At 42.7% G+C, this 110,475-nt stretch overlaps 8 protein-coding genes and 1 long non-coding RNA gene across 10 annotated transcripts; 2 read left to right on the top strand and 7 right to left on the bottom strand.

The window, feature by feature from the left end:
• Positions 1-7,189: 7,189 nt before the first annotated feature.
• abcc10 (ATP-binding cassette, sub-family C (CFTR/MRP), member 10) lies at positions 7,190-22,187 on the bottom strand. Its single transcript, XM_068751403.1, has 21 exons — positions 22,012-22,187; positions 20,567-21,926; positions 19,679-19,906; positions 19,234-19,390; positions 18,728-18,870; positions 18,526-18,605; positions 18,282-18,453; positions 18,061-18,159; positions 17,721-17,910; positions 15,635-15,712; positions 14,851-15,051; positions 13,299-13,428; positions 12,866-13,061; positions 11,817-12,160; positions 11,155-11,324; positions 10,920-11,080; positions 10,358-10,611; positions 9,395-9,540; positions 8,260-8,357; positions 7,767-7,879; positions 7,190-7,623 (listed from the first exon to the last, which is right to left on the bottom strand). Exons 1-21 carry the CDS (start codon positions 22,185-22,187, stop codon positions 7,485-7,487), a joined length of 4,635 nt encoding a protein of 1,544 aa, XP_068607504.1. The 3' UTR covers positions 7,190-7,484.
• A 3,236-nt stretch (positions 22,188-25,423) lies between these two features.
• sp2 (sp2 transcription factor) lies at positions 25,424-34,124 on the bottom strand. Its single transcript, XM_068751352.1, has 8 exons — positions 34,103-34,124; positions 31,636-31,712; positions 29,718-30,491; positions 28,150-28,377; positions 27,482-27,779; positions 27,198-27,375; positions 26,560-26,753; positions 25,424-25,919 (listed from the first exon to the last, which is right to left on the bottom strand). The coding sequence occupies exons 1-8, from the start codon at positions 34,107-34,109 to the stop codon at positions 25,819-25,821; spliced, it is 1,857 nt and encodes a 618-aa protein (XP_068607453.1). The 5' UTR covers positions 34,110-34,124; the 3' UTR covers positions 25,424-25,818.
• A 2,320-nt stretch (positions 34,125-36,444) lies between these two features.
• On the top strand, positions 36,445-51,626 carry gpr179 (G protein-coupled receptor 179). Its single transcript, XM_068750984.1, has 11 exons — positions 36,445-37,352; positions 38,810-38,918; positions 42,304-42,400; positions 42,896-43,116; positions 43,328-43,396; positions 44,251-44,360; positions 44,872-45,110; positions 46,876-47,014; positions 47,136-47,238; positions 48,041-48,187; positions 48,513-51,626. The coding sequence occupies exons 1-11, from the start codon at positions 36,445-36,447 to the stop codon at positions 51,624-51,626; spliced, it is 5,256 nt and encodes a 1,751-aa protein (XP_068607085.1).
• A 746-nt stretch (positions 51,627-52,372) lies between these two features.
• mrpl45 (mitochondrial ribosomal protein L45) lies at positions 52,373-59,026 on the bottom strand. 2 transcript variants are annotated; one of them, XM_068751494.1, is made up of 8 exons: positions 58,958-59,026; positions 56,898-57,093; positions 56,626-56,743; positions 56,166-56,264; positions 55,588-55,636; positions 54,993-55,142; positions 54,032-54,205; positions 52,373-52,776 (listed from the first exon to the last, which is right to left on the bottom strand). In XM_068751494.1, exons 1-8 carry the CDS (start codon positions 58,994-58,996, stop codon positions 52,678-52,680), a joined length of 924 nt encoding a protein of 307 aa, XP_068607595.1. In that variant the 5' UTR covers positions 58,997-59,026; the 3' UTR covers positions 52,373-52,677. The 2 variants fall into 2 exon arrangements, with proteins under 2 accessions (XP_068607595.1, XP_068607594.1); XM_068751493.1 differs by lacking the exon at positions 58,958-59,026 and adding an exon at positions 57,553-57,632.
• Positions 58,254-60,862, top strand: LOC137907175 (zinc finger protein 664-like). Its single transcript, XM_068751492.1, has 2 exons — positions 58,254-58,649; positions 58,780-60,862. Exons 1-2 carry the CDS (start codon positions 58,631-58,633, stop codon positions 59,847-59,849), a joined length of 1,089 nt encoding a protein of 362 aa, XP_068607593.1. The 5' UTR covers positions 58,254-58,630; the 3' UTR covers positions 59,850-60,862.
• A 335-nt stretch (positions 60,863-61,197) lies between these two features.
• On the bottom strand, positions 61,198-64,467 carry dtd1 (D-aminoacyl-tRNA deacylase 1). The gene is made up of 5 exons (XM_068751495.1): positions 64,416-64,467; positions 63,275-63,365; positions 62,173-62,408; positions 61,920-62,017; positions 61,198-61,823 (listed from the first exon to the last, which is right to left on the bottom strand). Exons 1-5 carry the CDS (start codon positions 64,456-64,458, stop codon positions 61,668-61,670), a joined length of 624 nt encoding a protein of 207 aa, XP_068607596.1. The 5' UTR covers positions 64,459-64,467; the 3' UTR covers positions 61,198-61,667.
• An 11,787-nt stretch (positions 64,468-76,254) lies between these two features.
• LOC137906278 (glycine receptor subunit beta-like) lies at positions 76,255-85,169 on the bottom strand. The gene is made up of 10 exons (XM_068750520.1): positions 85,069-85,169; positions 84,470-84,576; positions 83,586-83,653; positions 82,475-82,701; positions 81,914-81,996; positions 81,254-81,391; positions 79,694-79,846; positions 78,310-78,458; positions 77,167-77,325; positions 76,255-76,545 (listed from the first exon to the last, which is right to left on the bottom strand). Exons 1-10 carry the CDS (start codon positions 85,167-85,169, stop codon positions 76,255-76,257), a joined length of 1,476 nt encoding a protein of 491 aa, XP_068606621.1.
• Positions 85,170-89,321: 4,152 nt separating this feature from the next.
• LOC137906277 (RNA-binding protein 20-like) lies at positions 89,322-94,634 on the bottom strand. Its single transcript, XM_068750519.1, has 13 exons — positions 94,594-94,634; positions 94,091-94,222; positions 93,901-93,942; positions 93,198-93,335; positions 92,882-93,031; positions 92,324-92,743; positions 91,810-92,238; positions 91,572-91,733; positions 90,829-91,042; positions 90,528-90,737; positions 89,916-90,044; positions 89,685-89,806; positions 89,322-89,569 (listed from the first exon to the last, which is right to left on the bottom strand). The coding sequence occupies exons 2-13, from the start codon at positions 94,181-94,183 to the stop codon at positions 89,513-89,515; spliced, it is 2,166 nt and encodes a 721-aa protein (XP_068606620.1). The 5' UTR covers positions 94,184-94,222; positions 94,594-94,634; the 3' UTR covers positions 89,322-89,512.
• Positions 94,635-97,548: 2,914 nt separating this feature from the next.
• On the bottom strand, positions 97,549-98,032 carry LOC137906346 (uncharacterized). The gene is made up of 3 exons (XR_011105895.1): positions 97,971-98,032; positions 97,769-97,798; positions 97,549-97,598 (listed from the first exon to the last, which is right to left on the bottom strand). It is a non-coding gene; the product is annotated as an uncharacterized lncRNA (long non-coding RNA).
• Between the last annotated feature and the right edge of the window lie 12,443 nt (positions 98,033-110,475).

Genomic DNA, 110,475 nt, shown 5'->3' with positions numbered 1-110,475 from the left:
GGGCTTTCATAGTCAAATCTGGTGACTTAAGATCTGAGTTCAGGTCCAAATTTGTCCCTTTTGGTAATGTTCCTGAAAGATTGAATTGAGGCATTTTCAATTCACCCGAGTGAGCATTAACATCCCAACTTGGAGCATGAAGTTCCGGCTTCATTAGTTTACCAGATGGCTTTTTTATGTTAAATTCTGGGGTATTGAAGTCCAGTTTGGGTTTTTTGAGATCAATCTTGGGCAAATCTATGTCTGGGGCATTGGGACCAGAGATATCAAGACCAGGTGATTTAAGGTCTAGGTTAGGGCCACCTAATTTAGGTCCAGAAAGCCCCATGTCAGGCAAGGTTATGTCTGGAATCTTAAATTTTCCCCCAGGTCCAGCAATATTTGTATCAGGAATTTTGAAGTCAGGTTTAGAGCCTTTAAAATTGACATTTGGTGCATTAAGGTTCATGTCTGGACCATCAAAACTGCCACTGATCTCGGGTCCTTTTGCTCCAGGAAGACCAAATTTAGGCATCTTTAATTTGGGCATCTTTAATTTTGATTTAGGTGAACCGATATTAACTTTGGGAGCATTCACATCTAACTTTGGAGCTTTCAGGCTCATGTTTGGGACATCAAAGTCAGGGGTTTTAATACCGCCCTTCATCTTTGGGGCTTTCATAGTCAAATCTGGTGACTTAAGATCTGAGTTCAGGTCCAAATTTGTCCCTTTTGGTAATGTTCCTGAAAGATTGAATTGAGGCGTTTTCAATTTACCGGAGTGAGCATTAACATCCCAACTTGGAGCATGAAGTTCCGGCTTCATTAGTTTACCAGATGGCTTTTTTATGTTAAATTCTGGGGTATTGAAGTCCAGTTTGGGTTTTTTGAGATCAATCTTGGGCAAATCTATGTCTGGGGCATTGGGACCAGAGATATCAAGACCAGGCGATTTAAGGTCTAGGTTAGGGCCACCTAATTTAGGTCCAGAAAGCCCCATGTCAGGCAAGGTTATGTCTGGAATCTTAAATTTTCCCCGAGGTCCAGCAATATTCGTATCAGGAATTTCAAAGTCAGGTTTAGAGCCTTTAAAATTGACATTTGGTGCATTAAGGTTCATGTCTGGACCATCAAAACTGCCACTGATCTCGGGTCCTTTTGCTCCAGGAAGACCAAATTTAGGCATCTTTAATTTGGGCATCTTTAATTTTGATTTAGGTGAACCGATATTAACTTTGGGAGCATTCACATCTAACTTTGGAGCTTTCAGGCTCATGTTTGGGACATCGAAGTCAGGGGTTTTAATACCGCCCTTCATCTTTGGGGCTTTCATAGTCAAATCTGGTGACTTGAGATCTGAGTTCAGGTCCAAATTTGGCCCTTTCGGCAATGTTCCTGCAAGATTGAATTGAGGCGTTTTCAATTTACCGGAGTGAGCATTAACATCCCAACTTGGAGCATGAAGTTCCGGCTTCATTAGTTTACCAGATGGCTTTTTTATGTTAAATTCTGGGGTATTGAAGTCCAGTTTGGGTTTTTTGAGATCAATCTTGGGCAAATCTATGTCTGGGGCATTGGGACCAGAGATATCAAGATCAGGTGATTTAAGGTCTAGGTTAGGGCCACCTAATTTAGGTCCAGAAAGCCCCATGTCAGGCAAGGTTATGTCTGGAATCTTAAATTTTCCCCCAGGTCCAGCCACATTGGCATCAGGAATTTCAAAATCAGGTTTAGAGCCTTTAAAATAGACATTTGGTGCATTAAGGTTCATGTCTGGACCATCAAAACTGCCACTGATCTCAGGTCCTTTTGCACTAAGAAGACCAAATTTAGGCATTTTAAATTTGGGCATCTTTAACTTTGATTTAGTTGAACCAATATCAACTTTGGGAGCATGCAGGTCCATTTTTGGAACACCAAAGTCAGGGGCTTCAATCCCACCCTTTATCTTTGGGGCTTTCAGAGTCAAATCTGGTGATTTTAGATCTGTGTTGGAGTCCAAATTTGGACCCTTTGGTAATGTACCTGAAAGATTAAATTTAGACACTTGAAATTTACTTGATTGATCTTCTAAATGCAAGTCAGGAGTATTTGGGCCAGAAAGATCTAGTCTGGGTTTATTGAGGTCAGTCTGGGGTAGACTCAGATCTGGGGTTCCAATAGTGCCCTTGAATTTGGGAGCTGAAATATTAAAGTCTGGAGTCTTTAACTCACCTTCAAGCCCTTTCTGTTTTTGTCCTGACAATCCTTTGAGATCCATTTTTGGTACACTCAAGTCAGGAGCATCCGCACCATCTATCTTTGGGGATTTCAGAGTTAATTGAGGTGTCCGCATGACTTCACCAATCTTGACGTCTTTTTTCGTTGGTAACGTCCCAAACACCTTGAGTTTCTTCAGCTTGTGCTTGCCAGAGGGACCATCTCCCTGAAAGTCCACTTTACCCGATGGCAGATGAAAATCTCCATCCTGGGTGTTGAGATGAAGTGCTGGCTCTTTGAGATCAATGCCAGGTATATTTAAATTGGGGTCTGTAATTCCAGGCTTGACATCTGGTGCTGCCAACTGCCCATCTGCTCCCACTAAATCTCCATTAACGCCTAAATCTTGGATATGTGGTAAATCAAATTTTGGCATTCTAAATTTAGGAGCTTTGTATTTTCCTGATTGGCCTTTAATGGCAACAAATGGAGTAGCAGTGGCTAAATTTGGGTCTCTTAGTTTGGCTTCTGGCAGAACGAATTCCTCCGAGGGCGTGCCAGTATCCAGCCCGCTTAGATCCGGTTGTAGCACATTAATGCCTGCCTTTCCTCGCTCAGAGGATTTCCCAGAAAGGCTAACCTGCGGTGATTCCGCATAACTTGAAAGGTCATCCACATTTAGATCCGGGGGTTTAAGTCTTTTGGAAAACTTCATTTGGAGTTTACCTGAGGGAATATCTGGAATGCCTTCATCTTGTGCCTTGACCTTACTTTCTGGACCACTAAAAGAAGATCCAGAAAGGCCTACGTTTGGCAGGTTGAATTCTGGCATGCTCTTACCAAGGTCTATCCCCATATCAGGTATGCTAACATGTGAACCTTTTAAATTCAAACCTCCCTCTGGCGCACTTAAACTTTCATTAACTTTCAGCCCAATCTGAGGTCTGCCAAGATTTGGCATGGACAAATCGCCATCAGGACTATCAGTGTTTGGCAGTCGTACTCCAGCAGTACCATTGACGTTTGCATCCTCTTGTAATTTTGCAGATGGATGGAAGTCCGGAGTATCGAGTTGTGGACTTCTGGCGTTGACTTTCATTCTTGGCACCTGAGCTCGAGCAAGAGCACTCCCAAATGGGTCAAGGCTCAGGGGAGGAAGGTTCAGATTTGTGCCATAAGTTAATTCTCCAGTTTCATCAAATTGCGAATCACCGTTGACATCTGTGTTCAAATTCTTTGTGTTCAGTCCAAAGTCGACGCCGAGGCGGGGCAACTCCGTGTTGGAATTTAGGTTGACCCTGGATGGGGCCGGTGCAGCCGGCTGAGCAGTGACATCCTTATCTACGGAGAACTCGTCACCATTTCTCATAAACCTCTTGATCTTTGCATTGTAGAATTTGTCATAGGCATCCTTCAGCATCTAGAAATATAAACAAAAACATTGTCACTGTAATATTAAGGTTTCATACAAACTATTGTCTCATTGTAATCAGATCATATTATTTAATCTTGATCCTGACCCAGGATATCATCTACATGTGCAATGCATTTATTGTCTCTGAGGAGGGGGGGATAAATATGTAGGTAGATATATTCTTCTTTCAATTATTACACATTTTGCCTTTAGTGCTAAGGCATGAAAAGATAACATGGTTCGTGTGCCGTCTGAGAAGCTGTTTCAAAACTTGAATATCGTACCTCTGATTTCGATACCTCTGAAATTCTGACTAAACTTTATTTATTTTTTACTTAATACGATCCGTTTCACTCACCGTCTCAGGACCCCGAGCGTACTGGTCCAGATTCCCGATGCTCTTGCTTCGCTTGTTCCTCGTGACTACTTCAATCTTGTCATCGAACGGTTCCATTAGCTTCAGCACTTGCAGCACCTGCTCTTTCGACAGATGATCAAAATTGATTGTTGCCCCCAAAACCTCATCCCCTGCAACAGAGAAATAATAGGAGTGCATTAAAGCGGTAGCTTCCTGGTCAGTGCCGTGCTCAGCCCACACAGCAATGTTAACTTTATGAGCATTTTGGAGCATATCTGCGGTGGAAATGTTAAACAGATCATGGCTTTACTATGGTTATGTATTACATTAAAAAAAAAAAGATTTATAAAAACGTTTTAGCTTGAAAACCTCATGCAAGGGCATTGAGATTTGTTTTACAGAATCACAACAAGACCACACCTTGTAGCGCCACATTATGTAATAACTTGTTATATATTGCACCAGTTATTTCAAAATGCAGATGTTAAAATTTCTTTATGAAAAAAATGTAATAATTTGGCCCATTAAGTATTAAACCAGCAAAATGACATCTATGCTGCATTAACACAAATGGAAGTGGAATAAAGTTTTTTCCATTCTGTATTTATTTTTGTCTTTTTTCTGCTTTCTAATCGCATAATATTTAACATATTCCAGATGTGTGTGTCTCCTGGCATTACAGTGTACTAATAATCACATGCTGTATTATTATAATAAACAGTTACATTTGAATATGTTTTGACTATTGAAACATCTCACTAGTTATTAAAACGAATTCTCAGTTATGAGTCATGATAGAATGCTTAAAATCAATGTTCTAACATTGTTTCTCAAATTAAGACGTAAATTCTGGTGCTAGATTATTATATTTCCTTCATTTTGTAATAACCGGTGCAATATGTAACAACTTATTACAAACTGCGTCAAGTTATTACAAAATGTGGCGTTATTATATAATGATGTGAAAATGTATTACATTACAGAATGCGGTGCTACATGCCTGAACAACAAATCAAACCGCAGGGTATATACCGTACCTTCTCGTAGCCCCTGACTGGCTGAGCCGCTGTTATTGATACCAGACACGAAAAGAGCCCCATCAACCGACCGCTCCAGGGTCAAGGCCTCAGAGAGACTCCTTCCTCTGTGGCGTGGCAGCTGCAATCCAAATCATTTTGTAAAGTGTTTAAAACAGAAGCACGAAACTCAACAGAAAGAGATTCCTGCACAGAAAGAAAGACACGCTGCCGTGTCACACCATGATACTCGTGTTTCCGCCAAAATGCAAATGCGGAATACTGTTTCAGTGAACCTGTGTGGAGGAAAATGAAAAGGCTGCATCACGCGCTGCTTTTTATTTTAGATACTTTGTTAAAACATTTAAAATGACGAGAAGCCAGGAAAGGGCAAAACAATGTGATTTTCATCTCGAAGATGATTTATATAAAAGGTTTCATGTCAAGTTCGTTTTTGTGTGGATTTATTGAACCACAACTACAGTTCTGTTTTGCAAGAGCACACAAGGCCACAGGTAAAATCTAAATTAAGAGTTTTTTGAAGCCGATTCCACAACATGAACTTGTTTTTTTATGGTCTGTTTTAAACATATTATATATATTTACTATTTACATATGTTTTACTATTTGTATTTGCTTGTGTTTTAACTGTGTAACCTTGTAATGTGTGTTTTTGTATCTGCTGCTGCCTATAATGGCTAGAACCCCCTTGAGAAAAATAAAATAAAATGAAAAAGAGGTTCGTTCCCTCAACGGGTTCTTTTCCTGGTTAAATAAAGGTTAAATAAAAAATAAACAAAAATAAAATAAAGCCTTTCATAGACATAACATGACACACTAGGAGCTGAATTAGGCAAGTGCGACAAAAAAAATAACATGTTGAACAATTCAAACCGAGATAAACAACAGAAGAGCAGAGACTCGGCAGAAAGTAAATGGACTCGGGAACATGAAACACGGCTCAGAACAAGAAGCAGCACAAAGCTGGAATGAAACTGACCTCAGGGTCCATCAGCCCGGTGCTTTGGCTCCTGTGTTGTGGAAGTCGTGTGGCGTCTCAGAGCAAAGTTCAGTCAGTCCACGCTGTTTGCTCAGCAGGTTGTGGCTGAGTAGAGGAGTGGCGGGCGGAGAAATACCTGGAGCAGAAAAACAGGTTTCTCCTCCCGCTTTCATGAACTGTCAACAGAATGTACTGTAACATTCACATCACACCCTAATAAAAAAAAAAGGCCTAACACACCTTGACTGGCACATACCTGCGTCTCGTGCACAAAAATTAATACATTACCTCATCTGTTCTCACATGACAGACACTTCAAATCTGGCATTACAGGCAAAAACCTCAACTTCCTGAAACCAAAACATCAGAAGAAAGCAGTCCCTCCTAAAACACAGTAAGTGCGTTACCATAAGAGAAACGGTGACCTAAGGGAGTGTCAGGCGCTCAGCATGAGTCACCATCAAGTCTGATGCTCAGAAACTGGTAACGTTGAGCAGTGCAACGACATTGTTTATGTACCAGAATCAATAATTATTTCATTAACAAAGACTAGTAGTATTTTACCAGTCATTTAGAAATACATAGCAACATTGTGATCATAAAATCTATAAGTACATGTACAAATTAGACCATAAAACATGATTGTTGAATAATGAAATGAGAGGCACAGTGGCGTAGTGGTCAGCACTGTCGCCTCACAGCAAAAAGGTACCAGGTTTCAATCCTTCCTGTGCTGAGAGATTGTATGTTCTCCCCGTGTCCACGTGGGTTTTCTCTGCCCCCCCCTCCAAAAAAGCTGCTGCAGATAATACGATTGGCTCATGAAAACTGAATGCATGGATAATGCAAACCATAATTAGCAATGAGCAAAGACGCATCACATAAATCCGGATTTAGATGTTAAACTGGCCGCACACTTTACATGTCAGTGATATTGACTTGCACATAAAGCTGAGTGTTAATCGCTTAAATCCTTCCCAAACGATTAAGCAATTAGATTCACAATACATCTGCACAATCTTTAGTGAGTCCAGCTCAGTGGTTACACGTCTGCTAAAATCACACCAGTAGTGCATCTAAAAAGAATTTTATCAATAGCTGGTTTATATTTGATTTAATGTCTCAGCACAAACAAGTTTTCATTCATCTTTAGTTGATGCATTACAAACTAACTGCAGCAATTAAAGCAGGAAACGTCAGGGTGTGATTTTCTTTCACTTCCATTTTATTAAAAGTTCCATCATGAGCTATGATAATTGTGAACGGCATTTCTCGCTCTTGTAAAAATCAATAAAGCAAATCATTAATTGACAAAACAGATAACTGCTGCTGAAAATAATGATTTGTGTCTGTGCCTTTAAAACATCCCAATACAGTATAGTATCACAGTCCATGTGATACACTGGCTGGATTCAACTTTGGCGCAAACTTTGCAGCAAATTCAGATTTCAGGAGACCTTTCAAAGATCAAACATAATAAAAATGAAGTGCGTTTCCTCTTTCAAGTGTCTTCTTTCATCATCGGCCTCCTTTCTGACCAACCAGCCTGTTAAAGACGGAATGCTCATTTTGCATCAGAGCAGCAGGGGTGTCGAACTCCACCACCTTCCCACCGTGCATCACGAGCACCCGATCGTAGTCCATGATGGTGTTGATCCTCAAAGACAAAAAATAAAATAAAAATCAATGCAAAGAATCAGGCAAGAGTTTACATTACAGGATTCATTCGGGAGAATTTGTGATTTACGATAATATCAAGCCTTGAAAAGGGCTGGAAACGGAGACCAGGAAAACTTTTACCTGTGCGCGACAGTGAGGATCGTCCTGTCCTGAAACTTCTTTCTGATGGTTTGCTGCAGCAGTTTATCCGTCTTCTGGTCCACGCTGGCTGTGGCTTCGTCGATACACAGGAGCTGCGTGATGGGAAATCAAAGCTGGGTGTTCAATCAGCACATTATTAAACCAGACGTTCATATTTGGCAGAGGAATCACGGCCAGTGACTGTAGGAAGGAAGTGGATCAAAAGAAACGCTATTTAACATTGCATCCAACAAAACTCTAATATCTCCTGAGCACATACATGTACTGTGTGTACAGCATATCTGAATGAGAAACTACTAATAAAACTATAACTATTTTGAAACAAATCAGGAGAGCTTCTATTTAAAACCTGGTACTTTAGGGCTTTCACTGGGACATCCAACACGAAACGATGATTCCCCCCCCCCCCCCCCCCCCCCCCTCCCCCCCGTATCTGTGGGCGATTAAACTGAACGCTAAATTGAGCTTTCACCTTGGCCCGGATCAGAAGAGCTCTGGCCAGACACAGTAGCTGCCTCTGTCCCACAGAAAAATGTTTGCCTCTTTCCCCAACCTCAGCATCCAAACCACCTGTACACACAAGAAATCATAATTTATGTTGATACATTAACAAGATTTGGATTTATCCAGAGGTGATATGTAGTATCTGAAACACCTCAAAATAGCAATAATTGAGCACATACATCTATTTAGAAAACCAGCAGTACAAAAGCTGTTTTTTTTTTTTTTACATTTACATAATTTCATGGGCGGCTCGGTGGCGCAGTGGTACGCACTGTTGCCTCACAGCGAGATGGTCGCAGGTTCGTCTCTGGCTTGCGGCCATTCTGTGAGGAGTTTGCATGTTCTCCCCGTGTCTGCATGGGTTCTCTCCGGGTTCTCCGGCTTCCTCCCACCACCAAAGACATGCAGCCTAGGCTGATTGGTGACACTAAATTGCCCGTAGGTGTGAGTGTGTGTGTGGCTGGTTGTCTGTCTCTGTGTTGCCCTGCGATGAACTGGCGGCTTGTCCAGGGTGTCCCCTGCCTCTCGCCCATTGACTGCTGGGATTGGCTCCAGCTTGGCCCGCGACCCGATAATGGAACAAGCGGTTAGAAAATGAAATGAAAAACATAATTTCATTGTCCGTCTGACTCACACCTCCTACAGACCTGCAGCTCTACTGATGCTGTGCAACAAAAGGCGTATTTTTCATCAATGTGGAGAACACAGTTATTTTATAAAATAAAATAACTATTAAGGTTTTTGCAGCAGATGTTTTCTGTCTTTGTCTTTTCTCCATTCTTCACAAATAAACATGCTCACAAACAATATAATAATACACAAACAACAATAGTATAAGGCCGTGTACACACGTAGCCGGGTAAGACATTTGTCTAGGGTTTGGATTATCAGCCACAGGAAACCGCAGACTACTTGTAGTTTCTCTCTGTGCCTATTTACTGAAATTGAATGAATCAGAAAGTCAAAAATAATTGCTGATAATGTGACCAGACAGGTCGCGCAAACTTCGTGAAGACTCGTGAGTCATTTCCAAGCATCCCATTTCTACTCGTTCACCGTCTGCATGACTTCCTCATAACATGCCGTTTATAGAAATCTCTCACCCATCAAGTCGATCAGAGAGCGGAGGTGGCACTGGTCCACCACATCCAGCAGCTGCTGCTCCGGGCGTTGCCCGCATGGGTCCAGATTGTCCCTGATAGTCCCGCTGAACAGAAAGGGGTCCTGAGGAATGATAGCCAACCTGGACCTGCAGACGGAACCCACACAACACGCAGATCGTCAGATGATAACTAAGTCTCAAGTCATTTCAAGTTTGAGCTGTTGTTATTAAAAGAAGGCATTTAAATAAAATGTAAAACCATTGGCTGAATCATGTGATTCAAATGTAATGATCTGGAACTGTTTACAGGAGTATTAAAGTATTTATAGATTCTTATTTAAGGATTCTTTTTTATTATTGTCACATAAAATGTTTCTCTCTCTCGACTGAAAGAAGGGTTAAAATGTACTTGAAGGGTTGTATGGTGGTGCCGATGCTGACATTATATACTGTAATAATAGGTGTGCCTACAGGATAACTAAGCACTTATAAAACCATCTTTGTTTGAAAGAAAATATATATACTATACAATATTTCTTCCTGGTAATTTGTTATTTACCATTTTTATTCTGACATAAAGGTATATTTATAGATTTTTACTTCATTCACCAAACAAATAACCAACCACTATGCCATTTCCTTTCGTATTATTTTAGATGCTAATGCATTAAAGATCCATTTTAAACATGAATCCCCATCATGCAAACAGATCAGCGTAACCCTGAGTACAATCCACACAAACCTGTCGTCACTGTTAACGCGAGTTCTCATTGTACCTGAGCTTTAACTGATGAATTTGTTTTAGAGTACCAAATAAAAGAATTAGAGTTACACCCAGGTCTGACTCATTTGGTAAATTCCACCTGTGGAACTGGCCTCTGGATCCAGTTGCAGGTGAAATCGCTCTATGCTGATAGGACCGTGTCATCGTACCGATTGTCATTTCATTTTCATTCAGACCAACCTAAGTTGAGCCAGGCCCACAGCGCTGATGTCCAGCCCATCCAGGAGAATCTGGCCTTGGTTCAGCTCAACCATTCGGAACAAGGCCAGGAACAGGGTGGACTTGCCCGAGCCGGTGCGCCCCACGATGCCCACCTTCTCCCCGGGTCTCACCACCAGGCTCACGCTGTCCAGCGCGTTGGGAAAGCCTTCCCTGTAGGCCAGAACCACAGAACGGAACTCCAGCCAGCCCTGCTCAGGCCATTCCTGGGGCAGCTGGTGAGGCAGCGGAGTGAAAAGAAAGTTACAACATGATTGATTGTTTTGTTCTGAATGTTTGCTAGAAGTTTTGCTACAATCAGGTGATCCCAGATCCATCCAGAACCTTTTGAGTTATCTTCCTAACAGACGGACGGACCGACAAATGCCGGCGATTACATAACCCCGCCTCGGCGGAGGGAATAAAGTCTGATTTCTGGAGGCTAGATCAGTTGGAATCTCTAATAAATTCATTGATCCTGCATAACGCACAGCCTCTTACTGTCGCCAGTTTCAGCTGGTGGTAGCGAGGCAGTTGATCTGACCTGCGTGTTCTGGTGCTGTGGTTCTGAGGGAAGAGTGGTGGAGTACTCCTCGGTTCTTTCCACACTCACCAGCTGCATCTCAGTCTGGGTGAAACTGAATATGAGACCAGACAGCAGGGCTGTGAGGGTCAGGGCGTAGGATAGGGACAGACCTACCAGACCTTCGGAAAGACACAACCCGAAACATTACGGAGCCGACAGGCTTGTATAGCGATCACAGTCGGTGCGGACTCACCTGGATCGACAGAACTAAACTGGTGCTGGATGACAGCAATCACCCCGAGGCCAGTCACCACAGCGACGCCAATCAGCTGCAGGCGGATATCCATCCACTGGCTGCCGGCGTTGCTAAGGAACAAGCAGCGTTGGTTCTGCTCAAGGAGATTGGCATTCTCCTCTATAAACCTGGAACACAAAGCAAAGTTGTTAGGATAAGCGTTCGGTATTTCATAACAAGGTGATGGAGCTCTAAACTCTATCAAAAGTGAAGTGAGTTTGACTCCGTAGCATGGAGATCAATGCAATCCATCATCGTAGACAAAAAACACAACACTGGATGTTACCGAATTAAACTTTTAGCCATTAAATGTCCAAACTGTTATCAAAGTTGTCAGTTATGGAGAAGTCAAGGTGATCCAGAGAGCTGGTGCCGATTGCTCCGTCACTTTCATCTGCTGTTTTGTTTTGCAGTAATTTTGCATTGCGCATTAAATTCAATCCGCCGTTTGTTAGAAAAAAACATTTGACTACGACGAAAGCTTCGAAATCAAGAATATACAAATAAACTAAACATTTGATTTGCTGCTATCAGTAAATCTGCCACTAGCCTAGATTTGTCCTGCGAATGGTACACGCTAATATACGTTTCCTGCCTCATTGACACATTCAGACTCTCACCTGGCAGCGCTTCCGCTGGCCCGGATGGTTCCGAGTCCCGTCAGCGTCTCAGAGAAGTGCGAGTAGACTGGAGACAGAGTGAGGCTGCACATGCGCTTCAGCTCCCGAGATGTGTGCCGGTAGAAGTGTTGCGTGCGATAGTAGAACAGCGCCAGGGGGAGAAGCGGCACCAAGACCCACGGGAGGCCGTAGCTTATCACGACCAGCATTCCCATCAGGCTGAACACGTCGGCTAACAAGATGTTCATAATGAACGGCAGGCTGTCGTCCACGGTGTACAGGTCTGAAGAGAAGCGATTGAGAATGCGACCCATGGGAGTGGTGTCAAAGAAAGCCCCCGTGGCCTGCAGAGAACGGAAACAGGGAGTCGGTTTGGTTGGCAGTGTACTTTTTAAATCCGAAAGCTGCTCTGATCACCATTTTTACATCCGACACAAACTGACAGACAGATATCATCACCTTTAAAAAGTCTTTCTACATGCAGCCGACGCTGAACAACAAAATCATTCAGTTGAGTTGCGGGCAAAAAAATGTTTTGGTCCTGAACGTAACGTAATACGTGAGGGTCACAAATGATCAGTAAGATGAGAACAAAGATCTTATGACATTAGTTCTAAGGTACAAGTGGGCTGAGGCAAGACAGCCACGAGCCAATGAGCTACCAGAAACTGAAGGCTGGGGGGGTCACGGTCAGGCCACAAAGCAGGACAGTTTCTCACTGCAAGGCACACCTGCTAATTCCCATGCATCCTTTGTAAACATCAAAAACACTGATTCATCTTTAAATGAACAGAAGACTTGTCTTTAATGTTCTTCAGTGCTGCAAACTTTACACCCAACACTGCCATGGTTTTTCTCTTCTCTCCTCTCAACCGTCTCCAACAAGAGGCTTCATATTCAACAAATCATACTGGTGTCAATTTCCAAGCTACCATTAAAAATGCTTTTTTCGTTAAATCAAACACCATCGTTTTACACATTTGCAGAGACAAGAAGTTTGAAAAAAAAGGCATTTGAGGGCGGATGGAGCTTGGGGGCGGGGGTTTCACCTTCAGGACCCGGTCCAGAAGTCTGCTGTGGATGGAGGAGGCAGCGCAGATGGCTCCGTAGGCGAAGAGGAAAGCTCGGAGCGCAGTGAAGACGGTGTTGGCCGCAGCAATGGAGCTGTACACCGTCAGGTAAAACCTCACATCTGAGCTCACATTGGTCGAAAGCGATGTTTGAACGGATGAGGAAGGAGCAGACCTGGAGGGAGAAGGTGCGGACGTTTGACCACAGAGCTGGGATGTGACGCTGGACGTTCAAATGCAAAAGTTATCAGCGGACAATTAAAAACATTACAACAACAATGTTCTCCAAGTTAACTAAATGGAAAATCTGATGTTCGTTTCGTTTGATAACTTGAGTGTCTCCTGTGCAAGAATAAAACAAGAATCTGTTCTCATTGAATTAACAAAGTACAGAACATGCTGGACAACTTACACCAACCCCCCAGCTGAGAAGAGCAGAAGATGAGGGAAGCCAGAGGACGAACCATTTGTTCGACTGGAACTGTTGTTCTTCAGCTCAGAGATCCAGTGGGACAGCCACCAGTCAGAAAGGTTCTTAGAGACTGCATCACAAAAGAAACAGCAAAACAAACAAACAAAAACATCAGCAGTTTGTTGACTAAAACGTTCACAAAGCACGGAACAGCGGAACAGAACAGGCTATATCCTCCTGAGACCCAGCCAGTTAGCATGTCCTCTGTAGTGGACATTTGTCCATCACAGAGGACGCATGTCAACGGGCTGGGTCTCAGGAGGAAGCCAAGCGGAATACATCTCACATCATGGATGAGTGAATGAATGAATGTTTTATTTTTGAAACATGTAGCTATTTGTACATACAAAGGAAAGAAATACCGATAAAATAACAAAACACATAACAAAACACATAGTTTAAAAAAGATTAGGAAGAAGTGAAACACTTCTTTTTTATTCCTACCCCTTTCTAACTATTGATCACTTTGATGCAAAACATTCAACATAAGTACAGTACTCTTAATTAGCTTAATATATTCTCGTATATAAAGAATATATATATATATATGCTCAGTATTCACATTTAACACTTCATCCTCCGCATACTTGTTTAGAAATATATTTGTACCTTTTTTCAAACAGATATATGTTTGTACTTTGTTTTATTTCTTTATCCAGACTATTCCACAGTCACCCCACAGCGAGACATGCAGTCCCTTCATATTTGTGCGGATCGAAAGGTTCTGAAGAGTTTGAACAAATCAAAATACATTTTGTTTTATTCATTCACTAGATCCACCATGCATACATTCTAATTAGGGGCTTGCAGCACTGCATTATGTAATAACTGTCTGCATTTTGTAATAAAGTTGTTACATATTGCATCTTTTATTACAGAATGCAGATGTTAAACTTGTTTTTATGAAGAAAATGTAATAATTTGGTGCATTATGTAATAAACCACCAAAATTAATGTCTTAGAGAAAAACAATGTTAGAACATTGATTTTAAGCATTCTATCATGACTCATAACTGAGAATTCATTATAACTAGTACTACATGTAATGTTAATTATAATAATACAGCGTGGGATTATTAGTACACTGTAATGTCAGGAAACACACACACATCTGGAATATGTTAAATATTATGTGATTAGAAAGCAGAGAAAAGACAAAAATAAATACAGAATGGAAAAAACTTTACTCCACTTCCATTTGTGTTAATGTAGCATAGATGTCATTTTGCTGGTTTATTGCGAAATGGGCCAAATTATTAAATTTTCTTCATAAAGAAAGTTTAACATCTGCATTTTGAAATAACCGGCGCAATATATAACAACTTATTAAAAAATGCGGCAAACTTTATTACATATTGCGTTCAATAATTTGGTTACATAATGCGCTGTTATTACATAATGTGGTGCTACAAGGCGGAATGATAGAATCACACCAGCTCAGCAGCTGCGTGGACGCTTCAGATCACTCTACATTGTGTTGGTCGTTCCAAACCTTGCATCAGGATCAGAGACATCAGGATAGAAGCAGCCAAGGCCCCCCCCACAGCAAACCAGTAGGTCTGGTACACTCTCCATGAAAGGCTGCCCGATTGCTTCTGCTCCTCCCCCGACTGACAGACTTCATCCTTCACACAAAGATCTTGGGATGGACATGGCTTCTCCTCCTCCTCCTCCTCCTCCTGTTGCACATCACCTGGTTCACACAGAGTAAATCTTAGTATTTTCTGCAGCAAACCCAAATTTAAGAAGTTATTAATATCAAGATTAAAACAAAAATCCATTTATTTTTTACCTTGAATTTCTGAGTGGAGTGAATTTGATGCTCCTTTTAACATACACAAAATACAAAAAAGTTAGTATATCTCAGACATTTATGCAAATATAAAGTCACAGAACTCGTTAGGGTTAGGAAGGCTTCCACTTCTTCAAATCCTGTCCAGTCTGCAAGATGGAACGAGTGCGATCAAATCCAAAATGATTATAAGAAAGCGGATTTAATGAACAGGTGGCACTTCCCTGTGTTTTGTTGTCGAGTACTGGAGCTGAAAGAGTTTCTAAACCTCGCTACATGAAATTCACAATGATGCAGTTTATGCCAACATTGTGGATAAGGTCCAATGCAACCAATGCGTGTACGTAGTGCAGGGAACAGGGTCATGGAGAGCGCTAATTATAACGTGCATTTTGAGATGAGACGGTTAGTCTTGACCGCGGTGGTGGAAATCAACAGAGAAGCTGCACTGGTAATCCGTTCCATTTAAATGAGGTTAGCGCACCTTCCTGTGTCCCTTTATGGTCCCTCTTCCAGCTTCCTGATACCGTCTCAACCATAGGAAGGATTTCTTCTGGTGTGCCTGAAAACAGGGATGGTGAAATTAAAATAAATAAAAGACGAGTGCGATTCTGTAGTGGACGACGCCGGATTAAAGACGAGTGCGATTCTGTAGTGGACGACGCCGGATTAAAGACGGGTGTGATTCTGGAGTGGACGACGCCGGATTAAAGACGAGTGTGATTCTGTAGTGGACGACGCCGGATTAAAGACGAGTGTGATTCTGGAGTGGACGACGCCGGATTAAAGACGAGTGCGATTCTGGAGTGGACGACGCCGGATTAAAGACGGGTGTGATTCTGGAGTGGACGACGCCGGATTAAAGACGAGTGTGATTCTGTAGTGGACGACGCCGGATTAAAGACGAGTGTGATTCTGGAGTGGACGACGCCGGATTAAAGACGAGTGTGATTCTGGAGTGGACGACGCCGGATTAAAGACGGGTGTGATTCTGGAGTGGACGACGCCGGATTAAAGACGAGTGTGATTCTGTAGTGGACGACGCCGGATTAAAGACGAGTGTGATTCTGGAGTGGACGACGGCGGATTAAAGACGGGTGTGATTCTGGAGTGGACGACGCCGGATTAAAGACGGGTGTGATTCTGGAGTGGGCGTCGCTGCAGTAAAGACGGGTGTGATTCTGGAGTGGGCGTCGCTGCAGTAAAGACGGGTGTGATTCTGGAGTGGACGACGCCGGATTAAAGACGGGTGTGATTCTGGAGTGGACGACGCCGGATTAAAGACGAGTGTGATTCTGTAGTGGACGACGCCGGATTAAAGACGAGTGTGATTCTGGAGTGGACGACGCCGGATTAAAGACGAGTGTGATTCTGGAGTGGACGACGCCGGATTAAAGACGGGTGTGATTCTGGAGTGGACGACGCCGGATTAAAGACGAGTGTGATTCTGTAGTGGACGACGCCGGATTAAAGACGAGTGTGATTCTGGAGTGGACGACGGCGGATTAAAGACGGGTGTGATTCTGGAGTGGACGACGCCGGATTAAAGACAGGTGTGATTCTGGAGTGGACGACGGCGGATTAAAGACGGGTGTGATTCTGGAGTGGACGACGCCGGATTAAAGACGGGTGTGATTCCGGAGTGGGCGTCGCTGCAGTAAAGACGAGTGTGATTCTGGAGTGGACGACGCCGGATTAAAGACAGGTGTGATTCTGGAGTGGACGACGCCGGATTAAAGACGGGTGTGATTCTGGAGTGGACGACGCCGGATTAAAGACGAGTGTGATTCTGGAGTGGACGACGGCAGATTAAAGACGAGTGTGATTCTGTAGTGGACGACGCCGGATTAAAGACGAGTGTGATTCTGTAGTGGACGACGCCGGATTAAAGACGGGTGTGATTCTGGAGTGGACGACGCCGGATTAAAGACGAGTGTGATTCTGTAGTGGACGACGCCGGATTAAAGACGGGTGTGATTCTGGAGTGGACGACGCCGGATTAAAGACGAGTGTGATTCTGGAGTGGACGACGGCAGATTAAAGACAGGTGTGATTCTGGAGTGGACGACGCCGGATTAAAGACGGGTGTGATTCTGGAGTGGACGACGCCGGATTAAAGACGAGTGTGATTCTGTAGTGGACGACGCCGGATTAAAGACGGGTGTGATTCTGGAGTGGACGACGCCGGATTAAAGACGAGTGTGATTCTGGAGTGGACGACGCCGGATTAAAGACGGGTGTGATTCTGGAGTGGGCGTCGCTGCAGTAAAGACGGGTGTGATTCTGGAGTGGACGTCGCCGCAGCGGCTCAGAAACACTCCTGAGAGCCTTCGTCCATGAACATTTGTCAATGTATCCACAAATGACAGCTGAAACTCTGAGACTCATAAACACTGTCCTCACTGGGCATGAGCTCATTGGACTGGAAAACTGTCCCGTGGCCAAAAGCAAAATTCTTATTGGAAGTTACGGACGCCACGTCCTCCGGACTAAAGAGGAAATGGACCACCCATCTTGTTATCAGAGCACAGATCACACCTTTCCAGCACACTGAGAAAAGCCTTTGTTACCCGTTTTAATGATCGTTCCGTCGTGCATGAAGACCACCAGGTCAGCTTTGTGTACAAATTCGATGCGGTGCGTGCAAAGGATTCTGGTCTTTCCTCCCAGGAGCTCCAAGATGCATTTCTTCATGAGGTGTTCGGCCACATCGGTATCCACCGCGGCCAGCGGATCATCGAGGAGGTAGATGTCTTTGTCCTGACACGGTGAGAATCGGGGAGAAAATTCACACGATACAACCTCAAAGCAGCAGAAGTTAAGACACACCGATGTCAAATACCGAAGCGATCGAGTCTCTTTCACATCCGACTGTGACCAAAATAGAAAACGTTGGATCAGAGGACTCACCATATAAACCGCCCTGGCGAGGGTCAGTCGAGCTTTCTGCCCTCCGCTCAGAGTCACTCCATTTTCTCCCACTTTTGTCATGTCTCCATGTGGCAATACCTTCAGACAGATTTGAGAACTATGCATGACATAATCACACAAGCTGCACGCATGACTCTGCATGAGTCGTACCGTTTGCTTTTCAATGTTTTAGTGTTCTGCTGAATAATTAGTTGCCATACTCTGAGGTCATCTGAAAGAGCACAGGCCTCGATCGCTGCCTGGTAGAACGCCGGATCAAAGTCTTTTCCAAACAGGATGTTATCCCGAACCGATGCGTGCTGGATCCACGGCTCCTGGGACGCCAGGCTGAAGCCAGCCTCTCTGTCTGCAACATATAGAACTCCACTCAGCCTGCGGGGGCAGGAAGATGATTCGTGAGCCCAAGCACGTGCAGATACTCGTCATATTTCCGAGGCGGTATACCTGCTGAGTTCTCCGCTTAGAGCAGCCAGTAAGGAACTCTTTCCACAGCCGACCTTTCCCACCACAACAACCAACGAGCCCTACGGACAGACGAGTGTTGCTGTTTATCTTCAGGCCCTGAAGATAAACCTGCCCTGCTGGCATCGTGGATATCAGACAATGCACAATGCAAATGACTTGAATGTCACCACATGGCTCGGACCTTGGTTATGTGTAGATTGAGGCCGCGTAGCAGCAGACTCCCTTTAGCAGCTCTTGTTTCCACTTCTTTGGGATCATTAGGCCCCTGCCAGGAAAATGTCCCCCGGCTCAACAGGACAGATGTCTGAATGTCTTCAGGAGACACTAGGACAGATACGGTAAGTTTGAGTTTCAAAGTGGTTGGATATATGATGATACATTTAGAATAGTTAATAACTGTAAGTGACACACCTCATATATCTATATTTACATTCAATGCAGCATGACTGGTTGTAGAGGAAACACCTTTGCTGAATTAGTAAATTTAAATATTTTTTGAATGAACTTGCTTTATGCCTGAAGAGGCTGTTCTGAACCTTCAGAAAAAAAGAAAAAAAAAAGCTATTTCTTAAAAAGAAGCTGAAAATTGTGACTGCGAATCAGGAAAAAGTTCGGTTGAAGACGTTTCACCTTTCTTGGATGAGAGACGGAACGTGCCATTGATCAAACACAAGCTCCAGACCCTACCGAGAGCGTAGTACGCCTGCAGGTCCCGGTCAGCCAGTTTGAAGAAAGCCTGGATTCGCTCCAACGACACTTTGGCCTCCAGAATGCCGTTGAGGACCCAGGGGAATGAGTTGAGTGGAATGATCAAGATTCTCACCAGAGCCAGAGTGGTGAACACCTGCAGAGGACGAAGCCGGACGTCTGTGATCACTTCACTCAGCAGACATCTTCAATCAGAGAGAGCGATGAAGAAATGACTGATTCTGATGATCAATTGACTAGAAAGAAATGCTCTGCTTATAAATTAAAACATCTGAGGCACAATTCAAGAAATAAAAATAAGATACCCAAGCAGGGAATGGCCAGATGATCAGGTATTCAGCCTCGCAACATTCTTCTTATTAGCAATTCGTTACAAAAAACAAGATTGTGAATAAATAATGTCAATTCAAAGCATGCAGTAGACCTTGGCTGCAGTCAGCTGATGCCCCAGCAGCACATAGGTGACAAAGGTGAGAATGGAGATGACCACAGGTAGAGCGGCCCAGGTGTAAACACACATGGCGTCCAGGTACTTGATGGCCTTGAGATGGGACAGCTCCTCTCTGCGGTAATCTGCAACCCTCCGAGTGAAATGAGGCTCCCAGTTGTAGAATTTGATGACGCGAATGCCAAAGAGGATCTCTGCCATTAACTGGGAAAGGAAACAGACGCGACGCGCGCTTAAGATGGGCGCCTAAAAAGCCAACTTTCTTCACAGGGTTTTCCCGTATTCTGGTAACCCGGGAGAATTAGTTTGCTTTTACGAATTCAACAAGAATCTGTAAAGAAAATAAAAAAACACGGGATCAATTGCTTCAATTTCTGAGCCCACAGAATATGTTCATTTGAAGTATTCCAGACAGTAAAATCGGCCGTAGCAAAACGATCATGATTTGGGACTTGAGTTTTAATGGATCCTGTTTTAAAGTCTTTACTTTTTCCCGGTCTTTGGAACTGCTTCATCTGACCCCGACTGCTGTATGCCAACTAGTATGGAAGTTCGTTAAGTCAAACTCCTCATGCAAGTCCATATGCTCAAGCATTAATTCCAACCTATTCCGCAATAAAGCCAAGACCCCAAAATATGATGCCTCCAGCTGTCACTATTAATGACACTGAGCAAATATATATATAATAAAGACTATAAACTATGAGTGCACTACAACTTTTGGTGTATATTATATATTTAATTTACAGCCTCATCGGCAGCACGGGTAGTGCAGTTAGCAGGAGCTAACGTAGCGGTTTCTCCCTGGAGCCGGTCCCACGCCCTCAGGAGAGTCGATCCATCTGGAAACATGGGCGTTCTTACCGCAACACGCTTGTCCTTGAACCCGAGCATGAGCTTGTTGTTGCTAAGGATACGGGAAGCGAGGAACTTGTTGAACGGCACCAGCAGCAGCGCCACGCCGAGCCCCCCGAGGAAAGCCAGGCCCACCTGCAGGTAGAGCAGGTAGAGGGTAACGGCGAACTGGAAGGGGAGGCTCCACAGCTCGTGGAAGCTGGTGAAGAAGTTGGCCACGCGATCGGCGTCTGTGCTCATCAGGTTGACGACCGCTCCCAGGGAGAAGCCAGCCAGGCCGCTGCCGCTGACCTGGAGGACTTTGCCGTAGATGGCCGACATGAGAGCGGCGCGTGCCGCCAGCGCCACCTTGGAGACCTCAAAGATATAGATGTTTTGTAAGACAGAAGTGAGGAACGTGGAGGCGAAGATGCCCAGGACGTAGCAGATCCCCGTGGTGACCGGAGAGCCCTGGTCCTCCATGAAGGTCACCAGACCGCCGAGGAGCAGCGGACCCGCAAAGCGCAGCATCTTCACAGAAATCTTCAGCGCGCCGAGGACGTAGTACCACGATCCGAAGGCCTTGTGCAGCACCCGCAGCAGCCGGACGTCGCCCCCCAGCACCAGAGGCTCCTCCTCCCCGGTGCCTCTCGGGAGATTTCTACCGACCGGCCTGGGCCGCTGATCCTGCCCGTCGCCGACTGATGTCCTTCCTCTGCACGCCTCCCAGCACCGGTGGAAGTAGCGGAAAACCACCTTAGTCCGGAGCTTCTGGGGGAGGCGGTACACGTCGGAGGGTCTGTCCAGCTCCCCGCGCTGCCCCCGTTTAAGGAGAGGAGTCAACCACAGGTAGAAGAGCCGAGAGGCGCAGCCGCTGCCGTCCTCGGCCACCGTCTCGCCCGTGTCTGGCGGGGGCTGCTCTGAGATCAGAGGGGATCCGTCCGCGGCGTTGACATACAGAGTAGAGCCGGGATCAGGGATGCAGGGAAACGCAAACGCCAGAAGATAAGCGAGGAGGGGGAGCGTCCGAACGGAGGCCAGCACAAAGCGCGACAGTTTAAGAGGTTTCGTGAAGCTCGCGAATTCCCGATCGTCAGAGTAAATCGTCATGGTGACGACTACATTCGGGACGGACGCAAGGACCGGCAGGAGGAGCAGCAGGGGTCCTCTGGACATACCGAAGGCGGTTCTCTGGAGCGCCCAGATGGCACCGACGTGAACCAGCCAGGCCAAGACGGCACAGCCATCAGCTAGGAGGTCCAGGTACATGTCCTCCTGCTGGAGGACGCTCACCAGGACAACGTCCGCGCAGAAGAGCAGCGAAGACAGGAGAGCCGACACCAACCTGAGGGTCCAGCCGCAGGGAGGAGACGCTCGGAGGAGGCTCCGTCTACAAAGCAGAATAAACACACGGACAGCTCAGAGACGAGAGAGGACAGCGAGGGCCGCCGTCTCTGAGCAGGTACGTCCCTCACCTTGCCATGCCAAAGTAGCAGGCGCTGAATACGGCCAGACCCGCGTGAGGCAAGACCCCGAGAACGAGTTGGTTAAAGCAGACGCCGACGTGTCCGTCCTGCCACACAGGAAAAGGGTTCCGCCCGTCCGCACCGCAGAGGCCCGCAAGCAGCGCCGCAGGCCCGGCGTCCCTCATCCCTCCTCCAGTCTGAATGCCATCATCGTTAAAAGTAAAACAAAAATGAATCATCACTTGAAGCGCATGGAGAAACAGGGCTGCTGTTTAAATGTCCAGCCTGGATCAGGACGACGGCCTGATCGACCTCACGGCTGCGTTTAAAGCGGATCCTGCAGAAGTTTAGAGTCGAAATGTTTCCTTCGTCAAAGTAGAGACAGAATTGAGTCATAAATTAGCTTATTCTGTAATTACATGCTTATAAACCAGAACTTCGCTCATTTTTGTTTCATTTGCGCAGCTTTCTTCCGTGGTTTTACGCGTTAGGGCAACATTAGACACGTTACTAAACCACTGTTGCGTCAGAACAAAGTTTCCCAGCATTTATTTACCTTCGCAAATGGGCTTCCGCTGTGTGGCACTTGCTCTCCGCAGGTGCATCGAATGAATCAGACAAACCGGAACAAAGGTTGCTATGACAACGAGAAACAATGTATATATTCTGTATGTATATGCGAGTGTGAAAGAAGACTCCAAAATCCCGCCGCAGCAGTAGAATGGAGATAAGAATCCATCATCTCTTCCCCAGAAAGAATAAACCACGTCGGTCCATTATTGATGACGTATGCAAAAAGGATTTCGAAATAAAAGTGTTTTTGCGTCTTTCTTTTCCAAGCTGAGAGTACAACAACAAACAACAACAAAATAAGGCAGCGATTCGTTTATATTCTTTATTGAGAGGATGACAGTAGAAAAGGAGCACCTTTTTACAAGTTACAAAATAAACAGGTGGCTCTCTGGGTTCTCCTGAAAACCAAAATAGGCTGCAGAAAATCATAGGCTCGGGAAGAGAAGCATTTAATTCACGGAAATCAAACCAGCAGTAAAATTGACTTAACATTTGGATCCTGGGATTTTAAATAACTGGGCATTAGCTCGGTATATAATACAATTAAAATTAAAATAAAAACACACAGAGAAAGTTTATGATTATTACCAGGAATTAAACAAAAAAATAAACATTAACTTAAAAAAATACTGGGTGCACCTGTCTAAGGCATTTTTTATTCAATAGAAAAAAGATATATAAATCTGATAAAAAGCAGGAATGAAGATAATATTTTATTCCCTACACTGTACAAAGTCCATTTCCTTCAGGACTGGTCATGCCAACCACAAAACTAGGCAGCTTACCTTTACTTTTTCAATATCCTACAAACATATATTGTGTTGATTGTATTTACATGATATATTTATGAATTACAAACTAATATGAGCAGCACCCCCCCCCCCCCCCCCCCCAATCCTAATATCATGGCATGTCTTCAGACACAGTCTTGAATATATACACAGCAAATATTTACCACTTAAGTTTCATCTGTCAACTTGGGGAGATCACTTTATGGAAAACTGGCTCAAAATGCTTTAAACTTCATCCGAGTTTAGCTTTCTGGTCGAATTCTATTCATGTATGTCTTGACAGTTGTTAGTAAATGTTGAATTAATTGGGCAGCAACATCCATTAAACATGTTTGCCACAGTATTATAACCAAACAAAAGATGATGCTACCTGACATGTCTGCCAAGAAAGCTTATGACAATAAGTTGTTGTCTTCCATGAAGAGAGCTCCAATACCAGGTCGGACTTAAGCGTCACCTTGACATCTGTACATATTAATTACATCAAGGATTACCTAAAAAATATTTTTTCTCTGTAAAGCTAAATTCATTAATTTGTGAGAATACTATGCAGTTGGTCTACTGTTGCCCTTATATCAGAACAAAAGCTGTTAGCTGACAATTAAAGACATAACATAGTTGGAAAACTCATGCAAACATTAAAAGACCAAAGGGAAGGTTTTTTTCCTCTACATTTTGAGATACAATTGTAAAGTTTGGGCAAATAATAGTAAATCTGATCACAATGTATGGATTACAATCAAGCAAATCCAAGTGATACCAAAAGTAAAGAGCAGAATAACAGGTTCAGGTGCCAAATTTATACCTCCTTTTTTGAAGTTCAAGCAAAAAAAAGAAAGTAAATAGGAAAATGTCCACATGTACAGTAAGTGGAAAAAATCAGGAACTTAGTGGTTAAAACGTACCAGTCAGAACTAAATGAGAGATAACGCTGGATGCAAGCGTACCTGTCATAGGTCCCTAGCCCACTATGGAGGGAAGAGGGATGTGAGTTCAGTCATAAGTGGATTGTATCACTCCCTTCATGATCAATATTTAAATATTGGCACCCAGTGACTCAAAAAAAACCCATCTTTAACCCAATTTCTCAAACAATTAAAAAGTTAGTTTTTCCTACGGTCGTCAAATTAGCTCCTTTGCCATCAAAATACAGCTTGAAGTTTTTGCAGTGCTCTTCTAACAGTGTAGAATTTTTTAAATAGTATACATAGTATTGACATCTTCTTGGATGAACTGCTTCTTCATCACAGAACTGTCATTTTTGAATGTTACTGATGTATTTGCCTCCTGGCAGCTCTGACCTGGCATTCTGCTCCACTTTGAGCACAGATCACAAAATATCTGGGGGGAATTTCATTGCTTTCCTTTGTGGTATTTCAGAAGGATCAATCGCAAGACCTCTTTAATTATCCAATTACATGTTTACAGTTTTGACAGTGTAAGAATTTGACCTGCTTTAAAAAAAAACCACACACACACACACATTGTAACCCCTCCCCAAAAGCCAATTTAATTGATATATTTCCTGAGAGCGGCTGAAAACTGTAACCAAATACTTTCCTCCATTAATAAACGTATCAGACACAGGTTAAAAAACTAACCTGATGCTTTAGCATGCTTGTCTGACACGCTTGACTAAAGCTCATTTTAATCGTTTGCCTTTGGACCTCTGAGTTGAAATAACTCAATCTGATCAGCGACCTCACAATATTCGATCTTACATTGTTTCTGTATTTTTTATGCTCAGTTTTCAGCCTCCTGTTTTTTTAACTTTGTCATTTCCCAATATATGTTCGTTTTTAACAAACATGCTGCCTTACTATCATCTTTATTATGATGTATAATCAAAAGTAGCTAACGTTAACTTCTACAGCATTGGCTTGAAAGGAAATACATGTAATGTACCCAGATTTTATGGCGGGGGGGGGGGGGGGGGGGGGGGGGGTTACAGGTGTAACATCATCAGAAGCTTCTGCTTATACACTAAAACAAATGTACCATTCCATTCAGGGAAAACAAATCAATATTACACTTAAAAAACAAGAAATGATGTCGTTGGGGATGTAAAAACACAAGAGGGAAAGTGGAGTCCTGTTGCCGTGGCGCTGACGTCTGAATAGTTGTTGCTCTTCCAGTATATATAAATAAGTGGTAAGTGAGTTGAGTATCTGTCTGCGGGCTCATCCTTTCACCGTCTCACATGTTCAACCAGAGCTGACTCTGGACTCCTCAATTCAGAGTAGGAAACAGATAAATGTGTAAGAAACTTGCTGGATCAGTCTGCAGTCACCCATGAGGCTTTTCACACGACCGCATATCTGAGAAGCAATGGGAGACATGGGGAGCACGTCACAGACACTCCAACGAAGCCGTTTCCTCTGCCCCTCGTTCCTCTAATAGTCTTTAGTTTAAGAGAGTCCTTCTGTGTATATAGAGTCAGTGTACAAGCAGCTCACAGGTTCTTGGTGTTCATGTGAGTCTTATAATGCTTCGTCAGGTGGTCACTCCGCATGAAGCGCTTCTGACACTGGCTGCACTCGAAGCGTTTGTCTCCTGCGACGGAAACAGAGAGAACGAACAGGATTACCTCTGTCTCAGGTGCAGCATGACTGACTTCAAAATGTGTTAACATGAGTTAAGGACCTTCCTCTAATATTACTGTCATTACACTTTAGAGAACTTCAAATGAGGTTGCACAGAATTCTATACTTCAATATTCGGTGGAACCTCGGTTCTCAAAGGACGCGGTTCTTGAATAAAAAGAATGGAGTTTAAAAATGCCTCGGAAGTCGAACAGATTTTCAGAATTCGAACTCAAGAGTGGAGCTGAGGCAAACCGAAGACGCACGAACGGAGGCGGAGTCGTCGACACGAGTAGGTTCAGTTTGAGTCGACCTGCCATCAGAGAAACGCAGATCGTTTTCGCTGTTTTTGGTGAAATCAGCCTTTGTTCTACTGCTGATAACTAAAGAACGGAAAAAGGTAGAAACAAAGTTTGTACTTTATTCCTGATTAAAGAAGGCGGGTCGACTCTTTCTTTTGGTTGCGGCGTTTACATAGGAACTGAACACAATATTCTAGCAGCCAATGAGTTACGTTAAGCACCGCGACCCGGCGGATGAAAATAGATGGACGGATGGAATTCCATTAAGACTCTATGCAACATCTGGTTCGTGCGTTTGAGCATACAGACCCGTGTGCGTCCTTGCATGCCGTTGCAACTCATCGCTGCGTGTGAAACGTTTCCCGCAGAACACCCAGTTGCAGACAAAGGGCCTTTCGCCAGTGTGCAGCCGCACATGCGCTCTGAGCAGGGAGGTTTTCCTAAAAGTCTTCTCACAGCCAGGAACGTGGCAGATGTGCCTTCTCTTTCCCAGTTCTCCAGGCCTGCACAAACATACATATTGGCACACCGTGTCCCCAAGTCGTCGATGTTTTACTGTTTTAAAGAATTGGCAACAACATGGAAAGGAGCAGAGATAAACCTTTTTGTGTGTGTGTCGCTCAGTTTATTATTGCTTCAACGCCGTTTCAGTTTCGAAATGTAAATCATGAAGACGAGTGAACAAGTGGGAAACGTTCCCTCCTTTACTGGAACCCACAGAGACTAGTCCCTGTTGGATTTTCAGATATATCTTTGACATTTCTTACGTGTGTCACAGAACCTCCAATAGTGCCGTCTGACAGAGAGTTGAGGAAAAATATAACTTTTTCTTTCTAAAAACTGTAATAAGCAAATGATCATTGTAAGATAACCTACTAATTTTACGTCCTGAATCTGATAGCAAAGGAAACCTAAATAGCCGGGGACATTTGTCTCGACACGCTCACCTCTTGTCTGCATCTTTACAGTTGGGACATGTGCAAGCCATGCGGCGCTTCTTTTCTCCGGGCTGCTGGCCAGGCAGCTCCAGCGTGAGAGTCTGGTCTACCTGGACGGGCTGGCCTTGTGTTGTTGCCAACTGAAGTCCCCCGGCCTGCATTGTCTGGACTGTGAGGTGTTGCTGTCCTGCCACAAATAAAGACAAATCTTTTATATAATCTGTGATGTTGGATTTTACCTCATGCAATGCAAAATGGTCTATTGCACTTAATGTAAACAAGCATCCACTCACCCCCTGCATTAGTGATGGTCACAGGAACTCCCTGAACTTGAACTCCGTTGATGCTGATAGTTTGCATTGCCTGAGCTGTGGAGATCTGTGATGTGTTCAACGCTATTATCCCCCCTGCTGGAGCTATTTTTGCCAAAGTCCGTTCTTTACGAGCTCCCGCTAGCGTTCTCTTGGTGCTTGCTGCGGGCGAGGCGGCGGTGGTGGTCACAATGGAAGAGGTGGGAGTCACTGTTGTGGGTTGTACCGGATCTTGGAGCTGAACAGACTGCCACTCACCCAATCCGGTTCTGAAGAGGATCTAAGTGGGGGGGGGTGTCAATAGAATGTTGGAGTTTTATTTAAACTGGACAGTGTTTCTTACAGAGATATCAAAAGTAAAATAAAGTTAGGGAATAAATGTTTCTTTTTTTTTAAACAAAAACAAAAAAACTGTTCCCTTTAATACATAATAAACTGCTGATTGATGACAGCAAACAATGAATGACTTAGATTTTGCTTCCGTTTGCATTTTGTAAAGTGATAAATCCAGAGCTGTATATCAGTAGTCGGTGGTATAATTTTGCTACAAACAATGCTCAAAGAGTCAGAACACAAAGCTGATAATGTTTTATTGTAAAATAAATATATATTTTAAGGTGCAAATATGGCTGAAGAGTTCAACTAGGTACCTGTGTTGGTGTTGCTTCGGTTTGGGTGACCTGCATGTTTGAGGGAACTGACTGTCTCTGTGGGACGGGTGGTAACGTTGCAGAAGCGGCCTGCACCACTTTCAAAGCCTGCTGGGGGATCTGAACCACCTGAGACTCTGGTTTGGGCTGGACTGGCTGGACCAGCTGGACCTGCTGTACCATAGCCGGCTGCCCAGGGCTCTGTACGATGAGGAGGTTGTTACCAGCCTGCAAATATAAAGACACAAGACATTATTCTGGTGTCATCAGGCTAAGAGTCTTTGAGACAACACTCACTTCTGAGTCTCTTCCCTTCCCATCATAAATGGATGGAAAGTACAAGGATGGCAATCAGATGATCTATTAATGTTGAGCCAATGATGGGGGCTCTCCCATGAACCCCCTGAAGTTGACAGCTTTTCAGCGATTTAACTGGAATACTACGAGCCTTCTCATTGGTCTAAATCGTTTCATAGTCATCCAAATTTACAACAGGTCCATCTTATAACCCCATTGAGAATCTTCTGGACGTGAAGGAGAAGATTTCAGGCAGTGATCCGAGAGCAGTATCACGAAAATGTTCAAAGACAGCCCAGTTTATGTTCTACTCAAACAGAGTTGTGTTTCTTTGCATGCGGATAATTAATACCATTGCAAACCTGTAAGTGGAGCAAACAAACATTTTATGCTTGTGATGATTATTTCCTCACAAGAATAGAATTGTAGAGTTCAGATTGTCCAGTCTTGCAGCAAGTTTTTTTTTTATTGTCTTCCACAAAGCTGATGAGATGCATTTGGCCATAATCTGAGATGAGGGCTATTGTCAATTCTGAAAGTCTAAAATCTATTTTAGTTTGTCAACAAAACCATTTAATGACTCTAGAACTGAGGAAGGACCTTATTCTGCTGTATACATTGGTCTCAAATGATGATGAAGCATTGCTGTGGTAGACCTGTGATAATAATAGGACAGTAAACTATACAGAATTTATGCTGTTTCTCAATTTTCATTTATCTGAGGGAGTTCCAGGCCAACTTGTTTATGGCTGCCACACTTGTACTGCAGTGTTGTGTGGGCAGCATGTATTTTCCTTTAGCTTACAGTGGTTACAAGAAAGTGTGTAAGTGTACTACTGCCACCTTCTGGCTGCAGTGCTACATTGCCACCAGGTGGAAGTAAGAGGAAAAACATGTTTAAAGATAAAGCAATATGCAATTAGCCATATGCTAAACAAGTTTTATTAATGCCAGCTGGTATATCAAAAACAGGAAAAATAACAAATCCCCAACCTTAATTTAAAGCGTTGTTGTAGTTAAAACTCTGATTGCAACATTCAGAACAGGTTTAATTTGTTCTTTTAGGCAAAGAATATTTGCTGGATTTACATTTTCTCACTAGTAAGCGTGTATGCCACACAAGTGCACTACTGAACCACAATCAGACACCCTTAAAGCTGCAGAAGAATCACACAGTTAATTGTAAGATTACTCAGCCCAGCACTTCATGCACGCAGTTCAGTACGAACCAGTAGATTAAGCACACCGGGTTTGTATGTGGAACGCTGTACCTGAATAATGTTGTCACCAGCTTCTATAAGGATAGTCTCCATTTGCTCTGGGGGTGGGGAGGCAGCCTGAGGAGGATACGGAGCAACAGGCGCAGGAGGTGGAGGATTGCCGGAAGGAGCCACAAGCACCTTCTTCTTCCGCCCTCGTCGACCCTTTCCTGAAGTGGGAGGTGCAGCTGCCGTTTCTGTGATGATTTGAGTTCCTCCTACCTCCCCGGTTGCCACGTTGAGTGGCAGCGTTAGCCCACCGGTTAGCTGCGCCATGCTTGAAGAAGAGTTGTTGGCCTTGCGCAACTTGGGGGATAGCTTGATGGCAGTCTTCTGCGGCGTGACCGGCGCGACGGCGGCTGCGGGGCCTGGCATGGTCATGGGGGTGGTGATGATGGTGTGGTTGGTGCCTGGTATTAGCTGGATCTGACCACCCTGTGGCATTACCTGGATGGTCTGTGCACCCTGCATCTGTGGCACCACCTGATACTGGATATTGGCGGGGGCAGAGGTGTTGGTGCGAGCTGGGCTCTGTTGGATAGTGAGTACGATGGGACTGCCGGGGGGGGTGGCGCCCAGGCCGGCGGGGAGCTGAATCACATTGCCTTTGGTTGACAGGAAACCCAGATTTTTGGGTGGCGCAGGAGCGATTGGAGCTGGCTTTATCGGGAGAAGTCTGCGAGGCTGAGGCTGCGTTGGAGGAGAGGTGACGGGAGCCTGAGCAGCGGGGGGGCCGATTTTACTGCAAGTGGCAGCCAAGAGGGCCAGAGGGGAAGGCTGAGTGTCCTGCTGGAGGAAACACAGTCAAGCACACGAGCTCTGATGGACCACAGTACGAAGAGAAACAGTCATCTAGCGGGACAAAAAATAAACTGGGAATAGCACAAAATAAGAAAACATAATGAGAAAGTCATGACACACAATTAAGCGCAATTTAAAGTTCAAAGGATTCTCAACAACACAGCAGTTCCATTCCAGATGCCTTTATTGCACCCTGATGTTTCATTACGTTTTCGCTGTGTTCAAACAGACGTCAGTTTGGTTCGCCTACAGTACGAAATGCCTCGGGAGTAAGTAACAGGTCCGAGTCAGGCATCTGTAGGAAATTAGGAGCAGAGCGCAGAATAGGTGTGCCGTTGAACCAACATATTTAGCCCCGAGGATGCAACTATGCCGTACCAAGAGGAAGTCTGGTATTTGAAGACAAAGTACTGAAGAGGATTCTTAAACTGGTTGGGGGGGGATTGACAAATATATCAACTTAGATTAGTTGGAGCTGCGATGCGGGGCCTCCGTGGACCAGACCTGCTTGTCAAGTACAGATCCGCTCGTAGTACTACTGCGTAGTAGTACGTATGAGAGCATTCCAAGATACGAGTAAACCTGCAAGCAATATTTCGCATTAAGATACGAACATAACATTGAGATACGAGGGCGCTAGATTGCCGAGCGCTCCTCACTCGTTCAGTGATTTTTTTTTGCTGAATTTGTGAATATTCTTTATAAGTGGTCTGAAGGATGGCATGGTGACAATGGAGACGAAGTATAAAATTATCGATCCACGTTAAGTGATTTGGCACGCCAGTACGTGCAAAGGACAGGGTGAAGTGCAGAACGTTGATTTGCTACGGCGACCCCTCACACGACGAGCCGAAAGTACAGTCGTAGTACGAGCGGAGTACATTGAGGATATGTACACTCATAATGAAAAATGACTTTTACAATGTAATGGAAATGCAGCTTAACTGTTCAGACCTAAGCAAGCGCAGAAGTCTGAATAACTGGACCTCTAGTAATGAACACCTGTGAAATGGAAGATCATTCATCTCAAATAGGTCACTCAGTATGAGCCTGACCAAAAAGAAACCTGAACATATGGTGTTCAATGCAAAAGCATCACTGGCTACTGAGCAGACCTGGCTCTACTCACCTGCGTGGAAGTGTTGGAAGGCTGAAGGTATTCACTGGGACTGACAGCAACCGTGGTGGCCATACTGTCCTGTTGTTCTGTAAAATACAAGTATAGCAGAGTAAGACTGGGTGACTCTTCTAGTAAAATCTAAAAGCATCTAATGGATGCCAAAATGTTGCTGTAATCAATATATAATTAAACAAAATTAGTTACACAAATAAAGTCACTAATTACATTATTTAGTGCAACATGATGTGCCCTAATCACATGCATGCAGAATTAGCAACTAACATCTCATAAAGCATTAATGATTGTTCCAAGACTCCACATTTGTTGTGATACACTCAAAAATTGATATTCTGGATGAGATTCCTAACTCCACTAAAAATCATTATATGAGAAAAATAATATACTGTATTACCAAGCATATTATACATATTATACTTATTTGGAAACCCCATAAACACATTTAGAGGTGGCTGCGCAATTGATAGCTGAATTATAAGTATCAGGCAAAGCTGTCTGGGTAAAGAACACATACTTTACACAGCCTGAAATGTAATACTCAAAGTACTATCAAAGACTTACTGTGCAATTAAATAACTTAAAAAGATTAAAAATAAAACCAGTCCGTTTCCATTATGTGTTTTACATGCAGTTTCACGTATTACTTAAGTTGAATTTAAGGTCTCATCTTTTATTCAAGTATTAAAACTGAAATGCTAATATTTATTAAATGAGTTCACAGCATGTCATCGGGCAAACGCTTGACGTAAAACATCAGGTGATTCATAATAAAATATCCACAAAGAACTACTCTTTGATCCTTTACAGATCAAACCCCACAGCAAGAGATGATTTCATCCAAGCATCGAGGAGCATTATAGGCAGCTTGCACTTTAAATGTGAAGCAAGTTTAAACCGTTACACTCATTTCACATCGTAAGTACTCCACGTTTGAAAAGATCATTTGCAACTCAACGCAACAAACATATTTTAGAAACACATTCACTTGTTCTGACGGTATACTGAAGCTCTTTTGACAATGTGAATGAAAATGCAGCCTATATATAAAAATCATCGTCTCGCCCACCCAGGCAAAATGGTGTCTCCTTCAAGCTCGGGTCCTCTACCAGAGGCCTGGGAGCTTGAGGGTTCTAGCAGGATCTTAGCCGTCCCGAGGACTGCGCTCTTCTGGATGGAGACGTTGTTCCTGTTATCTACTGTAGCCATGCGCCCAGCCCGGGGATCACTGCCCCAAGTGCCCCCAGTATATACATATATATATAGTAAATGTTACTGGAATTCAAGTATTGCACTATTTGCATAGATGTATATTATACTAAACTTAATAACATGAACATTGTTTACATTTTGTACCACCCTGCATGATCTGTGCAATGTCAGGACATTTCAGGCTAACTTCATCATCTGGATTTAAAAGATTTTGGACACATTTGTAAAGTAATTTATTTGTCTCTTTCGTGCAAATAGCACATACCCCCCCCCCCCCATCTTGATTATTCCAAGACTGCCATGATGTTCTTTAAACAGAAACTCGTAGTTCTGAGAATCCAATGCAACAATGGTGCATGAAATCCACGTGTGGATTTAACAGCAGTGAAAAGCATTTTTCATTTCTGTACACAATTAAAATAATCAAATCTCCAGCAATATCAGCTGCTTCTGTCTGCAACCTACTCCACTCTGTCTGCACTGGACTTTATTACGATATAAAAACAAACACAAACTCAGTGTTGTTGAACATGCACCGTCTCACTCATCTAAAGTATTACAAATTCAGCATCTTATTACGGTGCCTAAAATTCAACGTCATACATAAAAACGTACACATGTGGAAACCGCAGCCTCCTCCTCTTCTTTGCAAGAGATACGCTAACCGGCTAACGTATGTGGTTGCAATAAAGAGAGCTTCTCAACAATAAGCACTGTCTGAGGAACTTTACAATCACAACCAATAATGCAGAAATAGAAACAGTGTGGCCTCAAAACAGCGCCGCCACCAAACACATTCTGTTAGTTTGCTTTTCTGTGAGCAACCACTCAATGTTAGCGAGCTAGCTACCTAGCTATTCCGAAAGTAGACTAACGGGGATATAACCAAACAAGGTGGAAGACATATTTGTTGAATATTTCTTCTTCTTCTTTGTATTATTATAATGAAATGACGGGCGGGGATGAATGTACTTCCAAATAATAATAAAAACAATTTGCTACACGGCTAACACTAGCATATTTGGCTAGCTGGCGCGTAGCTAGTAAGACAACTCTCTTTGATAACGTTACAGAAAAGGAAGCCCTTTTCCGGAAGTGCATTGCTTAGTTTTTACACAAGTGGCCTAGTCCCACTTAAACACATTTATTTATACCACATCACACTCAGTTATTTACTGTCCATCGCAAATAAAATGTTAAAGAAGGAAGTAGAACGTAATAAAGCTCCAATGTTTTAATTCCTACCCACCGCTCATGACGACATTTGCTCTCCGCGTCGCCTTGGAGTCCAAGCCCATAGAAGAATCCGCCCGCGCTGCTGCACCAATCCACGGACAAAGGACGGTTTAGCGACGGATAAATTGACCAATAAGCTTGAGAAGTGTTTGTGATTGAACTTCAAGGTAACCAATCATGGGCTGATATTTTTGTACTCGAGCGACTGGATGATGGTCTGACCAATAGGACGTTGATCTTGTGCTTCACAGGGGCGTTTCCAAAGAACAAGCCTCCAAAAGGTTTACACCCTCGCGAGATTTCCACAGGTCGAATCTTCGACGCTTTCGATTACCGCTGTGAATTTTGAGTTGAAAACGAGTCAAATTAATCAAGCATGAATTTAGGAATCTGTTTGAATTGTCTACTTGTCCCGTATTTCATAATGGGGGTGCAGACGTCCATGTGGGATTACAGAGATTGCTATAAACAGTGTAAAAGGATTATGTGTTTATTTTAAAACACGGAATTTACAGCGTTTGGAATGGTGTATGAGCCCATTTTATTGTAATTATTCTGATTTTACCGTCCACATCTTCAGATCATTACTTACAATAACAAGAAAGTACTAATTCCACAATGGGAAAAACACTCAACCACAAGAAAAAAATATTTTATTGTAGCATCTACCCAAATGAACTACAGGCTCCACCTAAATTGTATTTAAAACACTTTTTATTCTTTCCCAAATATAAAGCCAGCAGGTCTAGACAGCCTTAGTGCATAAAGATAGTTGAACTTTCAGCGATCCCACCAAGATTGCAGTTTCTCTGTTTCTGTTCACATTTATTAGCTTTTCACCTCACAGCACGTTTGGGTCGCATGGCGTTCACACAGGAGATCATAAGTCTCATTTGAAACGTCGCTGTACGGCATGCAATAAAAAGAAATTTAGATTTTTTTAAAATCCATCATTAAAACAGCAGGATCAAGAGTGGATCCACAGATGCACGACAGCAGCAAAGAAAAATAACACAGTCACTCAGGGAACATGGCGGGAGCAGTTATAAAGTGTTCATGAGTCCAATACAGAGTTATTAAGTCTTCAAGAGGTTATGTGATCATCCACATTTATAGTTCTGTATGTACTTTATGGTGTTTCTTTATTCCTGTGCTTGTCCTTTACACACACACACACACTCACATGCACTAACTTGCTGTGGTGGCCAAAACAAAGATTGTTGTCTGCATCACTCCCCGGTTTTCTCACACATCTCATGAAGCATCAAGACTTTTGTGTAGACATACACATCCAGCCAGGGAATTCCCTGACACTGCAAAAAAAACTGCAAAAAATAAAAATTCAAATCTCTTCAGTATCTTCAAATCTTTCTATGTATGTCAACACACTTCAGCTTTGAGCCCCTGTGTGTGTGTGTGTGTGTGTGTGTGTGTGTGTGTGTGTGTTGCGTGTGCGCGCGCAGTAAAAGAACATCCTCTTCTGTTAATGGTTAATCCATCCATCTACCACAGTAGGATTCTTGATTGACGCTCAAATGCGGCAGAGCAGGGCTTATCCCATCCTTTACTAAATGCATGCATCCTCTCCTCTGAAAACACACACACACACACACACACACATTCAGATGTACCACTCTCATTACCAGGGTGAGGCACAGGGTGAATGAAGGGAACGGAGGGAGGGAGGGAATGATGGTAAGAGAGGGGATGGTGCAGGAGTGACACTGACGAGCATCGCAAGCCCCAGACAGATGATTTTGAAGCTCTTTGGAGCAACAGATAACAGAGTGGCAGACAGAAGAAGAAACAAGGAAGAGAAAAAGAGGAAACAGACACTTCTCTTCTGAACCTTCAATCACTTCCACACCCAACTCGTTTCTCTCTTCCAGCTGGCACAGGGATCTACTAGCTTTGAGGCTTTCCCCCCCCCTCCTCCTCGCCTCTTCTTCCGATTCCTCACATTGCATTTGTTGTTGCTCTGGAACTTGGCGGAGAGCATTGCAACTACCGCGGACATTGTTGACTGAACGGCCGATGTGGGGATTGCCCCTTGGGTTCTCGGCCCCACCCCAGCACTGGCACCAACAAGGACATGCAGATGTAATTATATTACCCACAGATGTAGCAGTGCGCTCCGAGTGAGTGTGCCTCGTACGGCGTGGCCACACTCCTGCCAGACACCTGCTGCTGTTGATGCGCCACACCATTGTGAAGAGGAAGAAATGGCTGCAGGATGTCCAAGTCTCCGCAACAGTGAAATGTTCTTTCGCCTGAAAGGTTGCGCTGCAAAAATAGACTGTATTGTGTCTGTGTGATCCTGTCTCTCCTCCTCTTCTTCTGCAAAGAGAATTCAGGATGGGTCCTGTATCGCTGCTTCTTCTGTTGCCATCCCTCCTCTCCAGAGCACAGGTGACTGCAGACTTTATATCAGGAGTGACAATGGAGACAGATAACAGCACCGACTCTTCAACAAGCAGTACAGCAAGTCTAGGCTCCCCCACTAGTCCCTCTATTCCTTTAAAACCTGCCTCCACGATGCCTTCAGAACCTCCTACTGAGGAAGATGACTGGTTGCCAGCAGAGACCTTCATTTACACCGGGGAACCCTCCGCCATTGAAGCCGCCCCCTGTTCCCGGCCATACAGCCCTCCAGGGCAGAATGGATCCTTGCCCATCAGCTTCACTGGCCCACTCCGGCCAGCTCTGGATGCACTTGCAAACACAGCCAACTTCCTGAACATGATCTTTCAGGCCAGTGACCTGAGGGAGAGCACTGTGCAGGAGGACATGGAGTGGTACCACGCACAGGTCCGCGCCCTCCTGGAGGCTGATACGCTCATCAAGCAGGCCTTGCTTACCTTTGACGCTGATCCGACTGCCCCTCTTCCACAGCTGGTTCTCCGTGCTTCCCGCAGCCCCATGGCCAAGGTGCAGACCATTGTCCTCCAGGATTTATCCAAAGCCTGGGAGAGCTTGCACCTGCCTGCCCCATCTCCTGATGACAGCTGGTTTACAAGTTTAAAATTCCCAGAGTCCATCCGACCGATGGCGGCCCTGTCCAAAAGGGTGCTCCTCAATGACCTCAGTACCTTAGACACACCCAAATGGAGGCAAGGCGACAGCTATGTGACTAATCGCAGTGGTGTGCGCTGGGCCAGCGCCCCCTTCCTCGACTGCAAGGATGGCTATTTTGTGTATGGCTGGATGCTTACCCTGTCCACATCCTTCTATGGCCTCAAACCTGACCTCACGCCAGAATTCAGGTTAGGTTATGCACATACACCAAAAACACACACGCAAAACACGTTGAGATAAAGCTTTGAAATTAGTTTCAGACATCTATATAAAGTACTTAAAAAATGTCACCCTCAATCATATGTAATGCTAAAATGCAACACGGATACATTTATAATGTTAATTCAAAATAAATAAATAAACAATCAAATAAAACAGAATAATAAAACTGTAATCAGGAACATTTACTGTAATTGCACCATGAATACTTTTCCTACATTTAGAATAATTTTCTGGGAATAAATAATTGTTCGTAAGTTTTTGAATGCAGAACTTGTATTTACTGTATATTGTGGTATACTGTAGCCATGGTGTGGTTATTGGTAAACTTATTGAAGTAAAGCATCTGAAAATCTTTCAACTTATGGTGAAAAAAGTATTCCAGTCCTAAATACTAAACTATCCTTGAAATATAATTGAGTATTTCCAGTTTTCTCAATATGTTACTACTGTAATTATTACCTCAAAACATTGATTAAAATATATAATATTGTGTCTAAATAGTATGTCAAGTGAAAAAAGAATTCCCCCACTCACAATTAATAAAGGGAACTATCAAATAATTTCCAAGGAATAGTAAATGTTAAATGTACAGAATGGATCAGCCAACTAGTCTGATTGTGTTACATTCTAATAAGGAACTAGGAGGAACGAGGACCCCAGAATGCAGAGACGAAAAAGTCTTTAATAATGAACAAAAAAAAACACTCAGCAAAAATACTGAGGGGGCTGGACGTCCAATAATCAAATTAAAAAATCACAGCAAACAGACAACCAAGGTACGACAGACTGGAAATAAAAAAAAAGCAAAAGCAAAAATCAAAGTCACCATTGAAAGACAGAAATCAAGCGGAAGTACCGGGAACACAAATGATCAAAATAAACGATCAAACCCAAACCCTGGCAGACTGACCGTAGCAACATGCCTTACAACACAAGCCATCTTTTAGCCCGGCGCACAAGCGTCCATGCGGATGCGGCTGAAGGCACCAGTGCCGATTCACAGGATTGCTGATGTGCTAATGGAACAGCCACTGGGTGTGCCTGTAATCTACTTATCTTGCTGCTGGATGTTTCAACAAGTTGCATTTGGAATTTGAACAACTGACCTCCTGTTGAGTGCGGAACTGCTCTTCTCCGGAATGAACAGACTATTACTAATGTTGTATGTTCAGATTGATGAACTCTAATAAAAATATTTTCACGATAATGATGATGATGGTTACCTTCTCCCTGGCACTCTAAAGACAGCCTTTTCAAGCCTTTTTGATAAACGTGTACTTGAATAAACAAAAACCTCACACGTTAAAGAGAATCCATTTAAAAAGCAATGCAGGGAAAAATGGGTGTAATTACAGTGTCTTTACTCTGATAACACTTGTCTCTCTCTCCCCTGTGTATCTGTGTTTGTGTATTTCTGCATCAGAGGGGTGATCCGTGTAGATGTCAACATTCAAGACATCGACTTGGACCAGTGTGCAACAGGGGGCGGCTGGTTTGCTGATACTCACAAGTGCAACCGTACTACCATGGAGGTAAGGAAGAATATACTTACCTCGGAAAGACGGTTACTTGGTTTCTATTAGCTGGAGCCCCACATAAAAGCTTCTTATGAACGACTGCTTCATTCCATTCACTGCTTTGGCTTACAAGGAAGCAGACAGGACAGCGGTCTGGCAAACAGCTGCCACCAGATCTGCTGCTGGCTCATCATCAGTCAATATAAAAACATCTGAAAATACATTTTGAGATTGTGCAGGATATACTTCGGCTAACTTTTAAAAACCTTTTAGTTTAGTCTGTAAGGGTATGTATGATTGTTTGGTTTCTGTTGAGGAACGGTTATCAGAAGTGTTGTGTGTCCGGCCGCGATTTACTGCCTTCATGTCTCTGATTGGTCTTGGAAATAGCCAAAACTAAAACTCAATCTGTGATCGATGATTGAAAGCGCCAAGATGAGCACTTAGAGTAAGTAATAGCAATAAGAATATCTGGATCGTGCTGTTTCACAATTAAAGGCCAGCCATTAATTTTGTCCTTCGTCCTTTGCTCCAGCTGTCACTCATCAAACCTTCTGTCTGCCGCCCTCTCTCTGACTCCAAACCTATTTTAGCGGCAGTTTCCCCCCTTTTTTCTCCTTTTCTCTGCCATTCTGTCTGTCCAGACCCAATCCACTACCTCTCATCTCAGCCCCGGCTGCAGGTTGTGGGATGATCTAATGGATTATGGTGATAATCCAGTCCACTGACATACTTCCCATTTATGCATCACCCTCAGAGGTCTGAAATGCAAGAGGAGAATAGCACTGAAAATCCCTAAATCCTCATGGCACCCTTTGTCTCGTCCTGTCTTACCTGGGTTCAGGATTCAAGCCCTTTGGCAGATCACAGCTTGAACTAGGTCACCCACTTTCGTCTTGGTTATGTCCTCAGTCATTTCCATTTATTCCCTGGTCTAATGACTTTGTGTCATCACAGACTTAGATCAGAAAAATCTGCCCTTTTTGATGCACCTCACCAAGTGAGTTCAGGTCATATTTTTAAGTTTATGCACCTCTGCACTATTTTGTCTTATCAATGACTTCTGTCGATTGCAGACTTCCTGCTCTTTGAGTGCTCCACCATCACTGTGATTGTCATCTGTATTGATCTGTGTTTCCCTGCTAAGCCAGTTTGTGATGTACTTCCTTATCGCTCCTGACTATTCCTAATGTGCTGTTGTAATTTATCTTTTTTTTTTTTTTACCCAGCTTTGACATTGTCTATTTCTGGATTTTAGCTTTGCTTTTGTGTTTATTGGATAGTTTGCCTGGATATCCTGTCCTCTGACATCGTTCTAAATAAAGCCAACAATTTATACCTCGCCATTTGTCTCTGCACTCGTACCTTCCCACTTCCTGAGGCTCACAGTTTTACCTTTTTTGTACTTATTTAATTGTTTCTGTCTTGTCTTCCCTGATCTCAAACTCCATTATTATATTTCCTTGCATCTTATTTCTTCATTTTTCTGTTTGGAGTTTGCGTATTCTCCCTAAATCTTTGTGGGTTCTCTCCGGCTTCCTCCCACCACCAAAAAAATGCAGCTTTGATGAAATGGTCACAGCATTGGTCCGTAGCTGTGAGTGTGAGCTTGAGTGGTTGTTTGCTTGTCTTTCTTGTGGCCCTGCGATGAGCTGGCGTCTCATCCAGGGTGTGTCCTGCCTCTCGCCCCTAGCCAGCTGGGATAGGCGCCGCCATGACTCACAAAACTAGCTGTTCTGAGGACATATATTTAAAATTAGGTGATATTATCATTATTGGCTGGGAAGCAATTATATATTTTTATGTATTTTCCCATTATCATATAATCACACAACTGCTAAAAATGCTCAAGTAAAATGCAATTACCTGACATTAGTAAATGCATAATAATAATAAAAGTAATAATTTAAACACGTCGTTTTAAGGCCAGAGTTACTCTTTCATATAAATGAACATAATGCTGATTTGAACAACAGATTTAGAGGCAACCATAATGATATAAAGGGATGGAAGTGGCTGGTTTGTTTTTGGAGTGAACGTAACAGATGGCTGAATTCACTATTTGCTTTGACTGTGACCATGATGGGAGTTAAATTGACCACCCCATGTAATCCATATCACATTAATGTTCAGCCTGTGGAATTAGGGCCTTGAGCTCCCGATGAGGGGGTTGTGGGTGTGTGTGTGGGGGGGGGGGCAGGATATCTCTAGAAAAGGATAATACCCTCTGTTAAGGCATTATGTGTCCATTTAGCTTTTAACTTAGATTAACACACAGACCATTCAAGTGTGTGTGTTTGTGTGTGTGTGTGTGTGCATGCGTGCGTGCATGTGCATCTGCTTCTGTAAAAGTAAGCATCAGTGAGCGATGGATTGAGAGAGAAAAGTGACCCCTTTTTCATTCTTCACTTTCATGTGTCAATCAACTTTATGTCCTCAAATGTAAACTTTTTTTATATTATATATTTTGTTGTTAATTATAATTATTTTCTGCCACGGCAAACTCAATTTCAGTGCTTATATCTAGTCTTGAAAACGTGATTACTTCACTTTCAATGTGAAACGCCTATTCATAATTAATTCTCTACCTCTAAAACCAGTAGAAATTAATCCAATAAGGACTTTATTATTGAATATTTATTTATTGTCCATAAATTAAGACAGTGTCTCTGAGGAAAAGACAGGAAGCAGAGCTAGAAGTGGAGGAGATGAAGATGCTGAGGTTCTCCTTGGGAGTGATCAGGTTGGATAGGATTAGAAATGAGACAAAAAGAGGGACAGTGAAGGTTAGACGTTTTGGAGACAAGGTCAGAGAGACCAGACTTTGATGGTTTGGACATGTCCAGAGGAGAGACAGGGACTATATCAGTAGAAGGATGCTGAGGATGGAACTGCCAGGGAACAGGGCTAGAGGTCGACCCGGGAGAAGATACATGGACGTAGTGAGGGAGGACATGAGAGTGGCTGGTGTTGGGGAGGACGATGCAAAGGACAGGGTGAAGTGGAGAAAGTTGATTTGCTGTGGCAACCCCTCACAGTATAAGCCGAAAGTACAGTAGTAGTAGAATAGAATAGAAAGCCTTTATTGTCCTTGTATAGTGGCTACACAATGAGAATAGGAGCGCTGCTCCGTCTGGTATTTAGTAACAGCATAAAATTCAAGTACCGGTAATAACATAAAATTAAAGTAATACTGACTAAAACAACACAAATTTAAAGTGATAAAACAGTGCATGCAGTGAGATTGTCCAGTAGTAGTAGTAGTAGTAGTACTAGTAGTAGTGTCAAATTCAGTACTGAAAACTCTTTAACGTGACTGAATCATGATACTTGGAGCAAATGAACAGTTGGTGTCAGCGAGCAATCATAATAATCCAAATAATCTCTTTGTTCCTTACAGTGTGTACCGATTCCAGGCCAGGGTTTTCGACTGGGTCAGTACTGCTGCCGATGTAAAGAGGGTTACTACAACCCTGAAATTGCTCCTCTAGACTCACGTAAGCTTTGATTGATTTACCAAAAATTATTGAGCAGCTATTGGCTGATTTGGAGTAACAAAGTTCCCGAAACACAAAATAAGTAAATAAGTAACTTCGCTTTGCACTCTCCAGCTTCATCTTCCCAGACAGCATTGCCTTGTTGCGTTGTCTTTTATCTAATGTCGGACCCAGATGCGACAACTCACTGAGAATAATTCCAAGCGTACCGAAAGAATTAAACCACTTTTAACATGCACAAAAAGCAGATAGTGTTAGTTGCAGGTGTGTAGCATTTACCATTTACCAAAGTAAACCCTTGATACCACAGATGTCTCCAAGCACTGGCCTTTAGTTTGAAAGCAGATTAATTGTCATATTGCTCAACGACAGTATTCTAATATATATATAAAATGAGGCACAAGAGTAAAAGCTGCTGTGTACGACACACATCATCAATGCTTTGGACATGTTCATGATGTCTTCCCCTGGGTTTGTGTTGAACAGGTGCAGCAGGCGATGGCCCTGTGAACGGAAGTGGGGCTGATGGCATGTGTTCTCCAAAGATGCCCATTTGTCTCCCATGCTGGCCAGGCTGTAAAAGCTGTCAAGATGGTGCCCCCTGTTGGGTCCAGGAGACCTGGCTTCTCAGGGTCAGCGTTCTGGCCGTCCAGGGTGTCTTTATGGTCCTCATCTTTGTTAGCATGCTGGTGGCCTACAGGCATCGGCGAAACCGGGTGAGTCAGCACTTTCGGGCCAGCATAGCAATAAAGACAATAAAGGGCAGATAGATAAAAGTATTCCAGGTAATGAACCGAGATCTACTGTGGCAAAGAATTGTATATTTACATTTTGAGGATTTTTACATCAGGAAATATTATTTGAATTTGGAACAAATATCTTCATCACAACTTTGTGTTTGTTCATGTCCACTTTCTCCTCTCTCAGCGGATTCGGGCATCTGGCCTCCTGCTGCTGGAGATGATCTTGTTTGGCTCGCTGCTCCTCTATTTCCCGGTGAGTGTCTCAGTCAGAGTGTAATAGATTAGAGCTCTTTGCTGATCGCTGCATGGCACTGTGGTTGTATCATAATGGGCCAGTTGTTGGAAGGTGAATGGGTTGAAGGCATCTGCGTGGAAAGGGTGTGGGTGGGTAGGAAGTATTCGTAACTTTCCCAGTGATAATGATTATTACCAATTAATCAATGAAATAACACACAAAACCAAAGGCAGCTGCAACCTTTTATCTAGAAACATCAAAGTGCTAATCAATGTCAGACATTCCTGCTGTTTTTTTAATGGAGTGTTGTCGTTGCAGTTTATGCTCACGGTCGTCATATATAACACATAATTCAAGGTGACATAAAGATTTACTTCCATTTTTATCAAGCATCACGCAAAGGAAAACAGCAGCTGGTAAATTAAAGTGTGTTTTAAGGTCATGGTTCCGTATTCCTGCCTTCTGCCATCTTGGCAGCTCCAGGAGACAAACCATTGGCTTGAATTTGGATTTTTCAGGATTAATTCTAGGACTGGGTTCAGAAGGGGCGGACTAAGTATGATCGGCTGAGAAATCTGTCAGTTCATCAAACAGTATGCAAGTATGCAAATTTATCAGGGACATTTAGATATAACCACTTTTCATATGGCTGACCATTGGTGGAAAGCTTGGTCTGAGCAGGATGGAGAAAACTGGTGAGTGTTTTTAGAGTGTGTGTGTGTGTGTGTGTGTGTGGGAGGGGGGGGGTAAACTGGAGCCAAACCTGCCAGCGTTAATGGTGATTGGGTTAATGGTGATCCCATTTCACAATTGTCTACAGTTCACACATTCATCTATAGTTTCTCAGGGTCATTGTCTCTCTGTCTCTGCAGGTCTTCATCACATACTTCAAGCCCAGTACATTCAGGTGTATTCTGCTACGTTGGGTCCGGATGCTCGGCTTCTCCATCGTCTATGGTACAGTCACATTAAAAATGTACAGGTAGGTCGGGATTCTTAACATCAAATTACACTTCAGTGCAAAACAAATACATTCTGAATCTCCTATTGGTTATACGTACATGTTATACTGATATGTTACGTCCAGTTTGTCCCATAAGGGGTCCCCACAGCAAATCAACCTTCTCCACTTCACCCTGTCCTTTGCATCGTCCTCCCCAACACCAGCCACTCTCATGTCCTCCCTCACTACGTCCATGTATCTTCTCCTGGCTCGACCTCTAGCCCTGTTCCCTGGCAGTTCCAGTTCCAATCACAAAAATGTCAATGCATGAGTAAAAAATAATAAACAATGCATGCTTTGTATTTGTATACGGCATTGTTGCATAATAACTTTAAACAAAAGTACAATTCAGTTTGCCATCATCTAATTTTTAACTTCAGCAAACGGTTAGCTGTTCACTTAAAGTGAATGTCCAAGGTTGCTTTCCCTCCCTGTGCTTTCTATTTTGTTTCCAGCAGTCGAACCCTGACCAACTCTTGCCTTTCCATAGGGTGCTGAAGGCTTTCCTCTCCCGTACGGCACAGAGAGCGCTCTACATGTCCACCCTTCACCTGCTGAGGATTCTGGGCGTGATGCTGGTGACTGTCAGCTGGTTCCTGTGTGCGTGGACGGTGGGCGTCCTCCAAAACCGCAACAGGAACATCCCAGTTGTCATCACAACCACCACATCGGATGGGCAGGGTTTCAACCTGTGTTATATGGACCACTGGGACTACATGATGGCTGTAGGTGAGTGGCAGGAAAGCAAGTGTGTGAGAGAACCTCCAAGTTGATAGATCTACTCAGTACAAGTGAGTAGATTTTATTATTATAGTTATGAATATAGACAGACAGTCATTCATTCACTCACACAAACACACACACACACACACACCTACAGACATTTTTAGCATAACCAATTCACCTAAGCTGCATGTTTTTGGTGGAGGAAGGAAGTTGGAGTACGCGGAGAGAACCCACGTAGACACGGGGAGAACATGCAAACTCCTCACAGAAAGGCCACAAGTTGGATTTGAAACTGAGACCTTTTCTGATTCAGAGGATGAGAGGAATGATCTGATATTTGTTTTCTCAGCGCGAGATCAGGACTGTATTGAGCACCAAAAGACAAATCAGAGGAAACTACAACTCCAAGATTTCAGGCCTCTTTCCAAACATTACTAGATATGGTGACCAGACTAGCAGAGAGATTAGTAATGCTACTCGTGATGTGGACTCAGGGGATTGTCATAATTAGCTTGGATTTTGAGTCAGTTATTTCTAGAAAATACTGCAGGTTGGTTGCAGATGACATCTATTTAGTTTGGGATGTTTAGGACCTCTTCATTCCACTGGCTGCAGATCTTGGCCTTACTTCCCCAGACCAAGATCCAGGCTTTGTACAAAGACACTGGGAGTGTATTTAAGGTTAATTGTGATTTCAATTCAATTCATTTTTATTTCTGCAGAACCAGATCATAAAGTTATCTCAAGGAACTTCACAGGTGCAGCGGGGAAACTTGTCCCACAAGAGCAAGCACCTTGGTGACAGAGGCAAGGGAAAACTTATCTTGGACAGACAGAAACCTTGAACAGAACCTCAGACTCATAGTGGGCGGCCATCTGTCTTGACCGGTTGAGTTGACAAAGAGCGATAAAAGGAGAGACAGAAACAGAGGAACAAAAAGGAGAGAGAGAGAGAGAGAGAGAGCACAAGACTACGGGGAGGAGAGAGGAATTTGTGACATATATAGAGAGGGATGTGCTCAGTGTGTCATAGGCGGTTACACCAGCACTCTAGGCCTCTGACATCTTATCGATATGGATAAGAAATAAGCTTTGTTAAAAAGGAAAGTCTTTAATCTACTCTTGAACATAGTGATGGTGTCTTCCTTGCGAACTGAATCAGGGAGCTGAATCCACAATAAAGGAGCTTGATAACTGAAAACACTTTAGCAAACAACAGCAGGCCAACATGTTGGGATCAGAGGACCCTAGTGGGACAATATGGCATAATGAGCTCTGAAAAGTAAAGTGGGGCCTGGTTGTTCAAGGCTTTAAAAATAAGGATAATTTTAGATTAAATTTGGGCTCGAACAGGAAGCCCATGCAGAGACGCGAGAACAGGGGAAATATGTTCTCTCAATCTGGTTCCGGTCAGAACACGAGCTGCTGTGTTTGTGGATCAGCTGTTGCCTAGGGGAAACATATATAGCATGAATAAAACAGGCTTAACCACTGAATCCTGTGGAACGCCATATTTATCTTTTGTTTATGTAAAATATTTATCATGAACACCTAACAAACAGATCTATCAGATAAATATGGCCTTAACCAGTTCAATGCAGAACCTCTAATTGCCTCTTTTAAATTAGCGTGGTTATATGGGATGGAAGTTTATCTTGCATGAAGCATTTCAACAGCATGAATAATCTAAATTGAAACAACTGCAGTATCTGAATTTGTATCTCAACATTCAATAAATGGCCTCTGTTCATGCTTTGTCCTGCCACAGCTGAGCTCCTGTTCCTGTGCTGGGGCAGCTCCCTGTGGACCGCCATCCGGCCGGTCCCCTCCGCCTTCCATGAACCTCGCTACATGGGCATTGCCATCCACAATGAGCTGATTCTCTCTACCATGTTTCACCTGTTTCGGTAAACAAGCATTTTCCCGAACCTTTCACAGCACAGCACAGTCCAGTTCCATCAAGCAGAATAATGCATCACTGTAGAAACGCACAAGGCGTAATGACGTTGCACTTTCTCTCTCCTACAGGTTCACATTTCCCTCGCTTCATCCTGACTGGATGTTGTTACTCTCCTTCACGTACACCCATGTGACTATTACCATCACTCTTGCCCTGCTCTTTGTTCCTAAGGTATCTAGCATTTTTTGTTGTCGTAGAGTCAAGATGAATACAATTAAGGGTATATAAATATCAACCAAGAATTAAACAGGAGTTCTCATAGACTTCAATCTATGATACGGCTGAGCATCCGCTTCCAACAAGTTACATTCCTAATATTTCACCATGAAAATAGAATTTGGCTCTATCCATAACTTTTCGCAAAGCAGAAAACAGCTGTTCCAGAAGACTCATAATTTCCAGTTCTACATGGTGGATTTCTCTGAAGCTTCTCAGTCACTCAGGTAGATCTCCATGTTGACTAAAGTCAACCAGACTTAGGAAAAGCGTAGAAATATTTTGCCTCTTGTCCATGAGGCTTCTTCAGTTCTGAATCGCTCGTGAGAAGTTACAGATACTTAATCAAGTGGGAGTGGTCAAAGTGTTAAGACAGTCATTTCAAGCCACTCATGTAGGTTTAATCTCGGGGCTGTAGGCTACGACCCCCAGGAGGATGGAGTAACCTAGCAGTCGATCTGATGGTGGTTGTCACGTTTGCACCATCGTCATGCAAATAATACTTCAGCTTCTTGGTGATGGATCCTAAAACTGGATTGTATATGGAGAGCAGCTGATGGTGAAGGCCTCCTCTGTTGAGGGATGGCTGTTTGACATAGTGACTTTATCCAACACAAAGTTCCACAGGGTGGATTCGTAGTAGTAGTACTATTTATGTAATCCTGCTAACAATCTAATAAAAAAATATTTTTTTGTTGTGGTTGCTTTTATCCAATTCAAATGGTTATATATAAATTCATGCCTCTGTGTATTCCAGTTTCTTCATGTGTCTAAGCCTGGAAGAGAAGAGATTGCAACAGAGCTGTATGAAGATGAAGTGGATCGTCGGCACTCCGGCTCGTACCTCAGCAGCAGTTTCCGCTCTGGGTGGAGTGAGCGCAGTATGGACCCAGACGACTTTCGGGTAAATTCTCTTGTCCCTTTAGAACAATTCCATCAGTATGCACTGAGACATCATTTTCAGAAGGTGGAAGAAATTTCAAAAATGACGGATAAATAAATAGAAATAAAATAACATTTTAGGTATTACCACAAAAATATTGAATTAAAGAGACCTTTAAAAGAATGGCAAATACTTCCTCCCCTTTATCTTATTCTAAACTGTTCTTGAATCAAAGCATGTCATTGACCTTTTCTCTAACTTGTTACTCTACATATTTTTCCTTTCCTCCTTCATTTCAACCACTTCCTAAATCCCTTCATTCAATCTCATTCTTTGCATGCACCAGGACGAACTAAAGAAGTTATATGGCCAGTTAGAATTCCACAAAAACAAGAAGATGTCTGCATACAATCCTCATCTGTCAAAGAAGCGAAGTTCTCGATGTTCATTGGGGCGATCCATTATTCGACGCATTGTTGAGATCCCAGAAATCATGAGCCGGCGGTGCAGCCGGGATGAGAAAGATGGGCCTTTAAATAGTCTAAATGGGAATCAGCTTGGGTCTTTCAGAAGCACCACAGATACAGTGTCAGTCAGTATCAGTTACAAAAGTTCAATGAAAACTCCATCACTATCCATACGCAAGTCCCAGAGTGATCATCACTGTGTCAGGGAAAGGGAATCGTCTTTGTGCGAGTCAATGTTAAAGGTCAGGACTGAAAACAGATCTTCCCGCCAATCTGAAACGGATTCCTTAGATATTCCACTAGGGGTCTGTAAGTCTGCCAGTGCTCAAAATCTAACAATCGATACCAATCTCTTGCATCCTGATCACAGCAGGCTTCATAAGACCTGGAGTCTAACATCAACTACCAGCCATTGTATGGAAAATGTATCCAAGGTCAACCGAGCAAGCACAGTGCTAAAAACATCAAAGCAGAACATATCCATTAGTGACCAAACCAGGAGTGCTCTCCAGTCAGAATCATTTGACAAGACTGATGTTTGCCCCTGGGAGGTAGAGCCAGAACATTCAGTGGACAAGGACCAGAGGCATGTCACCTATGCAAACTCAGATGATGATGAGGAAAAAAGCTCATTGTCTCTAAAGGCAATTATTTGTCCCTGGGATCATTTACCATTTGGAGAAAATGATCCTTCAGTAGATAAGCAAGTACAAGACAAATCATCTGTTTCTGCAAGTGCACCGGGCTCTCCAAGGCCAAAGCTCTCGAAAGATCAACGTGCGTTCTCCCTACGCACTGCTACACACAAGTTGCTTTCCGTTAAATCGGTTATGGGATCACTAGATGCAGGAAGCAAATCCTGTAACGATGGAAATTTACGCAAAGAGGATTCTGTTTCACAAAAGAGTGCGGAAAGTGCTTCCACAGCATCGAGATCAGGAACATGTCAACGTACCAGTATGGAAAAGAGGGTGCTGCAGAAAAGAAGCATGACAGCAACAGATGGAAAACCATGTCTAGTAAAGCAGAATGCCATTAGACTGTCCTCTGGGGAATCCTGTGACAGAAGCCCAAGGAGGCTTGCGATGGTAAAAGCTGCTCTTTATCACTGGGACATGGATGATATGCAAAAAGACTGCACTTACGAAAATGTGTTTTTATCAAGACAAAATAGTAAACGTAGTAGTATAAGTTCTTGGGAAACAGCCAGCAATTGTAGAACTCCTTCAACTCACAGAAGAGGTAGCAATCGAATTACGCCAGTCTGTAATGTCTCGCATGCAGATGTGTGTCCGTGGGATGGAACGGGAGGAGAAGCAGAGAAGAAGCAACAGAGCATCTGCCCTTGGGAATCACAGACATCTGAAAGGTTTAATGTATATTCACGGGAATCCCACGACAACTTAATAAAGCAAGGAAGTACCCATGGTAACATGTGTCCTTCAGAATCAGAGAATCAAGCCACTGTGTATTACTCTAATCAGTCCAGAGATTTAAAAACACAGTCATCTTTGAAGCAAGCCGCTGATATTTGTCCCTGGGAGACTGTGAAAACTCCCCAACCTTCAGTAAAGCAAGATAATAAATATGCTAATGTTTGTCCTTGGGATGATCAGGAGAAGGCTGAAGTGGTATATGAAAACCTAAATACTAGGATGACCAAAGAAATGTTAACAGTGCCCAACAGACAAGTTATAAAACCTGCTGCTTACCCCAGTGCATCGACAGACGGTGTAAGCAATAAGCAACATTACTATGCGAAACCACCAGTCGTACATTTGGGTGAACAAGATCCTATGAATCAAACAACAGAATGTTGTCCATGGGATTTCCCTGATCCCCCTAAAATCATTGAAAACATTTGTCCTTGGGAAGAGGGGAACAGCCAGCCAACAAGTACAGACTTGGCGTCACAAATGACCATCACTGTAGATATTTGTCCATGGGAGACTGGTCATCAGGACAAACCAGACTCAAAAAATGACATCTTGCATTTGAATGCCGATTCCATACAGACTACAGCAAAAGACAGCTTAAGAGTAAATGTATGTCCATGGGAATCTCAGCCCCCTGAAAAGAATGCATCTACCAAAATCACGTCACAAGGACAGGACAGGGTGGCAGATGTTTGTCCGTGGGACAGTAATGAACCAGATTCAAGAAAATCAGAGACCCTCCAGACAATAGACAGGCAAGGCACAGCTCCTACAAATGTGTTTCCTCAGAACACACTAGAAACCATGGCAGTCAAAGCTCCCAACAAACAAGACAGCAATCTGACTGAGGTTTGCCAGTTGGAGGCAGAAAAGCAAAAAGGTCTCAAAAAGCAATACAGTTCCCAGAGAAACAGCAATAGGACAAATATTTGCCCATGGGAGACAGATGAGCAGAAAGATCTCAAAAACGCAGACAGGAATTTGGAAGATGTTTGTCCATGGGAGAATGAAGAAACAAAAGTCGCCGAAACTCAAGACAGTGCAAGGGCAGATGTTTGTCCATGGGAGACCAAGGAACCAAAACTACTCACAAAACAAGACAGAGTTCAGGTAGAAGTTTGTCCATGGGAGACTGAAAAGCCAAACGTTCTTGAAAAGCAAGACAGTGCTCGAGCAGATGTTTGTCCGTGGGAGACAGATGAATTAGAAGTAGTGAAAAAACAAGACAGCACTGGAGCACAATCCTTAACTGAAAGGACATTTGATATTCCCAATAGGAATGAAGATAAAGTCACAGAGAACCACGGGACCCTCAATGTAGAAAAGCCTACAACAGATGTTTGCACAGAACAAATAAGTGCGTCCAAAGAAAATGTAGCCCTGGGTCGACGTGATGCTTTGTGTCCCTGGGAGATGGTAAGGAGCGGATCTGGATCATTTGCAGACAATTCCTCTGATGTCTTTACATGGGAGCCTGAAAATATTCCCGAAGAGGATGAAGATGGTGATGCAGAATGCGCAGCTGAGGCTCTGGTGTTCCCACCTGACTTCAATTAAATTGACCCAGCATTTATAATTTTTGGCCTTGGGAGATGAAACACCAAAACACCAGCTCAGTAACGTTGCTCATCCAATGCAACATGAAGTACACAGAGCTGTGCGTGTAGGAGAAACCAAGCAACACTGAAGAGCCTGAGGCCAGGACTTCTTCTAAAGGTCAAAGTACCTGGGCATCCCACAGGGCAGTGGAACCAATAAACAGGAGGGAAGGGGATAGGCCACTAGTATTTCCGAAACGAGTAAGGTGCTGAGAAGCCAGTTCAATGCCAGACATGCATGTTGAAGCCATCAACATGTATACCCTACTGTTCAGGGACCCAGCTGGATTAGTGGACCTGCAGAAAGACAGATACTACTGACATCACGACTACATGAAAACATCTGGAAGCTGGTACTTCGGGATGTCTTGCCCTAATCAGCAGGGAATAGCATCATGATCCTACCACAGCAGACAGAACCCAAGGTGCAGGCTGTCAAAAATACTCGTTGCTAAAACGTGCCAAGGTTTCTTTGTTTTTAGGTCAATGGAGTGACCTAGTTTTGTCAGCACCAAAGCATGTTTCAATCAAATTTTGATTCGACACATGCATCGATTTTCGTAGACAGCAGACTTTCTATTTATAATCTTTCCTGCAATACTATTCCGCTCAAAAAAAATCTGTTACACACCGGTGTGAAGCGCGCAAACAGAACACCTTCTTTATATTCCATGCAATATATCCGTTCAAAAAATACAATGTGTGGACATCTGTGTTTTTTATTACATGTACATGGAAAAAAAGTCAGTCAAACAATACGCAATCGTTAAAAAATCCATTAAATCATTATTCTAGGCTGATGATTTGCTGCAGTGAATGAAGCAGCGTTACTGGCTGCAGAACGCACCAGTGGGTTGCACCATGTAAAACTCATCTTTTGCTTCCAATCTTTCAACAACCAAAAGAGATCAAAGAGCTTCCTGCTCCTGCCAATATGGACAAAGTAACTCGGCACAGTCAGATTCTCAACAGCGTGTGGTTTGGTGAGAGAAACAGCGCCTCCTCGTGGACTATTTGTTCCATTGAACTGCCTCTGGTTTGGGAACACTGTGGTTCAACACATCAAACTCCTCTCCGGGATTCAGTTTCGGACCAGGAATCAGGATAGTCTGAAAGAAGAGAAACTGAGTATCATTTGTACGCAGTTAAAGTTCAAACATGTACCATAAATGACAAATCAAACATGTCATCTACAGCCCGACTTCTGTCCCAATGAAAACCAAGCCTCTGAATCACAATTAGGAAACCAGTTTTCAAAATATTGACACAGGAAAACTATTTCAAACCGCCCGAGTGCAACTAAACAGTTTGTTCCTCTATTATCTTGTTTCATATCACGATGCTACATTCACACACACACACGCAATAGTTTACTCTTAGTTTTCAGGTATTATGAATTTCGAATGAAATGCTTAGTGAATAACTGAAATCTGTGTTCATAAATAACAGGATAAAATAACTTGAATCCATTCCGTTTCCCAAGTTTGTCTTTCTATTCTTTTCCTCATTTCTTTTTAAACAGGAAATGTACATTTTCAAAAGGCAGACTTCTTACTTGTACTTCCGTTACGAGAGAAGAGACGTTGTGGTGAAAGACGCTTAAATCAACCTCGTAGTCATGGAAATAGAAATGAATGCTTTTCTAATTATGCTGATCGTTTGTCAGGATGATGAATTCACCTCAATATCATAACAGCAACATTGTACTTCTCTTAAAAAAACATTGTTATATTGATTTTGTAAAATTGTGTCTCACAAGACTTTAACAGGCTTTTGCTTTATCTGCGACACTTACCCCTTGTTTACTCTTGTATGTAAGCACAATGTGAAACCTTAATAAAATCTTCTCCCTTGCGCAGTGTTGATTGATTGATACGGTATTTCCCGCACTGTGGCGGTTAAACACCTCAGTAAGCGAAGATTAGAAGCTGTGACTTCTCTAGTTTATTAAAACCTAGGCTTGCACTATGATTTAAGGCTGTCATGGTGATGTCAAGACTATTTCTAAGTTAAGTATTGCGATGGTTTGTTTCCTACTGCAATGCATCATCATGGTAACTTCTGCTACTGTGCATTAGATGAGAGAAATATGGCAGTTGGTTCACCTCACTCCACATTTCCCTTTTACAAAAAACAAAACAAGTAAAACAACACTGAAAGGCTGGAAACAGAACATAGAATTCCCCCCCCCCCCCACCACCACCACCAGCATTAATATTTTGGTAATTCGAGCTAAGGATGGCCTGGCCAGTCAACTTATCCGTTCAATCATATTCCCTTAACAAAATTTGTACTGTTGCCTTAACTAAATAAAATGAATATATATAAATATGATGTCATCATCCACTGAAAGTAGAGCGTCACCGTAATAATTGGGTCTTTGGCAGGAGCCCAGGCAGGCACAATTTTTCCATGTAGTCTCCATAGGCTATAGGGGTTGACGAGATGTCGCTCCATGACCAGGTACTCCAAGACGTCCTTAGGCTGTTTCTCATTACCGAGAATCAGTCTTCCAAAGCGGTCATAGATGGCTAAAGTCTGCAAGACAAACAGGCGTAAAAGAATGGTCACCTAAGTCCTGCCATAGCCCTCAAGTCACCAGACGCTGTACTACGAGGCGAGGTAATGGTCCCAACTGGTAACATTAGGATTAAACTCAAGTCATAGGGACTATGATTAAGTTATAGCCTATGACATAGGCTATATCTTAATTAATTAAAATTAATAAAATAACTTAATTCTAAATATCTGCTAAATAAAGCCCCGTAATAAAGGGAAGAACACCAAGTAGGTTCCATTAAATAAAAGTAGACCATGAAAAGACGACACTAAAACATGTCACATTACGCAACAAATCCCGACTTGTGATTCTAAGATGAAAACGGTTAGGGTTAGAGCTTTGCAAAGCCTCAGTGGTTTGAGAACGACTGTACATTCATCTCTCGTTTATCGCGGGTGTTACATTCCAGAACCCCGGCAAGAGGTGAAAATCTGCAAAGTAGGGACACCATATTTATTATTTCACGTGTATTGTAGCTGCCGCCAGACGCAAAGCTTGTTAATTAGTTAAAAAGACATTTAACACATACAAATTACACTGCAATAAATACACAATTTATGTTCAAGTAAATTCACTGATTTTTTTCAAACGTGTAAAATCAGAGAGGATTATTTACTATTTACTAAATAAAATACTCGTTTTATCAACAAAATAGTGGACATTTATACAACGCAGAATCCCACGATATAGCTAGGGACTGTAGTCGTAGTAGAATGTACAAACTCATAGCATAGTCGAATCAGTCTGTGAACGCATGTGTAATACCTGTCTCGAGTGCATGCGGACCGTCACCTGGCCATACAGATTTTGTTTGGACACCATCTCTGTGTATCGGGCATGGACTATTTTGGGCGGCTCAATAGACTCAACAAACGTCCATCGGATTGTCTTGTACCGGTTCCCTCTCGTCATCTCCTGAACACAGGACAGAGGAGTAAACAATAATAGTCAACAGAAAAAGATTTTAAAAAATGCATTCATTAAAACTTAGAATGGCGCTCTGAGGCCACAAACGGCAGCCATGGCAACCACTCTACATCACTGCCCTCATGACTGACCATGACGTTTACTCCCTTAAAGCTGGAATTACAGTGGCATGATTATTCAATTAGTAGTCAATGACAGCCACGTTCACTGAACTGTAAAGCTTGACTGCTGATTGGTCAGTTTAAATTCAGCTACGCATTCTTTCTGTGTTCCAGCTTTAGTGACTTGGATGCTTTTTCTGTCTGTAGTTTTTGGCCCTCGGGTGGGATAACTACTGACAAATAAATGTCCTAAAAGTCAAGAAGAAATTCCAAACTCAATGAAAGGAAATTTTTAGTGATGACTTTGATAAAAAAAAATTACGATGACTCACGGGATAACATCTTTCTGTCACCAAGGAATGGAGTTTATTCTTGTTGAACCTGTAAATCAAACAGAGAGTTTGTTTCTGACGCTGCACTAAGTTCAGGCGCTCTGCAGACTGAGCGTTGCTTCACCTAATCTTGGTGAAGTGAACCGTTCTTTGTTCAGCTTCAGCCCGACCTACGGCTGCAGTGGCTCAGTGACTGCAGGTCGCTTTGCCACCGGACAGAACAACGCTGCTGCAACCGCACACCAAGCGAATGGCCTCTTTAGTCGTTCTAGTTAGCGTTGATTTGAGCGTTTTTAGACGACCGGAAAGGGTTCAATTGTTTTCCGTTTTTTTGCATATAAGAGAAATCGATTAGACATACGAGCAATTTCAGCACTGTAATGTTTTGTAAAAAGCAGCTCGTGGAACAGAGCTCTTTTTTTTGGGGGGGGGGGTCTAACTTTGCCAACAAGGCAGTAATAAGAATAAAGACGTGTTTCTGCTCTCAGGCAGCCACAGTGCTCTTAGTGTAATTGCACATCGCTCCCCATCTATTAGGCTGCAGTGACCTGTCAGGTGACAGGAGCACAGTTCCTTACTGTGCCAGGCAGTTGTGAGCCTCGATGAAGATTTCCTGCGCATTCTCTGCAAAATCCTTTGTCGTGAACCAAGAGTCATTCGCTTTGATTTTGCGAATCCTGTTGGAAAGAGCAAAAAAAAATAACACGTTTACTTCAGGTTACTATCAAGACAGTTCTGAGGGTCTGACAGGGTGCAGGGCGCATCTGCTAAGGTTATAAGGTTTTTTCACGCTTTTTAAAATACATCCTGTTTTCATTCACTTCTGTCACCATTGCTGTGAAGCTTAAATGTTTTCAGGTCTAAGCGACATAACATGACTCCTTCTCTGCATGGCTGTGGAAAGCATGACTGAAATTCCTCCATGTCCCGCTGCAACCTCAATTCTGCCCTTGAAAGGTCCACGAATGTTTGACAAGAAAAACATCATAACATGAGCAACATTGGGGAATAGAAAAACAAACAAAAAAACAATCTTACGCCAGCTGAGACGCAGCACTCTGTCGAAGCCGTAAGCCCCTTTGTTTTATGCCTTCCTTAGAAAGCACCGAAACACGAGCGTCACCTTCCGGGGGGATGTAGGGATCGAAGATTACCGCTAATGGAGACAACAGATAAAACGTATCAGTGTGCGGCCTCCGAACAGAGGAGGTATAACAAGCTCGCCTCGCTGAAAAGTCGAAGGCGTAATGGAGGTACTTCTGTCTACAGTGGAAGGTAGATGTGGGAAAACAAACAAAGTCAGTCATTACAGGAGCAAGAAATGTTGATGTTCCTCTCGGGAATCTCCTGCTGAAACACAATGCCTGCTGCCCTGGCCTTGGCCGCAATCGTCTCCTCGTCTTCCTCCAACATCTTCCTCCTTGGTGGGATAAACCCCCCCTTCTTGGTGCGGACTGGAAGGAAGAATGTGATGGGAGGACACACATCTGGAAAGGCTTCAGCATTCTGAGAAGAGAACACAAGTGTTTCACAATCAGAGGTGTTTTCTTTATTATTTGTGATAATAAGACATAAGAAATGTGATCATTCACATTTCTTTACATGAATTAAGTTCACTTAATTTTAGAAGCAAAGATACGATCCAATCCATAAATCTTTCTTTTAAATCCAGCTGGGGGCCTTTCTGTAGGGAGCTGGCATGTTGTACCCGTGCTGTTTGTCCAGCGTCCTCCGACAACCAAAACAAACATGCAGCTCAGGTCCAGGTCGTTATTGAAAATGAGAATTAGTGTTCAATTAACTTATCTGGTTTATAAAAGGTCAAATAAAATCTGTTGCAAAAATGTTATCTCTTATCTTGTCAAACGCAGAACCCGCGTCATATATACTGGTGGTGGATAATTATATATATAATTAAAAATAAAAGCCTGCCAGTAAACAAGTGATATTTAATAGCCCCGTTACCTTTGAAGCCACACATGTTGCTCTACGAAGAGACAACACCGACCGCCTCAAGAGCATCGCCATCTTGCTCGAGTTCTTGCTTGTCCTGTTCCTTTGTTATTACATAGTTTGTCTGTAGCGCATTACCGCCACCTTCTGGTCTGGAAGGCGAATCGGAAAGGATTTATTTATTTATGTACGTGGATATCTCTTTCTTTCTTTCCTTCTTCTATGTGCATTACAGTATATATAACATACAATAATAATAATAATATATAGTATAATATGTATATTAATAATAAAATAATATATATTAATAATTAATATATAATAATTAGGTAGTCAATTACTTAGCAATTAACATTAATTATATTATATTATATAATTATTAATTATAAAATTATTAATTATAACTCCAGTGAGCCCCGTCGGTGGCAATTCAACGTCGGTAGCGTCGCATGAGTGTGACGTCTAAGAAATATGCATCCGGCCGCTTGGCAAACAAAAACATATGTATCGTCCGTGTTACATGACAATGGAGCTCGTATTCTGTTCGGAATAGACAGAGTTCACACCATATTCTGTCCTTTCCGGTAACACTGTCGCCTTATTTTATTTTTCGTTGAGAGTTGCTATTCGTGTGTCCGGTTGAAGGGCGCACACATAATACATCATCAAAACGTCCTACGTCACCTGGCCTTTCTTCTCCACTTTCTGCACTTGCCCGATTCTCCTTCCACCGCAGACAGAAGTACCTCCTTTACGCATTTTGGGTTTTATAACATCGCATCGGGGCGGAATAATCCGTACCGGACATCGATCAAGCTTCGTTTTTGTTACCTACCTACCGTACCCAGTCCAATAGGTGTTGGTAATTTACCTGTGAAATGGTTCGCATTATGATGCTATTAGCGTTAGCTGTGTTTACGTACGAAAGAACGAGAAGATGATACAGCAGCTGCAGCGCAGCAAATTAAATCCATTAACGTCAAATTCCTCATTAGAATATTTTTAATTTGTTCATGAGCCGCTAACATCAGCAGCTGAAAAATATTCGGAGGTAAAAATACTAACAAAACATTCTCTGCTGGAACCCAAAATGAAGTTCTACGTGATCGGTATGTGTTTATTTATTTTAATTACACTAACCGAGGAATTTTAATATGTGTAATTCAAATAGTTTGAATGTATGTCATTTAAAAAAAATCATGATTACAGCACTATTTTCTTTTTGTTCCGTCTCTCCAGAGCTCCCACAGCAACATACCTATACGGAGGAGCAAGTTCTTGCTGACCAAGAGAGGAACTCCATTATGGATCAAGAGGACGAGGAGGACCAAGAGCCTCCACAGATCAAAGAGGAACAGGATGAATTTGACACCAGTCGGGAGGCAGAGCGGTCTATATTAAAACAGGAAACGGATACCTTTACGCTGGCTTCAAGTTGTGACGAAAATGAACACATTGAAGATCCGACTCTGTACTTGTACTCCGATGGAACTCCAAGCGCAGAACAAGATGAGTCGGGAGAAGACTCGCCAATTATAAGCTTCGTAGTAGGAGAACCAAACCATGACGTTCCGCTGGTTTATGACAACCGTCCTGTAGCCGAGAGCCGAGAGCAGCAAGAAGACGAACACGAAGACCCGGGGTCTACGGAAGAGGCCGACCCTACAATGTTAAAAACTCAGTGCAGTTACACGGGGGGGAGGTCTTTCACGTGTGACGCGTGTGGAAAAGACTTTAAGTGCAAGTCAAACTTTCAGAGACATCTGAGAAGCCACACGGGCGAGAAGCCATATTCCTGCAGCAGCTGTGGCAAGAGTTACAGTCGGAAGTCCTCTTTGAACATTCACTTAAGGAACCACACGGGAGACAAGCCGGACCTTTGCAAGACCTGTGGGAAAAGATTCTTTGACATGCCGGCATTGAAAAGGCATTTGAGGATCCATACGGGTGAGAAGCCGTATTTGTGCAATATATGCGGGAAGGACTTCAGACAAAGGAGCGCCCTGACGGTCCACATGAGAATCCACACAGGGGAGATGCCGTACTCGTGTAAAACGTGCGAGAAAGGCTTCAAACGTAGCGGAGAATTGACAATCCACACGAGAATAGCCCACACGGGGGAGAAGCCGTACGTCTGCAAAACGTGCGGGAGAGGCTTCAGGGACAGCAGCTCGCTGTCGGTCCACACGAGGATCCACACGGGGGAGAAGCCATATGTTTGCTCAACGTGCGGGCTGGCTTTCAGACACAGTTCTCACATGACCGTCCACATGAGAACGGCCCACTCTGTGGAGAAGCTGTGTCTTTAACAAGACCTGCTGTGAGGTTGGCTTTTTTTTTCCTCTCCATGCGAGTAGCTTTATATTTTACACGCTAAGACGACAATTCAGTTTTTGACGAAAGGTTTTCCTTTATAAAAAACAAATGACACCTTTGACACCTTTGAGCTGGAACTCCTCCAAAGCAAAGTCTGTAATTTAATGTGAAATGTTTTTGCCTTGACAAATGTCTCGAAGACACGACTTGTAAAAAATACCTGCGAGGAAAGTTTACCTTCGTGTGACTGTTTTTCTGTTTCCAGTCAGAAACGCCAAATATCAAACACTCATCTCCAAAACAGATAAATGTGACACGATCTTAACCGGATGTATTAACTGTCAGTTTGTGGTTAAATATTTGTTATATAAATGATGTGACAGACAAACATAATAATTTAGTTCTGTTCTCTGCTCCTTTCTTACCATGGAAACATTCAAAAAATATTGAAAGTGTGTGCATGGCCTGAAGTTGAGAACGCATTTTCATGAAGAGAATAAAATAAAATAAATTCAAGAAATGAAATCTTTCTGGTTGGTTTTTCTACTGTTGTGTGTGACGATATGCTGAAACACTCATCTGTATCGTGTATTTACAATCATATGACAGTGGTTCAGGATATCGTGTTTTTGGTCTGCTACTGATGTGCAATCAATTTAAAAGACTGCCTGGATGATCCACCCTTCAATTGTAAGAAGCATATGTGTAAATGAAATATCTATATCAGAATTTACTGTGGATGGTATATAGACCAAAACTTCCATTAATAGAGCATGGATGAAAAAAAGTTATTTACATGACCAAAGCTAAGCCTGGAAAGAATTGATCTTTGTCCACAGTGGAGAAAATAAAAATGCAAAAACACAGTAGTAGCATAAAATGGTCTAAAGTTGAGAATGCATTTTCATGAAGAGAATAAAATAAAATAAATTCAAGGAACGAAATCTTTCTGGTTGGTTTTTCTACTGTTGTGTGTGACGTTGTGCTGAAACACTCATCTGTATCTTGTATTTACAATCATATGACAGTGGTTCAGTATATCGTGTTTTTGGTCTGCAACTGATGTGCAATCAATTCAAAAGACTTCCTGGATGATCCACCCTTCAATTGTAAGAAGCATATGTGTAAATGAAATATCTATATCAGAGTTTACTGTGGATGGTATATAGACCAAAACTTCCATTAATAGAGCATGGATGAAAAAAAGTTATTTACATGACCAAAGCTAAGCCTGGAAAGAATTGATCTTTGTCCACAGTGGAGAAAATAAAAATGCAAAAACACAGTAGTAGCATAAAATGCATCTTTATAAAATACCAACAGGATGTAGCGCCCCCCCCCCCGAGGCTACACATATATATATATATATATATGAGACAACGACAACCCCCACCATCCTAGAAGTAAAAAATAGAACAGTGTGACACAAAGCAGCACCGAGATGAAACGTCCGCCGTCTCTCGTTTCAGAGACGCACGGAACCTGAACGTCCAACCCCAATTAGTTTTAGCCGTTTACGATGAACATGGTGTTTGATTGTGGGCGTGGCTCAGGGGCCTGCTGCCGAACACCGAGCGACGAACGCAGGCCGGTAAAACGAGCCAAACGTGGGGATTCAAGACGAGATGGGTGGAGGGAGATAGTTAAAAGCAGTAGAGCACAGACGGCTCGCGAGGAACCCGGTGTGGTGCTGCTAAGGTCCGGATAAACTTCCCTTCACCATTTTTACAATACCAAGCAGCGCCTTGCAGCAAAACGCCATTCAGGTGCGACTGTCTCTCGACAGGCCCGGAGAATGCTGCTGATTGTTCCTAAAACGCCTTCTCAGATTCCTCATCACCCTCAGCGCTGCTACTGGTGGTGGAGGCCTGCTGATGACGCCGGGCCCCTCCCTCACGGCTTGGCTCCTGGGGACCCTTGGGGCAACATTTGTCTCTCCTCAGCTGTTGCTTCTCTTGCTTTGCCAGCTGAGGAAACACGGAGAAACACCCGACGGTTCAATTCACGAGTGTAAAGTTTCGGTCAGACGACCTTGTGAAAACCGTTCGGCTTTAATAGCGTACCATTTTAGGGTCTGTGGGGCCAGAGGGCGACGCAAATTCAATGGTAACGGGGCCGTCATTCTGAATGTGAACCTGCATCAAGGCTCCAAACTTTCCATCTAAGAAAAAAAAAAAGAAAATTTGAAAAATAATCATGAATTTGGTGTTTAACTGGATCTGCTGGAGAGGTCCAACAGTAGCATTAATGACAAAGGGGGGGACAAGGGGGGACAGGGGGGGACAGGGGGGACGTAAACGCCATGAACGCACCCACCCTTAATGAGCTCTGGCTTGTAGACACTCCTCATGCGCTCCAGTATGCTGTCGTAGAACGGCTGGGCCAACTCTGCAGGCATGGCTAAGTGGAAGTCGGGCTTGTTGCCTTTCAGGACGCAGTGAAGCGTGAACTGGCTCACACACAGCACCTCAAAGTTCTTGTCCATGACACTTTTGGACCAGGCTCGCCCACTTTCATCTTCAAACAGCCTCAGGTTGAGGATCTTACTCACCCTGAAATCACACGAGGAGGAGCGGCGATGAATCAAAGCCCCTGAAGCCGTGAAAATCGGTGTCATCCACTGATCAATAACCGATAACCACAGCGGATCGCTGCATGTTCCATCCAATCGGAACATTTTTCAAAGTAAAGCGCGAGCAAACTGACGACCAACCCTTTCATGTTGGGACATAAAAATCAACGAGGTTTTAGTTCCATTTTCTGGGTCAGAGTAAACCATTTCAGTTTGTGATTTTAAATTGTTGCTCTTGTTTAAGCTTTTTTTTTTTAAAGACAAAGCATTACATCTTTAATTGCATAAGTACAAGTACACAAACTAACTACATCACACAAAGTAGAATAACCAGCCCCTTAAATCTCCCATATTTTCCCAGCATCAAAAGGTTGTTATTTACATTTTGCACAGCATCGCATCTTTTATTTTATTTTTTTAAATAGAGTTGTTGACAGTATAAAGAGAACCATATACAGGTTCCCCTTTGCTCGGGGTATAATTAAGGTATCAGTGCTCGCTGGGGGACAAACTGTGACTGCAGGCTACATTAACAATGCTGTTTTCTCACATCTGATCATTTCTTGCATTGATCGATCGCATCTGTCCGCATATGCGATGCTACCACCAGCAAACTGGCGACCAGTACGGCCAGTACGACATGCCACGATCAGGCCAGTTAATCCGAGTTAAGGCCCCGTGTGAACATGCCAATGCTGGACAGGTGTATTTTAGCACGAAACGTAGTTTGAAAAATTGATTAAACTCCAATTATCAAATTGATCCGGTTAATCCTGCCCATAAAAATAAACATTTCCATTTGAACGGCGGCCGTGTGGATGTCGCGCCGGCCTCCTGCACACTCACATGTACTCAGCATCCTTCTCCGTGTCCTCAGATGATATACCCAGAAGTACACACAGCCCTCGTCCCACTGAGTTGATCTGATCTCCTCCCACTGCAGGAGGAAAGGACAAGATGGATCGATCGAGCCGCGGCCATTCAGTGATTCATCCCAAGACGAGCCCGCCTGCAAAATGATCTTAAGTTTATTAAAAGGTGCGATGCAGAGAATGACAAGGTCAGGCGAGACAATCGACGTTCTAATGTTCATGTTGTAGGTCTGGTATTTGTTGGTGACGTCGCCAACAAGGAAGTCTTCCTTGTTGGCGATGAGGCAAACCCGCATTCATTTGTGACGCACCCAACGTACTTGGCAAAAACGAAAGAATCAAACTGGACTGTTCAAGTCTGAATGAATGGAGACGTGTCAGAACTGAAGAAGCCTCTTTGGACGAGACGTGAAACGTCTTCAACCAAACTCGGACGAGTCCGGTTGATCCTTCGTAGTTGCTTGTCGTGATTTACCTCGACCTGGATGACAGAACCTGCACGGACATCATCATCATCATCATCATCATCATCATCATGCTCTACATTCCGCTCTGTAGATAAGCGGACACGAAAAGTCCCTCAACGTCACCATCATATTTGATTCATAGATGTTTGCCGATCTGTCTGTTGTTGCTTTATTGTCAGTAAGACGATGGTAGAAACTGGAGAACATATTAAGACTTAAAAAAACGATATATTCAAACCAATGTTCCCTCTAATTTTTCATGTTTCTGAAAAAAACGCACAAACTCCCTGAGCAGTCCCTTGGACAACTTGGAGCAACACCATAATAATACATTTTATTTTATTTTAAACGCACTTTACATTTGAAAACAAATCTCAAAGTGCACAATAGTATAAAACCGTATCAGCTGTGCGTAATTACGCAAGAGCGCACCTTAGAGGGAGCATTGATTCTAAGCAAGAACACAGTAAACGAACACCCAGCGCACTGACGCCTGCCTCTCTGGGCAGAGTCATTCATTTCGATGGGAATGCTAATGCTAACGCTAATGCTAATGCTAATGCTAACATGCCGGTAGCCGCAGCTCGTGGCGAGCCGAGCGGTGTCACTAAATGACGGGCGTTAGCTTCAACCGAACCGGCCGCTCACCTGCGACGGAGGCTTTAGTGACGCGCTGAATGATCGCCTTCATGTTTGGGGTCGTGTCAGAGACGCTGACAGAACCTCAGCAGCGTTCAGCGAGTGAACGAGACGCCGCCCACCGAACTGAAGCGACACGCCCCCTTCTCCTACAGGACGGCTGCATGGACAAAAAGGGTTTTTAGCAACAACCCAAAAGAATATAAACAACTGAGTTCAGACTTTAACACGTAATTTTCCATAAATGACTACAACTACTGTACTTTGGGCTTGTCCCTTGAGGGGTCGCCACAGCAACCCAACCTTCTCCACTTCACCCTGTCCTTTGCATCGTCCTCCTCAACACCAGCCACTCTCATGTCCTCCCTCACTACGTCCATGTATCTTCTCCTGGGTCGACCTCTAGTCCTGTTCCCTGGCAGTTCCATCCTCAGCATCCTTCTACCGATATAGTCCCCGTCTCTCCTCTGGACATGTCCAAACCATCAAAGTCTGGTCTCTCTGACCTTGTCTCCAAAACGTCTAACCTTCACTGTCCTTCTTATTGTCTCATTTCTAATCCTATCCAACCTGGTCACTCCCAAGGAGAACCTCAGCATCTTCATCTCCACCACTTCTAGCTCCGCCTCCTGTCTTTTTCCTCAGAGCCACTGTCTCTAAGCCGTCCATCATGGCTGTCCTCACCACTGTCTTGCAGACCTTTCCCTTCATCCTCGCTGACACTCTCCTATCACAGAGCGCACCTGATACTTTCCTCCACCCGTTCCAGCCTGCCTGCACATTATTCTTCACTTCCTTTCCACATTCTCTCCATCACTCTGTCCTGTTGACCCGAGGTACCTGAAGCCCTCTACCTTCTTTGTTCCCCCTGAGATCTTCTCATTTTCACACATAAACTCTGTTTTACTCCTGCTCACCTTTATTCCTCTCTTTTCCAGAGCAGACCTCCACTTCTCTAAATTCTCATCTACCTGCTCCCTGCTCTCACTGCAGATCACAATGTCATCTGCAAACATCATATTTCATGGGGCTTCCTGTCCCACCTCATCTATCCATCATCCATGGCAAACAAAAACATTTTCAAATCCTATTTTGATACTTTGCAATCATTAAATTTTCTTCATGTCTGTTCAATCAATTGCGGGGTACTTTTATATTTCTGTCCGTCCGTCGTAACTCCGAATCGTCGTTAAGCGAGGACCGCCTGGATAATCACGCTCTCTGTTGACCTTTCTTGCTCCCTGCTTTTATCTCTTGAAACAGGTCGATACAGGAAGGAGCAAGCCTCACGCGTGTCAGAAGTGTTGGAAGTCTTTCAGTCGGATCTGCAGTCTCAGAAGACACACACTCACTCACGCCGAAGAGACCGATCACAAGTGTGCAAGGGATTTCAGCCAGCAGAGTTTAAACGGAGAACACCTGCATGGTCGGAAGGGACCATTCCAGTGTGACCGGTGTTAAATAACTTTTATTTACTTCAGTATTTACAAGATACACCTGCGCCTTCACACGGGAGAGAAACCGCACTCCTGCAATCAGTGTGGGAAGGCCTTCTCGCAGTTAGGAAACTATAAATCAAACATGCGTATCCACTCTGGAGAAAAACGCTTTCGTTGTGAATTATGTGAGAAAGAAAAGTTTCTCCATTTCCAAAACGTACAGACAACACGTGGATTCCCATACTGGAGAGAAACCACATCAATGTAAAGAATGCGGGAAAGGCTTCGGACGACAAAGCAATTACATGCGGCACCTTCGGATTCACACCGGTGAGCGTCCACACTGGAGAAAAACCATACTATGTAAAAGGCTGTTCACCCGATCACAGTCTTTGAAGAAGCACTGCTGTGTTCAAAGAGACGAAGAGGCTTTGGCTCTTTATAACATTAGCGGATGTTTCTTCATTGTAATTTCTCATTGTTGGTTTAACTCCAAACAGGTTCCTGAACACCCGACACGATGAGACCTGAACACACGACACGATGAGACCTGAACACACGACACGATGAGACCTGAACACACGACACGATGAGACCTGAACACACGACACAATGAGACCTTAACACACGACACAATGAGACCTGAACACACGACACGAAGAGACCTGAACACACGACGCGATGAGACCTAAACACACAACACGATGAGTCCGTCAAGTCAATCTGGACCCTCATTTGAATTAAATGAACACAAAGACTTTACTTTGTAGGAATTCATAAATTCACTCAATGAAACCACATCTGGACTCAAACTGATAACAAACACACTTTCTGAACAACTTCAGTTGTTTATTCAAGCAGACAACACTCCGGCACAGCCATTTCACTTCACTTCACTTCACTTTTATTGATTTGTCCCTCGGAGGGCAACTTGTTTTACAGCATATACATACACACATTTTCCACAACATATAACGGACACGTAAGACACAATTAAGGGACATATGAGGCACAAATTAGAGCAGCATCGTTGCAAAGGTGTTAAGTGCCATGACGACAGTGCTTCCTTGTGTTTCTTTGGGCTGGTGAGGGATTTTATCCTTGACTTGTCCTGCTGAGACTCGGTATCGAAGCAAGAGAGCTGACATGCTGCATTCAACCACCGATGTCTTCCTGCCACATGCGTCTTATTGCATGCACTGAGCTTCTGACACGGAATAAAGCTGCACTTATTTTAGATGTTAATTAAAGCTTCATTCAGTTTGTTGAGCAAATTTAAAAAGGGACAGCTACCAGCATTGCTTTCTTCACTGAAGGTAAGGGCCGGATCCGGAGTCGGTTCTGTGGGAATAGAGGATTAAGCATCAACTTTAAAACCAATTTCCCTTGAATCCTAAATGAAAACAAAATGTAAACAATATATCTCTGGGATTGTTTTCATCTAAATGATGCTGCTCCGGCTGCTTCATTGACCCAGAATCCTCAAATGAAACAAAAATGAGTCTTTATCAGGACAACAACCGTCATGCTGATACCTCTGGGTGTGACAACGTGAAGTCAAATCTAACATGCGTGTTGAGTTTGACTGACAAAGCGCACCTTCTGCACCACAGTGGTTGTCGTAATCTGAGCAGCACTGCTTGAACTTCATGCACTGAGCATCGCAGCTGCACCTCCAACCTTTTTTTTTGAAGGCTTCCCCGCATCGCCCTTTACACGAGTTTCCTGTTGCACACAAACACGTCTGAGGACCAAAGATTTATTATTACATGGAACATCCGGATGGCCCTCTGGTGGTGAGAATCAGTGCAGAACATTTCTATTAGTATCCGCATCTACAGTGTTGACTCTTTGTTTTTCTACACCGAGTGGCATTATTTAAGGTCTCACTGGTGCCGCATTGAGCTTCGTAGTCCTTGCAGCACTCATCATAAACCAGGCAGTTGTGTCACACGGGCACATGAAGCTCCTGGAGAACGCCGCACCGCAGCGTCCTTTGCAGCTTGCTGTTAATGACAAACGACATAAACTGTATCTTTAAAAATGTCATACATTTTTAACTTAATAATTCATGTATGTTTTCTGTGTCGTAAGTACTTTAAGGACTGCACTACCCAGCATGCCACAGGGGTGGAGCGCGGGAGGACCAACCGCTATGAGAGAGCTTTGTGGTTGCTATAGGACGACAGAGCTGTATGCACAGAGAGATACAGCAAGCTGCAAGCTCCGAATAAATAATATTAATAGACCAGTTAACGCCTCGTCTTCCTGATTAAAGAAAGACAACACATGGTGTCAGAAGTGGCCGAGAGAAGCTTTGCAAAAAATAATTGTATAAAAGTAAGTAAGACAAGCAAGTGTGTTTTGTATTTGTTACACGGGTACAAAATGGTATTCTAGCAACCAAAGGTAGCAAAGAGCTTAGTGCTTTAATCTTTTCCTTGGCTGTCGGGACATTAAAGCAAGCCCCTGCTTTGATCTAGGCCCGAGGTATAAAAGCAAGTGCTTTGTGATGCAAGATTCAGACCTTCTCCAAATGACAACAGTGAAAGATAGGATGTACAAGAACTCTCAAATGAAGCCACAGCGTGGAACTGCGACCCAGCGGACCTCCGACTCTGACTGCAATCCCTTCAGACAACTGCGGGAGATGGCTGCAGAGAAGCGGGAGCTGGAGTTGCAGCTGAAACGTGAGCGATTGGACTTCCAGGCGCTGCGTACGGCGTACCAGACGCTCGAAGCGGAGCACGTCGAACAACAAGAACTGAATTCGGACACTGTGGAATGGCTGGAGGCGTCCAGGGAAGCGGATTTCCAGAGATCCAGCAAAGGGATCGATAAACTCCGCGCTGCGCTGAAATCATCGGAGGATGACTGCGACCGGCTCCATCGGGAGAAACTCGATCTCTTGGCAGAGGCGGAGAAAGCCAGACGTCAGCACGAAAATGAGAAGGTAGGCATTAACAGCGGTCCCCAACCGGTTTCATGCCGTGAATGTTTTTCGCGGATCGGGGGGGGGGGGGGGGCGTAATTAAATATTTAATATCAATATCTACTCACCATAAATTGTGGTCCCAATAATTACTTCTGTCCTTCATGATTTTTTGTTTCATAAATTCCACATTCTTGTCTTTTAATCCGGGTTCTTGTATTTTAATCCGGGTTCTGGTCTCAATGTGCCGAAGCAGGTTTGAACCCTTCATTGCTCGTTAACGGAGCGAATCAGCTGTATTAACAGCTGATTCGCTCCGTATTAATTCGCTCGGTATTAACCCGAGTTTTAAGTCTTAGTCCTGGTTTCTCTTCTTGGAGGTCGTCGGCTCCTCTTCTTCCTCCTCAGTAAGACTTTTCTCCTTAACAAAGAAGCTCTCCAAAGACTTTTGTTTCTTTTTATTAACGGCTTTGTTTTTTTTTTAGCAACGTATCAAGACGCGATTGTTACGTTGGAGAAAATCCGGTCGTTTTTCAAAATAAAACACCTTTTAGACGCTAATAATCGATACAACGGAAATTGTATACATGAGTTGTTCTTTCTTTGCGGCCCGGTAACAAATGCCTCACGGACCGGTACCGGGCCGCGGCCCGGTGGTTGGAGACCCCTGCATTAGAATACTGCCCCCTAAGGGTGTAACTGTTTGACTCCTGCCCTCAAAACATGCACCTCTTTGGCCTCCTTCAAAAAGGCCCTAAAAATACACCTTTCAGGGGGACAGAAACGGAGATAGTCATCACGACTCTCTCCGGATCAACCCCTTTTTAGAAATGCTCCTCTTAGACAGGATGTTTGACTGTACTTGTACTGTAATACACACTACTGTTTGACTGTACTTGTACTGTAATACACACTACTGTTTGACTGTACTTGTACTGTAATACACGCTACTGTTTGACTGTACTTGTACTGTAATACACGCTACTGTTTGACTGTACTTGTACTGTAATACACACTACTGTTTGACTGTACTTGTACTGTAATACATGCTACTTTTTGACTGTACTTGTACTGTAATGCATACTATTGTTTGACTGTACTTGTACTGTAATACACGCTACTGTTTGACTGTACTTGTACTGTAATACATGCCACTGTTTGACTGTACTTGTACTGTAATACATACTACTGTACTTGTACTCTAACATTCTATCTTATAAATATATTCCTCATATTTATCATTATCAGGTGAAGCTGGCTGAACAAGTGACTGTTGCCCAGGCAGCACTGAAGGTGGAGAAGGAAGCAGCGTTTGAGCGGCTCACTGCATTGTTCTCTGATCTCCGTGCTGAGCTTAAATCATCGAGCAATGAGTGTAACCGGCTGCATCGGGAGAAACTCAGTCTCTCAGAAGAGGCAGAGAAGGAAAGACTTCACTACGAAAATGAGAAGGTATGCATTAGAATACTGCCCCCTAAGGGTGTAACTGTTTGACTCCTGCCCTCAAAACATGCACCTCTTTGGCCTCCTTCAAAAAGGCCCTAAAAATACACCTTTCAGGGGGGCAGAAACGGAGATAGTCATCACGACTCTCTCCGGATCAACCCCTTTTTAGAAATGCTCCTTTTAGACAGGATGTTTGACTGTACTTGTACTGTAATACATGCTACTGTTTGACTGTACTTGTACTGTAATACATGCTACTGTTTGACTGTACTTGTACTGTAATACATACTACTGCACTTGTACTCTAACAATCTATCTCATAAATATATTCCTCATATTTATCATTATCAGGTGAAGCTGGCTGAACAAGTGACTGTTGCCCAGGCAGCACTGAAGGTGGAGAAGGAAGCAGCGTTTGAGCGGCTCACTGCATTGTTCGCTGATCTCCGTGCTGAGCTTAAATCATCGAGCAATGAGTGTAACCGGCTGCATCGGGAGAAACTCAGTCTCTCAGAAGAGGCAGAGAAGGAAAGACTTCGCTCTGAAAATGAGAAGGTATGCATTAGAATACTGCCCCCTAAGGGTGTAACTGTTTGACTCCTGCCCTCAAAACATGCACCTCTTTGGCCTCCTTCAAAAAGGCCCTAAAAATACACCTTTCAGGGGAGCAGAAACGGAGATAGTCATCACGACTCTCTCCGGATCAACCCCTTTTTAGAAATGCTCCTCTTAGACAGGATGTTTGACTGTACTTGTACTGTAATACACACTACTGTTTGACTGTACTTGTACTGTAATACACGCTACTGTTTGACTGTACTTGTACTGTAATACATGCTACTGTTTGACTGTACTTGTACTGTAATACATGCCACTGTTTGACTGTACTTGTACTGTAATACATACTACTGTACTTGTACTCTAACATTCTATCTCATAAATATATTCCTCATATTTATCATTATCAGGTGAAGCTGGCTGAACAAGTGACTGTTGCCCAGGCAGCACTGAAGGTGGAGAAGGAAGCAGCGTTTGAGCGGCTCACTGCATTGTTCGCTGATCTCCGTGCTGAGCTTAAATCATCGAGCAATGAGTGTAACCGGCTGCATCGGGAGAAACTCGATCTCTTAAATGGAAAAGATATGGTGAATCGGGGCCTGGAGGTGACTGTCGCTACCAAAAATGGCTGCGGATTAAAAAGGAAAAGTCAGCGGTCAAAGAGCCGGTCAATCAAGAAAGTGAAACGGCAGCCTGATTCCATATAACTTTCTGAATTTATTTCCTGTACAGTTAATTTCTTATTCTAGATGTGTTATTGTTGTGTGTGTGTGTTTATTCCCGTTTCACTAATTCCTGTACAGTTAATTTCTTATTCTAGATGTGTTATTGTTGTGTGTGTGTATTTGTGGTGTCCTTTAGTGCCTAGAAAGGTGCCTTTAATTAAAATTTATTGTTATTATTATTATTATATTTTGTATGTTTGTTTTCTTGTTTTTTGATAGTTTGAGGAGCAACATCTTTGCATTAAGCCTATATCAACCAATCAATCAATCAATCAATCAAATCTTTATTTGCAGACACAATGGTCCAATTAAAAAGCACACATAACATTTACAACATTTACAACGTTTACATAGTAAACACAGTAATCCTATAATAACATCAGGTACCAATGACACCAAATACCTGAGTTAAACTTCACAGCACTTAGGCTTGGCTGAGTCAGTGTTCTGATGATGTCATTCCCTGAGTCATGCAGCCGACATATAAACCTGTATGACAGGTGCCTCAGCTGAGCATTAAGGGTGTTAACCCCGACAACACAGAACATCTCACTGGCGCTGGACCATCTTGGCTTCCTGAGAAGTATCCGCATGCAGTCATTGTATGCCACCCTCAACTTCTGCATGCTGGCCTGTTTGTACTTGATCCACAAGGGGGCAGTATAGAGCGGCGTACAAAAGGCCCTGAAGAGGGTGACTTTGACCGCTTCAGAGCAAAAACTAAATGTCTTCTTCAGCATGTTGGCCTGCGCATACAGCATCCGCCGCTGTCTATACATGTCATCATCATCTCCCAGCTGGTCATTGATGATGTGGCCCAGATATTTAGTTCTGCTGCAGACAGACAGCACTTGCCCGGACAGATAAAATCTTGGGAAGTCCAAACCCTTATCCTCTCTCGTTCTGCAAACCATGACGGCACTCTTCTTGGCATTATACTTTACATCAAACCTGATACCATAGCCAGTGCATATGTCCAGGAGCTGCTGGAAGCCAGCACTGCTCGGTGACAATATGGCCAGGTCATCAGCATATATGAAGTGATTGATCAAGGTGTCACCAAGCATACATCCAGTACAGATGTATGCACAGAAAGATCATGCATGTAGAAGTTAAAAAGTACCGGCAAAAGAAGCCCACCCTGGCGGACACCGTTCCCCACAGTAAAAGGAGGAGAGACCCCATTACCCCACCTAACCTGCATGGTCTGATTCGCATACCAATATGCCAGGATTCTAAGAAGCCAGTTTGGCACAGCTCTCTCCCTCAGCTTCAGGAACAGCTTCCGATGGTTCACACGGTCAAATGCCTTAGAGGCATCGATGAAGCCCACCAATACAGAGGAGTCTTTAGCCTTATACATGTCAATCACTTCTTTCAGACCATAAATACACATGTCAGTACCATGCTTGGTTTTAAACCCAAATTGATTGTCGGTAGTGTTAAGAAAAGGTCTTAAGCGAATCAATAAGATTTTTTCTAAGACCTTAGAAATTACACTAGCAAGAGCAATCGGCCGGTAGTTATCCAGGCTCCCCACCTTGCCTGTCTTATCCTTAATCACTGGCACCAGCGTGACATGCAACATGGAGTCAGGCAGCAGCCCACGCGACAATAAGCCTGTAAAACATAACGCAAGCAGGACAGAGACCCTCGGGCTAGCATACTTTAGGTGCTCTGCAGTGATTCTATCTGGACCATCAGCTTTGTTATCTGCCAGTTTATCTATTGCTTCACGCACCTCAGTAGCTGTGACCCCCACCACCTCGCTGTCAGGGACGCTCCCTACCTGAAAGGGGACACTGTCAACACAATTAAAGATAGCAGAGTAGTGCTGCCTCCACAGCTCAGCTATATTATCCGATCCAGTGACTCCCTCAACAGAACACGGCAGGGCCACACTTCCCCGATTCAAGGACTTCACCTCCTTCCAGAACCCAGTTACATTACAGCTGAGAAGCTTCTCAGCCAAAGAGTCAGCCCTCATCAGTCGTTCCTGCCTGGTGATATAACGAATGGCCGATTTGTACCTGGCATGAGTCAGTTTTCTATGGTCCAGAACAGGCCCCTGCCTGGGCCTGCCTGCCTGAACCCACTCTCTGTGAGCGTCCCTGGCTGCAGCAAGGTGAGGAGCTACATGTTTGTGCCAGCCTGGTTTGCCTGTTTTACCGTGAGACCTATAGTTAGCTAAGGTGCTGCCAGCCGTACATAAGCTATCTACTATAGCATCATACATGACACAAAGATTACTGTAGTGGACTCTATCTTCACAGTTTGGATCAGAACATACAACAGCATCACATGGCAAGAATACCTTGTTCAGCAGTGCATCAGTTCTCCCATAGTAATACAAAACATCATCATCAGAGAGCTTCATAGCTCTGACACTGCTTATTGACAGCTCTGTGAATTCCCCTCTCAACCAATCGCATCGTCTCCATGCTGAACTGATCACTAATCAATAGCCTGTTGGTGTAAATACTCCCTGTTCAGCACAGCGACGTTCTCACAAAGGATTGATCCTGCTATTCATGGATGCTGCAGGCGCTCTTTCCAACATGGAGCCCTTGTTTATCTCTGCTCCCCCTAGCGGTGGACTGAGGGAAATCCTTTTTATATTACTCTGAAATAGCTGGATAGTTATAGTCAGTGAACAAGCCTTGTAGCTAAGAGGAAGGCTGATCTCATATTCTTTGCTCCTGACCTTTGAATTTTTGAGAATTTAATCTCGGGTTGACCTGCTGGCCCAGGTTTGGCTCCACCGAAGCTCTTCAGGGCTGCAGGGGGGTTGCAAGTTTCTCAACCCCACCCTTTCAAAGCTCCATGTACACAAATTCACCGCTTGCTTTTACTGTTTTTTTTACTTTTCTTTTCTAAGTGTCTAATATTTTACTTTGCATGCTTTTTATACACAACAGACAGCATTATAATTGTCAAAAGAAACCTCAATAAAATGTCGTGTTATTTTTGCAAGAATTACATTCATCTTGAAAATGTGGTGCTTTTGAGGATCATTATTCAAGAGCTTGTGGATCCGAGTGGAAACCTGTTTGTATAGGAATATTGTATGCAGCATTCAGATCAGGCCGTGATTTTTACTCAAAGTAGAAGGGACATTTGGTCAGATGGCTTTTGTTCAGAGCGAGGTCTGCAACTGCTGTTGGTATGCGGCGCTTTGCCCACGTTTGTCCTTCAGTTTAACTCCTCGTTGCTGGGCCTGAATAAAAGTGTCCACTGACCAGCAGGTGAGGGGCCGGAGAAAGGTCCTTCGTATTCGCAGTGGTGACAGGGTGATGGATGATGCAGCTCCTCTGTTCTGCTGCCCCGAGCTTTAGAAACTGACCAAAGGATTTACAGAAGGGCCGAGCATCTGCCTCGCTGCCTCACCTCTAGTTCCCAGCACACCATCAACCCAGGAAACCTTGCTGACCCCACAGCCACTCAGTCCAAGTCTCTTTCATGTATAACCCCTCCTTCCTGTGGGCTGTAGGAATCACGCCGTCATTTGTCATGGTGCAGTGGTCAGTGGTTTTTTCTTCTTCTTTAAAATAAAGATTATTGATAAAGCTTTCCCAAAATACATATTTAAACTTGTGTGAAAGTTGATTTATGGTGATGACAGTTCAAGAAACACTGTTGTACCAATTGGGATTCGGCAGCAGTTCTGCAGTCTTCTCTTAATAGCTGATCAATATAGCTCTCCTTTTTTATCATGTCCACTTGACCTTGTGAAGAACAACATCTGTCACTCAATGTATCGGCAATAAGGATGAAGAAGTAAGCTCCACAAAGAAGAGGAGAAAGTTGCTTGAGCTCTGCTGTAGTTTGATCACTGATGTGCAACTTATTTGGTTCCGCCAGATAAACTTTGAGATTTTGCAAACATGAGGCATTATTCTGTTTTTCTCTCCCTCATCCCAAATTGTTCTAAACTATATTGATTTAACATTCGCAATTACATATATAAAAAAATCCAGAATAGTTTTGAGCAGGGGTAGGCAAACCTTTTCATGATGCCAACCACTTTACAATATACTCAAGCCCAAAGTGCCAACATGTACTTCTTTAATAAAAGAATTTGTAATTTTTTTTTTTTTTTCAGTTTTTTTCAGTATTTAAACATGTTTACTTTACCAACTGGAACTTGGTTTACTCGCCATGATAACACCGCTGCTAGCTAGCCAACTGAACTCCCCATTAACATTTTATTTTCCTCAATTTCAATCATAAAAAATTTCATTATCACACAACATTAGGATGTTTCAATAAAACACACTGATAGGTTGCTTATTTTATCATAAATGCTCACCCTCTTCAAAGAGAAAGTGATTTTAACACAAGAATGATGAAAGCACAGATTTTGATTTGAAATGTTTTATTTATTGTCCAGTGCATTCATTCTATGCACACAATATAATTTTTTTCAAATTTAGTTATTATTGATCATTTTGGAGTCTGGTACATCCCAGCGAAAGCATTGATTTCTATGGACAGCATATTATTTCTAGCTACGAGCAAGGTTTAAAGTCACACATGCAGTGCCTGGACTTAAAGGGGCCCCAAATGTTTGTAGCGTTACTCCCAGAGATCCCAGTAGTATCTGAAGATTAGCAAACATAGCTCTGTAATACTGGACGTCCTAAATCTTTCCAGTACGTACATATATTAAGCATTTCAATTTGGTTTATGGTGACACATAACAGGATAAAAAGCTCTTCATTTGTAAACCTGGTCTCCTCCTCTCCTTCTCACAGATATACAGACCAGTAGACGACATTGAAGAAGAAGAAGGAGAATGGGAAGAGGGCTCTTGCGTAAAGGTCAATGCGCTTGGCGGCAGCAGGTATGACAGGTTTGGGTGGTGGAGGTTTCTTTTTGGCTTTGTTCTGATACTTGTGGCCCCCCGTCACTTCAATGGGCTTACCATAACAGTCAAAGTTGGAAAGTTCAAAGTCTCGAGGTAAAGATCCCACAATGCTGAAGTCATTGGCGCGGAGGTCCGACTTGGATGTGCAAACTTTCTTACGAGTTTCTACCACCTGTAAAAAGAACAGAGCCTGAATAAAGGGAAATGCAGCCTTTCATTTAACTTTGCTGGATTAAGCAAAGACATCTTCTAGTTATAATAATCTCTACAATAGCAACACTGAGAGGAATTATATTGATTGAGATAATAACAGAAGTATTGGTAATGTTAAATGTATTGATGATGATGGTGATGATGATGAAGATGTCAGAGGGAGTCCACCATCATCCCAGCTGTCGATCGTTCTACGGCAACCTGTGCGACGAGAAAGCACAAAGAACACTAACTGGAAGAAGTCCAGTTAGTGAAATGAACAAATGCGAGATGGATGCGTAGAGAAGAGGAAGAGGAGGGAAGAGGAGCCCTGTGTCTCCTCGCTATGCTACAGCAACATGACTAAAGAAGGTAGCCTTAACTATAACCTTGATTAAAAGGCATGTTTCAAGCCTACTCTTAGACGTCCGGAGGGTGTCCGCCCCTGGAATGAAACTGGAAGACGGTTCCTTGGGAGAAGAGCCTGATAGCGCTCTAACTACCATTCCTGATAGAGCTCTAACTCCCATTCTACATTCAGAGAATGATCTTACAATAATTTGATCTTAGAAAACATTACATTTATCCAACTTGTGTTTACCTGCAGAGTGTTGATATGCAACGGCGTTCCTCCTGTCCCATTCACTGTATTATTAGTTTTACTGGTTGACTTCTTCTCTTCTTTCTCTTTTAAAGCATTTTCCTTGGTGGCCATTTTGGCCTTCTCTTCTTCGATCAGTGTGGGACTGTTAAGTACCACCTAGAGGATGACAGAGGGGACAAATACAGAAGGAGATGGAAGGAGGAAGCAGGTAAATGCAATTAGCAGGTAATCATCATGATATATAACTAGTATATACTGTTAAGAAAATTTATTTGGTGAATTCAGCTTTAAGTATTTTTTGTAAAAGCTATGTAAATATTACTTATGTACAGAGTATAAAGTAATTTATAAATTACTAGATGAACTATCAGCAATATACATGTATTCAGTGTCATGTATTAATTTATTTCCAAAAGTATTTCTTCTTTAATGCATGACACCTTTCTTTTTTTGTCAAATATGTTTTATTGAAGAAAATTATCTTACAATGTAGGACAAGCAGCTCATAATAAGTTATTGCGTGGCTTTGTTTCATAGTTTGTGGGTGGTAGGCATTCTAGATATCCAAATATATGTGTATTTAAACACCTAAAGTCGAATGTAAACTCTTCTATTCCACATCCATTTGAGCTGCAGTGGTATAAACAGGAAGTAAAACAAGCGATTCCTTGTGGATAAAAATGTCTACAAAACGCAGTTGAGTAGCTGATTCATTGACCAGTCTTGACTTGCACATTCTATTATGCTATTTTTATACAGACACGGCTTCCTGTTACTTCAATACCACAGAAAACAGTTCTTATTCCTATTCCGATCCCTGTCATTTCGTTGTCAATTTACCATTTAAAAAGTTTCGACTGTTTTTTTTTTGTGGCCTTAGCCCCAATCTCTTTTTACCATTCGGGTGTTATAATTCACACCTGTAATGCATGTTGTACTGTATGAGCAAATACAGTATACTGTAGCAAATTAATGTTTTAAACAAAGTAATTATCATCAACCATTCTAGATCTCCTGATGATGAAAAAAACAGAACTTTGATGTTGCTTTCATTGTGAGCTCAGACTCTTTTCCGAAGGTAGACACACAAAATACAAACGCGTACTGTGAACGTGTACAGTATATGCACCAACAACTGACCTGTACCCCGGCGTATTCCACCAGGGATGAAAATCCAAAGAGCAAACAGGCAATGAGCCAAATATCAATGGCCTTCACATAGGACACCTTCGGTAGCTCTGATGCCAATAACATACTCTCACTGGACAAAGAGAGGACTGATAAAATACCTAGAAACACAGACGATGACACATGAATATGGGACTGTTTGGATCCATTTGACACCCAGTGACATCATCGGCAGCATCATCATCATCAACATCATACTCACCCCGCCTCTGCCTCCACCAACCTTATCCTAAGGCCCCTTCACAAATTCAGGCTCTACCCCTCACCGACACCGACATCTCGGCTTTTCAGGGGGGAGTCTCTTTTTACCTTATTATATCAAATGTCTCATTGCTTCTCTGTGGTCTCTCCTGATTGGAATGTTTATCGGTGTCCCCCCCCCCCCCCCCCCCCCACCCCCGAGACTGGAAGGTTCATTTCACTCTAAATTTTCCAACATTTGGCAATACAGTGGAATTTTAGTTATCGAACCTAATTCGTTCAATAAAACGAAACCAATCTGTTTGAAAGCCGAAGCTATATTTCTGATAAGAAATAATGGAAACTAGATGAATCTGTTCCTAAGCACCAGGTAAATTTCCATTTACATGCCTACAGTTATATTAATATGTAAAGACGTGTATCTAAACTACAGATAATACAAATAGTAGTAAAAAGAAAATCATAATAAAAGCAGATTTAACCCAATTCTGTATAATTTCCATACCTTCTTGGCTTCACTGTGATGACATACAGAATGTGGATGGATGTGAAGGGGGGTAAGTGGTATCCCCTTGAAAGGGAGTCCCCCTCCATAAAATGACTGGGTAACTGTCCTTCTGGGGTTTTTGGCCCCTTCTCTTTCTCTTTCGCTCAGAGGAATCTTCCTCTGCAGTTGCTACATCTAAATCTTCGCTTTCGCCATATTGCGCTGCAAAGATCCAAGGCAAGAACACTTATTTAATTTAATTAATTAACAGTTGTTCTCACTACTTTCCTCTTTTCTTTTCCGGTAGTATTACTGGTGCCTTTAAAGCGGAAAAAAACGCACATGTAAAGTGTAAAATCTGCTCAATACAAGACGTGTGTCTTTCTTTTATGGCAGATCGACTCGGGGAGACTCGACCTTTCTTGCACGTGTGTTCCTTTTGCCTCAGCTCGACTCGTGTGTTCAAAATCCGAAAATGTGTTCAACTGGAATTTTTTGGTCGAGTTGCTGACCGCTGAGTTGTTTGATAACCGCGGGTCCACTGTCCATCCCATCAGCCTCAAAATCGCAGATCATGTGCAACCACACCAGCTTAATTCCACCACATCCTCCCTGTATTGTCTTGTGAAGTGTTAAATATTTACTCACCCAATGGTACCCGGGCAGCTGAAGCATCGGGGTTGATCCAGAACGATAACCAAGACAACACAACAATCAATAGAGTTGGTGCATAAACTCCCATCAAGTAGAAGCCAACCTGCCGACGCAACGTGAAGATCACTTCCACGCAGGTATAGTATCCTAAAAAAGACAGAGAATGTGTATTTATGAATTACAACATTTACAGAACATGAAACAACCACTGTCTCAAGAACAGTCTGCTACATTGCACCTGTTTTCTTCCAGCTTTGTGTCCTTGCTTTGTTACCACCGCCAAGGAGGTTGTGTTTTCACCTGCGTCTGTCTGTCTGTCTGTCTCAACATCTCGGCTGATTATTCACCGATGTTTATGGAATTTGGCACAGTCATTTAGGGTGGGGACCTCTATCTTAACACCAAATGTCATCCGGATTGGATCCAGAATGTGGATACTGTCGGGATTCCGGATTTTCCCATTTACTTATAATTGAGGCTTTAAAAAAAAAAAATATATATATATATATCTTGTAAAATATGCATTCAATTCACTCACCAGAAATCAGAGTCATAAAGGGGTCCATTATGAACTATCATGCAAAACGTCTTCTGGATCAAATCCATAATGACATCAGGAAGAAATCTTAAATATTAGCATTAAAACCCCATTTGTGAGGGTTGCTATGGTGACCTTTGCTGCAGGTTGATTTCTGCCCTGCACAGCTGCGGAGGCATCGTTGAACTGAACGAGACACACCTGTTACACATCCCACCCAATCAGCTCCTGCCTCTTTGGACAGATGTCTGCCAGAACATCCTCTCTGTTCTGTCGGTACTTTCAGGTTCTCCCGTTCTATGTGTCATCCTGTATTCACTAGTTCTATCTTTAATATCTGATAAAACAGATCCAGTTGGAATTGGGTTAAATTTTCACAATAAGACAATTTGGTTTTTGGACACTTTGAATAATGCTCCTCCACAAAAGAGGTTCTGTTTCTGCCGCCTTTACCGAGACACTGTGGAATTAGTAGTGTACAAACAGATTTGTTGTCTCTTCAAGAGCTATGGATCTATATCCAGAAGAAACGACCATTACTGAAAGTGTGTAAACTAATAATAATATCCGTGTGCATCTAATTGCTAGATGTGAGTTTTTATGATTAAGGAATGTAAAAATATAGATCAAACAAATGTATGGACATTATTTTGGGTGTAAATCACAACTCTTTCATTTTATTTACCAAATCGTACATGCAATTAAAAACAAGATGGCAACGATAAAAAAAAATTAAATATAAGAAAGGTAATTATATACATATAAATAAGATTTCTGTGCACTCCTAGTATGTATGTACCTCATCTCCTTGGCCCTGGGCTCTTTCTAGTGCATGCGTGGAATTTAGGGTAACATTGACGCGACTGATTGGCTTTCACGTTCCCCTGGTCTAAATCCGGTTGAGCGCCTATGGGCCATTCTGTATCTGTGCATTTGATGCTGATCACTACGCCACACACTGTCCAGGAACTCACCTCTACCCTACATGCATTGTTGAATAACCAATGATGACTAACCTGTTCCCTGGTAGTACTTTGTGCAGTTTCCATATTTGATGTCTTCTTGTTTGATGTCAAACTGAGGAAGAGCAATCTCATCCATCTGAACTGGGTCAGACTGCCACATGAACACAAGATCACTGGTGGTATAGCCAACTAAAAACAACAAATGGAGTGTGTATTAATTATTAAACATTACATGAACTGGTTTTTATTTACGAGATCTTGTTCTCTGCAATTATCTCTGTTTTCCCCCCTTCTGGGAAAATGGGTGATGATTGTGATATACTGTAAATATACAATGTGCTTGGGAATATAATAATGTCATTGAAATGCAAGTTTAACTTTGGTAGGAATAGGCTACTGCTACTCAGGCTCAGCATGATTATAGACCAGGATGTTCACCTGGCACTGCATTAGTTCTGATCAGTTTAGTTTAGTTTAGTTAGGCCAATTTCACCAGAGCATTAGGTTTAGGGGGAAATCACTTTTTTTTTTAAAGGGCTAAAATCTTTTTTTGTTTAATTTAATCTTTGACTCATTTGTTTGATAATCTGAAACATTTATATGTGACAATGTAAACAACTAAACTAAATAAACACAACTAAGAAATTGGGATGGAAGCAAATAGTTTTTCACACCACTGTGTGTATATTATATATATGTGTGTGTACTCACAGCTCTCCAGCTGCATCTTACACAGCTGTGTATCCATTGGGAAGAGAGTAAGATCCAGTGGACAAGACAACGTTACTGACAGCCTAAACATAAAAATACACACAACCAAAAAATGGTGAAACTCACAGCGCCATTTGAAGAAAAAAAAAGAAGTTAACAATTTTAGAACCTACACATGTTATTATTTGAAATCTAAATATTTATTTGTCTTAAGTAATTTGCCAACATGGTAGTATTTTTCTTTGTATGGATACGAATCCTGTCGGCATGGTGGGGCAGTGGGTAACGTTGTTGCCTCGCAGCAAGGAGGTTCTGGGTTCAATCCCCTTGTGTGTGGAGTTTGTATGTTCTCTTTCTGTCTGCATGGATTCTCTCCGGGTTCTCTAGCACATCGGCTCTGAGCAGAGCCGTGACCCACAAGGCAGATAAGCGCTCGAAGATGAGACAATTGTGAACTCATCTTCTTGTGGAATTTTGGTATGATCCACATCACAATGTGTAAATCTAATTACGAGGTCTGTGTAGATTAAGATTATTGAATCGTTTATTTTGACCGCTTACCTCATACTGATCAAGACATCGCCATTTCTGAAGATGAAGAGCAGAATGTTATCCTGTGTGACATCGTGGAAGTTTGCATTTTTCTCATTGGCAAAGAAGAGGTCTGGTTTCCACAAGCACTGAAACATGTTGGGGTCAACAGTCAGGGCCTCACTCTTAAAGTCAGTCGGAAGTCGTAGACGTGGGTCGTTCCATCTTTGACGTAGAAATATGTTCACTCTGTAATCCTGCAGGGAGAGACATTGTCTTATTGCAAGTGTAGCCAGGTCTCCCGGCGCTGCTGCTATTCATCTGCTTCCTGCCAATATCACTGCCATTAATGCTTTTGTATTTATAGCTCTATAGGGAAATGGCCTCTTTCCTCAAATATACTAAAATAACCGTGTTTTCATCAAGATCAGAATCATGAGAAGGGCTGTTCAAAGGTGTCGGTCTGACATCCTAATTGTTTCAAACTTTTATCTCACTTATAATTGCCAAATAATTATTTATTCTTTATACGGTAACCACTTGTGAAGCAACAGCGCTTACCACTGTGCCAACGTGCTAGTATAGTAATAGTAATACGCACAGTAATACCTTGGCGTACGATTGTTCCGAGTACATGAGCAAATACTGCGAGCAAAATGTTTGCTTTAAAACACAAGCAACTTCCAGATGCTGCTGCTAAAGAGCCGAGCGCTGCGCCGCACTTTGCTCGTTCAGTGGCTGCACCTGTGAGTATTGCTTGTGATGGGTCCAAAGAAACGTTAGGATGGCAGTGAGCTGAAAAGACGCATGATGACGATGGGAGATGATGCATTAAATTATCCATCAACGTGACCGTGGTGTCCGCGTAAGTGATTTGGCTCGCCAGTATGAGCAGAGTACATCAACGATATGTACAATCCTCAAACAGAAGGTTGCTGTCAAGAACACAAAGCCTTCCAGAGGATTACAATTATATCTAAGTTTATGTAAGTGTATGTGTAATGGTACAAATACGGTATAAGGTGTCTCCGTAAAGGTAAAACTTATAGTTAAAACCACATTTTATATTTTACATTAACACTGCATATCATTTATTATATCATTTTGTGTGTGTGTGTGTGTGTGCGTGTGTGTGCATCACCATTGTTGTCTCCTGGATGGACCCAAAGCTGTTGATAAAGATGTTCACCCTGGACTCAACAGGGATGCCTGAAATACAAACATACATAAGAGAACCTTGAGGGAATATAAGGGCAACTTATATTACCGTATGGAGGGAAATATAAAACATAAGAGTACAAGTAACTCGTAGCAACACTTGAAAAGCGTTTACGTTCAGATTTGTTTGTGCCTGATGGAATTCCCAGATTCTTTTTTTTTTTTTTACTTTCATTGACAACCAATTCATTACTAACATCTTACTGAAAATGTAATGTTGACACTGACATTCTGATCGAAGCATACGTTTCTGACCCCTGAGTTATCGGTGTTATTCAGAATGGCTGCATGTGTGGCATCAGTAAGAGGGAGCGTGCATGTGCAGCAAGCAGTGCTGCAGTGTGTTGTGGAGCGACGTTTGGTCACACAGAATGAGGAAGACACAGCTGAAGCATTTTCCTTCGTTGTTTTGTGCACTTTGTCAGAAATGAGGCACATTTCTCTTTGGTTTACAGCGTTGTTGGGGGTTGAATTTGAGCTCCATTGCGGAACATTGCTTTATTTCTGGTCAACTGTGTTGTTGCTGCTATCGGCTGTCTCTGTCTTTGGGGAATCCGAATTTTATGATGACATTTTTGCATTACTTTCAACCCTTCCAAAAACAAAAAAGGAATTGGATCGTTATATGTGTCAAAACAGAATGCAATCATTTGTGACCAACCTGTGTGTACCCACAATGATTTTAATATGCTAATAAACCTGTGCATGCAAAACATTCTTACTTCCTGTAATGGTAAATGCATTCTTATTTGGAAGCTGACGCTATTGCACAGGCTTTCTCAGTCCATTTCTAGATTGTAGCATTACCTTGAAAGTTGGGTCTTATTCTCGGGTCATAACTGACCAACAGACGGTTCAAGATGTTGGAGGTGGAGTTAGCTGGAACTTGGGCCAAGTCTTCAGGAGACAACTGACTGTCAAACGAATAAATGTAGAATATCAGAAAACCAAGCGTTTATTTCGGGTCCATCGGCTGTGCCAGCTGCCATTGAGCGAGAGGCAGGGTCCGCTGCACTCCAGATGAAATTCGGTGGTGAGATAGAGGCCCCCACCCTACATGACTGTGTCAAATTCCATCAACATTGGTCAATAATCAACCGAGATATTGATGGACACATTTTGAAGCTTAATTGGCGCCAATGTTACAGAAAATGTCAAACTGATCCAGAATCCAGGATCTCTTCTGGATCATCACCAAGATGTAATCATCTGTTCCTGGTAACATTCCCAACCTTTCCTGAAATTGTTTTTATCAAGCTCCATCCAGAACCTTTTGACATATCTTGCTAACAGCCGGGCGGACAGAGAAGCGCCGGCGAAAACATAAACTCGGCGGTGAACGACCAGCAATAATGGAAACATTTTAAGAAAGTTTGTATTCCAAGAAAACGTGTATATTTACTTACGATGGACAGACAACTTGCTTCCCTTTCTTTCCTTTCTTTGTGGATTTCCCTTCTTTGGATGACGCCAGTTGCCAACAAGTCAGCAGCATCAACAGCAACATCACCAGCTTCAATCCAACAGTCATGGTGCCTAATAAAAAAAACGATTCATATAAAATGAATGCCTGCTCATGTGCTACATGCAAAACATAAATCATACCATAACAATGTTGCCAATCCATTTACCTTGATTTGGAAACTTTTATTATTTGGGATTACAGAAAACTACCTACTGTGGAGTAGATTTTTACCCATGAAGTAATTGCCTGCGCCTGTACGTATTCGGTTAGTATCCCTTCACACTATCTACTGCCCTTCGTGTGATCTCATTCTCTGATTTACTCCAGACACTCCCTGTGCCCTGCCTCCACAGATAGATAATGGGGACGCTGATCGTTACTGATGAGACCCACCACGGTTGTGTCATCTTCAAACTCTATGAAGAAGTTGGAGCTGTGGGTCGGTGTGAGGATATCTGCAAGTCCCCCCCCCCCCCAGTTCGCCGGGAGGGGGGAGAAGACTTCTGTGCTGGTGCACCGTTGTGTGCCTCAAAGCGAGCACAGAAGGCATTCAGCTCATTCTGCAGAGAGGCGGTGTTTGTCACAAGTCTGCGGTTCGCCACAGCAACCTCCAGTTTGGTCAGTGACTTAATTATGCTCAGACAAAGCACTACTGTAAATATCGTGAGTTCCTGTTTCACGGGGGCAGAGTGGTGGCTAATGTTCAGCATCAAACAGGAAGTTGTTGTTGAAAGGTCAACGCCGATGCACAAATCAAACACGGCAGTATTTACTCAAATGGGTTCCAGGACTGGTTTTGACTTGGCTCCACAGCAAAGCAGTTTAAACTAGATTTGGTACGCGAGTCTCATGTTAAGAACATTTAGCCTTTTTTTTAGCCTCTGAAATCCATGATCTAAATGTCCTATTTTGATTATTATTTATTTATTTTGATCATTTCAGGTAAGAGGGTGGTAAAAGTTACTCAACACTCCCAGACGTGTTAGTATGAATGACCTTGTCCTCGGAGCACAGCACCAGAGCATAAATCAGATTTTATCCTCAGTAAATGTAAAACAGAAAGCTCTGATTTTCACTGCAGGGATTTGACGCCACCTCTGTGATATTAAATTGCATTTTACAAAGGTTCAACCTTGACTATTGATCCTCTATTAAAAAATGACTAGATGACCTCTAAGGATATTGTGCATTTAGATTGCATGACCCCAACTTGCAGAATCGTAGTGCGAGAAGCTATTGGGATAGAGAGAGAGGCAAAGCGATAGTGTGTGTGGGAAGGGAGGGAGGGGGGGGGGGGGGGGGGGGGGGGGACTGCAGTATTAGAATACACTGTTAAAATGTGATGACACAGCTTAATGAAACCTTGTGGCTCAAACAGGACAACTCACTCTAATGAATGCTTTGCACCAATCACACACGTGCATTTAAGGATAAGGCAGCAGCATAACACCTGCTTTATAAGGTTATCCTCTCTAGTCTGTGGTGACAAGAACTATTACTCCCGTTTTGCTCTTTTTCGCTGTCACGCTCACATGCATCCGTATTTTGTCCGATGCCTCCAACTTCCAAAAGCACCACAAGAAAGAAAGAAAGGAATATAGGTCTTTGGTTCTTACCTCTAGTGCGTCAGTGCTGCTGCATTGCAAAGATCCAGTGTGTTTTTGTTTTTTCTTCCCACTGAGATGCTGTCCTGGCTTACAGCCCCACTGTAATTCATTGCCTCTCTGCCTCTCTCTCTTTCTCGCTCTGCCCCACTGCCCCCCCTCTCTTTATCTCTCCTGTGTGTGATCACTTATCTGCACTGCACTTTCAGCATTTTCTAAGTTCCTACTGTCTGCCTTGGAGGAAGCAGCACAGCCAGGGCGGCTGTGGCTCAGTTACTAGAGTGGGTCGTCCAGTGATCAGAAAGTCGGTGGTTTGATTCCCAGCTCTGACTGTCCGCATGTCGAAGTGTCCTTGGGCAAGACACTGAACCCCAAATTGCTCCCAGTGGGTCTGGAAGCACCTGGCATGGCAGCGGTCGCCCACTGGCGTGTGAATGTGTGTGTGTGAATGGGTGAATGTGAGGCCTAATGTAAAGCGCTTTATGCAGTCCATTTACCATTACAGTTTAGTTACTGTCTTCACGGCTTCTCAAGAAAACCATTCATGTCTTCTTTATGAGATTTCTTTTTAACAGATATGCACTAATGCAAAATAATAAACAATATTAGATTAATGAAATACAGAATTTCAGTTACTGAACAAAGCAATATTGATGAAAATATTAAAAGGATGGCATCTATTAACAGTTCTCCTGCTTTAGACTCACAACTGACTGTATTCGCATAAGCAGGACTCTTTGTTTGCCTTCATTGAAGACACTGACAAAAGGTTGTCCTCTTTACTGTTTGGTCCACTCTGTGATGCTTGAGAGCCTTCAGAGGTTGCAATCAGGAAAGTAAAAACCCCGCAAAGCTGTGGGGCCGGACAATGTTCCCCCCTCCACCCTCAAACACTGTGCCAGTGAGCTGACTCCTGTCTTCATGGACATTCTTAACACCTCCCTGGAGTCCTGTCATGTGCCAGCCTGCTTCAAGTTCACTGTTCCTGTCCCCAAGAAGCCAAGGATCGCAGGACTTAATGACTACACACCGGTGGCGCTGACATCTGTAGTCTTTTGAGCGCCTGGTCCTCCACCACCTTAAGACCCTCACCGCGCCCCTCCTGGACCCGCTGCAGTTCGCCTATAGAGAAAACAGGACTGTAGACGATGCATTCAATCTGGCCCTCCACTTCATCCTGCAGCATCTGGACTCCCCAGGAACCTACGCCAGGATCATGTTTGTGGACTTCAGCTCTGCATTCAACACCATCCTCCCGGAACTGCTCCAGGTCAACGTGGCCGACTCCGTCTGCAGGTGGATCACTGACTTCCCGATGGATCGGAGGCAGCATGTGCACCCGGGACTATGGTATCGGACACTCGGATTATCAGCACCGGATGCCCCCTGAGCTGTGTACTTTGTACATGTATCTAGGAACCGGAGTACATGCAGGTCAGATCACAGTCAACCCTCTCCCCTCAGGCAGGAGGATACGGTCCATCCGGACCAGAACCCCCCACCAGGAGAACAGCTTCTTCCCCTCAGCTGTAGGACTCACAAACACTTAATAATTCTGTATCGGACCCATGAACAGTTTATAACCGGCAACTTGCACTGCTCTATTTGTACTGGCTAAAATGTCATCACCAGAACCTCAATAACCCCCAAAAGTTGTGGAAGACTATTAAATCACTAGATGGAGTTATAAACAATTGAAAAATTCCACATTGAATTATAAAGTCATTTCTGATGGCTCAATGATTCTCAACTGCTTTTTGCAGGCATTTTATTGCTCCAGATTTTGTGTTCAATTCCACTTGGTTATGGGATGATAACATAATCAATACATGGATGTGATCAGCCTGTGGCGCTGCTGAGCTGTCCTAGGTCGCTGAAACAAATTTCATGCATTACATTGGGCACATGGGCTAAGGTGCGCGAGCAAGCCATTTCTCCGTGCCCATCCTCAATCCCCATGTCATTCAACTACCCAAGAGCAGCTCCTCACACTCTGGACCATACTATGTTGACTAAGGTTAGCAAATATCAACAGAAAGTGCATTCTTGTTTTCTCGTCACTAGACAATCTGGGAGTCTTAATCAAGATGTTACAAAGCAGGAGAAGATACTTAAACGGCCTTCAGGGCTAATACTTTAACCTTATTTTCTTTTCAGCAATCCGGGTTTGTCAATGAAAACTGAAATCTTCAACACACTGAGGGCTGGCATCAGTGAATGCGTCATCCATAAACAGCCTACATTCTCTGGCCACTAGGTTGGGCATCGTTCTGCACCAGGAAGAACCCAAGGCCCACATATCTTCCCACTCCAACGGATATGAACGCGAGACATGTCATTACCGGTATCTCCTTTATCACACATCCAGGACCAGCACATGTTTTTATATCAGATATTTAATGTAGATCCAGAAAGTATTTCAAATACCGGCAGAAAGTGGCAGGTTTTTCCATTTTATTACCACCTAAGTTTAAAACCTGAAATAAACTGACTAACAGCACGTTTGTCAAACACACAGCTAGAAACCTTTAAACTGCAGATGGGCTGATTTCAGATATTTACTTTGTGGATAAGGAATAAAAAAAATAAATGAGGTAAAACAAAAACTTTATTTTTCCACCATTTAAATTCCATTGTTTACAGTTTTTTCTGCATTTTCGTGTTCCTCGTAATACACATGAAAAATTAATATGACGTGTTCAAAAGGAGAGCGACAGGCCATAAGACAATTCACACCAATCAAGTAAGAATGTGGACGTTTAAATGGAAAGGAAGGAGGAGTTAGCTCGGGTTAGCTGTGGGAGACGGATTCACCAAACTCTCGGTCTGCAGGTATTTCTAGAAGAAGAATAGAACACTGGATTAGATTGGAACATTTAGGCTTTACTGTGACTTATAAAGGGTCAGGATAAAAGGAGGTATTCCCCCCATTTGGTTTGTGCTGGTTGCCTACCTGTACGCTGTTATAGTGTTTGAGGGATTTGCAGTGGTTGATCTCTGCCTCTTTGGATCCGGTAAAGAACCTATTACATGGCTTACAGAGGAAGCCTATCTTTGGGACCAAGAACTCCATACCTGTAAAAATAAGACACACACACCACATACTTCAGGTCGACTTCTAACACAATATGACTTACCATAAGAACAACCCAACAAATACTAAGAACACTGCCTCGAGTCTTACCAACGGGGCTGTTGGGGTCAAAAGGAGGGAGCTCTTCACTCTTGGGAATTTCCATCTTCGTCTTAGTCTTCACACTCTGCTCCTCCTCCTCCTCAGTGTGTGTTTGGCTTTCAGACATTCCCTGCTTTCCTGTGAGAGATAGACATTTGAATCTTGAATAGAACGCATAGAAAAACACCTCTGGCTTCGCATTAAAAAAATAAACTTTATGGGAGAATGTGTGAATCTGTACGTAAACGATGAGGTGGTGAAGCTGGAATAGAAAAACAATGCCCCACACGCTGCATCTAACTTTCATGGAGCAGGAAATTAACCAGGCTCAAATAATTCAAAAGCTTTCATTTTTTTTTGGACAAATCTAAATCTCAATTCAACACATTAAGTTACTTCTTCTGCCAGGGACAAGGAATGCAAATTAGCAATGGCTTGCAGTCCGATATAGAATGCATCAGTTTTATTTTAAATGTTCCATCCGGTCAAATAAGCGAATGAAATCAAAAATAAGAAAATCATTCATCCAAACGTTTCTAATTCCCAGATGCAAACGACGACGTTCCGGTAATAACTACCTGCGTGACTAGTACCACCCAAACTAAATAAAGTCTCTCGTACCTGTCTCTACAACAGGAGTCATCTCTTTGTTGTCTTCCTCTTCTATCTTCTGGTGTTCTTCATTTCTGTCCGACACTTCCTCCTCCTCCTTAGACTGACTGAGGATAAGGTCCTCGTCTTTCTCATCTTCACCACTCTTTGTAATCGGTACACTTCCTGCTACGCTGTTTGAGGAGTCATCTGCATCACAAGCAGGCGTGGGAAGTGCTTCTGATCAAAGACAGATTTCACAACATTAATAATCACATTATCTGACACTGAATAAAATGCAGAAATCTCTCAAAATGACGTGAGCTTGCACCTGACTCTGGTGCCTCTGGCTCCTGTGTTTGGCTGGGGCAAGAGTCCACCGGCGCAGGAGATGCTGCAGCAGCGAGGGTCACGTCTGATGACATCACACTCTCATCTGCTGCCACATCTTCGGACACACCTTTGGATTGGTCGTCATCAGATATTACCAGGACTGGTGCAGCCTCTGGCATTTCTGTTTCAGCAGCAACCTCCATGGTCGCCTCCTAGACACATGAAAGGACGGCCGTGTCATTACAATATGACAGCTAGAACGCACTCAGAGAGCACCTCTTGGCCAACATCATTTTATTTTATTTTGACATATTTATCAGTGATTTTTGAGGTACTGAATCTATTTATATTGGATATAGTACTGTACAAAAGTCGTCAGCGTGTGAAAAGAAATGCCATAAAATCAGTAAAAAATATATATAAATTTTAATTATTGATATTTATGAATCAATAAAGTGAAATGTCAGTTAAAGGAAGAAAAATCTATGTCAAATCAATAATTGGTGTGACCGCCCTTTGCCTTCAAAACAAATTCTTGCAGGTAAAGTTGCACAATTCTGTAGGATCACGGCAAAGCGCACGAAAAAACGATTACACACACACTCATGAAAACATTATACATTAATCGTACTACATACTGAAACAAGCCAAAGTGGGAGAACGCATGAACCTCCCTTGGTCAAAGTCTCAGTTACGCTGCTAACCAAGTACAGAAACGTATGTACAAAAGCTGCAATGTACCCTTGGAGCTTCCTGTGGGACACAAGTCAGATCATCGCTCTCTGTGGTTTCCATGGGAACGGAGGGTGGAGGAGAGCAAGGAAGGTCGGTCACATCGCCCACTTCATCCACCGTCACAAAGTCGCTCATGTTGAAGGGGAACTCCTCCGTCTCCTCCGGCCCCTGACAGCACAGCAAGACAACATCAGCTGCGGACCAGAGAGTTTCAGAACCGGCTCAACTCGTTGCGTTTTCTCACCATGTTGGGCTTCGCTTTGGATCTTTCTCCCCTCTGCTTGTGTCCCTCCAATCTGTGAGATGCCCTCAACCCTGACAAAGATTCTCCACACGCCCTCTTCCTCTCTCTTTCCCTCTTCACCAAATGCCTTCTTTCCTCTTCCCTTTTCTCTCTCCTGGCTCTATCCTTGCGTTCCCTCTCCTTCTTGGCCCTCCCCAGCCTCTCTCTCACCTCCCTCTGTTTCTGCTCCCTGTCTTGCTTCTTCATCTCCTCCTCCGCCGTGTCATTTTTGGCTGGCTCTGCCGTCTCTGCTACTTTTTTCTCGCCCTGCTCTGTCACCATTCGCGTTTCCTCCCCTTCATCAGGAGGAGAATCTGCTGTTGTATTCGAATTGCCGGCGCTTCCTGGTAAACAAACTGCTTGTGGAGTGTCGAACGCCTCTTGAGTCACCTGGAAAATGAATGATCACATAGAAGATGTCAGAGTTCCAGAATGCAACAACAGAAGCACGCAGAGATTGGAAAGATATTCTTACCTTCGGGAACTCTGGCATGGTTGATTCTGGAGAAGCTGCTTTGTCATCAGCTTGAGATACGTTCGTCTCTTCACCAGCAGGCGGCTGCTCATGTCCTGCATTGGGTTCACTGATGTCTTCCTTCCCTTCTGGTGTCTCTGTTAAATTTTCAGTGGTATCCATCATTTCTGTCTCAAAGCCTGGTTCAGTCTTAGCATGCGGCTCAGCTGGGGAGTCAGAACTCTCATCATTTTTGTCCTTGCTCCCGCTTCGCCCGAGAGTGTCGTCTTTGCCGGATGTTATTTCTGTGTTTTTAATTTCCTCATCCTTCCCTTCACTGGATTTTTCCATCTCCTCCAATGAAGGTTCAGAACTCTTTTCCCGTGTTGTCCGCTCTTCATTGGCCCCAGTATTGCTACCTTTGTCATTTGCAGTTGTGTCCTGTGACACACAAGTGTTTGAAACAAGGTGAACATGTGATCCATTTTATGTCATTCAAGGATCAACGCATATAAAAGAAAGTCAAATAACTCTTAACCCCCCCGGCGCAGTGGTTAGTAAGTCATTAAAGTTACTGACCTTAGATGAAGCGACTTTACTCTGGATTTGGACTTTGGGGTCAGTTTTTCGTGAGAACATCAGGGGGTTGTTGTGGATGATGCATGGGAAGGTCTTGAAGCGCTTGTAAACAGAGAGGGCCACGGCTGCGGTTGCCATCTCACAAATGACCTGAGTACCAGAAACACGACAGGCGAACAGAACGTGAGAAAAAGATGCAAGCACTATATGACAGATATGAAGAGAATGTTTTTAAACCCAAGACGTCGATAAGAATTAAAGCACACATATCTAGGATTAATTGCATGTTTGCATCGGCACAAAAGAGCAGCCTCACCACACTGTTGAGCACGAGCGTCTTGATGACGGTACCGAATCGTCGTACAAGTTTCTGGACCTCGGCGGAACCGGTCGGCGTGCTGGGAACATTATTGATCACCACCAGACTGTTCCAGCCTACTGGGACAGCGCTCTCCTGCGGGATGTAAAGGACACAATAATTACACAATGACCAGGCTCATGCAACTGCAGGGCTAGGAAATACAATGGCATCACGTCTTACTGTTACCTGTAACTTTATTTAGTCAAAGTCAAACTCACAGCATTCTGAAAAGCACCTCTTAGTGATGTGAAGAACTGAAACAAAAAATGCTTTCACTGTGGTACACAGTTCAAGGGAGTCTTCCCCATACAATTATTAGGAACGTCCTGGTGAAATAAAGGTTAACTACGACTGTACTTTTGGCTTGTCCCATGAACTCACTGGTGAAGCAAAGTGTGCAGAGTGAACAAGTGCGGGTGCAGCACAAGTGTAGGTGTGTACCAGTCTATAAAATTCAGTCACACTTACATGTTCTTAATTGATCTTTTTTATACTCCCTACGTTGATAGTTTATATTTTGGTATTTGCTGAATTTCACATTTTCATTACCGGTAAGCTTCTAAATAGGATCTTTTTTTTTTTACTAATATTTAGACTTTATTATTTCTCCTTTGAAATAATTCTGATATAACCAAAGACCAAACAATAAAATACTCACTAATGGATCCACAGATCCGACCAGAAGATTGTATAGAGCCACCTGGGAAAATAGATTCATGATCAAGGATCAATGTTCAACATAAAATAGAAAACAAACACTAAACAAAATTACAGAAAGAATACAAAAGTAGCAACAGAAAGTAAAAAGGTTCCATGCTGTGTAGAGGAAGGCTCAATGAGAATCCTACCGGTGTAGTGAAACCAACGGACTGTTTGACATGGATCATCTTCAGCTCATAGTCGTTAATCTTCATGGGGGTAACACTGTTGACTTTCACCATTCCCTCAGCAGCCTCTACATTACAGACTGAAACAAGGACCTGCAGAACAAAAGATCCTCCTATTATTGCAACAATCATCCAAAGGCAGTAAGAAACTAACCAAAAATTAATGGCAAGACTTCTATTCATTTGGCAGACCATTTAACAGTCAGTTGTTTTTCCATAATCTGGTATGTACAGTGGAACCTCGGTTCTCGAATGACTCGGTAGTCCAACAGCTCGTTTTTTGACCAAAATAATGGAGTTTAAAATGCCTTGGAAGTCGAACAGATGTTCGGAGTTCGTACACACGAGTGGAGCCGAGGCGAGCCGAAGACAGGCAAAAGAAGGCGGAGTCTACCTGTCGTAGGAGAATGACTGCTAATTTTTTCGGAATTTGTTTTTCCACATTTAAGTGTCTGTTCACAAACCTTTCCAATTTCTCTTGCCAGTATGATGTCGCTGGGAGCTCCGAAGGGCTGAACCAGCTCGATGATGTCACTTTCTGACCAACCGCTTTCAGGAAGTCCTGTGACCAACACTATGCCTTTCTGTGGAAGGAACAATTATGGGTAATCAATAACACACACAATTACACATGATTGAGTTTGTTGTGTGCGCAAATAATTAAAAACGGCAAATACATTGACCAACCTTTTCACAATGTTGTAATTTAGATGTCACGATAGTGGGACGGGTATGCACCTCATCAGATGTTCCCCCTTCAGCCTCCCCTCCTGCAGTGAGTAGTTGGAGTGGGAAGATGTGTGGGCCCAAAGTGCAAATAGAGCTACTGTTAGTACAACACTGAAACACCATTCCACGAGTACAGCATCAAATAAACCCGTCGACACGACCTTCACTTACTGGTTTATTTTGCCATAAATAATCAAATATAGTGGAGATATTAATATTATAAGTTGATGCACTCATATCTTAACAATGACCGGTTTATAAAACGAACTAATTTCTCTTGAGTGTATTTCAGTGTCCCAACAGTTTGGTCCTACCATAGTCTTCCTCAGGAGCAGCTTTGTCCTGTCCAGGACTTGGTTTGCTGGGAAAACAGATTTAGTTTAGTCATAGCAGCGTGAGCGTGCAGAATATCGGCTTGTAAAACAATGAGAAGGGCGACAGACCTGCTGGGAGCATCTGAAGGAGTCCCTGATTCAGGTTTCTATTGTGAGCAAAGGACATGTTTCATATGAGATTCAAATGACACACGTACAGTCCAAATAATTACGTGGCAACATCCTGTGTTTCAATTAATCTCTAAACGAATAACTGCTTCTTCTGACATCGAATATCATCTCAATACTTTAAACAATGCAGCAAATAAAAGTTTGTTTGTGAAAGCGTATCGTGTTCTATAAATCACAGGCGTTCAACATGTTTCAGAATGCCTCTACTTTCCTTGGCTGCCGAAACAGAGATTTGTTGGCCTCTAATGGAAAGATTTGTGGCTTTAGCCAGAGCCTGAGCATGGCCAGCCATCAGCATGCATACAGATGCCTGCAATAAAGAAAGTAAAAGGTAAAAGATGCGGATGTCAGTCAAAATCAGTTTTTATGCGGATTGGCTGTCATTGCATTTGGGCTTGTTTAGCACAAGCTGATGGGCTCCCATTGTTGTTGGGAGGGACCCAGTCGCGAGTGCAGCCACAGCCAACATTAGCAACGAAGGCGTTAGTAATTTAGCAAGCCATAGCAGAGCTTTTCCCCCCGATTTTTTAGTATCTTGACAGTAATAATATATGTGTATCATTCAATCAGTTGTTCTCAAACAGCAGTTAAACATTAGGAAGCACCTTTTGCCCGAAGCCCTTCTTGCTCTCTTCCTCAGAGCATGGCATCAGAATCACTTTGTTGATTTTGCCAAAGGACCCGACCACGTCTGTAACTTCTTGTTCTGATGCATCATCTGGGATGCCTGTTAGATACACCAAACGATCTGCAGAAAAGGAGTCCTGGGATGTGGGAGCCACCATTTTCTTTTTTTTCTTGGCTGGTGGAGGCTTGGCAGACTAGAAACCAACAGCAAAGGGTTTGGGTCAGTTTCAGTCAGCCAGAGGAAAATCAAGACAAGGCAGTACTACTTTTATTAAGTCCTAAACTGTAAAAGTAATTATTTACAAAATTGACAAATTGAAAATTAAACAAGAAAATTGTAAATAAGACATGTGCATTGGCAAAATGGCTACCGTCTAGGTTCTGTGTAGTGAAACAAAAACAAAAGAAAATTCCGTAGTTTGAGGCGTCGTGCTTCACCTTTCCAATCACGTTCTTTAAAATCTTTGATGAAGTGTATGTGGAGTTGATGGAAATTGAAATAAAGTCTCTAAACTATTCATATTTTTGCATAATCCTGCCCAAGATCAATAAGCTATTACCAGGAAAACGTTCAATATCAAGGAACTACATCTCAAAATGCCAGCATGCAATAACAAGCTCCACATTATCGCTGCCAAGGACCTTGGCTTTTTTGGGGGTTGATTTATCTATTAGCGGGATAAAGATAAAATTCTAACAACTTGGTGAGAGGGTTTATGGAAAACGTAGGAAAGAACAACCTAGTTGTCAAATTATGGCTAAATCTGGTCCAATCTTTGTCGTTTCCTCCGCCAAGGAGGTTACGTTTCATAGAAAGATTTAAAAACCTAGAGACAACAAAAGATAACACCTACAGTGTCAGCAGCCTTCACATTGGCCATTTTAGTAGTCTTCAATCCAGTCTTTGTCACGGTTTTGACAATTTTTGTTGAGGGCTGAAGTCCATGTTTAGCGCTGTGACCCACTTTCGAAGGCGGCGGATGTCGGATGGACAATTTGGTTGAATCATCATGTGAACGCTTCAGACTGCGTGAGGAACCCCCTATAAATATACAAAGAAAGGAGGACAGCAGTAAATTTAATACAAGACAGCGGTGAGGCCAGCCACGATGTACGGCTTAGAAACAGTGGCTCTGGGGAAAATACAGGATGCGGAGCTCGAAGTTTCCAGTGCAGCGTGTCATTCCTATACATGCGTGTGTACTGATCTGTAAGTTCTTGAAGAAGGGAGTAATAGCTGCGTGAGCATTCACTGCAGCCCGATGCTCACCCACCCAATGTAATTTCATTGTACCGTACTTGTACTGTGCTGGCAATGACAACAAAGTCTGTACCGTACCTTCAAACTCAAATCATTATGTATGCTTTATATTTCCCTTCTTTGTGTCCACTGTCAAGCGTGCGTTTTACCTGTGTCGCGTTGGTAGCGAGGGTGATCATGAGGTGCGGAAGACTTCACAGGTGGCTTAGGGCGTTGGGGTCCCACCCTTTGTTTGCTGTGAGGAGGACTTGGGGAACGGGAACAAGACAGGGATCGAGACGCTGAATGTGATGGAGAGCGATCCGTAGGATGCTTCACAGCCTGGTGGCCATGTTGTCCCCGCCGACTGATAAAATACAACATTCATTTAGGATAGAAAAAAATGATGCAGACAGCTCACAAATGATGATGGGTAGCTCATGTGCGTTACCCTGATAATTTTGACTTTTCCCATCTTTGCAATCTAATTTTGTATAATCAATAAAACTGCTAATTGAAAACCAGAGTCCAACTGACCTTGGTAGATTTGGTTTCCAGTCAGGGTGCCTTTAGAAAGACATATTAGAAGATGTCAACAATGTAAATAGTAGAACAAATACCAGTCGTGCGTGTTTGTTTCAAATTTAATACAGTTTCTTTTTTTTAGAATGTTTAGCTGATAATAACAGACAAATTACACTGAAGATGCTTTAGCATTGTACATTAAAAATGCCCTCACTTGTTGCGCAGATCTCTGCAGGCAGCCGTGTGGTTGACTGTGTTAATATGATCAACCCAATCCTGTAGAAAAACAGCACATGGTAAAATAAGTCATCAAAAACAAATGCAAGACATTAAAACAGACATCTATAGTGAAGGACATTACCGAGACAAAACCTCCAAAAGTGGATTTTTGTCCCCTGAAGTTACTTGTGATTGGATCACTCTTGGTAGGCAGAAACACAATATGATGTTTTGTGTTGCTCTTTAGTATTAATAATTTACACTGTAGAGAGAAGTTTTAGTATTTTTGCTGCAAATATTGTCATTTAACATACCGCTACCAATATTCTATTAAAGAGAAATGAATGCACCATTATCTTCTCATTCACCAATCTATGGAACTCCTTTTACAGCCTCTGCTATTTAACAATTTAGTTAAAAATAAATGAAATCAAGTTTGCAATAGTTCATATGAACCAGGAGAAAGCTGGGAGCTTAAAGAACATGAGTGATTTGAACCACCTCATATTCTGCAACATCATAACAATGTAATTTGGTCATTTGGAGAAACCTATATATAAACAAATATATAGGAAAATGTAAGATGACGAAATTACCATAAACAACTTGAGAAATCAGGAGAAAGGCATTTAACCGTGCACATTTACTTTTGTATCACGAATAGGGTGGGGGGCCGTCTAGATTTTAACCTTTCTGCCATATGATCCTGGTTGTGGATGGGTGCACTTACTGCACAGAAGAAAAACCCGAATAAGAATAAAAAAAAAATAACTAAGACAGAAAAAAAAAAAAAACTTTGAAAGTTCAGAAGAATATCTTTTCATGACAGTGACCTGCAGAATGGCCTTTATTTGCGCTACGTGACATTTTGTGACTATACAATGATAGAATGGCAGCTAATAGAAGCTGGCTACTATTGTTAACAATTTATCTATGAAAAAAAACATTTGATTTTGTAAGTTTATAGCACTTCAGTTAAGTATACCATAACATAACTGTACTTGCTGTCTTTCCAACACTAGACAGCATTCACACAAACATTCATAGAGTGGTGACATTTGCACAATTTCCTCATTAGTTGTGGTAACCAGTCACACAACATGCACACCCCAGTGGCGTTAATTACCAACCTGATGAGTAGGCAACTGTGCTGAGCCACAACCACCCAAAATAAAACCTTAACATGTGGTTGAGTCAAATGCATTTAAGAACCATCAAACACAATATAAATAAAGACTCGTGATTCTGATGTAATCTGCAAGTTAGAAATTATTCCAAATTAAAACTGGGTTTTGATACCCAACCCTACTCACAAAAGAACTGTGTAGTAAACCAAAACACTATGGAAGCACAAACAGCTGGATTTTCTCAAAGGCAAAGGAGTTTATTCAATAGTGATGCTGAACTATGAAAGTATTTCCAACATACTTCAAATCTGATGATCAGGTTAAACTAACATTTTAAATTTAGCATTTACCAGTCACGTAATCAATATTAATGGATATCTTGGATACATCATTCCTATTAATTCATGAACACAAAATGTTCAAATTTACAGTACCTTTCCAATTATATACTTTTTTTTCAACAGAGACTAAGGGACCTCGGTTCGCAAACCACTTGGTAGTCGAATAGCTCGGTATTCCAACAATAGAATGGAGTTTAAATTAAACACACGAGTGGAGCCAAGGATCACGGAACACAAACAACAAAGGTGGAGTCCACCCGAGTAGGTTCAGTTTGAGTCGACCGGCCTTAAAGGGAAAGACTGCAAATGTTTCACTTTGTATGCGTGTTCTCTAACTCTTATCATGGATCCAAAGAAAGGCAGCAGCAATACTACTGGAAAAGAGGAAAGTAGTGAGAATAACTGTTGAATTGAAGAAGGAAATAATTGTTACATCCGTGTCTCTGATTGTCTTGCGCAGTACGGATTTCTTTAGAAAGCGAAGCTAAAGAGAGAGAGAAAGAGAAGATAAAAACAGAAGGACCGTTACCCTCACTTTACGGGGGGCTCCCTTACAAAGGAATAACCCTTCCTTCCCTCCACATCCGGATGGATTATTCCAAGGGAAGGGTTATTCCTTTTTTCGAACAGTATTACGGAACAAATGATTTTCCACTGTATACCCAATTCTAGCATGTTAAATTCTTAAAAGTGTGAATAAAACACCAATTTAATTTGCAATTCAACCACTTTTAAGACTTAGAGAGTTTTAACATAAAAAACATTGAAGTTTCTCTTTTCCATACGATAAGATATTCCTTTTTATTAGTCCCGCAAGAGGAAATTTTCAATCACGTTATTTCAGGCTTAACCAAATAGAACCATTAGTACAATATTTAAACATGTAAAATGTTAGGTCTCTATATGACCATGACATTGTATGCATTCTCTGTAAGATCACCTTTCCGATGTGGTCATTTTTTCCACGTCCCACTGTCTTGTCACGAGTGGTCTTCTTAAACATGAAATGAATTGCATTAATTAGAAGTGTTTACAAAAATAATTTGGACATTTAAAGACTGTGAGTAATTTACATTAATCAGACTACTGGACAAATTTAAACTTGCTTAATCCCATTCATTTAATAAGGAAAAATCAACCATTCTGTGTCTATTTTTCCAGTGGATACGTGAAAATGTTTAATGTAAAACAAAAATATATTCTTAGTTTAAACTCAATATATTATTTTAACCAGAAAGTCAAGTTTGGATTTTTTTAAAGCCTGGTTTGAAACTGTTCACATTACATCAAACAAGCACACTCAAAATTGTATAGATCAGTCATTTTGCGCTTCATGCACACACCCTCATGGAAAACACATGAAGAAATGCATTTGATGCAGTTTTCAAGTCAAAGACAATTGGATCTGGCTATCAGCATGAAGAACTGAAAGTCTCTAATCCTTTAGTCCCTGATGGTCTGAGCGCACCCCATCGCCATGACGGCTGTGGCACCACCACCACCTGCTGGTCAAAATCGGTCTCTGCGACAGGAGCACCAACGTATTACCGCAAAACCGGGGAAAGACAAAAGGATCGCCGCCGACCCGTTCAGGAGAGAGGGGTTAAATTTAGAGGGTGCGGTAATAATCAGGTGTCACACAGTTTTGATCATTTTTTTTAAAACAAAGAGTTCTGCCTTCAACAAGCCAATAGCATAATTGATCAACTCATGTCAGTGCAAATTACTGACTATACAAACCACTATACTGATGAGAGTCGCTCATCTCAACAACTCACTGGTGAAAAAAGAATGCAATATCAATTTGAACATGTGAAGGTATTTCTTTCAGGCAATGGTACAAGGGGATGTTGGCACTCACCTTTTCCTGATCACATGGAATGTTGCACAAGGAGCAGGTATGGGGATACCCCTTTGGCGAAGCAGCTGAGAAATCACTGACCATGGTGGGGGCAGGCAACTTCTTGCTCTTGTTCGATTTTGAGCCAGATGAAGAGGAGAGAGAACGTCCAGAGGAAGCTTCGCTTCTGGCTTCAATTGCAGGTCTAGTTTTGGGTATGTCATGCCTGTAGTCACAATCTAGATTACGAGATTTAGATGGTGGTGGAAATTCTCTCACAGGTGACCGATTGGTCTTGCGATGCTCGCGACCCATCCTCCGATAGTCCTGGTCTCCATGCTTGCTTGATTCTGTGTGCTCCAAATGACTGCGCCGTTTTTCAGTTTTGTTTGCTTTTGGTGGTGGAGCTGGGTACATTTTAACTGTCCTTTCACCTGAGAGCTGCTCTCTTTTGAAAGTCTGTCTGTTATTTGTGCCATCCTTTGATCGACTGGCATGACCATAGTCAATGACTTTTCCTGAAGTCTGTGTAACAGTAAGAAGGCTTGGGACTTCTTGGGAGCGTGAACTTGCAAATGAAGAATGAGAAGGAGGCCGTGGCCTATCATGAATGGTGGATGGGAACGAGGGTACAGAGTTGGAACCCGCAGTATTCTGGTTGCCTGACTTGTTGATTTGGATGTCACGAAGTATGAACGGCAAGGTGTCAGGGGTTAGTTGCTCATCAGGGTAGTGACTCAGCACTTCCAAGTCCTCGTTTGAAAGTCCAAAGCTAGCCAGGATACTTCCTGCACTCTCTGGTGTGTACAAACCCTGACTATCCCCACCACCACCGTGGAGGTGGTGTGCTTGGGGACGCGGTGAATCATTTGCAGGGCCAGTCCAATTTGGGTTACATGTTCTAGCCTGGATATTCTGGGGCTGCTGTGGAGGCCCCTGGTGTCTTTGGGGTTGGGGGTGTACATTAGATGATGGACCGGCAAAAAGCTTGTTTGGAGGCTGGTAGTTTGACCAATCTACTCCTTGCTGGTGGCAAGGCTGATTATCAGAGGTGAGTGGTATTGAAGTAGAGCTGTAGCTTCCATGTTGGCCAATCTCAGAACCTGAGCTTTGGTTCTGGTTTAATTGGCTCATGTGATCAATGACACGGTGGTCCATGTCCCTACCGCCACGGATAGCCAGGGCAGATTCCAATTCATCAGGTAACTGGGTGGGGCGAGGAAATTGGAAACCCATCACTTGAGACATCATATCAGATGCAGGGCGATTCTGATGGTGATTTGGAGTTGGATGGCGATGAGGAGGCCTGGGTCCATTGGAGAAGGGCTGGGACCCCTGTTGTGAGTGGTGGTGGTACATAGCAACAGGAAAAACCGGTGTTTTTGATGTCTCGCTGTTCGTGTCCTCGTTAACTCCAGCAGCTGACACCCACTGGGTTATCTAGATTCAAAAGGACGAAGTGAATCCATCCATCAGTTGTTGTGATGCTGGTTGCCGAGTTATAGTTGATAGAATTTCAAACTGCTTGAGAGCAATCTGCACTTGTCTCAATCTGAATCAACTGAAGAGCTGTTACTGCAGCAGCACAAGTTACAATTCCAAATATGAAATGGCGCCCTCTGGTGTCGTTGGCAACAGAATGATGCACTTGGCTCCAGCCAAGGGTAGGAGCAAGATGCAAAATACTGTTTCAGTGCACAGCGAGGCTGTGAGGTGGAGAGCAGAAATACACTATTACAGATGATAAAACCTTTTAAAAGATTAACTTCAAAAGTACGTTTCAAATCAACTCTTTTGTCCACGCACTTTATTGGTATAAGCTGGAACAGTACTGTTTTTTTTGCTGTAAATTCAGTCTGTTAGTTACAAGACTTGGTTCCTATGCTGAGCCCACTGTATTTTTTTTTCAAGACAAAGTAAAAATAACGAAATAATTATTCAATGAAAACTATGCACATTTTTTCGACACTTTTTGGCCTACAAAAGGACGTTCAACATTATAAAACAATGTTGACCAACTATGGCATATGCCATTTCGCCAATGCATTCACAACAGAACAAAAAAATTATACACAGTTTTCTCTGAATATTCACAACAATTAACATTCAGACATTGCAATGGCTACAAATGTTTAATTACACTTACCATATCCGGGAACAACTTAAAAAAACAAGTATTGAATTAGGAGAGATTTCCCTCACTTTATGGTAAGTCGGCCCACATCGTTTATCAAATAAGGCAAGCTTGGGATGATGACTAACAGTTTACCTTTATTAGTACAGATTTTATTGCTCTTATTGAAACTAAGAGTGTTTGTGCAACCAGTGCATTATGAGCGTGCTGCATAACTCAAATATCTGACATGTTCAAGGGCTAATCCAGTTTGCAATATTTTCTTTCTTCAAGGATGGCAAAAGGTCATCACAAATATTTAACGGCCATTACAAAAGCATCCAAGCGTTTAGCTGCACTGCTTGTGTAATGACGCTGCAGTCATTATGCTGTGGCCAGCGGGTCAGTTTGTTCTATGTCCTTTTGCTTTAGATGTGTCCCTTTACTCTCACATTTCCAGTCCCTTCTATAAAATGCAAATAGAGTAACCTGAAAATTATGTTGTTTTTTTTAGGCTGAATCTTGTCAAATGATAAAATGTTAATGAAAATCAGGATGATATACACAGGCTATATTTAATATGACCGAGTGAATATGTTGCATGCTCATTAACTATTCATAACTTGCCTTTTCTATCTTGTGATATATACTGCATCAGGCTGTGTTCAGTCTTCAGGTCCAGCTAACCTTATGAATTTCTGATTAAACAGTCAAAATGAGCTGAACCCAAATTATATCGATATACCCTTTTTTCTTCTCGAACATGTTTTTAGAAAGACATTTTAGACAAGACTGACATTTTACCCCGAAACAAACAGATGAAGTACGGGTGGTCCTCACTTTGACAGAGTTACTTTCAGAGACCCCAACACTCAACAATTTTGTCATTAAAAGAAACCCTGTTAATCGACACCTTCACAAATAGTTTGTGTGGTCAGAAAATATTTATATTCGCATACTTATAGGCCATTTATACTGTACATGATACATATTGATCCCCATATGTGTGTATGTATATATAGTATATATACATAGACACACCCCCCGCATTCCAAATAATTATGGAAATTGAATTTAAGTGTCACAAAGATCACATTTTTGGTTTTCAAGTAAACTTGCAGATGGTATTGTGTCTCAGGGCTCTTTGGATCACTGAAATCAATCTCAAACACTTGTGATAATTAGTTTGCCAGGAAAGGCTGATTAAATAAAAAACGATTACATCAGAATGTTCCACATTATTAAGCAGAACACCATTTTCAAAATATATGGGAAAAAAAAAGCATCTGTCAGCTGCCGAAGAGCACAAAATAGTTGAATGCCTTGAAGAAGGCATAAAAAAAACGAAACATTTCACTAAAACTTTAGTGTGATCATCTTACTGTTAAGATTCAGAGCACACACACGTGTGAAAATGCATACTTTTATATTTCGGAAAGCTCGTCGTAACTCAGAGTCGTCGTTAAACGAGGACCACCCGTACCACACTTCCTGTCCATTTCTCAATTATTAATGGAATTTCCTACTCTAACGCTACATTCAACGGCCAAACCGTAGTTTTAAAAACGTGATACATTTTTTGTTGGCAACAAATAGCTCTCTTACATTAGGAAATTCTTTTTGAAAAGGGAGACAAGAAATAATTTAATCACCGGAAAACCAGTGTTTAATATATTGATGATAATATACTGATTGAACTTCAAACATGTGATTTAAACAACTGTCAGTGTTAGCAACCTCAGTGGACTTTAACCATCTGAAACTCCACACCAGTCTGTTAGTTGCAAAGACGACTCTCGGACGAGAGATGGCATGTTTTTAAACCCTAAACAGAAGTCCAGTCGTTTCAGATTCAATATATGTATCAAACAGTGCTGCATCAAGAAGGGATTCATAACAATTGATCTCATCCTCTAATTGCGTGATAAGGAGCTCCTAGACGTCGGACTTTCAAGATATTTTTGCTTGATCTTTTTAGTTAGCCGTTAACTGCTACCGGATATTTTCTTCGCCTTCCAGTTTTGGGCCGCGTGCCCAATACGTTCCTATCTTGTCTTGACACCTCGCATTCACGTCTTGCAGTCTATTCGACAAGATGGTGCCAGAGGTAGCAAAACAGACACTGCATTAGCAGAAGTGGTTAAGGAAGTCGATTAGGCCAGACACTCCAATTGGCAATGCAACCTTTAACTAAAGCAAAATATAACACAAATAAGGACGATCACGAGCTCCTCCATGGCTGGCGAGGATCAGACAGTCATTGCATGTTGACATAATATATGTTAGTACTAATGCCTTTAAATCGTATCAACATTTAAAATACTAGAAATTACCTTGTTACTGCTGCAAAACTGCAGAATACATTGTGGATATAATTTCAAATTTGATTACATGATTTTCATTATAGAGCGAATTATAAATGCATAAAACATAGCAGTAATTTCTGGCATTTGCTCAATGCCCACAGCACTAGAAATGTTCGTATACTGCATGGCTTTTGTTACAGACCTTGTGGTATGCCGAATTGAACTTGCACGATAATGTCAATAAATCATTTATCTCTTGAGGCACTTATTGGTAAATAAGCACCGTAACTGTATCTCCATCTTTTCATTCTAACCCCAATCTCTTGCCAATCTGCCAGATGCTTACGTGAGATTTAGAGAGAAATGTAGTATTCCACAGTATACGAAAGATTCCATGCTCTATTTTTTTTTTAAAGAACAAATCATATCGTAAACTACAGCGAGCCACCACGGACACCCACACACTGTAGCAGCCATTTTGGATGTCTTCACTAGCTAGCTTAGCTGGCTAACCTTACCTACAAAGAGGAAGACATATCAACAAATACAGAAACCAGTAGCATCTGACAGGATATATGTCCAATAACTACCTTTCGTTATGAGAGGCTGCGGTCTTTGTTGTTACTCAACAATCATAAATCCTTCTTCGGCCGACAGTCACTCACAGTTCCAATTATCTGCGTCCGTCGATGGCACCAGGATGCACCGGAAGTACTTCTTCCCACGGATTTCAAAATAAAGTTCGTCCCTGCAACAAGATAACTAATGTGCCAACGCCGTATTAAACAACGAACAAACATAATTTTTTGCAGATTATCAAAAATGAATGTTTGTACCTTGTATACTTGAAAGTATAAAGTGTGTACAAATGCTTTCATGATGGACAAATTCGCGGTCTTGTAAAATCCGAGCATTCGCACCATACGAATCTCAAACCCGATAAACGGCCTGAAATCCATATGCAGTAAAAATAACAAAATAAAAAACTTTCTGGAAAATATTCTACGCATCATTCAGGAAACCTTTTGTTCAGATTCTGTCACGTGAGGCCGGAAAACACAGCGTCTCGTTTACATCCCACACAGAGTTGCCATTTATGGCGGCTTCACTATTGTTAATACGTCAGTAATATTTCATCACATATTTAATAAATACATGTTACAATCTCCCGAATATGTGCGCTTTTGTTAGAGGCGCAAATTCAATAATGAGTCAGGAGTATAACACGAACAAAGTTTAATGAATGTTTGCGCAGCAATTCCAAAGGAAATGCAGCGCTGGACTCGCCGAAAGACCCGGAAGAAGAAGAAGAGTCCCGGATGTGCGTTGTCCCTAATAAATGCACCCAAATGCACGCATTATTTGGATTTCAGCATCAGCGCATCTGATATTACAGATTCTTGGTGCGTCACAAAGTACGCGCCATATAGGACCAAGCTTCATACGCTTTGCAGCTCGCGTTCCGGCTTCCTCAATAGTGTGTTTTCATAATTATGCTATTATATTATTATAGCCCTCCATAAAAAGGCTTTTAAAATTACAATAAAATTGGTCACAATATTTTTCTGGGGTGCATCATGACAAATCTCGTATTACAGTAAATGCAAATGAAACATCACATTAAGTACTTTAGAATGTGTGGTGACAAAAATGCCATTATCTTGAGTTTGAAGATGAATAAAAAAAGAAAGAACAAGAATGACGTTGTGTTTGTGAATTTTATTAAATGACCTCAGAGAAAACAGTACGTCTACAGAGAGGTCAAAAGCACAGAAAGGCGTGGTTTTTATTCATGTGGCCATCTAACATGGACATGATATATGCAACAGGTAACAGAACAGACATCCTGGACTCGTGGCATGGGGTAGAACAGAGCAGTTGTGTAGCAGTTTCATGATAAAGGTATTGAATTGTACCAGCACTCAGATTGCACTGGATTAAAAGGAGATGCAATTCTTTAGTGAACTTCACTCCATGGGCTCTGGAACACAGTTCCTCACTGCATCCAAACATGCAAGTTCAAATTCTACAATGCAAAGACAAAACCATTTATGAACCAGACGAGATAATCCGATGTCCCTTCGGAAATCATGGATGCTGCATTTTCTGGGATGCAGGAGAGGCTCCATCCTGCTTATTATCAGCACATAGTTCAAAAACCAGCATCCGCGATGGTTTTGGAGTACATTTGTGCACGGCATGGTTAACCTTCACATTTGCAATACTGCTGGAGTTGTGATTATGTGGTACCTCGGTTCTCGAACATAAATTTCTTTGAAAACCAAAACTATATTTCCGATAAGAAATACCGGTAATGGAAACTACATTAATCCGTTCCTACACACCAGATAAATCCCCATTTACATGTCTACAGTTATATTAATATGTAACTACGTGTATATAAACAACAGATAACACATACAAGTGTAAATAGTACAAAAAACAAAAGCATAATAAAAATAAATTTAACACAATACTGCATCATTTACATAGAATTTTGGCCGCGGTGTCGGCAGGGAGGGAAGGGAGGATGGTTATTCCTTTAAAAGGGAGCCCCACCCCCCCTACATAAAATGACTGGGCAACTGTCCTTCTGGTTTTTAATTTTTTTTTTTTTTTTACTTCTCTCCCTTTTGCTCAGCTTTCTCAAGAAAAGTCTAAATCGCAGATTTTGTACTGCACAGCAAGATCCCAGGCAAGGACGCCATTTTCATATTTTGAAATTATTTCCTCCTTTAATTTAACAGTTGTTCTCACTACTTTCCTCTTTTCTTTTCCAGTAGTATTACTGCTGCCTTCCTTTGGATCAATTTTAGGTATACAGATTAAGCAGAATTACTGACTGGACAAGTCACAGGAGAAGAAATTGAACCTTCACACCTCAACACAAGTGAAGCTACTGCAGAGTTTTTTCACAAATGCACCTGATTTTAACATCACAGCTTAAGTCATTCAAGCCAATGAAATCAATCATTGTACGCAGTTCACCACAGTCCTCTCCTCCTAACGATTGATCAGGCTGCCCAGAGGCCCACTGCAACCTGTACAATAAACACAACCAACAAATATACAGTACTCAGATGAATCAATCCTTATTTGAGATCAATCAAAAACCAGACAAAAAAAAGTAGGTCTTCAGCGTGAACGAAGACTCATCAGCCCTCAGGAAGGGATTCAACTATAATACCGTAATTAAAGGATGCCTCACTGTGAGTTTTTTTGCTCTTATATTAGGAATAATAAATGGACTCTAGCCATTAAGACCATTTACAAACTAATAAAAATGTTCTTCTCTCATTAGTTAAATACTTAATTCTGTAGCAGACAGATAGATGTTAAAATTAATGTGTGATCACTTTCTGGTCAGCCAAGGCACTGTCTCATTACGTGAAGGGTTGGGGGCAGCCTACATGCATCGACACAGTCAAATAAACCGTTATGGAGTCCTCGCTTTAAACCAAGCGCAATTTGAAGGTTGGATGACAGATTACATGTGTGCGATGTTGATGTTTAAACAGTTGATGAAACTGATGAATCGCTGTCCTTGAAACCAAAACACCAAAGTTCAAATCACTGTTCATGAATGCATGAAACGACTTATGTACCACAATATTTCTGAGGAAGCTATGGCATCTACCAATAAAAATTAGACGGTGCATGATAAATAATTGAGAGGATGGTTAGCCATTTATTTAAGTAATCTCTCACCTTTTGCTCAGCGGTGTTCCATCCACCCAGACCCAAGTGCCCTCCTTCTGTCTGTCAGTCATGCCAACCCATGCTGCCCTGGTGAATCCAGTAAGGAAGGCCTGTTATAAACCACAATGTGATGAGGATATAGCATAAATCACAGATCGTTCAAAGACTCGGGAACGGCCATTTTCATCCAGTCACACAGGGTTTAAGCAAAGTGACATTATTTCCGCAACACTTACAAGGAATACTCACAGATGCAGCCAAAATCACGTAAATAATGGAAACACAACAAGTGAGACGTGCAGGGGACGACTACGGAAGGTGGTGAACGAGCGAAGTGTGTTTGGAGCGCGTTTAGGGCTTAGGCCATCTCGCCTCAGCATCAGGAAGTTGCTCGTATCTCAAAGAAAAATATTGCTCGCAGGCTTGCTTGTATGTCAAAGCGCTCGTATGTCAAGGCATTACTGTATGAGTAAATGTATCAAGGGCACAGTCCCTTGAAAGATCTTTGTGAATTATGTGGATGACTGGAAACTACAAATATCTAGTACAAGCCTTTAACCCATCCTTATGGAAATGTTGTTCATATAATGTTCAGTATTTGTTGCAATATCATTTTGGTTGCATACGTCAGGTTTTAGCAGGATCCTTGAATTTATAAAAGACAGATCATGTACTACCTCACGGAGCACTTGTATGGATGACAGGAAAGACACAAAATATACATTTAATTGGCTCAAAAAATAAGAAACAAAGTGCTAAAAACTGCAAAATACCTGTTCCTGTCTGGTGTTGATGACGACAAGGTCGGCATCCCTCTGCGCGCAGTCCTTCCGGCTGTCGTCCCAGTTCTTAGCTTTTGTGGAAATGTAGTAACAACTGGAGTCAAATGCGATCCAGCCCTCTGGACAGCTCGCTTCCTCTGTCTTAGCTCAACACAACACAGACAGCGAGTCCCAGCGTGATGTCATCACGCAGATGATGTAGACAGAGCATTCATGTGATGCAACAGTAAGCAGAGGCCTGCACGGCAATGCAACATGGTGCAGAGGCTAACATCGCGTCCTGCCTCCAAAC

Source organism: Brachionichthys hirsutus, chromosome 17 (genome assembly GCF_040956055.1).
Source record: "Brachionichthys hirsutus isolate HB-005 chromosome 17, CSIRO-AGI_Bhir_v1, whole genome shotgun sequence".
Lineage (NCBI taxonomy): Eukaryota > Metazoa > Chordata > Actinopteri > Lophiiformes > Brachionichthyidae > Brachionichthys > Brachionichthys hirsutus.
This window is presented reverse-complemented; position numbering and strand designations above follow the sequence as displayed.

Excerpts from the sequence above, each read along its gene's own strand:
- abcc10 (XM_068751403.1), bottom strand. The coding sequence starts at position 22,187 with ATGAGGGACGCCGGGCCTGCGGCGCTGCTTGCGGGCCTCTGCGGTGCG. Across the intron at positions 19,391-19,678 it reads ATCAGCTGACTGCAGCCAAG|GTGTTCACCACTCTGGCTCT; the intron begins GTCTACTGCATG and ends CGTCCTCTGCAG. Across the intron at positions 7,624-7,766 it reads ATCCTCACTGTCGCGCACAG|GATCAACACCATCATGGACT; the intron begins GTAAAAGTTTTC and ends TTTGTCTTTGAG.
- LOC137906277 (XM_068750519.1), bottom strand. The coding sequence starts at position 94,183 with ATGGTGAAAGTCAACAGTGTTACCCCCATGAAGATTAACGACTATGAG. Across the intron at positions 93,336-93,900 it reads TCGGATCTGTGGATCCATTA|GAGAGCGCTGTCCCAGTAGG; the intron begins GTGAGTATTTTA and ends TACATCCCGCAG. Across the intron at positions 90,738-90,828 it reads GCCAGAGGCACCAGAGTCAG|AAGCACTTCCCACGCCTGCT; the intron begins GTGCAAGCTCAC and ends GTCTTTGATCAG.
- sp2 (XM_068751352.1), bottom strand. Across the intron at positions 28,378-29,717 it reads CTGGTGACAACATTATTCAG|GCTGGTAACAACCTCCTCAT; the intron begins GTACAGCGTTCC and ends TTATATTTGCAG. Across the intron at positions 27,780-28,149 it reads CCGAAGCAACACCAACACAG|ATCCTCTTCAGAACCGGATT; the intron begins GTACCTAGTTGA and ends CCCCCCACTTAG.
- gpr179 (XM_068750984.1), top strand. The coding sequence starts at position 36,445 with ATGGGTCCTGTATCGCTGCTTCTTCTGTTGCCATCCCTCCTCTCCAGA. Across the intron at positions 47,015-47,135 it reads ACCATGTTTCACCTGTTTCG|GTTCACATTTCCCTCGCTTC; the intron begins GTAAACAAGCAT and ends TCTCTCCTACAG. Across the intron at positions 47,239-48,040 it reads CCCTGCTCTTTGTTCCTAAG|TTTCTTCATGTGTCTAAGCC; the intron begins GTATCTAGCATT and ends TGTGTATTCCAG.
- dtd1 (XM_068751495.1), bottom strand. The coding sequence starts at position 64,458 with ATGAAGGCGATCATTCAGCGCGTCACTAAAGCCTCCGTCGCAG. Across the intron at positions 62,018-62,172 it reads CAAGCCAGAGCTCATTAAGG|ATGGAAAGTTTGGAGCCTTG; the intron begins GTGGGTGCGTTC and ends TTTTTTTCTTAG. Across the intron at positions 61,824-61,919 it reads GCCCCACAGACCCTAAAATG|CTGGCAAAGCAAGAGAAGCA; the intron begins GTACGCTATTAA and ends GTGTTTCCTCAG.
- LOC137906278 (XM_068750520.1), bottom strand. The coding sequence starts at position 85,169 with ATGTTGCTGTTGATGCTGCTGACTTGTTGGCAACTGGCGTCATCCAAA. Across the intron at positions 83,654-84,469 it reads AATAAGACCCAACTTTCAAG|GCATCCCTGTTGAGTCCAGG; the intron begins GTAATGCTACAA and ends TTTGTATTTCAG. Across the intron at positions 76,546-77,166 it reads TGCATATCAACACTCTGCAG|GTGGTAGAAACTCGTAAGAA; the intron begins GTAAACACAAGT and ends TTCTTTTTACAG.
- mrpl45 (XM_068751493.1), bottom strand. The coding sequence starts at position 57,615 with ATGGCGATGCTCTTGAGGCGGTCGGTGTTGTCTCTTCGTAGAGCAACA. Across the intron at positions 56,744-56,897 it reads CATCAACATTTCTTGCTCCT|CGGTAATCTTCGATCCCTAC; the intron begins GTAATGACTGAC and ends TGTCTCCATTAG. Across the intron at positions 54,206-54,992 it reads TCCGCATGCACTCGAGACAG|ACTTTAGCCATCTATGACCG; the intron begins GTATTACACATG and ends TTTGTCTTGCAG.